The sequence below is a fragment of the Tasmannia lanceolata genome, unplaced genomic scaffold (assembly GCF_043159265.1).
Source record: "Tasmannia lanceolata isolate RefF3 unplaced genomic scaffold, GAP_Taslan_0.1 ptg000004l, whole genome shotgun sequence".
NCBI classification, from domain to species: Eukaryota; Viridiplantae; Streptophyta; class Magnoliopsida; order Canellales; family Winteraceae; genus Tasmannia; species Tasmannia lanceolata.
In genome coordinates this window covers 7,111,533-7,251,514 of record NW_027518681.1, presented here as the reverse complement: position 1 = coordinate 7,251,514, position 139,982 = coordinate 7,111,533, and the positions used below count along the sequence as shown (strand labels likewise).

At 38.4% G+C, this 139,982-nt stretch overlaps 6 protein-coding genes and 1 non-coding gene across 9 annotated transcripts; 3 read left to right on the top strand and 4 right to left on the bottom strand.

Annotated features, from left to right (window-relative positions):
* Positions 1-11,688: 11,688 nt before the first annotated feature.
* LOC143876174 (small ribosomal subunit protein uS14z/uS14y/uS14x) lies at positions 11,689-23,825 on the bottom strand. Its single transcript, XM_077377863.1, has 3 exons — positions 23,666-23,825; positions 12,905-13,004; positions 11,689-12,016 (listed from the first exon to the last, which is right to left on the bottom strand). The coding sequence occupies exons 1-3, from the start codon at positions 23,725-23,727 to the stop codon at positions 12,008-12,010; spliced, it is 171 nt and encodes a 56-aa protein (XP_077233978.1). The 5' UTR covers positions 23,728-23,825; the 3' UTR covers positions 11,689-12,007.
* Positions 23,826-26,345: 2,520 nt separating this feature from the next.
* LOC143876175 (small ribosomal subunit protein uS14z/uS14y/uS14x) lies at positions 26,346-30,732 on the bottom strand. Its single transcript, XM_077377864.1, has 3 exons — positions 30,573-30,732; positions 27,105-27,204; positions 26,346-26,531 (listed from the first exon to the last, which is right to left on the bottom strand). The coding sequence occupies exons 1-3, from the start codon at positions 30,632-30,634 to the stop codon at positions 26,523-26,525; spliced, it is 171 nt and encodes a 56-aa protein (XP_077233979.1). The 5' UTR covers positions 30,635-30,732; the 3' UTR covers positions 26,346-26,522.
* A 3,235-nt stretch (positions 30,733-33,967) lies between these two features.
* Positions 33,968-37,594, bottom strand: LOC143876173 (uncharacterized). The gene is made up of 3 exons (XM_077377862.1): positions 37,227-37,594; positions 34,837-37,133; positions 33,968-34,215 (listed from the first exon to the last, which is right to left on the bottom strand). Exons 1-3 carry the CDS (start codon positions 37,387-37,389, stop codon positions 34,141-34,143), a joined length of 2,535 nt encoding a protein of 844 aa, XP_077233977.1. The 5' UTR covers positions 37,390-37,594; the 3' UTR covers positions 33,968-34,140.
* Positions 37,595-47,499: 9,905 nt separating this feature from the next.
* Positions 47,500-48,723, top strand: LOC143875784 (uncharacterized). Its single transcript, XM_077377386.1, has one exon. The coding sequence runs from the start codon at positions 47,694-47,696 to the stop codon at positions 48,648-48,650; it is 957 nt and encodes a 318-aa protein (XP_077233501.1). The 5' UTR covers positions 47,500-47,693; the 3' UTR covers positions 48,651-48,723.
* Positions 48,724-57,433: 8,710 nt separating this feature from the next.
* On the top strand, positions 57,434-111,038 carry LOC143876172 (tRNA synthetase class II (D, K and N) family protein). Of its 3 annotated transcripts, XR_013250319.1 has the most exons (16): positions 57,435-57,896; positions 63,447-63,590; positions 64,979-65,088; positions 72,973-73,084; positions 73,247-73,318; positions 85,893-85,984; positions 86,797-86,917; positions 87,049-87,171; positions 90,380-90,575; positions 90,693-90,880; positions 93,114-93,185; positions 95,790-95,888; positions 100,903-100,983; positions 109,283-109,340; positions 110,650-110,940; positions 110,980-111,038. XR_013250319.1 is itself a non-coding variant. In XM_077377859.1 (15 exons), exons 1-15 carry the CDS (start codon positions 57,537-57,539, stop codon positions 110,817-110,819), a joined length of 1,998 nt encoding a protein of 665 aa, XP_077233974.1. In that variant the 5' UTR covers positions 57,435-57,536; the 3' UTR covers positions 110,820-111,038. The 3 variants fall into 3 exon arrangements, 2 of the variants coding, with proteins under 2 accessions (XP_077233976.1, XP_077233974.1); XM_077377859.1 differs by having other exon boundaries at positions 110,650-111,038; XM_077377861.1 differs by lacking the exon at positions 93,114-93,185 and having other exon boundaries at positions 57,434-57,896; positions 110,650-111,038.
* Positions 111,039-115,618: 4,580 nt separating this feature from the next.
* Positions 115,619-115,692, bottom strand: TRNAE-UUC (transfer RNA glutamic acid (anticodon UUC)). Its single transcript has one exon. It is a non-coding gene; the product is annotated as a tRNA-Glu (tRNA).
* Positions 115,693-127,934: 12,242 nt separating this feature from the next.
* LOC143875783 (agamous-like MADS-box protein AGL61) lies at positions 127,935-128,941 on the top strand. Its single transcript, XM_077377385.1, has 2 exons — positions 127,935-128,171; positions 128,345-128,941. The coding sequence occupies exons 1-2, from the start codon at positions 128,088-128,090 to the stop codon at positions 128,867-128,869; spliced, it is 609 nt and encodes a 202-aa protein (XP_077233500.1). The 5' UTR covers positions 127,935-128,087; the 3' UTR covers positions 128,870-128,941.
* The last annotated feature ends 11,041 nt before the right edge of the window (positions 128,942-139,982 follow it).

The following is a 139,982-nucleotide window of genomic DNA, read 5'->3' as shown; positions in this document are numbered from 1 at the left end:
CGAAATATATCTAATTGCCGTGTAAGGCTCGGATTCCCCTTTTGGGCACTATCCTTTTTTTAACGGAGTTACTACTGGAGGTGTGAAAATACTTTGTTGCCCTAGGTATATAATCGGTAAGTTCCGGCCCAGGTCAGACCGATGCCACGTGTCGGGCACTTATAGGTGGATAGATTTTACCCCTAACAGAGGATTGTTAGGCAACCTTCTCAAAACTGCTCAGTTTTTTGCCCCGACAAGTCCCCATTCACACCCCTCCCTCCTTTAGCTTTTTACTCTCTCTCTCTCTCCCTGAAACTTGGTGGAACTGACAACTGAATTGTTTAGCACTTTGAACAAGGTAGGTGATGCAGCCCAAATTATAGAGCTCGAATTCAAGAAGAGGTGGGCCCATCTCAAGGTTGTGTGAAGGTCAGGGATGCTCAAGGCCAATGGTATACAAGCGGGTCCACATGCTTAGGCGGCATTTTCATCCACACATCAGTCGATTGTTGTTCAATTTTGAATCTGTGGCAGCCGTAGAGTGAATATTCGTCGTCAATTCATTACAGCCGTAGATTGCATATTCGTCGTCAATTCATTACAACAGCAGATTGCATATTTGTCGTCAATTCATTATAGCCGCAAATTGCATGTCTATTTCCAACTCATGAGAGCAGTGGATTGCGCATCCGCTCATCACTCATGCTCATCCGCGGGATTGCTTTCCCAATCACACACTAAAAAGCTCTATATTTGTGCCAAGAAGATCCAATCACATGCCAAGGCATTCTTTATCTGTGCCCAAAGGAAATCGCTAATTAGCAACACTCCCTCAATTCAATTTCCATCAATTGTTTCGAAAGATGTTGCCCAAGACTATCCCAAATTGTCAAAGAGATCAAGCAATCACACCCTAGTTCATACCATTCACGTCCATGATGGAGGATTTGTTTAGCTTGTTTCCAAATTAATTATCATGTTTGAATTTCTTTCTTTTCTTATATCCCTCCTTAGTTATCAGTTATATATGAGGGAAAGAAGCATTGTAAAAGGAGACTTTTGATTTTGATTTTCAATTACAGAATTGAAAAAGAAGACGTTCATTCTTGGAGTTTTCTTCTTTTCTCTCTACTTTGCTCTCATAGGACTACGTTTTTCTATTCTTGTGAATTTTTTCTGCACTTCCGTTGCACATGAGTACATCATATGGTATCAAAGACTAGGTCCCACGATCAAGATGCTCATCAATGGCACTATGAATGAGGTAGATGGCTCGAGCAACGATTCAAGATGCGATGGAAGAATCGAAGAAGAGATCCTAGCGCTAAGGAGGCAAGTGGAGGAACTCACGAAACAATTGAGACCAGTTCATACTTCTTCTCAAGCAGGAGATGACTGATCAGATGTAAACACCATGGGCCAACATCAATGATATCCGCGACGGCCAGTGAGAGTTGAGGTTACAGGAGATGATTCTATGCATTGGGAATCAGGTGTCAAGATTGGGAAGGTACCACCAAACTTGAAAACCATTATATTATTACTTGGAGAAAAAAATCGTAGATCGGGTTTCATCACCAATTTACAATGAATATTGGATATTTATTCGTTCCTGGAAGTTCAGAGGAATCAGGTATTGTGAATTTGTTAGTGAGTAAGATGGAAGGGGAAGTTGAAGAAATTACAAAGTTAGTGAAGCCCCCGATTGAGGACTTCTCGGATATTTTCCCAAAGGACCTATTACATGGTTTACCACACGTGAGAGATTTGTCGAGCATGAATCCATTCTTTGGCACTATTTTGGAGGAGATCTCAATAGAGAAGGAGACAAAGTCCATGATCATTCTTCGATACTACAAAACTCGGGGATGGCTGTTTTAAAACTAGGGGAGAATGATGCAGACGAGGACCACCAAGAATATGTGCTCTCGTTGGAGCATTCAAATCCGAGGACAGATGTTCTCCAACCCCGGGAGGATGGTGCGTGCCAAATTATAGAGCATGAATTCAAGAAGAGGTGGGCCCATCTCAAGGTCGTGCGAAGGTCAGAGACGCTCAAGGCCAATGGCACACAAGAGGGGTCCACATGCTTGGGCGACATTTTCATCCACACATCAGTAGATTGTTTTTCAGTTTCCCATCTATGGCAGCCGTAGATTGCATATTCGTCGTCAATTCATTATAGCCGCAGCTTGCATGTCCGTTTCCAATTCTTAAGACCCGTGGATTGCGCATCTATTTATCACTCATGCTCAGCCATGTGATTACTTTCCCAATCACACACTAAGAAATTCCATATTTGTGCCTCAAAGATCCAATCACATGCCAAGCCATTCCATATTTGCGCCTAAAGGAAATCCCTAAGTAGCAACAATTCCAAAATTCAATTTTTATCAATTATTTTCAATGATGTTGCCCAAGATTATCCCAGATTGTGAAAGAGATCAAGCAATCACACCCAATTCATACCATTCATGTCCATGAAAGAGGATCTGTTTAGCTTGTTTACAACTTAATTATCATGTTTGAATTTCTTTCTTTTATTATTTCCCTACTTATATGTTAGTTATATTAGAGGGAAAGATGCATTGTAAAAGGAGACTTTTGGCTTTGACTATCAATTAATGAATTGAAAGAAAGACGTCCACTCCTGGAGTTTTCTTCATTTCTCTCTATTTCGCTCTAGTAGGACTAGTTTTTTCTGTTCTTGTGATTTATTTTCGCACTTATGTACTACACGATTACATAATGAATCTCGTTCAGATGGTAACGAGTGCCTCTAAAAGGTGCAAGAAATCCAGTCTGACTTTTATAACCAGCATCGACAAGGTAGGTACTATCAACTTCTCCTATGTTGGCCTCCTAATAGCGCCTGTTAATTCAGTAGAGTCAGTAGCGGATCCCCTAGCCGGCCAATACGTAAGTAAACTTCAAGTCAAAGGTGCATGTGGCCATGACATTTTGGGTGGTTATACCCTCTTAACCTCTAAACCTTGCTTGATCTTCGAGTCTTACTTTGCATGGAACATGTGTTCCATTAATTGCACCAACACAATTCTACATGGTAGAGAAACATTGATTACCAATTATTACTATTTAAAAAGATAAATGTAAATATATTAAACTCCCAAAAAAATGATTTGTACCTTGAAAAATGGGTTGAAATGTTTATTACTTTCTATTTGAATTGGTACTTCTCTTCCTGTTGGCTGCACCACAAGGATTTTGTATAGTTTCAAGACTACTCGTAGAACATCATTGAATGTTCTACTAATTGTTCCATTACCTCTAATAGAACGAAAAGCCTCAAAGCGATTTCTAACGTTATTTCCAAGGGTGAACAAGAAAATCATCGTCTTCTCTTCTACAGACATCTTTCTAGTATCTTGAAGTCCTCCATGTTGTCTAAGTAGAGAACATAATCTTTTGAAACATTCATGACTCATTCGAATTAGAGTTATGGAATCCCTTCCTCTTCTACCAATGACTCTACCCAGAAGCGCTCTTCTCTCTTCTTCCATGTCCTCTCTCTATTGTATTCTACAATGCCGAAGATGTGTTTTTCTTGCTTTAAGAATAAGTGCAAGCCCAGCAAGTATTGTCGCGACAACAGTAATTTTGACAATCCAAGGATTTAAATCGGGTGGTAACCTCATATTTCTACAAATAGCTACACAGATAATAAAACAAACAGTGGCAAAGTTCTATATCCTAAGAATACACAGTAAATTAGTAAACATTACACAAACTTAAGCAACTTATTTGTTAGATTGATTTGAGCCGTCCACTTGATAGAGCTTGGTTTGGATCTCCTACATAGTCCTGGCAAAAAGTGACCTGGACCCGCTTGTCTACCCGGCCCACCCGTAATTTTCGGGTCCGGGTCCCAAATTAGTGACCCATTTCAATTTGACCCATGGGTCCACCCGGCCTGCCCAACCTCGGCCGGGTTCCTCCTTCGGTGGCATTCGGTGGAGAGAAGACAAGACACAAAGTAGATTAAAAAAAGAATAAAAAAGGTAATGTGTTGTTGCTTGGAAAACAGGGTATAATAAATAATCTATATATAATAAAGAGGAAGGGGGGTTTACTGTTCACCGCTGATGTGGCAGCCCTCCCCTTCCTCCCTCAAATCTAGATGGCAATAAAATTCCAATGTGGCAATAAGAAATCAGAAGTATTTTTTTCTTTTCCTAACGTGTCCTTTCCCATCCCAAATATTATTCCCTTTTGAAAGTAAAGGCTTTAAATAGCAACGTTTCCTTTATTTTAGCCATTAATCTCTTATTAAAATTTGAGTTGCCCTAATCAAATTCGAAAATTTTGGAAATGACACAATTAGGGGTGCAAGTTTGGCCCTGTCAGCGCTGACCCGCCCTGAGCCCGAACAGGGTCAGGGCTGGATTTTCCAACCCTGAGGGCGGATCAGGGTTCATTTTTTTAGACCCTAACTCAGGTCGGGTCGAGTTCTAGGTTAATGCCTCGGGTACCCTACCCGACCCGACCCTAAGTTTTCTATTATAGAATTGAACCATCTGTGCATGTTTCTTTTGCTAATGTTTTCTATTATCTTGGATTGATGTTTCTTTAGATTATTATTATTAATTGTCTCCGTTGCCCGTCATGTTGTTGAATTCATATTGTCTTATTTTGTTCCCTTTCTATATTGATCATTTTGTTCTATATGATAAGTGGTTGCTTTATTTTTGGCACTCTTAACAGGTATTTGCACTAGGGTCAATTAGGCCCGGCCCGGCCCAATCAAGGCGGGCCAGGGCCAGCACTGAGCCCTGTAGGGCGGGCAATGGGTTGAGGTTTTTCGGCCCTGACTCAGGGTCAGGGCAGGTCAGGGCCGAGATAATGAGATCCAGGGTTGGGCTAGGGTTTTGAAAAACCCGACCCTGTTGCAGCCCTAGACACAATTAACCTCATCAAAGCCATTTACCATCTTTTAATATAAAAGTTTTTTTTTCGTTTGGTATTCCTTTCATTTGGTATTCCCAAATTCATGGCCACTTTACTAACACATACATCCCACTATTTATGGAATAAAGTCGTTTCAATAAAATTGTTTCCTATTCCAAGATTTTGTTATTCCCTTATATATATCAGATAACGTATATGTGTTTGTGTAATCCCTACATACATCGTGGCGGGTTTTGATCGGGACACATTTGTTTATGAGAATTAGCCTTCCCAACACTATATCATGGTCAACACTTTATCATGGTGGAGATAAATAGTCAGAGGGTTGTTCTTGACCTGTAAGATGCCATCAAGGAAGCCGGTATCATCATGTGCTTCTCATGTCTCTTTTTAGCTCATAATTTATTTTTGCATCGTTTTGTTCTCTTAAGAAATTATAATTAATCTATTATTCATTTCTTTGTGGCAATCTAACCAAAGTACTGTTTAACCAAGGCCTGAATCTGTAAGTTTCCTTGCTTTTCTTTTGAAATTTTCATGTGACATGTTAACAATCAGTGTTTATGACGATAACCCATTTTGGAAATGTCACTTTTATGAATCCATTTATGTTTTAGCATGTTGGTATTGAGAGAAATCTTGGAGTTTGAGCTTTTTCTCTGCTCACCTTCTTTATGGTAAGATAGGATTTTCATATACTTTAAAAATGTAATATAGGGTGTTGGGGTGATTTAAGCCTTTTTTGTTAATGAATTTGAGAACTGGTTGTGATTGCCATATTGGTTATTGGATTTCCAATTTATTCTTTCACCATCCCTGATTCCAACTGATTTAAACCTATTTAGGTGTTAAAATTATGATTTTTTCTTTTACTATCTCTTTCAGCCCATCTATTTTGTTCTTTAATCAACTTCTATTTTATTTTCAATCTTAATTTACTCCCAAATCGTGCAATCCAGTGATCCACTAGTAAAAAATATAGACATGAAGTGACTTCTCTTCAGTGGCTTTACACGTGTAATAATAAGATGAAAGGCACTTGATTTAAGGTCATGCAGGAAAGAAAGACTAGCTGCTGTCAACTATTCAACTTTTACCAAATAAAGTTTTTTTTTTTTTTTTTAAGAAAAAGAGGGGAGCCATTTGCTTTTAGTATTAAATTTTTTTTAAATAGAAACGGGTGACCCGCGGGTCCACCCGGCCTGTGCGGGTGGGGTCCGGCTCCACCAATTAGTGACCCGTAAAATTCCGGGTCATTTTTTACCCGGCCCATATGACCCGGACCCGTACGGGTTGGGTGAAACCTGGCCCAGCCCACCCGTTTGCCAAGTCTACTCCTATAGCCCCCAAATGAGGTGAACTATGCCCAGGTTCTGAACCGCCCACTTGATACGGCTTGCTTTGGATCTCCTGTGGAGGCCACAAGAGATCCAAAGCAAGACTTATCAAATGCACAGCCGTATCATTCCAAGGTGGGACACACTATACCTTTGTGGATGTGTCCTATCACATTTATTCGGTAGGAGGAATGCTTAAGAAGGCGCAATCTTATTACGCTATTACATTATGTGCCCCACCATTGATTGATCCATACCGTCAATTTGATAGGCCATTGTTGGATTGATCCATACCATATTATTATATGAGTTCTATTGCGTATATCATAGTGTCTTTCGTGTTCTAGGTGTTGTGATTTGTGCTCAAGGCAGGACACCGTCTTTACATAGATACTAACACATCCTATTTGCTTCAATGAAATGATGCACTGCTATATTAGAAAATTCTCTTTGAAGGGCCCAAGTGCAATGAACGCAGTCAAAATAGCATCTGTATAGAAAAATTGAAGTATAACTAAGTGGATCGAACCACCATCCTCATGAAAAGCATTGGGAATAAACCCATTTCCCAAGCACTCTCCTAATTTGAGTTGAAGAACTAAATTGGGTTGGCGAAAAATCAGGGTAGGAAATTTGGAAATTGTAAAGCAAAATAGGAACATCTTTGCTCTGTTTGGTTGCTTGTAGATGGCTGGAAAATTAGGAGGAGAAGAAGAAGTCAACGAGGAGATCAAAAGCAAATCAGTCAAACCAGTGAATTAGTGGTGGGTCTAGGAAGGTGTGTTTGGTTGCCTTGAAGTTTCGTGGGAAATCAGTCAGGATTTGATCTCCCCGATAATTTCTCGCTAAATTTTGTTCGATTTCACAAAATTTGCCGAGGAAATTTGAAGGGTGCCACGTCAGCCGACAGTGGCCCGACAACGACGGTGGTCAAAATCCTTTTTTTTTTTTTGTAAAATAAGCAATCAAACAACATTCGGCAATTCAAGAGAATAACATCCGACGCTATTCTCCTAAATAATAGCAACCAAACAGAGCATATGATTTAATTATAGGAAAGCCTTGCATCATAAAAAGGCAAAACTTCAGTTTGTAATGGTCTGCATTGATGAAGCCCTTTTCTGAGAGTTTTTGGGCCATGAGAAATAGTTTCCATGGAAGAAATTACATCAAAGACACATCCTGAATACTTTTGGAAAATATGGAACCAAATGACCCATTCCCATCATTTTCCCAAAAGAAAAAGAAATCCACATTGACAAAATCTAGAATTTCTACTAATTCTTTGATGATTGACAATAAACATAATGAGTGCTTTTATAAAGCAAGAAGATAAACACAATCTAAATCTAGTTGCCTAATCTAAACCAACTTGCTTAATCTATCGCAATCCATCCAACAATCAAATCTTGGAAGATATAATCTTATTCTGAGATGGATTTGATTTTATTCTCTAACATGACCCTTCAAACGTATGTGGATTGAAAAATCGACATACGTTTGATGACAATAGAGTTCTCCAATTAAATTCCCCAACTTTGCACACTGTCGAAGACGTGATGACGGAGTTCCTTTGATGATGATGACTCATGTTGATTGCCGGAAAATGTGCCGCTTTGTTGATGTGTCGCGAAGAGCCTCAGTGGGCTGAGTCAAACTCAAGCCTCAATGGGCTAGTTATCACGGGCCGGTTTTGGAACACTGAACCTCATAAAAAGTGGGTAATTATGGACTAAAGCCTTGATGGGCAAGACATCATGGTTCGATTTTTTGATCCTCATAGAAAAGAGAATTGCACTCTCGGGCATGCACTTCAAAAGAAATGAAGCACCACAACCGAAAGCATTCAATATTTCAGGCACGCACCTTAAGAAAGGCACCTCAACTGAAACATACAAAGAATGAAGTAGATATTGAAAGAATGAGAATGGACAAGGAGATAAGGAAAGGTGAAGAGAAGTGACGAATGACAGCTAAGAACAATGACGGCAATTATTAATAAGCTTGACAAAATTTAATGTAGCAGCTAGTGTGCATATTTTCTTTTGAATGAGGGTGCAAATATCAAGTTTTGAAGTAATTAAGAAAATGCAGGGCAAAACTCTCAAAGATTCTAATTGAAGGATGCCTATAACAAACTTGGGGTGAGGGTTCTTGAATGCAATTGACGAGACTATGAAGGCATGGAAGAACCATTGTATTGGGCTAACGACAAATGAAGAGGGTGTGTTAATCATAAGATGGGTGTCTAATTCACACCCTTTTCTCTCCTTATCTTCTCATCAGTAGCACACTAACGAGTCCTTTTTTTTAATTGATGTACTTGATGGCCTTAAGGACATAAGAAACAAGGGTGGAAATAAGAAACAGGGGTCCACTCCAAGGTGTGTGAATGAACAACAAGCTTTGTTGGAGTGCAGCAGTGAGAGAGATGTGGTGGAAAAGACGGCAAGGGGCGAGGCCTAACGCGGAACAGAAGCTAATGGCATGTGCCAAGAAAGAGGATTCGGTTGGAGTGGTTTTAGAGGCCAAAAAGGAGGAAACTGAAAAGGGATTTGAGGTTTCTACTGGATCTAAACAAAGGTGGTAGATGAATCAAAAGCAAGAAGGAAAAGATAGAGATTAGGACAGGGCGGACGGCTAGATCGGGCATCCGCCGGAGAACGAAGCTCCTTCTTGTTGTAACCAAGTCTAGGTCTGATCGACCTGCTCTGATACCATGACAAAATCTCGAATTTCTACTAATTCTTTGATGATTGACAATAAACATAATAAGTGCTTTTATAAAGTACTTAAGAGAAAAACATGGCAAGAAGATAAACACAATCTAAACCTAGTTGCCTAATCTAAACCAACTTGCTTAATCTATCACAATCCATCCAACAATCAAATCTTGGAAGATATAATCTTATTCTGAGATGGATTTGATTTTATTCTCTAACACACATTATTGATTATACATTGAACTGTGTAAGAAAAGAACTACATAAAGTCCCATTCCAATCATCCACATCATACATGGCCGTGTAAGAAAGGAGCTAGAGACAACTCTGAATGTGAACATTTAAAAAAGAATTCAATCTCTTAATCAATTTGCATTATAGCAACAAACCTAAATCAAATGATAGATCAAAAAAAGGAAAACAAGTTTTTAGAAATCGGGTTTAAAAGCTATAGGCTACAGGAGAACAGGAAAAGAAAACTACAATTGATATTTGACAACAACTGCTAAAGCTATAAGCTACAGAAGAATAGGAAAAGAAAAGAAGAAAAAACATTACATACTTGGTGTTCGTTCAACAGGGACGCCTCTGCAAATTTCGTGAGAAGAGCCCTCTATTTATAGAGACCTAGGCCAGCAAGAAACAGAGAATATGTAATAATGATGTCTAGAAGTTGTCTAGTGGTCAAAGTATCAAATGGCAACCAAACTTGGGAGATCTTTTGAAGAACTCAAGCATTTGAAACTCCTACAATCACCCCAAAATGGGCAACCAAACAGAGCAACAGAGAAATCGGAATACGGAGTTACTTTTTTATTTATTTTTAACTACTGGAATAGGCATTGGGACTTCATGAATTTTTTCAAGGATTCATTTAGCCGACCCCAACTAGTTTGGGACAAATGCTTTGTTGAGTTGAGTACTGTAATAGGAATTGGGAATGAGAATGGGTTTGCGATTCATTCATTGGGTGTAATTAATGAATGGAATAAGAAACCATGGGCGGAACTTGAAGCTCATCCCTTACCCACCGCGAGAGGTGGTATTCTCCGAAAGTCTCTCTCATGAAAGCATGCACCTTAACCACAAGATGCAGAAAAAATTGCTAAAATAAGATGCTAAAAAATCTCCAAAAGATACAGAAAAATCTGAGAAAATCTTTTTCTTCCTTTTTCGGCAAAACAAGATCCTATTTTTCAGCAAAAACAAGATATAGAGAAATCTGGGTGATTATAGCACATGTGTTTGGATTATGGTACTTGTATTCTAATGCTTAACCAAACACTACAATTGAAATAATTATTGGGGCACAAGATTTTTGAATAAATACATTTTTTAAAAAGTATGAGCATGAGAACCACATAATATCTTAATATCTCATTTTTCGTGCCACATAGGTGAGCCCCGTTATATATGGCATCTGGGCATAACTGTGCTTATTTCTTACAACAAAATCTGCCGTAGGGCACCTTATTTGAAGATCCAAACCATAATATGATCCAAACCGTTCGTATGACTTTACACTATAGAAACATATCGGAATCATTCAATGTAGATGATTTATCGGGTACAGCCTATTTATCGGCCAAACAAATGAATGATTTGGATCATAGTTTAAGCGGGCTCCACAGTACTTTTTTGGAAAAACACAGGACATCATGTGCAGGTCGGATATAAAACATCGATAAATTATGTGGTGGACGGGCCGAGATCAATGACGCATATGAAGCAGCTTCTATCCATTTTGTGAAGTAATCAATGGCAACTAAGATATACTCATGTCCACTCGAAGACTTCGGACTTGAGAACGGCCACGGTGAAGTGGGAGAATGAAGAAATCGGAATACGGGGTTACTTTTTTTCTTTTTGTTGACTACTGGAATAGGAATTGGGACTGAGAATGGGATTAAAATTCAGTCGTTTGGGTGTAATTAATGAATGGAATAGGAAACCATGGGCAGAACTTGAAGTACATCCCTTACCCACTGCAAGAGGTGGTATTCTCCGTAGCCCACCTTATTTGAAGATCCAAACCATTCAAATGTTGGGCCCTAACAAAAGAGCGGTTTGGATCTTCAAACAAGGTGGAACCAAGCATGGTTTAAAATTACAGAGCCCAAGTTCAAAATTCAAACCATTCAATTGTTGAGCCCAACAAAAGAGTTTTGTGTTCAGAGATAGAGAGACGGTTATCAAGTAAAAATGTAACAGGGGGCGAATGGGGGCATTGCAGCGAGGGCATTTATCAGCGCAGAAAAAAATGGAAGACCACTAAACTCCCAACAATTTAGGCCCTGTTCAGGACTCAATAAGAAGTGGGAAAACGAGTGCAGAGTAAATACAAGACTGTACTAGAAGGGTCATTTCCCCAGAAGTTGTACTTATAAGATGATATTAACAATTTGATTGATTACATTCTTTTGGACGGTCAACAACGATCCTTCCCGTTCAAAAGACTGATTCATCCAATGGTTGAGATCATCTGACATGATTTTCGGCTTATATGCCATCAAACAAATCAGGTTAATGTGATTTCGGTCCAACAACAAGAGATGCAATATCTACTATAATTTTCCATTTTCGTTTTGATCTGAACCGTCCACTCACTAAACCTAGAAAGAGTCGCTGAGGAAAGTGCTACTCATTGGGAACCATAAAGTGGCCCTCGTTGTGGTGCTAGTGCTACTCGATATGTTCACTCTGAAAAAGATGAGAGCGTGTAGTCACAAAAACAAAGCCCTGGGCCTCGCTCTATTTTCCAGTATTAAAAGGTCACACTGGCTTGAGTGTTAAACAAAACATATATCACCGAAACACAGATAAAAATTCAAAGAGAGAGAGAGAGAGAGAGACCTCATGTCGTAGAGTTAAACCAAGCTACGAAATCCAAAGCAAATTATAAAAGTAACAGTAGATAGCCACAAACAGCACCAGTACCGCCTACGCGTCTATTTCAAAAACAAGTCCAAACTATAAAAAGATAACAAACTCTCTTCATCTCCCCCTTCCCTACATGCCTTGCACAGAGACTTGTTCTCATCAACGATACTGAAAAGTGGGAAACAAGGAAAAACATATCAAAGATTAGATAAGAACACCGCAACAAAAAGCAAGGGAAAGGGGATTCAGTAACCACCAAAGATTAATTGGATTTCAACACGGATCCACAGAATATCATCGACAGGTATGAAATATAGAATGTGTAGCAGAATACCATTCACAAGTATCAAACATACAATCATTTCAATCAGATGAGACTCAAGCTTACCAAGCATTTGTTAAGTGCTAGTTCCAAATATTTGATTACCAAACTTATATATAATTTATGTATAATTTCTATTGCAGTTTCAGGTTAGAGTTTGTGGTCAACATTTCAAGTGAACAAGGTCATTGTCTAAAGCTGGAGGATAAACAGACAACGCTATTTTTTTTTTTAAAGGAAAGAAAGAGAAAACGCTAAGTGGGGAATACAATAATACAGAAGGTGAAGATCTGGCGAGATTTGAGAGTATGGAAAAGAAGTACTGGTTTTGTAATGGTTATACTTTTTGAGGAAATTATAGTTGCTGCCCCTTGGGATTTTGGTGGGGCAAGATCCAGATAAGAAAATGGTGGCCCAAGAATCAGTCTTAAAAGTAGTTGGCACAAGGAGATCATTACAAGGTAGTATACATATTACTATATTAGATGTCGTTGGCGCTAGGAGATCACACAGTGGTATACATATTACATGTTATTTTAAATTCAGCAATACAGAAAAGGGCATTACCGCCTACATGGAAACATTACTGTTTCAAACAACATGGAATTTTGGTGGGTCCTAATACACTATATTAACAAACAATTTTAAGGCATCGGTCCACAAGTAACCCTAATTTGTTTGGCCCAATGTAAATAGTTCAAAGCATTTCATCATCTGTAAGCATACACATTTACCTTGATAAAACCAATCTCCTTGGCATTGCTCCGGAAACACTGCCTGCAGCACATCAGTCCATACTTCCTGATTAACCCGTGAACATTTCCGCAGACTCGGCTGATTCAATCAAACAAACAAACATAAAGATTCTCAGTAACCAAAAATAAATAAATTACAAGTACCATACCTTACAAAACTCATACCACTTTTTTTATATGGTAAACTAAAGCTTTCAGCACCTCGTTTGAAAAAAATCACAAAATGGGCAGAATTTCAGTTCTAAGAATTACCAACATAATCTTCGTTTTCTCCAAGGATCTATGGTGGTTGGTATTTACAACTTGGGAAAATTATGGTAAACTGATTGGGCATGAGCTTTATTAAACTGAAAAGGTATTGAGAATTGGACAAGGGTTGTTCGTGCTAAAAGGGGTTTTAGTGAGTATTTTTTATGTTCTTTTTCATTTTTATTTTTGCTAAGGAAGTTGGGGATGTTCTTAGTGGATATTTTTTTACGTTATTCTGACTTCTATTTTATTTAACTAGGTTTAGGGCCTTCCAGGTGGACCAAAACAACAAAATGGAGACTTGACTAGAGCCCAGGTCCTATCTACCAACACGGCACCCTCTACCATACGAACACTAGTATTAGAGTTGCTAGTGGGTATTAAACTAGTAGTGCGCGCACATAGTCATTTTGGTGCCATCTTCAATTCACCGTACTGACCATTTCTCCTTGGATGAATTTTTGAGCTCGGTGCTTTTCAGACCATGCAGGATTGATTGAACTCATTGGGCTGAGATGTCTCTGCCTAAGCTATACTTTCTTGTTTTTATTTCTTATCTTCACTGCTGGTGCTTTTCCATAGTTATGCTTTATTCATCCTCATCAAAGATGCAATCACTTAGTTTAAACTGGAGAAAGACGACACCCTTAATCGTAAACTACCGGGACATGTAATTTGACATTGAGTCAATAGAATTTTGCCCAAACCCCAAAAGACGAGACATAAATTTACCTCTGAATTTTGGTGCCATTGGGTGGCATCTCTAACATAACAAATTGGATTTCAAGAAAGACCATACAATCCATATGGACGCATCAGAAAAATGATCAATTAGGTGCTCAAATCAAATCTCTGCGGTGCGCTGTCCAGCAATTGGCATGTTTCATTAAGGTTGCCTTGTGTTGCAACACAGTATTTAAAGAATTCCACTTCATCGCGATGGTGTGCTCTACCTTTCCCAACATAATCTCTAAAACAAGAAAGGAACCTAAACTCGCCTCGTCAAAAGAACCTACAATCTTTCTTTCATTTTGGTTTTATACCTCATACTAAATTTCATTATCATCATAAACATGCTTGACAAGTCACAAGCTCTCAAGCAAATCATCCTCTAGCAGATGATTGAAGAACTTAGTTTAAAAATCCAAAAATGTAATAAACACTGAATTTTGGTTTCATGGAGGTGGCATCTCTGGTATGCCATAATTGGCGTTTAAGAAAGCCCATACAGTAGGGCAAATCAGAAAAATGATCAATTAGGTGCTCAAAAATAAATCTCTTTGGTGCTCTGTGAAACAATTAGCCTGTGTCATTAAGGTTGCCTTGTGTTGCAACATAGTATTGAATGAATTCCACTTCATTATGATGGTGTTTTCTACCTTTCCATACATAACAGGGGAGCAACTCGGGTCAATTTTTGGGAATTCGGGTTGAGCTTTTACCTTAAAATCGGGTCGGGTTCGGGGTGATTCCTATTCATTTTTTAGCAAAAGCTCAACCCAACACGACCCAAGTTGCACCCCTGATACATAATCTCTAAAACGAGAAAGGAACCTAAACTATCGTCGTCATAAGCATATATACAGTCTTTCTTTCATTTTGGTTTTCTACTTTTAACTCCTAAAATTTCATTATCACCATAAACTCAACTCAACTAAGCCTTTGTCCCAACCTAGTTGGGGTCGGCTAATAAATCCTTTAGAAAATTTTCATGAAGAAGGTGAAATAATCTACCTGGCTCAAATTGACTAAGTCTAGTCCTGACACTAGTTGGGTTCGTCTACATGGATCATTTTCTTCCATTCTCTCCTATCCAAGGTCATGTTCTCTGTTATGTTCCTACCCATCAAGTCTTTCCTCATTGTTTCTACCCAAGTTGTTTTCGGTCTGCCGCTACCTATTTTTACTCCATCAACTTGGCACGAGTCACTTCTACTCACTGGAGCATCCAAAGGCCTACGTTGGATATGCCCAAACCATCTAACCTTGTGTGGCAGCACATCCATCTAAGCATTCGCATCTCCGCTACACTCATCTTATGCACATGCTGCTTCTTGGTGGCTCAACATTCTTGAAAAATCACAAGCTCTCAAGCAAATCATCCTCTTGTGGGTGACTATCACCATAAACATGCTTGAAAAACCACAAGCTCTCAAGCAAATCATCATCTTGTGGGTGATTGAAGAACTTGGTTTTAATATCTAAAAACATAACATAATTGGAATTCAAGAAAGGCAATACGATTGGACGCAAATATCTATGGTGCTCTGTGAAACAATTGGCCTGTATCATTAAGGTTGCCTTGTGTTGCAACACAGTATTTAATGAATTCCACTTCATTGCGATGGTGTGTTCCACCTTTCACAACACAATCACTAAAACAAGAAAGGAACCTAAACTCACCTTGTCATAAGCAAAGTCTTTTATTTTGGTTTTCTAACTCACCTACTAAAATTTCATTATAATCATGAAGATGCTTGACAAATCACAAGCTGTCAAAGTAAATCATCCTCTTTCGGTGATTGAAGAAATCGTTTTTAAAATCTAAAAATGAAATAATCCCTAAGGGTCTGTTCAGTTGCACGGAAGAAACAGAAAGGAAAAGGAAATGACGTGACAGAAGGAAATGAAAAGGAAAAGAAACTGCTAAGAAAGCAGTAGAAGTGCGCATTCAGTTGCCAGTAAACAGTAAAGAAACAACAGGAATGTGCAAAACAACGAAGGATAACCCAAAATCATATTTGAAAACCATACTTTTGGGGTACAAAAATCTAAAAACTACAAAGGATAACCCTAGCTTTAGGGTAAAAAATTAGCAAAACAACGAAGGATAACCCAAAATCACGCCCCCCAAAAAAAAAAAAAACAAGATTCAAGCACCAAAAAAAAGATCCGGGCATAAGAACACAGATTTATGAAGATATATACAGGAGAAAATATAAAAAAAAAGAGGTATAGAGGAGAAAGGAACGAGGAATACAGTTTGTTGCCGAGGAGGAGTGCACGAGGGGTGGAGATTTTCACCGTGCGAGAGGAAGAAGATGAAGTTTTTTAGGGCTTCTGTTTCGTTGTGAAAGAGAGATGAGACGGTTTTTAGGGCTTCTGTTTTGACCTCTCTCTCTCTCTCGTGAGATGTGTCTTTTTTATTTTAATCGTGACTTTGACGGGGCGCGCGGAAACGAGACCAAATCCGACCCTTTTAGTCGGATTTTGACGGGCAGAAATGGGTTGGACACGTAAGCCCAAACGAATTCCACGTCAACATTGCGCTTTCCTCACACTTTCTTTATATGACCAACTAAATGACCACTTTGCATCGTTTCCACGAAAAATATGCCATGGACAGGATCTAGGCACATTAGAATGATCCATGGACATATTTTGGATCCGTTTCATAAGATCCGAAAATTTTTGGATTGGGATCTAGGCATGGCAAAAAAATCCGATGAATAGTCACAATCCGAAGTCTTTTTACAAAAATACCGTCAAAATATTTCTTATATTGAGTCTTAAAGGAGTGGCATTTTCATAAAAATGAACTAAATATTTGCTTAGCTTGGGACTTTCAACTTCCTCCTTTTTCGAGACATCATTTTCTCTTCCTTTCCATCTTTTTGTCTTCCTTTCCTCAATCGGTTTTTCTTCCTATAAACTTACCACTCACCCTCAACAATGATTAGTCACTAGAAAGTTTTATCGACACGCACCCTTGAACACAGTAAGTGAAAGATTGGCCTCACTATACTTGAAAAAATCTTGTTGTTACTTACTGTGTTTTTTTTGCTATATTTCTGCATACTCAAGCGGGTTTTCAAATATTCTCTCCCCTTGGGTATGTTGGCCTCATCAAGCACATAGTAGGTTGCTTGTGCAAGTCGTGATCTGCGAAGATCACGACTATAATTTGGTTTTAATTTCATGATGGATGCAAGTTGAATTGAAGTTGCTTGTTGCATTCATGATGTTGACACAGATAATCCAGTCAAACTAACAACTACTGACTGAGCTTAGGGGTGTCAACGGATCCACTTCTGATCGGATCCACCTATGTCTTAGTCATGATTTATTCAAATCCCTTCTCGATCGGATCGGATTCGGAGTGTTCTTCGGATCCTTACTTCTTGTGTCCCGGTCATGATCCATTTCAAATCGGACCGTTCTTCGAAGTGTCCTAATAGATCCTACTTACAAAACAACAAAAAATTCCATCTTTCTACATTTGAAATGACCTCCAAAACTTCCTCAATTCAGAAAAGAATTAGTCATTATATCTAATAACAACCCACGATTTTGATGAAGAATAAGATTTTATTGTTGAAAAGAACTCCAATGTTCAAGGGTGCGTGTCGATAAAACTTTTTAGTAACTAATCCCTGTTGAGGGTGAGTGGCAAGTTTATAGGAAGAAAAACCGATTGAGGAAAGGAAGACAAAAAGATGTCTCGAAAAGGGGGGAAGTTGAAAGTCCCAAGCTAAGCAATATTTAGTTCATTTTTATGAAAATGCCCTGCCTTTAAGACTCAATGTAAGAAATATTTTGAGGGTATTTTTGTAAAAAGATAACTTGGTGTGGATGACTTGGAATAGTAAATAGCAGAATGCGAGACCTTGGTGTGGCCAGCTAGCCTTGGCAAAAGGGCTCCTTAGTTTATTTTATTTCTGAAAATTAATTCTATTAATCAATGTAATAGACTTTTCTTAGAATAAGATCACTCAGTTTCAGTTATATTTTGTCTCTTATCTTGTGATAGCGATTCAAACTTTTGGTTGTCTTTTAAAAGATAAAAAATTATAGAGTCAAAAAATACGGGTCGTTACAATCCAAGTCCAAATGCTTCCTCAAGCTTCGAAACTTTTCGCTACTCAAAACAGAAAAAAGCCCCCTCCTACAATTCAGGGTTTCCCTTTATATCGCACATTACATTTAAGTGTAAAAAAATTGTAGTACTTCTTAATATTAGCATACCCGTTGCTCAAATAAATAAATAAAACAAGGTAAAGAAGCAAAAACTAAGCTAATAAAGGGAAATGCCCCTCCTTGATAGCTCAGGTTGTTCAACAGGAGATTCGATAACATAACAAATTAACGAAGCCTCCTTGGATGTATCAATCTCCCATAGCAAAAGAAACTTGACTATCGTTTGGGAGATGCCTTAGGGAAATCCCTTGCATCTGATTAGATACTTGAAGAAGAGATGCATGGTGAATTCTATGGGGCTTTCCTAGGAGCTAAAGTTTCATATGATCATCAAAATTTTCTCAAACCGTTGAGATGCGCCTCTCACTTGATAAGAACATATGACCTTTAGGACAATCTTATGCTAAAACCAAACCTGTATGGTACTTCATCAAACAATTTCCAAGCATTGTTGTTTTACAATTTGATGCTAAAAGTCAAAACACAGAATTGCTATTCTGTGAAACACTTGGCATGAAGTCATTGAGGTAACAGTCTTCGACGAATTCAACTACATTGCAATGGTATGTTCCACCTTTTCAAGTGTAATCCCTAGAAGTAGAAAGGAACCTAAACTCTTCACTTCATCATCATAGACATTATATATAATATATAGTCTTTCTTTCATCATGTTTTTTTCAAATATCTAAATCCTCATTATCTTCAAAACAAGCTTGTCGAATCACAAGCTCTCAAGCACATCATCCTCATGCGTTTGTCTAAAAAACAACATTTAAAAGTCCTCAAATATTGGCAATTCAGATCCTACAGCAAGGATTCATTCTGATTTTGGATTCTCTTCACTTTCTTAAAAGCGGGTGATTTTCACTTTCTAAAATGCTGCATCAAACAATGCAACTTTCTCCGTAATTGTTGGTTGGATCCAATTATCTTCGTCTCAACATTGCAAATGCAACAAGCAGCTCCAATTTGTTTTGCGTCTATCATACATCAAAACCCAAAATTAAAAGCTCATACATTTGCAAATCACGAATTGACATGGAACCTACGATGCAAATCATGCAGGCAAAAAACTGATTGATGAGGCCAACTATCCAGGAAGAGAGAGAACCTACACAGCGGAGCTCAAAAAGATTCCTCAAACTGAAGAGGCTTTCCCTCTATCCTAATCATAAGCAAAGAAGACCCCCATTTACTTCACACACACACACACACACACACACACACACACACACACACACACACACACACACAGAGAGAATGAATTGACAAGGAACGATGCAAATCATGCAGGCAAAAAACTGATTGATGAGGCCAACTATCCAGGAAGAGAGAGAACCTACACAGCGGAGCTCAAAAAGATTCCTCAAACTGAAGAGGCTTTCCCTCTATCCTAATCATAAGCAAAGAAGACCCCCATTTACTTCACACACACACACACACACACACACACACACATATATATATATACACACACACACACACACACAGAGAGAGAGAGAGAGAGAGAGAGAGAATGATAGTTTACCCTTTATATTACCCACTACAATAGAAGTATACAAAAACTAGAACCCCTATTAGAGCTTCCCTTAACCATGTGCAAATATGATGTAATTCAGCCAACTTAGTTATTTAATTTGGTTGTTTTTTTTTTTTAATGTCTTGGTTATTCACCTGTATTAGTTATTTGATTTGTTTGTTTTATATTGGACGTGTTATTTTTTCCTTTTACGTACGATTTTCTTTGAATTTACTGGCGGTTATTTAACATAGATGTAGATGTCCACATCAAGAAGAAAGAAAATAACACTACCACTTAGTGACAAGAAGAAAGAAAATAGGAACTTATTATTTTTATTAAGTACAAATTTACTATTTTCGGTAAAGACTAACTTACAATTTCTAGTAAGTGCAGACTTACTATTTTTATTAAATACGAAAATTGGCAAACAAGCTCCAAACCCTTCCTATAAAAAGCCAAAGGAGGAGAGTCCTAGAGATGAATTTTGACATTTTGAAGAAAGCTCAAGGAGCTCCCAACCGCAACGCATTCTCTCCCTTCCTTCTACCCCTTTCATCACCAATCATCTTTTACTCCCTTTTTTCTCCATTCTTACATCTTACATTCATTTTCCCACCTTTTTCCCCTTTTCACTTTTCCTGGTTGAGTTTATACAAACCGTTCACTCTTTCCCCCCTTTCACCCTTCTTAGTTGGGTTGATAAATTGTTTCCCTTTTACCCCATCTTTCTCATCCTTGATCTTCCTTCTCCGCTTTCTAGATCTTGATCTTTCTTGGATCTTGATTCACTTTTCTTTTTCTTGATCTTGATTTAGATATTTTCTAGATCTTGATCTTTATTTCCCTTCCTCATCTTGATCATTTCTCGATCTTATCATTCTTTCCTTCATTTTACATTATCTTGGTTGAGATCAGCCATTTTATCCCACACTTTAGCTTTCTCTCTTTCTCCTCTTAGCCATTACCTGCAGCGGAAGATCAAGGCGCGAAGCCTAACACCTCACTTCTAGGTACAGATCGTTTTTTATTCATCTTAGCACCTTACCCCCATATACAATGGCTTCCTAAACCTTTTCCATCATATTTACACCTTTATTTTCTGTGATTAACCCTACCCCAACTACATCATTCACCATCATTTTCTTACTTCCATTAGATGTTGATGAGGCTATGAGTGCATATCAGAGAAATGATTTTGTGATACTTTATTTGAGACTTGTTTATTTTTTCATTAACCAGATGTTTTGCTTATGGAATTGATGTATGAAACCTCCATTGGGCGAAATTAATTTATATTTGATGAATGAACTCTAGAGTTTAGAATTTCAACTAATACTTATGCTGAATTTTATTTTTATGCTTTGTTTAACCTGTTTTGGTGTTTTGGGAATGCATGTTGCCGTTATAATTGAATTAGAAACTTTTATTTGCTCCAGAATTCCCGAAAGTCAAAGATCAAGATCAAGAAAAGAGAACTAATATCAAGAAAGTGATCAAGATCAAGAAAAGAGAAACTTAGGGGCCGTTTGGATACGCAGATTTTAGAATCCAGGTTTTTGGTTTGAAAGCAGTGTAAAAGAGGGTTCATGATCAAGCTGTTGTATGCTGTCTGTCCTGACAGCATTTCTTGGATTTTAAGTATGAAATCCAGGTTCTAGAAATCTCTCCTACATACTTAGATTTCTAAAACTTGGAAACATGGGATGATCTGGTACTCTCTTGCGGACGGAAAGAAGGGCAAGAAGTCAGAAAATGACAGCTGGTCCGCTTCTTCTCTTGTGTCTCATCTACAATTTTGAAGGAATCCCGGATTCTAAAATCCACGTATCCAAACGACCCCTTAGAGTTTGAGGTCCTTGAATTCCCTTCAACATCAAAAATCATCTCTTGGGATCTTCTCCTTCGGCTTTTATAAGGAGGGTTGAGCGATCTTTTGCCAATTTTTGTATAAATATAGTAAGTCTGCCTTTACTAAACATAGTAAGTTCCTACCAACCAAAAATCAGGACAATCAGACAATCCTAACAACTAAATGTATTTTTGTTATTGTTGAGTGCGGAGGGTCGAAAACTATGTATGATAACGACCAAAATTACATGATATTGGAGAGTGATATTGGCAGATAGGCGGGGTTTTGGGCCATTGGAGATCCAACATTGGGCCTGCCTGATGGATGGCCGGAATCACCTCAGGTATTCCCCTAGTATGGGTACATTTTGTTTAGTATCTTGTACAACACAATACACAGTGGGGATCTCAAGGATTTGGCATGAGTATCAAAGCCACGATCCAACATTGGGCATTGGGCACGTCTGATGGATGGTCAGAATCACCTATACTTGAGTACTCCCCCACCAACATTGGGCATTGGGCACGTCTGATGGATGGACAGAATCACCTGTACTTAACTACTCCCCCACTATGGGTATATTTTGTTCTAAAATTTCAACAATGGATTATTAAAACTGCACTACCCATTACAACTAGCTATAGCAGACAGAAGCACATTTTATTGTCCAACTAGAAAGCTTGTATCTTGTACAACACGGTACATGGAGAAGATTTCAAGGATTTGGCATGAGGGTATCAAAGCCAAACGGGCCCTTAGGATGCTGAGAAGATTTTGATTTGGATTTCTCACATTTGCAGCCCCATTTGCTTTGTGATTTGGATCCGGATCAAATCCTTGGATTTCCAAATCAGCAACTGACAGTGAAAAAAATCTGACTTCCAAATATGCTGTGGAAATAAGTAATTGGAAATCCACAGATCTGGCAGTTTCCTTCACCCTCTTTGCTCCTCAACCTCTCCCCTCCCGTAGGAAGTACCCCCCCTCCCTCCCTCTCTATCTTCCTCAACATGAGCTGGCGGATCTATTCATTTTGTATTCAAAACTCAATTCCAAATCCAAATACAAAATATGAGGTATCCAAACTTGCCATAATAGAAATTAGATTGAAACCAGTGTTTAAAAACGCGGATTTGACGCAGAACGCGGCCAGGAAAAATCCTTGTCGACTCAACGCGGACGCGGCCAAAAATGCGGTTGACGAGGTTGACGCGGTCATAACTTGGGAGAGTCGAAGGAGTTTAATGACTATGTAGGGCAAAACGCGGAATGCGGATGTGGTGCAATGCGGAACGCGGCCAAGGCAAAAAGGAGTCGACTCGGGGGAGTTCCTTGTCGAGTCAAGGAGTTTTTGAACACTGATTGAAACAACTAGGTAACAGTAACCATGCTATGTTATGCAATCAGCCTTGAGAAGAAAGACCAACTGAACAAGTTGCTATGTTAGCAATCAGTGTTATTTATAAATGGCAAGTAGCTGAATTGACTCGATTGAAAGCTCGTAGATTTTAAAGGACGGACTTGGCTTTTTAATGCGTTGGGTCCCTGAAGACAATATCTAATAGGAGAAAAGATTGTAATATAAGACAACAAGTAAGCTTTTTAAACACAAAGATATTTGATTGAGTTTCCGACCGTATTCCAAAATTGAAGTAATACAAAACACTCAACACGACCGCAAAGAAACACAACTTTTCAATCAAATAAGAACTTGTTTCCAGATCTGCAAAAATAAAAATTAAAAAAAAAATCATAAAACAAACCCCAGACGTCGATGTAGAGCATGATTTCACTTCAGAAGCAGCACAACTAAAGAAACAAAATATTGAAAGAAAAATCACCATTAGTAAGGACAATTTGGAGATGTTGAAATTTTTTCCTTGGAGAGTGATTATTCGAAGATTTGTTAACCAATTTTTTAGGTAAAAATTGTTGAAGGTAGAATTTCTAAGCTTTTCATTAGGAAATTTTTGACTGAAATAAACTTTACCTTAAAAACATCAACAAACATAGGAAAAATCGCTTTCGAATAAAAAAAATAGGAAAAAAATTCACGGTAGCCAAACATGACCTAAACAACAGAGAAATATGAAGCCTGAACACAAATATAGGCAATAGATAAGGAAATATTCACAGAACAAGAGATAGATCGATTCAAGAAACAGAACATAGATGAAAAAAATGGAGAAGCGGATGATGTTACCATGCCCGAGATCCGGGACCGTAGTTCTTCGGATGAGAATTCCAGACGTTTGAGTGACCCATTTTCGTTGCAACTAAACCCTAACCTCTCAAACCCTAATTTTCTGATATGAGAGGCTCACGTACGAGGAAACCTCTGTTTAAATAGAATTTATATGATGTGTGCGCGTGAATTCCAGTATTTTATAAGCAAGTATTGTGGGGCCCACTCATAATATGATCCAAACCGTTCGTATGACTTTACACTATAGAAACGTATTCGGAATCATAGTTTAAGCGGGCTCCACAGTACTTTTTTGGAAAAATACAGGACATCATGTGCAGGTCGGATATAAAACATCGATAAATTAATATGGAGGACGGGCCGAGGTCAATGACGCATATGAAGCAGCTTCTATCCATTTTGTGAAATAATCAATGGCAGCTAAGATATACTTATGCTCACTCGAAGACTTCGGACTTATCTTCCCGATGATGTCTATTCCCAGTAATGAGAACGGCCACGGTGAAGTGAGAGAATGAAGAAATTGGAATATGGAGTTACTTTTTTTCTTTTTGTTGACTATTGGAATAGGAATTGGGAATGAGAATGGGTTTGTGATTCAGTTGTTTGGGTGTAATTAATGAATGGAATAGGAAACCATGGGCGGAACTTGAAGCGCATCCCTTACCTACCGCGAGAGGTGGTATTCTCCGAAAGTCTCTCTCACGAAAGCATGCACCTATTACATGCTTATTTGGGTCCCACATTGGCTGAAATAAGTTAGTTGAGATATTTGTTATTTTGAAATTTGCTTTGTAGTTATTTAATTAGTTAGGAGTCTTAGAAATAAGATTTATCTATATTAGAGATTTTTAATAAATGACTTGTACGCAGCCTTTTTTTATTAATGATAATTTTATCTCCAAAATAGTGTGTTTTGTGCACAGAGTAAGACTGCCCTTCCCTCGAAGTGGGTCAAGAGACTGATATTCCCTCTAAAAAGATCAAATCCGTTACGAACCGATTTAGGTTCGTAACAATTGGTATCAGAGCAGCCGGTTCTGCGCCATGAATACATCATTGGAGATTTTGGATTCCCTGCGAGATGATTTTTAGAAGTTGAAATTTTCTGTTTCAAGAATAATAGAAGAGCAACGACGATTTGCGGAAGGCCTCAACAAAATCAGCATGCTGATCAAGGAAATACGCGAAGATGAAAGAAAGCAAATCGAAGAAAAGAAAGTTCCAAAAAAGAAACGGCGAAATAGAAAAGGAGGAGAAAAGAAGAATAGAGAAAGAAAGCAGATATTAGAAAAGGAGAAGAAGACACAAAAGAGAGGTCCTCACAAAAGAATCCACCATTCATCTTCCCCTCAATATGTTCCACGTAATCGAAAAGACTCTCATCCACGGCCATTCATGTGTTATCATCTAAATCATTCCAAGAACACGCACCAAAAAGATCTTTGATGAACGACACGATAAGATCGGTTGGAAGATGGAGTTGTTTCAACCATTGATTTCAACTATATTTTTCATGAAGATGATGCCCACTAAGATTCGGGACCCCGGTGGATGAAATTATCTTCTCCAATGATCCAACCTTAAGGACAAGGTTGATTTCAAGGGAGGGGGGATGTTACGTGCTTATTTAGGTCCGACCTTGGCTGAAATAAGTTAGTTGAGATATTTGTTATTTTGAAATTTGCTTTGTAGTTATTTAATTAGTTAGGAGTCTTAAAAATAAGGCTTATCTAGATTAGAGATTTTTAATAAATAACTTGTACGGGAGACTCAATTTTGAGAAATTGTTAAAGAGGGTTGATAACCCCCTTTTGAGAGTTTAATAACCCTATTTAGAGGGTTGATAACCCCTTTTAGAGACTTGATAACCCCAATTTCATCCCTCGCTAACAATTTTTCAAAAATGTGTCCCCTGTTTCACAATTCTTGTATTTTGGAGTCCCCCTATTGCCAATTTTTCCTTTTGCAAATTACCAAACCACGTTACTCTTTTTTCAAATACTGTATAGAAGGTTACACTTTTTGCAAAAACACACCCAAAAAATGAATCACTTGGACCCATGTTGATCGACGATTAAAACTATCTATTTGTTGAGCCCAAACGTAAAATATATAGTCCTTGTCCGTCTACAAATCGGAGAGTAAAGATCATCCAATAGATAGGCCATATAATATCTTAATATCTCATTTTTCGTGCCACATAGGTGAGCCCCGTTACATATGGCATATTGGCATCTGGGTGTGCTTATTTCTTACAACAAAATCTGCCGTTGCCCACCTTATTTGAAGATCCAAACCATTCAAATGTTGGGCCCTAACAAATGAACGGTTTGGATCTTCAAACAAGGTGGGCCCAAGCATGGTTTAAAATTACAGAGCCCTAGTTCAAAATTCAAATCAAAATTCGAACCATTAAATTGCTGAGCGCAACAAAAGAGTTGGTGTTCAGAGATAGAGAGACGGTTATCAGCTTGCCAACCAGCAAAAATGTAATTGGGGGCGAATGGGGCATTGCAGGGGGAGGGCTTTTATCAGTCACAAAAACAAAGCCCTGGGCCTCGCTCTATTTTCCAGTATTAAAAGGTCACACTGGCTTTAGTATTAAACAAAAAATATATCACCGAAACACAGATAAAAATTCAGAGAGAGAGAGAGAGAGAGAGACCTCATGTCGTAGAGTTAAACCAAGCTACGAAATCCAAAGCAAATTATAAAAGTAACAGTAGATAGCCACAAACAGCACCAGTGCTGCCTACGCGTCTATTTCAAAAACAAGTCCAAACTATAAAAAGATAACAAACTCTCTTCATCTCCCCCTTCCCTACATGCCTTGCACAGAGACTTGTTCTCATCAACGATACTGAAAAGTGGGAAACAAGGAAAAACATATCAGAGAATAGATAAGAACACCGCAACAAAAAGCAAGGGAAAGGGGATTCAGTAACCACCAAAGATTAATTGGATTTCAGCACGGATCCACAGAATATCATCGACAAGTATGAAATATAGAATGTGTAGCAGAATACCATTCACAAGTATCAAACATACAATCATTTCAATCAGATGAGACTCAAGCTTACCAAGTATTTGTTAACAGCTAGTTTCAAATATTTGATTACCAAACTTCTATATAATTTATGTATAATTTCTATTGCAGTTTCAGGCTATTTTTTTTTTAAAGGAAAGAAAGAGAAACGCTAGGAGATCACACGGTGGTATACATATTACATGTTATTTTAAATTAAGCAATACAGAAAATGCATTACCGCCTACATGGAAACATTACTGTTTCAAACAACATGGAATTTTGGTGGGTCCTAATACACTATATTAACAAACAATTTTAAGGCATCGGTCCACAAGTAACCCTAATTTGTTTGGCCCAATGTAAATAGTTCAAAGCATTTCATCATCTGTAAGCACACACATTTACCTTGATAAAGCCAATCTCCTTGGCATTGCTCCGGAAACACTGCCTGCAGCACATCAGTCCATACTTCCTGATTAACCCGTGAACATTTCCGCAGACTCGGCTGATTCAATCAAACATAAAGATTCTCAGTAACCAAAAAAAAAAAATTACAAGTACTGTACCTTACAAAACTCATAACACTTTTTTTATATGGTAAACTAAAGCTTTCAGCACCTCGTTTGAAAAAAATAACAAAATGGGCAGAATATCAGTTATAAGAATTACCAACATAATCTTCGTTTTCTCCAAGGATCTATGGTGGTTGGTATTTACAACTTGGGAAACTTATGGTAAACTGATTGGACATGAGCTTTAGCAGAACTGGGAGATCATACTTGGGAAAATTAGTATTTGACAAATTTGGATTAATTGATAAAGTTTTATTTATAGTAAGGCATCGCTTTATTAAACTGAAAAGGTAATGAGAATTGGACAAGGGTTGTTCGTACTAAGGGGTTTTAGTGGGCATTTTTTATGTTCTTTTTCATTTTTATTTTTGCTAAGGAAGTTGGGGATGTTCTTAGTGGATATCTTTTTACGTTATTCTGAGTTTCTGACTTCTATTTTATTTAACTAGTTTTAGGGCCTTCAGGTGGACCAAAACAACAAATTGGAGACTAGACTAGAGCCCAGGTCCTATCTACCAACATGGCACCCTCTACCATACGAACGCTAGGACAGTCATTTTGGTGCTATAGGGTATTAAACTATTAGTGCGCGCACATACAGTCATTTTGGTGCCATCTTCAATTCACCGTACTGACCATTTCTCCTTGGATGAATTTTTGAGCCCGGTGCTTTTCAGACCATGCAGGGTTGATTGAACTCATTGCGCTCAGATGTCTCTGCCTAAGCTATATTTTCTTCTTTTTATTTCATATTTTCACTGCGGGTATAGTTATGTTCTATTCACCCTCAACAAAGATGCAATCACTTAGTTTAAACTGGAGAAAAACGACGCCCTTAATCGTAAACTACCGGGACATGTAAACGACAACCTTATTATTTTTATTAAGTACATATTTACTATTTTTAGTAAAGACAAACTTAAAATTTCTAGTAAGTGCAGACTTACTATTTTTATTAAATACGAAAATTGGCAAACAACCTCCCAACCCTTCCTATAAAAAGCCAAAGGAGGAGAGTCTTAGAGATGAATTTTGACAGTTTGAAGAAAGCTCAAGGAGCTCCCAACCGCAATGCATTCTCTCCCTTCCTCCTAGAGATGAATTTTGACATTTTGAAGAAAGCTCAAGGAGTTCCAAACCGCAATGCATTCTCTCCCTTCCTTCTATCCCTTTCACCGTCCATCATCTTTCATCACCCATCATCTTTTACTCCTCCCTTTTTTCTCCATTCTTACATCTTACATTCATTTTCCCACCTTTTTCCCCTTTTCACTTTTCCTGGTTGAGTTTATAAAATCATTCACTCTTTCCCCCCTTTCACCCTTCCCAGTTGGGTTGATAAATTGTTTCCCTTTTACCGCATCTTTCTCATCCTTGATCTTCCTTCTCCGCTTTCTAGATCTTGATTCACTTTTTTTTTTTAATCTTGATTTAGATATTTCTAGATCTTGATCTTTCTTTCCCTTCCTCATCTTGATCATTTCTCGATCTTATCATCATTTCCTTCATTTTACATTATCTTGGTTGAGATCAGCCATTTTATCCCACACTTAAGCTTTCTCTCTTTCTCCTCTTAGCCATTACCTGCAGCGGAAGATCAAGGCGCGAAAGCCTAACACCTCACTTCTAGGTACAGATCATTTTTTATTCATCTTAGCACCTTACCCCCATAAACAATGGCTTCCTAAACCTTTTCCATCATATTTACACCCTTATTTTCTTTGAGTAACCCTACCCATATCACCCTACCCCAACTACATCATTCACCATCATTTTCTTACCTCCATTAGATGTTGCTGAGGCTGTAAGTGCACATCAGAGATATGATTTTGTGATACTTTATTTGAGACTAGTTTATTTTTTCATTAACCAGATGTTTTGTTTATGGACTTGATGGATGAAACCTCCGTTGGGCGAAATTAATTTATATTTGATGAATGAACTCTAAAGTTTAGAATTTCAACTAATACATAAGCTGAATTTGATTTTTATGCTTTGTTTAACCTGTTTTGGTGTTTTGGGAATGCATGTTGCCGTTATAATTGAATTAGAAACTTTTATTTGCTCCTAAATTCCCGGAAGTCAAAGATCATGATCAAGAAAAGAGAACTATATCAAGAAAGTGATCAAGATTAAGAAAAGAGAAACTTAGGGGCCGTTTGGATACGCGGATTTTAGAATCCAGGTTTTTAGTTCGAAAGCAGTGTAAAAGAGGGTTCATGATCAAGCTGTTGTATGCTGTCCTGACAACGTTTCTTGGATTTTAAGGAAGCTGAGAAGATTTTGATTTGGATTTCTCACATTTGCAGCCCCTTTTGCGTTGTGATTTGGATCCGGATCAAATCCTTGGATTTCCAAATCAGCGACTGACAGTAAAAAAAATCAGATTTCCAAATATGCTGTGGAAATAAGTAATTGGAAATCCACAGATCTGGCAGTTTCCTTCACCCTCTTTGTTCCTCAACACCCCCCCCACCCCCTAATCTCCCTCAACATGAGCCGGCGGATCTATTCATTTTGTATTCGAAACTCAATTCCAAATCCAAATCCAAAATATGAGGTATCCAAACGGGCCATAATAGAAATTAGATTGAAACAACTAGGTAACAGTAACCATACTATGTTATACAATCAGCATTGAGAAGAAAGACCAACTGAACAAGTTGCTATGTTAGCAATCAGTGTTATGAATAAATGGCAAGTAGCTGAATAGACTCGATTGAAAGCTCGTAGATTTTAAATGACGGCCTTGGCTTTTAATGGGTTGTATCCATGAAAACAATATCTACTATGAGAAAAGATTGTAATATAAGACAACAATTAAGCTTTTTAAACCTAAAGTATTTGATTGACTTTCCGACCGTACCGTATTCCATGTTGAAGTAATACAAAACACTCAACGCGACCGCAAACAAACACAACTTTTCAATCAAATAAGAACATGTTTCCAGATCTAGAAAAAAAACGATAAAACAAACCCTAGACTTCGAGGTAGAGCATGATTTCAGTTCAGAAGCAGCACAAGTAAAGAACAAAATATTGAAAGAAAAATCCCCATTAGTAAGGACAAATTTGGAGATCTAGAAAAAAAAAATTCACGGTAGCCAACAAACATGACCTAAACAACAGAGAAATATGAAGCCTGAACACAGATATAGGCAATAACGATAAGGAAATATTCACATAACAAGAGAGAGAGAGAGAGAGAGAGAGAGAGAGAGAGAGAGAGAGAGAGAGATTCAAATAAAAGAAAAAAAAAAAACTGAACATAGATGAAAAAAATAGAGATGAATGATGTTACCAGGCCCGAGATCCGGGGCCGTAGTTCTTCGGATGAGAATTCCAGACGTTGGAGTGTCCCATTTTCGTAACAGCTAAACCCTAGATTGAGGTGAAAGATCGGCGGCTCTCCGAACACCTCAAACCCTAATTTTCTGATATGAGAAGCTCACGTACGAGGAAAACTCTGTTTAAATAGAATTTATATGATGTGTGCGCTTGAATTCCAGTATTTTCCAAACAAAGTACTATAGGTCGGATATAAATCCTTCTCCATAGGATAATCCTAACCGTCTGATTTGTGGAGGTTACGTGCAGCTAGCCAGCTATGAAGTGGACCCCAGAGTATTTTTTTGAAAAAATACTGGACTTCACGTGCAGGTCGGGTATAAAACCTCGAGAAATTATAAGGTGGACGGGCAGCACAAAAATACAGTGGGGCCCACATTGTTTGGTTGATCAAACCATTCATTTGATATAAATGTCCAAAATATAAATGTCCGATTGTGGGATCGAGCTAACGCATGTAACACGTCACGAGCCGGAGGTTTAGTGAATATCTCTGCTAGCTCTTATATGGACACAAACACTATAATCCAATGGTTCGGATCATCCTATGAAGTCGGCCCAATCAGCATTAGAAAATGCATAGATGTGCATTGCTATGAGAATCTTACTATATAGAGCGTAGTAGGAGCTCTACAATACCTCATTAACACTGACTGATATAGGAACGGATCAATATCTTGAAGAAGAGCCTTGGATTTCATCACCATCTACGTGGAAATACTTTAAGAGATCATTTGAAAATTGGTAGAGAAGAACCCAGCCATACACTCATCATGTGAGGAATAATCCAGATGATGAAGTATGGACCTCAATCCCAATGAAACTGTGTAATGGGCCAAGTATTTCATGGAAAACTCATAGCCCAATGTAGTAATAAACGCATTCAAAACTAGAGGATCATACCCATTAACCCAATTCTTGAGTTGAAGGTGAGCCCATGTAAAAAATTTCCGTTGTCCAACGTTCATAGATAGTGCGAACTTTTGCGAGAGGTTCAACCCAATTCTTGAAGGTGGTAACTCATGACAACCTATTCCATTCCAAACTTATCAATAGGGCAGGAACAAGGATACTTTCTTGCTGAACACAACACAAGGAGGCAGTGGCGGAGCCAGGATTTATACATAAGGGGAGCAAGCTTCAAATTTTAAAGGGGGCTGGCCCAATTGAGTTGGGCCTATTAAGGAGTTTGGCCCAACTCAACAGGGGCAGCTGCCCCTACATGTAGCTCCGTCCCCTGCAAGGAGTGATGTACATTATTCCGGTTGGTGGATATAAGCACAAGTGTCCTTTGTGTTTTTGGATAAAATCAATTCTAAAGATAGAAATCATCCCCCAAAAGCATCATAGTTAAAATCCTAATCTGAAATAACATGGGATGAGTAAAATGGGAGTTAACACTCCGACTCATTTGGTAGCTAATGCAAATCTTGTAAAATTCTTTATTAGCACTAGTAAAATCATTAGTCTGCAAATAGTGTACTAATCATAGCTGAGCATGTCCCAAGTTGCTGGTGCCATGTATCTTCAGATACAACTCTAAACCATTTTGAAAAATGAGCCTATACCCTCCTTGAATCATCCAAAGTGTAAAAGCGAATCCACAATCTTTAAAATAAAAATAACATGGATAATCAGACATTGAGAAGAAGAAAAAACTAAACTCTTTATAATATCTAGAGAATTAATAAAACATCCTTCAATGGAAAAGTAGACCTGTCACTAGAAATCTCACCTTCACCAATTAGAAGTTTCAATATATCATCATTGTTTCCAATCGTAACTGAATATGAGGTATGGAATTGGAGTGTTTAGTTTACCTAAATTTTTGGTTATGTATGTTCTCACTCCCATGTTGTGAGATCTTTGGCAGAATCTACTCCAAGCGGTAAGGCACCATGCCCTCTTTTCCTAAAAGTTTGGAAGATAACAACTTTCCCATTATTTCTGTTATGAGGAAGTTGTCCGTAGGACTGCCCTTGATTTCCATGACCTTGATCTGGTAGTTGTGGTAAAGGATTTTGGGTCTCAGTACATTTAACATTGTGAAGATGGTTTTACCTATGGAATTAAAGTTCATCAAAAATGGTTTTGAAATAGTGCAGCTACGACAGTAGTGACCTACATTTTCATTGGCTGCAGTTGTGGAAGGAATTTTGACTTTTTAGCTTGCCACACTTCGACTGTGGTTAGTCAATCTGGCCACAAAAGACTGGGAATCTATTCAGAGAGGACATTGTGAGAATGAAGAGGCTAAGATTAAAAGGAAATCAGCCATTAAAAAAAAAGAGAGAGATAAAGGAAATCAAGTGTATGACATGGTATCTGAAAAAGAAGCATGAGAGACATTGTGAGAATGAAGAGGCTAAAGATTAAAAGGAAATCAGCCATTCATAAAAAATGATTAAAAGGAAATCAAGTATATGACATGGTATCTGAAAGGAAGCATGAGATGGTAGCTTAAACAGCTCTGATACCATGTGCATGTGAACATGCAGAAGATTTTGCAGAAGATTCCTCTCTCAGTGTGACAGGGAGTGTGACAGGGAGTGTGCAGATTTTTACATAAAGTGTCCTTATTTAGGAACTCTGTTTAGAAAGAAAATAAAACAATAGTAGAGGATACCACCACTGTGTTTTCACTCACCACGCTTAGAAATGCTTCCACTGTGTTTTGATCTTTTGGACATAACCGGCCACACAGTTTATTACATGATATCAAGTGAAAGAGTTGGATAATTATCAAAGCTTCTTTTTGTGGTGGATGAAAAAGGCAGTGTAAAAATTCCACTTGCCCATTGTGAGTCTCAAAATTCCTCCTTGCCATTGTAAGTCTCAAAATTCCTCCTTGCCCATTGTGAGTCTTCACGATGCCTATCTGATTTCTTTTCCAGATCGCTTCAGTGGCATTGGAAGTGCGCTTCCACAAAATCATTTCTTTTCCAAATCTTGAAGATATGATTCTTTAAACCCAAAACGATGGGATCAAATTATCCTTCTCTAAACCAGAAAAGGTTCTTCCAATAATAGATATCAAGTTATCCTTCACAAAACAATCAATCAAACCAAATGGGTGTGCGTGCAATCTAAATGGACTGTGAGTGCAATCTTGCACCTCATAATCCAATTAGATTGCACACCTAATTCAACCAGCTTTCCTACATTAGCTTAGAATAATCTAGAAGCACACCAAAACTTGCCCTAATTAAAGCTTAAGAAAAAAAAATGGGCAAGAATAACATGAGGTGTGTAAAAGCATTCTTTCCAAAACAATTAAGCAGACACGGTATTTCACCCAGATCTGAAATACTAAAAACTCAGTGTGAGAGCAAACATAAACGACTGAAATCAGAATACAAAGAGGTCACTCTTTTTCTTCATGGGGAAGCATTCTTTACAAACTAAATGTTTCCAAAACAATTAAGCAAATATGGTATTTCACCCAGATCTGAAATACTAAAAACTCAGTGTGAGAGCAAACATAAACGACAGAAATCAGAATTACAAAGACTCTTTTTTCTTCATGGGGAAGTGATCTGCTTCCTAATTCTGCTTGATCGCCTCACTGGTGTCACTACATCATCACCTCCGCATCCCTTCAAAACAAACAAGATAAAAGCGAGTATAAGAAATTTTACCATACCCTATATCACGGATCGATGAATATATGTATACACACATATCGATATATACATTTTATATTCAAATTGCCAATTAACAGGATTTGCCAATTATTGATATATATACACTTGAGAGTGCACTGCATACCCTTTTTTTTATTGTCCAGTTACTTCACTCAAATCATTTGGAAGATTCAGGGATTGTCCCTTTTTCATAACAGTGCTGTTTTAAGCAGTTACCACTAAAGCTGATATATTCCTTTTAAAACAGAACAAAACCCCATTTTATTATGGTATTAAAAATGAGATTTTTTGTGTGGAAGTAACGATGAATCAATAAAGTTATATCAAAATACATATGTTTTCAATTGAAACTGCTGCTGTGGTCTGAAAAAAATAAAAGATTACTAACTATCAGTAAAATTCAAATTGTTATACCAAACCAAATACATTTGAATGGAAATGCATCTAAACTCAATCAAGAAACTAAGGGTCTTACTCAGCGATAGAAAAGGAACCAAGAACTTGGACAAAGAGCTACTTTTCAAATGATTCCTAATAACAATTATGAGACAAACTTGAAGGCAAAAAACTTACTTGTTTATTGTGGACCTTCTCATATGTAGTGAAGCTTCCATAAGAAGGGGAGCCTGCAGAGTACTCCGACGATGAAACTATGAATTCCATGTTAGAGCTTTTCCTCAGCTTTTTTTCATTGCTCTGAAACTCCCCCGTTCCTTTCATTGATAGTTGACGGCTGCTAGACGAGCTGCTCTTCTGTAAACTACTACTCATTTCCATCTCTAAAGGGCCCGATTCTCCGACCATCTCAACTTCCGCAGGCCAATTTTGGTGAAATGAAGATCTCTCAAAGTGCAGATGACTTTCACTGCTACCTGATACCGAATTGGAGACAATCATCTTCTTTTGTGATAAGTGCTGTTTGGGAATTTTAGCCTCTGGTATTGAGACTTCCTTTTTCTGTAGACAGAGATAAGCTACAAAAGCTACTGCAAGTGTTAGTAAAACAGATGAAATTCCCAACACATTTTCCACTGCAGACTTATCTTCTGGACCAAGATGGAGAGTATCAATTGCCGTTGGATCATGAGTGTCATCGTTTGTATCTGATTTTGAGTCTTGGGATGTGATCTCTACATGGCCAGGCTGAATGTTGGTACCAGAATCAGTAATAACTTTTTCTTGAATTTCCTTTACTTTGGCGCGTTGGGGATGAATCTCCACAGAAGCATTAGTGTTATATTCTTCCATTTCCTCTTTCTGAATCTTCTCCTCAGATTGTAGTCCCTCCACTTCCACATCTTGAAGTTCAATCTCCAGAGAATCAATCTTACCTTTTTCTTGGATTTTCACAAGCTCCTCGACTTCCACATCTTGAAGTTCATTCTCCAGAGAATCAATCTTACCTTTTTCTTCGATTTTTACAACCTCCTCGACTTCAGGTACAATTTCCACAGCATATGACGTCAAAATTTGTTCTTCTCTAAGAACTTTGTCATCATATTCTTCTTTTTCCTCTTTCAAAATTTTCTCCTCTGCCTTGAATTCTTTTTCCTTTGCTTTTTCATGAGTAGCTTCTCCTTCATTTTCGTGCTCCATACTTTCCTTTTCTTGGCTAACAACCGCTATTACTTCCTCCTTGCCAATGGAGTCATTTTCTGTAGCTGTTAAGTTAGCAAATTGGAACTCTAACTCCCCCCTTGAAAAGGAATTAACCTTAGAGAAATAAGAGAATGAGTTGACAGACCAGTGCCTAAAATTATATGCTAGCCACTCAAAATTTGCATTAGCAAAGTCTGCGACTTCAGCTAATTGATCTCTCACATATGGGTGTGTGAGAATTTGTGCTGCTGGTTCATAAAGCTTAGTGAACCAGGGATCTTTAATTACAGAAGAAGATAAAAGAAGAGGGGAATCTGTAACAGTGATGGATAAAGAAGTAACAAGTAGAACCAACATGATGGGAACAAATTTGGATCTGGCAAAAGAACATGACTTAGGTATCTGCTTAACACCAATGCTCTCTTCAATGGAATTTTGATTTTGGGTATTGTTGGTGTCAGATGGGGGATCATAAACACGGGGCTCCTCATCATCTGCTATTTCTACCTCATTGAAATCATTTTTTGGGTTAGAGGATTGGGTTTCTTCAGACGGTTCCGTGTCAGAACAGTTTTCAGATGAGAAGCTGTCTTCGAGCCGTGTACCTTCTCTAGAATCAAAATCTTTTTGTTTGCTGAGATAGATTTCGATTCGTCTATTTGGTTTGTAGCGGAGGAACTGAGGCCTTGGGGACAGATAATTTGTTTTAGGATCATAAGGAGGAATAGATGGGTCTATGTCATGAAGAGGATCACGAAAAGATGGATTGGTATCAGGACTAGTTTTGGGGTCGTAACGAGGAAGAGAAGGATCAATGTCAAGAGGAGCTAAATCAGTTGAAGCAACAGAAGGTTTAGAAGTTAGACCCAATTGATCTTCCACATCAGAATCCCCAAATTTTGGCTCCGATGGAGCATTCGAGATTTTTGGGTTATTTGAAAGGACCTCAGAGTCTATACCCATTTGTGATTTTGATCCAACCTCTTCAATTTCAGACGATTCCAATTGATTGATGGAGGTGAAAGAGAATTTACCAGCTGAATAGGAAACAGAAGTCCTAATCGCCTCGTTTCTTTCAGCTAAGACTTTCTTTTTCGGAGACCGGTTCATCTTTGAAGCTGCAGATATAGTAGGAGACATGAAATTCTTAGTACCCTTTGATGATGATGAAACCCTGATTGGCTTCAAGCAGTTTCTGTCAATTTCATTCTCTTTCTGCTCGTATGAGGTCCTAATCCCTTCTTTCGAAATGGAATTCCTCCTTGGAAAATCTGCATTCATCAAATGAAATCAAGATCAAGAACAGCATATAATATTATAAGAAAAGGACTTGAAATTAGACAAGAAGAATGGAGATATCTAACCTGCAGGGCTATTAGGAGGGGCGGCGGGGTTAAAAACCCTAGGAATTGAAGAAATTGAGGGTCTCTCAAAGCTTTTTCTAGGGTTACTTTCTGGAGTTCGGATATTAGGGTTTGTTTTGCCTGAAATGGGAGATGGGGACCTGTTTGAAGATGATATTGCCATGAAGGGAATGAGATTTGAGAGGGAGAAAGAAAAAGGAAATGAGGTTGATGTTGTTCTTAGAAGATGGAAAGAGACCTCTGAAAAGAAAGGAATGAGTTTTGAGGAGATCTCGGGTTGAATATTTTCTTTTACGCAGATATTTTTTCAAAAGCAAATGACCGTTGGGAAGAGACTTCGGATTCTGAAGAGATTTCGGGGTGAAGGAATATCTTTCTTTTATGCAGCTGTTAACGGCTATTTTTTCAAAGCAAATGACCGTTGTGGAGATTTGTTGGATTTTTTTGTTAGAAGTTTGAATCGCGCTTTTCACCGTTGGCTGGGCTTAAAAAAAAAATAGGATCCAAAAAGAGATCCCTAGCCGTTGGTTTGTTTCAATAGAAGTGTAAAAAGAGAGAGAGTCGTGATTACACATGGGAAAAGCCTATTAGTAAGTGTGCACTGATCTGAACCGTTAATCTGGTAAGCCCCATGGATCGGTAGCCTAAAAACTAGATGGGACAATCCTAACCATTCCACTACATCCAAACCAAAAGCTAGAAAAATTACGAAAGCTTCATAATTAGTCTCGTAGTTCATTAATCTGGACCGTTCACTTGATAGTCCTTGATTTTGATCTCCTATGCCCACAAACTCATCACAATCCAATCCAATCTACTCTAAACATCTCCTACTGTGAGTTTTTTGTCACTAAGTAGGGATGATAAGCAATTCTCTCGTGCAAAAGTGAGCCAAGAAATGGCTTTCCACGGAAATAGTCTAGCAAATCCCTATTAGCTGACATTATGATTGCATACTTAGTGTGATTTTTGGGGCATCTAATGCTATAGATATGTGGGACTTACGGTCCCAGCATCTTTTTAAAGAAGACGCACTCTTCCTTATTTTGCTCTCAATGCAGTTTACATCTAACAAATAAAGATCATTCATGTGTGTGCCTTTCTTCGATAGAAACACTCACCACTGCATTTTTTGCTTATTGAGGCTTGGGCAGCTCTTGTTTTTAAGTTCTAGGAGACCCTGTAGCGTACTTGCTTGCTTTCTCTTGCCATTGCCTTTCTACTAGCTTGGACGGACTGTCTTCAACAATTAAGGCAAATGACCAGTTGGTCTTGGTCCCATGCCAAACGGGCATCACATGCTAATGACAAAGAACTAAAACAACCAACGGACTAGACCAAGACCAAAGACCATTGGCTGTTTTAGTTCTTTGTCATACGCATGTGATGTCCGTTTGGCATGGGACCAAGACCTTCTGGGTTTTGCCTCACCGTGATCAAGGGTCTTGATTGCACAAACATAAACCTTATGGAATCCTAGAATTGATCGTCAACATTTGATTCTGACCATACTCTCGGGTTAGTCATTTTCATAATATTAAGCTTTAAATTCTACGCATCTGTCAAGTATTAGTAAAAGAAGCAAATCCTTTTTAAATGAATCATCTTGTTTTTCCTTTTGCATAAGAGATCATATCGATTAGAACTTCAATCTCTTGAAATGAAATAACATACCAAGATATATTTGCCTACAACCTGCTGATTACCTTTTGCAGATTTATAAGGGGCAAATTCTGCTTTAAGGAGAGAACGAATTACATTCGATTTAGGCATTAATTTTCTTCATTCAATATTTACAACAATCTTAAGACAGAATTTGACAATGAAGGAGATTAATGCAAAGTCGTCAATCCAAAATCAGATTGGCAAACTAGATAAGTTTGATGGAACTTTTTTCAAGCGTTGGAAAGGAAAATTGTTCTTTTTTCTTACTGGTATAAAGTTAGCGTATGTACTGACAGAAAATAAATCCGAAGAAAAGGCAGAAGAGACATCTGATGAAACTGCAAAAAGGCTCAAATGTAGTGAAGAAGATTTCATGTGCAAATGGCACATTTTGAATGCACTGTCAAACATTCTCTATGATGTATATGCTGCAAAGTTTGTTGATGGAACGACAAGGTAACTTTGGGAGGATCTAACAACAAATACAAGTCTGAAGATGCTGGCCACAAAAAAGTTCTGAGTAAGTCAATTAATTGAGTATAAAATGGTAAATAATAAGTCTGTTATGACCCAAGTTCATGAACTACAGTTCATTATGAATCAATTAATATCCGAGGGCCGTAACTTAGATGAAACATTTCAAGTATCCACTATTATTTCTAAGTTACCTATGACTTGGAAAGATTGCCGTAAGGAATTGAAACAAAAGAGAGATGCAATGACTATGCAAGAGCTTATAGAATATCTTCAAATTGAAGAAAATTCTCGCAATTTGGATAATCTGGAATTGGAAGGAAATAACCAAAAGGCTCTTGTTAAAGAAAATGCATCTCAACCTAAAGGTCACAAGAGGAAAAGAAGGTTCAACAAATTATTCATCCAAGAAATCCAAGAGTGATAAAGCTTGCTAGAATGTGGAAAAATTGGATATTTCAAGAAACACTGTCGAGTTTATCTCAAGAAAAAGGAAGCAAAGAATCAAGCAAACTTAGTGCAAAATGAAGACACTGTTGCGGTCATTTCGGAAGTGAATATGATCAATGATGATGTGGACTGGTGGGTAGGTTCTGGAGCAACTAAACATGTTGCAAGGAACAAGAATTTGTTTGAGACTTATGAACCTATTAAAGATGACTACAATCTTTGCATGGGAAATTATTCACTTGCAAAGGTAGTAGGCAAAGGCAAAGTGGTTCTCAAGCTCACATCAGAAAAGACTTTGACTTTGAATGATGTTCATCATGTTCCTTTCATAACAAAGAATTTGATTTCTGTTAGTCTTTTAAGCAAAAATGGACTTAAAGTCCTGTTTGAGTCTGATTGTATGATCTTGTCCAAAGGTGGCCTTTATGTTGGTCAAGGATATGTATCCAATGGCATGTACAACTTAAACACAATGAAGAGATGCACATCTTCTGTTTATATCGTGTCTTCAATTAATTTATGGCATTCTAGATTAGGACATGTGAATTATCGAAGTATGAAATGCATGAGTGAATTAAATTTATTGCCTACTTTAGATTATTTTGATATAGAAAAGTGTCCTATATGCATTCAATCAAAAATTGCTAAGAAAGCATTTAAAAGTGTGACTAGAAATTCATAATGGTTAGATTTGGTGCATTCTGATATATGTGAATGTGAATTAGAGGGTCACTTGACTAGGGGGTAAACGATATTTTATTACTTTTATATATGATTGCTCAAAATATACACATGTTTATTTGTTTAGGACTAAAAATGAGGCTTTAGAAAAATTTAAAGTCTATAAGGCAGAAATTGAAAATCAATTGAATCGTAAGATTAAAATTCTTAGATCTGATAGAGGTGGAGAATACATCTCCTTTAATGATTTCTGTGAAACTTATGGAATAATATATCAAACTACAGCCCCATATAGTCCTCAGCAAAATGGTGTGGCAGAAAAAAAATAGGACTTTAGTAGAAATGATTAATTCTATGCTTAATACTTCTGGATTGCCCAAGAATTTACGGGGTGAAGCTTTAATGACGGCATGTTAAATACTTAACTGTATACCTCATAAAAAGATAAAAATGTCTCCATATGAAGTTTTGAAAAAGAGACAGCCTTCCCTTGATCATTCAAAGTATGGGAATGTAGAGCATTAGTTAGGCTCACTGATCCAAAAATAATCAAAACTTGGTAATCAGGCAATTGAATGTGTCTTCATTGGCTATGCTCAAAATAGCAAAGCATATAGATTTTTTACTATGGAATCTACGAATTCTGTTAGTCAAAATATAATTATGGAATCAAGAGATGCAGAATTCTTTGAGAATTCATTCTCAAAATTAAGGAAAACAGAACATTCAAGTGATGAAGGTAAAAATGAACTTGAACATCAACCTTTAATTGAACCGCATCCTCGTCCCATAATGGATGAAGACATTGAACCAAGGAGAAGTAAATGAGCTAGAAAAAAAAGAGACTTTGGTCCAGATTTCCATATGTATCTTGTTGAAGGAAAAGAGGAAATAGTTCTTTTAGTAAGATATATAATGTTGAGCAAGATTCTATAGATAGTAATGATAGAAATCCATTAACTTTTCGATAAGCTATTACATCTTGAGACTCTGCTTTTTGGCAAGAAGCAATTAATGATGAAGTCGATTCTATTATGACAAACAAAACCTGGATTTTGGTGGATTTACCTCCTGGAAGTAAACCGATTGGTTGTAAATGGTTTTCAAACGAAAGCGTAAAGCCGACGGATCCATTGACAAGTACAAAGCAAGGCTTGTTGCCAAAGGTTTTAGACATAAATAAGGAATTGATTATTTTGACACATATGCACCGGTTGCTAGAATTAGTAGTATTAAAATTATGCTTGCTTTATCATCCATCTATAAGTTAAAGATACATGAAACAGATGTTAAAACAGCTTTTCTAAATGGTTATTTAGAAGAGGAAGTTTATATGGAACAACAGGAGGGGTTTGTTATGGAAGGCCAGGAAAAGAAAGTTTGTAAACTTGTAAGATCTTTATATAGCCTTTAACAAGCTCCTAAACAATGGCACGAAAGATTTGATCAAGTGGTTGTTTCCAATGGTGTTATAATTTGTTTATATGTTGATGATATATTAATTTTTGGTACTAATGAAAATGTAATATCTGAGACTAAAACTTTCTTTGCATAAAATATTATACAATAACTTTAGGGTGGGATTGCAGGAATTGAAAATCAGAATCAATACCATATTCGGATTCTTATTCTCCTTTTCACTTAAACACAAAATGAGAAAAAGATTTATGAGGAAGATAGAATGAAGGGCGCCCTTGCAAAAATCAGCTCCAAGCCCCTACCGGTGAACTTTTGCAAAGTTAACACGTTTTCCTCTTTTTTAGGCGCATTTTCACTTTTTTAGGTGCTTCACTTTGAAAATTAGGGGAAAATACACTTTTTACTTGGAGTCATGAAATTGCATAGTTTCAGGGGTGCAATATCTTTCACTTTTCCTGCAACCTGGATTGTAAAAGGTGGATTTTAGCTTGAAAAAACAAATGTAAGATTTTACTTATGATTTAATTTCTTTAACTCAAAGTCATTATATAGAGAAATTGTTAAAGAAATTCAATCATAAAGATTGTAAAGCAGTTTCAACTACATATGATTCTTCTATCAAGTTATCACCAAACAAAGGGGCTCCAATTAAACAAATGAAATATGCAAGTGTAATAGGTAGCTTAATGTATGCTATACAGTGTACAAGACCAGATATTGCATTTGTAGTTTGACTTTTGAGTAGGTATACTGATAATCTAAGTGAAATTCATTGGAATGCAGTATCTAGAGTACTTAAGTACTTAAATGGCACAATGAATTACTCACTTTGTTATGGTAATTATCCCGCATTTTGGAAGGTAATACTAATGCTAGTTGGGTAACAGATTCTGACTCAACTAAGTCCACGAGTGGATGGATATTCACTTTGGGAGGAGGTGTTGTTTCTTGGGGATCAAAGAAACAAACTTTAATAACTCATTCGACAATGGAATCTGAGTTTGTTGCTCTAGCAATGGCAATCAAAGAAGTTGAATGGCTTAGAGATTTATTATTGAAAATTCCATTATGGTCTAAGCTTATGGCTGCTATATCAATATTTTGTAGTAATGAAGCAGCATTGTTACGTGCTTACAATAAAGTTTATAATGAGAAGTCTAGACATATTAGTTTGAGACATAGCTACGTGAGGGAACAACTAAACCATGGGGTTGTCACAATAAGCTATGTAAAGTCAAAAGAAAATTTGGCTGATCCCTTAACAAAAGGCCTAGGCAGGGATATTATATGGAAGACTTCAAGAGGGATGGGTTTAAAGTTTATAAAATAGGTGACTTTCAAGTGGAACCCAACTATACACTAGAGTAATATCTAGTCTACTAGTTCAATGAAAAACACTTGAAATTAACCAGTTATGCACTAACAAGTATGGAGATTTTATCTTCATAGCCATCTCAAAGTATAGTGCATGCTTGTATGGAAAGAACAAGAGGGTAAGATAATCCTTTTAATGAATCTAGGTTATATGTGGGTCATACAAGCACATCTTTATAGATTCACCTATATAAGTGAAGGAAGTGAGGCCGCTTCTGCGACTTTAAGCTTTTCAATAAGTCACTTATGAAATCCTAAGATGTAACACAAGGCAATAAATGTGTTGGGTTTCTTGAAACTATAGGAAGATATATTATATGTCTAATAGACCAGGTTGTTGTTGTATTAAAGAATACTTAGTTCAAAGCTTCTACTACTCTGGATTCTGACTTCTTGAAAAATAGACTACGTAGTGGCTTGAAGTCGAAAGACGCCTTTACTTAATTATAATATATCAAAGTATAGAGAAGGATTGTGAAAAATGGAGGGAATTGTTAGGATTTTTCAAAATCCATAAAGCAATATTTCTGAAAAGTTGCAATCTTTAGTGAACAGTCATGATTCTATACCAACAATCACATTTGTTCTGAAATGGTGCATCTATTCGAATAAACAGGCACATCTGTTATGAAATGGTGCATCTATTCAAATGAACAGACACATCTGTTCTGAAATAATGCATTGATTCTAATAGATATGTCTATTCATTGATAATCTTTCGGAAAAGACATGTATGTAGAAAGTGAATAGACATATCTGTTCTGTAAAGATGCATTGATTCGAATAAAAAGACAATAGACATGTCTATTCATTGATGATGTTTAGAAAAGACATGTTTATAGAAAGTGACTATTGGTTGATTATAAATATTTGGGTTAGGATTCAATTCAGAGAACTTCTTCAGATTCGTTCTCTCTTCTTTATTACTTCTGTAGTTTTGCTTCAATTACAAAACTGCAATTTTGTAACTGAAACAGATTAATTTCTGGCCTAAATTATCTTGGGAGGCAGATTTGCTGATTACCTTTTGCAGATTTATAAGGGGCAAATTCTGTCCTAAGGAGAGAACGAATTACGTTCGATTTAGGCATTAATTTTCTTCATTCAATATTTACAACACAACCTGCATCATAGTATCTATCTATCTGTCACTTTCACTTTCCACCCATTTTCCCAGCTAACATCTCTAGGTCGAACATTTTCAATTAGTTTCCAAATATTACAAAGTCTTACATGTGGCGCAAAAGTCAAGGTAGCAAATCTAACCACTTTATGTTTGTTGAAAAGCCACCGAAAAAATTCTCATGGTGCAAAATTTTCTCTTTGGAGAGCCATCTAGAAAATTCGAGCACCACACGTTCCCAAATCCCGTGTATCCGTTATTTGGTTGTGTTAATAATATCAAAACGAGGATACTGCTAGGCTCCATTTTCTGTGTTGAGTGAGAACTGGTTGTGTCCTTTAACCCTTCTTGGTCGTGGCATTTGGCTTGGATTTGCAATGAATTTTCGCGGTGAATAGGAGTAGCTCCAACTGATTCTGTTCTACCCATTTTGGTCGGCCAAAATCCTAAATTTCTGTCCGAAATCCGGTAATCATAAAAAAATTTCGGCCAAAATTTTGTAAAACCCGGAATTTCGGGTTTGTCAACCGAGATCCAAAACTTAAACTATGGTTCTACCCACTTCATAAGCATTGAAGAACATAGCCTTAGGATTCCTATTCTTGCTCTCCTGTCCACAAACCTAACTAACAATTATCTATTGGGTCCCACAATGAGACAAGTACTATATTGGCAATCATGAGGCAATCCCCATGTTCCAAGGCTGATGCCAAACGGAGAAATGTATGTGTGGTGAAGACTGGTGATCTTATTGATCGATCCCCAACTCACTTGATTTTGGTTCTATGACAAACTGTGGTCCAAGACTATCTCCATTAAAGATTATAGTTGGAGCTCTCATTATTAATGCTCCATAAATTTATAACCTCTTATGACTTATGTTGAGACCAAGAACCGACTCTGCTCCTACGTTGGTAATGTACAACCTCTCATTTCTAATATTTAATACAAAAATCTAGTGGCATAAGATAAAAGAAGGTATTTTGTATGCAGGCACAGTGCATGAGATGGTGATTGGCCTTAATTAACTATGACAGGGTTTGAATTGTTACAAACAGTTCCAGTTTGATCATCATTTTGCGGCGAACTAGCTGTAACTTTCTACTACTTATTTGTAGAGAACCTTAGATTATGGAAAATTTCATAACTGTAACAGTCAAGAAAACTCTGGTTCAATTCATCCATATTTCGTGTCTACATAATCATAAGGGAAATCAAGTATTTACCGGACCAAAAAAAAGGGGCGGGGGTGATAGATTTATTTTCTAATACATAATTTTCTCTAATGTGGAGGAATTCTAGACTGAAGGGAGCCCTTGCAAAAGAGAGGTGAAAGGGCTCTCCCATCGGCTGCACATCACCATCATGATTTAATAACTGCCGAAAAGTCAAACATGATGGTGATTTGCAGCCAATGAGGGAGCCCTTTCACCTCTTTTTTGCAAGGGCTCCCTTCAGTTTAGACTTCCTCCTCTTATGTTTTATATAAAATGATGCCAGGAATATAAAACATAAGTGCTCCAACTCGTATTCTTGGGTGTAAAATAAAGGGCCCCGGGTAAAATGGTGTGCCCCATCCGATGCATGGGTTTGAGCGAAGTATTCATTGGGTTGAAAGAAGCTGGTAGGACCGACTCATTGAGTGTAAAATGGTGGCCCCAGCGTATCCATGAATTCAAGTAGAGATAGTGGGCCCTCCTATAAAACACATGTTGTAAACTTATGGGCCCCACCTTGCCATGCACGAGGTGTAAACCTTTTGCGAAGGCAGCTGCAAAACCCCCGATTTTCTAGAAGGGATTGTTCCGATTAGGGTAAATAGGGGTAAAGCATTCGTTTACCCCCTAGTCAAAAAATAAAAAGTAACCCCGTATTCCGATTTCTCCGCGTGATTGGTTTACTCCAAAAGAGAGGAAATCGCATAAACTAGAAGAGATAGTAATCCGATTACACGGTAACTCAGCCGCCTTATAGAATACCTTCCTTGCATTCAACTGTAATTTTAATACATATGCCTTCCTTGTATTCAACTGTAATTTTCCTCTCTTGACTGGCAAGGATGATTGTTTTGATTTTCCAAAGAAGATATCCTTTTAGTCTTTTACTATGACTTTCTCTTTATTTGGGTGTTAGAATTTTGGTATATTTCCTATAGTTTTAAATCTCCCCTGCGTCATCGTGGATTCCCCCAGGACTTCACGGCCGGGCACCAAAATTATATGGTGCACGGACGTACAGCCAAAAATATAGTGTGGCCCACTTTATTTAGGTGATCCAAACCATTCATTTGCTGGGCCCTGACGTGAATAGGGGGTGCCCAGAAAATCTTCTCCATAGGATGGTCCTAACGGCCTCCGATTTGAGGCATGCCAGCCGGAGGCATATTTGGTCCCACCATACATTGATTTGAACCGTCCATTTCACAGTCAACGGTTTGGAGTTTGGATCACCTCTGACACAAAAATATCCAATAAAATCAAAATTTTTCGTCGTCGAACTTGACTTTCAAGAACACATGTATTTGACACTGGGAATACATAATTGCGATGAATTTTGGGCCGTAAGATATCCAAATCAAGGCTTATAAGGTGAGCGGTTCAGATTAATCGAAGACCGTCCTTCGTTGATTTTATATGGTGTAAATTTCTAATATTTTTCAAAAAGTACTATACGGCCCACACCATAGGATGATCCAAACCGTCGATTTGATGGGTCACACTGTATATAATTTGTGCCTAAAAAATCAGTTCCATAGGATGATGATCCTATCCCTCCAATCTATAGAGTAACTGCATATTATCGTTACCTCTATCGATCGGAGGGTTAGGATAGGACGATCCAAGTGGACGGTTTGAATCATCCTATGGTGTGGGGCCCTCCACTGTTTTTGAGACCGCACGAGCTTGCATGGCCGTCCAGTCCACTATATAATTTCTAATTTTGTATGTGTTGAGACGAGCGGACGCCAAATGGACGAAAAGTATCGCCCACCAGATGGGCCCCACGATCACGTGTAAATCCGAACAAAACCCCTCTCAGAAAAAAACAAAAATAAAATCCGGATTTTGTTCGCGGGTATTTCGGGCAGATTATTTCCTCCTCTTCCTCGCCTACTTAAAAACTGCCCGGATTTTCTTACTTCCCTCCCCCCCTTCCTTCGCAACAACTCCCCGCTCTTCTACTACTCATTCTGATTCTAAAAACAAAAGAATCTCTCTTTTAAATGACATTTCTCCTCCCTTTCAATCCTCCAATTTCTCAATTCCTCACCTGATTTTTCCATGGCGGTACAAAATCGGAGAGTCTGTTTCTCCTTCGCAGCGTACGCGAAAATCGTAATCGATCATCTCAAAAATTGCGAAATTCCCGTTCTCGAAGGCCTTTCCGATTCAGAATTTTCCTCAATCGAGTCCTCTTTCGCATTCCGATTCCCGCCGGACCTTCGCGCAATTCTCCGGGAAGGACTTCCCGTCGGCACCGGATTCCCGAACTGGAGATCGTCCTCTCGTCAACAGCTCCAGATCCTAATAAATCTTCCGATCTCAGGTCTCTGTAACGAGATCTCGAAAGGTAATTTCTGGCACGAATCTTGGGGTCTGAAACCGAATAACTTCACTGAAACCCTAACCCTAGCGAAAAGATTCCTTCAAAATGTTCCGATACTTGTTCCGATTTATAAGCACTGTTACATTCCTTCACTTCCGAACCTCGCCGGAAATCCGGTTATTTTTGTACGGGGAAAAGATTTCCGGTATTCCGGCTTTGATGTGTCAGGATTTTTCCAGACAGAGGAGTTTCGGCCGAAACGCGGAGTTCCGAGGCCGATACGTTACGCGCCGGATGAAAAAAACGGTAAATCGGAGATTTTGTCGCCGGCGTGGGCGGCTAAAGTGGCGAGGAGGATCGAGTTCTGGTCGGAGTTAGTGGACGAGTGTGGCACGTGCGAGGGGAGTGAGAGTCGCACGTGGTGGGAGGTCACGTGCGGTGACACGTGCCGGGATGGATTTTTTGAGGAGATGGTGTGGAAGTTGAGGGAAGGGGGGTGGAAGGAAGAAGAGGTGATGGAGATGATGATGATGGACGGTGGGGATGTGTTGGAGACACGTGTGGCTGTGGGGCCTATGGATAGGCAGGGCATGATTTGGCACGTGCGATTGTTAGGGCTGGCTTTGAGGAACGCGGGTTGGGGTAAAGATGACGTGGATTATGCGCTGGGGTTTCAGGAAATTGGAAAATGAGAAAATTTTAATTTTCGGATTTGTTTATAACATTTTTTTTTTTTGGTAAATAAATTATATCATTGGAGGTTCACTAATGAGAAATGGGACCCATGTGAAATTTTAGAATATTTACTTCATAAGTAAGTGTGGGGCCCATAGGGAATTTTCTATTTTTCATATAACTTCTTTTTTGGAAAATATTTCAATTAATTTTTATTTTTTGGTCAATGTCTCATAAATTGAAGATAAGGCCATATAGTCTTTGGTTGGTGAATTTCAAGGTTCCAAATTTTCCATGTAATATGGTTAGGATCATATCATCTAATGATGGATAGGGCTGGCACTTTCACCCGGGAAAGCGGGGATCCGCCCCGCTTGGGGAGGGGATTCCCCGATTTGAGCAGGGAAGGGGATGGAGTTGTCCCCGCCCCGCCCTCATTAATGCCATTTCTTTCTTGTATTTTTTAAGTATTCTTTTTTTGGGAAAACTCCTAGAAACCCCTTGGGTCGAAACATATCTACAAGATTCCCCCAAAATTTTCATAATTTCCATTAGTACAGTTTTGTCCCTGAAATAGCTTATTATGTTTTCTTTTACCCATAATTCATTGGGCATTGTCCCTCATTATATTAGTACATGACTGATGAGTGATGAGATTTTATTTGGTGTGCGCTCGTATAGTCCATTATTTTTCAAAAAGTAATGTATGGGCTATGCCATAGGATGATCCAAACCGTCCATTTGATAGGCTACAATTTAAAAGTACTTTACAGGCCACACCATAGATATCCAAACCGTCCACTTGTTGGGCCACAACGTAAATAGATTGCGGCCCAAAAATCATTTCCATAGGATGATTGCAACCCTCCGATCTATAGAAGGTACCATAATATGCAATTCCTCTTCAGATAAGAGGGTTGGGATTATCCTATGGACATGATTTTTGCACCACAACCTATTTACGTTGTGGCCCATCAAATGGACAGTTTGGATCATCCTACAATGTGCCCATCAAGTGGAAGGTTTGGATCATCCTATGCCTATGGTAGTATGTTGTGCCCATCAAAAGGACGGTTTGGATCTTCCTATGGTGTGGCACGTACAATACTTTTTGGCAAGTGGGATTGGGAATTAGGGATCTGCTAGGGACTATCGATCAATTAAATGAATCTGAGAGCAACTACCTATGTCCCCAGGTTAATGAAGTGAATAAGACAAAATCTTAGCCTGTGTGGGTTGTGTGGCTACTCTCACATGCAACAGCCAACCCGCAACATGCCTGAAGTAATTGTCCCTCAGAGGGGAAGGAGTAGGGGACCCCAACATCCGGCCCTGCCCCGCCCGTTGCCAGCCCTAATGATGGACCCCACCAAATGAATTGATTGGATAATTTACAAGCTGTTTCCTAAACAGGAAATCCACTTTTACGTTCAATGGTAAAAGACTATTTTTGGGTCCCACCATGGGGCCGGCATCCACCCGAAGTCTAGACTCTAGACTCTTGATCATGTAGAACATTATGAGCAATCCACATGATCTTGGTCCCAACCCAAACGGATCACCTATGTATAAACGGACTACAAAAATCATCGGTTCCGCTTTTCCTTGTCAAATACCTAAACACGGACTGATGGATCAAGGGCTAGCTGCCTGGGATTATCCATCAAGGTGTTCTCAAAGGTGTTAGGCTACAACCATGTTCACCCTTTCATTACAAAATGATTTCAAATTTCTATTTCATCATTAAAAAAAAGGTTTAAAACTCAAGATTTTGAAGCAACTTTTGAAAAACTAGTTTCTTGTTCGAGAAAATCTAGAAAATGAAAATAAATGTGGTGAGAGTGAGACTTAACATTCTTCTATCCCAGGCAAGCAAGAGGTTCTATTTCAACTACAAGTTTCGGCTAACTTCACTGCTCCCCATCTCGTCTTTTTGTATGTACTAGTAATACCCTACGTGCGATGCATGACACGGCAAAAAAAAATGACTATGGTACCCAAAAAAATAGTTAAAAATATGTAGAAACAATAAGCAAAAAAGTATGCATAACCACGTATCAAGTAATGAAAAAAATACAAAAGAAAGAGTTTTCTAATTACTTTTTGTGTTAAAAAAAAAAGATGCACAATACGGCGAAAAAAAAGTATACGATATAAAATTTTCTAATTAATTTTTGTGTAAAATAAAATAAAAATATGCATGACACGGCAAAAAAAAAGTATATGTATGATACAAAAAAAACGTTAGTTAAAAAATATGTAGAAAAAATAAGTAAAAAAGTAGCTAAAAATAAATAAAAAAGGTAATGAGGGGGGTATGATTGAAATTGTGTGGCTTGAATGGGGTAGGATTGAAAATATGTGGGTTGAATGAGTGCCTTTGTTAAAAAGCATAAAGGAGGGGTAAGGATTGAAAATATGTGGGTGAAATGGGTGCCTTTGTTAGAAAAAAGTAAAAAAAAGTGAGGTGTTAATTAGGGGTGGACATGGTTCCGGGTCGAACCGAGGAACCGAACCGAACCGGCACATATGGTTCAGTTCGGTTCGGTTTCATTTCTATATGGTTCGGTTCCGGTTCCGAAATCCGGGAACCGGTGCAAATTCGGTTCGGTTATGGGTTTGGGATTCCGGAACCGAAAACCGAACCGAGAACCGACCCTCACCTTAAGTCCTTAAGTTCCATACCTCCTCATTTGATAAAATCACCCCACGCCCATTTTAATTCACCCCCTTATAAGTTTTAATTCATGCAGGGGATGGAAATATCATTTCCACGAGATTTTATAGGGTGTGGGGTGTGGCCCTAAAATCTAGTATTTTCTAAAAAGTAATGTACGGCCCACTTCATAGGAATATCCAAACCGTTCATTTGTTGGCCCACTTCATAGGAATATCCAAACCGTTCATTTTCTGCTTTTTCATGCCTTAATCAAATGTAAAATGACGACCAAAAACAATAAATATCACCCAGGCTGTTACTAGCCCACTACTATTACTGTTACTATGGTTTGCGCCTTGTCGCATGACACATGTAGATGTTTAGCAGAATGGACATCTACTAAACACTAAACAGGGTTTACAGGGCCATTGGTGAAGGTTGGGTAAACCCAGAACCGAACCGAACCGAACCGATTATATATGGTTCTGGTTCGGTTCCATACATATATGGTTCGGTTCTGGTTCCAATTTCAGGGAACCGATTATATATGGTTCGGTTCTGGGTTTATCCCAAAACCGAACCGAACCGAACCATGTCCACCCCTAGTGTTAATTCCATAGATTTTTCATAAAATTCAAAAAAGCCTGAGCTTTTCCTCCTAGCTTATTAGTAGATGACTATATTTCCACCTCTTTTGTTTATCTTTTCCTCAAATTGAAGTTATTTTTAGGAAAAGACTAACATAAGGGGGTGAAAATAAATATAGGCTATATGGACTACTTGTTTTTATTTTTTATTTTTTATATTTGTTCATGGAAAGTAGCTGTCACTAGTAGGTTTTATTCTGTCCAATATACTACTTAGTTAGATAGTTACGTCATGGATAACGCTTAAGAAACATAATTAATGTTTTTTTTTTGTCCTCAGTAGAACTTAGAAAAGTAGTCTTTGCTGCCTTGCATTTTAGAGTGCTTGAAAAAATAAAAACTATTTTTGGGTTTTTTGAATAGTTTATTCATGCACCCCTCACTCTTAGGAGGGAAAATGACATTTCCACCCACTTCACTAAACCTCGGCACTACATCTGTCAAACAACCTTACTCCAAAAACTTAAGCTATTGGAGAAAGCGTTATTTAATCTTTTATACTTGAACACTCTCCCTCACATGTGCCCCTTCTTTCTTTGGGTTGGCCTACACATAGGACATGTTGCCCCACTTTTGGGTTGACCATCGCATGTGGATCTGTTGACGTTAAGGAGGTTTGAACTCATGACCTTTGCTCTGATACCATGTCAAACAACCTGTTACTCCGAAAGTTTAAGCTATCAGAGAAAGCGTTATTTAATCTTTTATACTTTTACAACATCATTTACTTTACACTTTCTAATTTGCTTTTAGGCCACGTTTGGATACCATCAAGATTTAGATTTGAATTTAGTTGATATTTTGAACTAGATCAGATCCTTATAATTTCCAAATCAGTTACAACAGTGCAAAACATTCCGATTTTCAAATCTTTTCTGCGAGACATTATTTGGAAATCAACGTTTGTGACAACTTCCATCACCATCGCTGCTCCTCGATGTTGCTCCGGCAGCAGCGAGGCCTCCCTCCCTATTAAAACATGATCATGAAGATGATTGATGTGTTTTGTACCCAAAACTCAAATCCAAATCAAAATACAAATGCATGAGGTATCCAAAAGGGCCCTTAGGGATTTGCCAGGGACCATCGCATAAAGGCATTCGTGGCTAGTTGTTGCATATGAGAGCAGCCACATACGCTCGCTTCTCAGCAGATTTTGTCTTATTCATTTAATTCATTTAATTCATTAGACGTGACCGGCTGCTCTCTCATGCAAGAGCCAGCCCTCGAAGTACCTTCTGCGACAGTCCCTAGCAAATCCCTTGCTTTTGAAGGCTGTTATGATTCTCAAAATGCTATATTGAAACAGGAGAGGCTCAAATATCATCTGTTTTAGGAATAATAACAGAGAAAAGTGAATAATAGACAGATGTTCCCGCTGTGATGAGCAATGCTTCGATAAGGCACGAGCTCGGTGTAATACAACAAGGCACGCCCTATAATTTCTCGGTCACACTGAGGATATGTATATGCAATCGAGAGACCGTTGATCTTGTAGGGCACAATGACAAGATCCAACCATTGATCTATAAGCCTTTGTTTAGAATTCTGCTAATAAAAGCTAAACCGATTTTGGTACTCTCTTCTTAGTCATAGTCCACAAAGATCGTAAGTGCCGTTGTTTTTATTTTACTTCTGTCATTGCCGACGCACAACCGACATTGACTCTCCACCGTCAATTCAATCACTTTCCCACTTCAGTTTGAGATATTGTTTATTTGATGGCGGAAGGTGAACCGCCTCGCTTTCATCTTGCTGACATGCATGCAAAATTTCTTGCAAATTGGGTTGTTGATGCCGTTATTAATTTACAATGAAGGAATATTATATGGGCTAGCAGCGATGGCACTCGTTAAGGTGCATTGGAAATGATATTGTACACACGGTTTGATAAAAACGTGTGAGAGCGCGTAGAGAATTCAAGAGAGAGGCTGAAGTCGTTCTTATGGTTGTATTTATTAGAAAATTTAACAAGGATATTTTTTGGGCGATGATATTTTCACCCCTATGGTACGCATGCGCCCCCCTTTTAACGTGATGTGACGTCAGAAAGCGTTAAAGTTGCCCACTGTTCACGTTATAAGGGGGGCGAATGCGTACTGAGGGGGTGAAAATATCATCTCCCTACTTTTTTATTTTGTTTATCCTATCCTCATTCAACAGTGTGACATGTGCAAATTTGTATGACATTGAAGTCAACTGCAGCTACCAGCATTGAGGCATAACTTAGGCAGGGTTTCCTGAAATATAATGTTTATCTTAATTGACAATAGCGTAGGAAACAAATTAGTGGGCATCAAAGCAATGGGAATGTAATGTCCTTTCAATGTCATAGATATGCAATATGATGTGTGAAATTGGAGAAAACCAAGGTCTGGTTAGATAAAGAGGAATGAAATTTTGGCACGTATAATATATCACAATATTTTTCAAATATCTAGACAAACATATCAGAAGGAGAAACTTAAATAAAGCATACTGATCTGGTAAGATGGAGAAGCTCAAAAACAAATCTGAAAAATCAGTTTTGCGTCCGAATAATCAGTTTAATAGGAGCATAATATTTCGCCATATGATAATGCCATGCTGTCATGTTGGGGTTCCAAGCAAAAGCAAAGAACCCGCATCGGGAAAATTAAAGGATGTGGATGGGCTCATATGGGTTTAAAGGGGTGAGTTCTACCTGAGTCCCAACAAGTGGTATCGGAGCTGGGGTGTGGTAACCCCGGTGTGCCTCCAAGGGTGAAAAAAATCCCACGCTTCGTTTGGTTGCAAAAAAGCTCGGCAGCCATCGGAATTTGGTTTGGATGTGGCATGCTATTCCACGTTTGGTTGCTAAAATGCGTTGGACTCCCATTGATTCCCTTGGATTTCTCTCATGTAATGATTGCATGTCTCTTTCTTGTCCCCTGATGCCAAAAGCAAAGAATTATGCTTGAACTTTCTAGGGAATGATGCTCTCTCTCTTCCTCTCTCTCCATATATTGGTAATGACACCCCCTACTTTTTCTCCTACTCTCCCATTATTTGTGGCGCAACTAAACACTACTACACAATTTTTAGAGGTAATTCTAGGCAAATCAAAATTCTTGTCTCTTCCCTTTGACTTCCTATTCCACTACTCTCTGAGCCAGTCCAAGCAACCAAACATAGCACCGGGAAGATCTCGATAAACTTGGTGTGTACCCTTGAGGATGGAGAAAATCCCTCGGGGAAGATCTCGTAGTTCCCACACGTTGCTCCTGCGTGGAAGAGTGAGATTGTCCACGTTGCTTCCGCGTGGAGGAGGGATTTGCCGAGGTTCCACATCGGAAAATTTAAAGGATGTCGGTCATGTGGATGGGCTTATAAGGGTTTGGGCACCCTCTCCTTAACGGCTAGCTTTTAAGGGTGAGTTCTACCCGGGACCCAACATGTCACATGCAATTTTGGTGGGCCCACTATCTCGACCTAAACCCATGAATATGGCCAACTAGTTTACTAGACCTGGCAAACGCGACCCGTGCCCGCGGGTCAACCCAACCCACCCTCAAATTTGCGGCCGTGGGTCGGGGTTTTAGTGACCTGCCAAAACCAACCCGCAAAAACACGGGTCGGGTCGTGTCAACCTGCGGGCACCCGCAATTTTTTGGATTTTTTTAACATTTTTTATTTTAAAATAGAAAATGAGATCAAGGGCTAAGAGAATCTCACTTTTTGAGCTGGAATAGTGCACTTGTGTTTGGCAATCAGCCCTCCTAACAACATCTCACTTTTTGAGGACTCCCAACTTCCAGCAGCTCATGAGCATTACTAATTTACAATGCATGAATACTCTCTCTATTTTTCAAAATGGATGATTGGAAGGTACATCCCACACCATAGGATGATCCAAACCGTGCATTTGATGGCCCATAATGTAAATAGGTTGTGCCCAAAAAATCATTAGCATAGGATGATTATAACCCTCCGATCTATAGAGGGACTGACAATATGGAAACTTCTATAGATCGAACGGTTGAGATCGTCCTATGGCAATGATTTTTAGGGCACGATCTATTTACGTTGTGGCCCATCAAATGGACGGTTTGGATCATCCTATGGTGTAGGCTGTACCGTCCATTTTGAAAATTAGGGGGTGAATTTATCACCACCCAATAAAAACTCTGTTTTGGAAAAACATGCGGGTAACCCGACCCACCCGCACTGGATACGGGTCACCTGGTTGCTGACCCGTAGGAATGCGGGTCATTTTGACCCGCAACCCGCGGGTCAACCCGACCCGACCCACCCGTTTGCCAGGTCTATATTTTACACCTCATGCTCTCTAATGGGGTGGGTCCATAATATCCACCCAAACCCATACAATAGTGTGGAGTCCACCATTTTACACCTCATGTTATTGGTTGGATGGGGCCACCTTGATTTTTTATGTGGTGGGGCCCACCTTATACACTTCATATTTTGATGGCGTGGGGCCGACCATTTAACACCCATGGCCATAATGGGCTCTTAATACTAGTATTTTGTCTTGTCCACTTGACTTGATTGGGACAGTCTAGTTTTGGCACCATTTTAAAAGGTACAAATCATTGGATTAGGATCTGTGGCAACAAATACTAGCATGCTCGAGTAAATCAAACCCTAATTTGGGTGCTTAAGCATTCTTTGGGCCCGTAAAGTCCATGGAGGGGGTAGGATTTTGGATGCAATTAATCCCTTGGTAAATCCATGTAAAGCCAAGTGCTATATTATGCTTGGATGCAAGTTAATCAGGAGAGGGAGGGGGAGAGGGGGAGTTAGAGAAAGAAAGGAGGGGGCGATTACCTAAGAAATTCTTTTTTGAGTTATTTCATATGGAAATTCTAGTGATGCCATGCCATCGGACATGCGATTATTACTGTCATTTCCTAGAACCTTTTTTTTTTGGAGGATTACAGGGGCTCTATTCACTTCTTTTCCCCGGAAAGGAAAGGATTTCGTTTTCCTTTCCTTTCCAGGTGACATGGTAGAAGGAAAAGGAATCCAGGGAAACTGTCAAGAAAAATGTTTCGTTTTCTTTGGAAAGCCTCTTTCCGATATATTTAATTGAAAATCAAATCTCGAGTAACAGGGAAAAAGTCAATTTCCACGTTATTTTCAACTTTTAAATAAGAAATTCCACATCTGATAATATTTTTCCTACAAAAGAAGTGAACACAGAAATTCTATCTTGTCAGGGAAAAAAGAGGCTGTTTTCCTGGAAAACAGCACAAGGGAAAAGAAGTGAACAGAGCCGTAGAGTCTTCTTGCAATTGGCATCCAAACAGAGTCTGATCAAACCCTAGATATATAAATGGCCAAAATTGTTAGGGCATAAATTTTTGATCAACGGCTGAGATCATCCATTGGGTGTGAGATCAGACATTCTCATTCATCTATCAGGATGATCTACAAGATCCATGGTGATATGGTCTCATAATGGGCCCACACATCAAACAAGGACAGTGGCAACTTGCGCGAAGAATAATAGCAATCTCGAAGAAGAAGACACAAAACCCTTCATCAAAACCCCTCGCTAGCTTAGAGATAGCCAAAAAAACACCCGAGCCTGGTTCCCACAAAACCCCTTTTACAGGATGTCTCTAATTCTCCGTTCTTCCCCTTTCGTGACCCATAGCTTCAAACCCTTCTCGGCACTCTCCTTTCCCTTATTCCAACGGTTATTGAAATTCAAATCGAGACTGCCCAAAAGAAGATTTTCCACCTTCTCTGCTTCTGTCTCTTCTTCTTCTTCGATAAAAACCCTAGCTTTGGATTCTAAAAATGTATATCCCGACGATAATTCTCTGACTTGGGTTAGCAGAACTGCTTATTGCGGGAATTTGACCGTTAATGACGTTGGAAAACGAGTCAGGCTTTGTGGGTGGGTTGCACTCCATAGGATTCATGGTGGTGTTACTTTTCTTAATCTTAGGGATTACACTGGAACTGTTCAAGTAAGGTTTTTTTATTCCCTTGTGATTCTTCTTGATACGTTTTTTTAATTCTGAATTTCTTTTTGTGCTGTTTGTAATTTGATGTGGGGTGTTTGTTGTTTTCTCATATGGTATTGTTCAGTTGGGTTTTTAGATGGGTTTTTGTTGCATCTTTTGGGTAGTGTTTTTTCTATCTCTCTCTTGCATTATCTTTAGGCTACCGATATCGGCACAACTGGGTTTTTATAATTGCACCAACTTATCGTGTATTTTATTATTTAGGGAAAAATACAGATACACCCCCTCAACTTTCTGACATTTTTAAGTAGACCCCTCCATTGATGGTCAGTTAGTTTTACGTGACGGAATGACTAAAACTAACCATGGTCACTGGTTTTAAGCCATTTGCATAGGATTAGGGCTACGCCATTTTCCACCGCCGCTGTTGCCTCCACCATAGACAACGAAAACCCACTCCATGGCTACATCAAACCCAACATTTCAAGAAAAAAACACAGGTAAAGACAAAAAAGCCTAAAATATTAGGGTTTTTGTGCAAAGCATGATAATGATGTGAATGAAGACAAATAAAACCCCGAAATTGAGGGTTTGTGTTGATAAATAAACGAGGGTTTGAATCAAACCCTAATTTTCAGTTTTCACGTATGAAAACCCTAATTTTTAGTTGGAGAAGGTGAGGGCATTATAGTCATTTCCTCCTCTCCGCCCACTCCGTCACGTTAAAGAAACCCACGGATAGTTGCGGGGGTGTCTTGGGTAACTTCGAAACCACGGGGTTAGAAGTGGAATTTGGCCATAGTTGAGGGGGGTGTATCTGTATTTTTCCCTATTATTTAAACAGTTGTCAAAGGTGATTACAATTCCCAAAAGCTTTCATAAGCTAATTGAAATTGAAAAGAGAAGCTGAGTTTGTGCAATTAGTAAAACATGGTAGTGCAAATATAAGTAGCCTAGCTTTATTCTCTTTTCTATTGCTTAGTTGGGATTTTACTCATGAATGTTATCTTTTAGAATTTTTTTATGTGGGGATCTTTTTGATGTGTATTTTGCTGCTCCATGGGGCTGCTTGAGTGGACTTTTTTTTACTTCTTTTTAAGTGTTATTTTTTGATGGGTTGTGAGCATTCACCTCTGTATCAATAAATCCTTCAAAGAGGATTAGTCTCCTATGTGCAAAACCACATAGAGTTCTAGGATTTTGTTATTGCCTATCTTCCAAAAGAGAACTACAACAAAGAAAATAACGAGGCTCCTAGCATGCTTACAATCAAGCATAAGCTACAGTCATACCACTAACAAAGTATATCCTTATTCAAACAACACAATCATAAATAAATTAGGCTTCTAAAGGAAATAAAAGACCACAAGAGTGCACAACTCTATCGAGGCTGTTGCATACCTCCCTACTTCAGATATGCTTTAGATATGCCTTGTCCTCAGGTCTGGAAAGAAGGGAACCACTCCATCAGCTTGTAGAGAATTTCCCAGGCAAAATGGCCCACAAGTACTTCAATAACAACGCGGTTATGTTGCTTGACCATCCGACAATTCAAAATATTTTCAGGTATAGGTTGAACATGCCCCTCCTCTGTTAACTGCGGTAATGTCTGTAGGGACTGCACACGAGTCCTAAACTTCTTTTAATAGGAAACATGAAAACATTATGAATCTTGGAACCAGATGGCTGGAACTGATATGCATTTGGTCCTATCCGTCTCACAATCTGAAATGGGCCATAGTATTTAGGAGATAACTTCAAATTGGTACACAACTAAAAACTGCCAATAGGACTGCATGCGTAAATAGACCCAATCACCAACATTGAACTCTCTTTCAGATCGATGTTTGTTAGGTAAATGTTTCATTCGAACTTATGCGGCTAAGAGATTATCCTTTAGATTCCGAAGAACCTTGTTACGATCAAGCAAGTCTCCTTCAACTTGTTCCACATTGGTGTCACTCTTGGTGTAAGATCACAAGAGGAGGCTGACCGTAGCAAGCTTAAAAGGTGGTGATTTGTATTTTTTTTTTGATGACATAGGGTATTCCCCCCCCTCCTTCGATTTTTGAGCGGAACTATTCCCTACGGATGCGGGCAATCACCCGTAAACTACGCACATCGGGTAAGCCCAGGGGGTTTTAATTCGCGTCCATGGGGAGCATACCCATGACTTTCAGCCAAAGAGCCACACCCGTACGGGTTAAAAGGTCATGATTCTACTGTAGCATGGAAACTGGTGTTATACCTCCACGACAAGATTTAACCCAATGCCTCGAAGTGGAGCTAGTAAAACAACACAAATAGGTCTCCACGCAACGATTAACGATCTCAGTCTGCCCATCAGACTGGGGATGATAAGCTGAGCTCATGCATAGTTTGATGCCTTGCAATCGAAAATATTCTTGCCAAGAGCAATGCTTTGAATTTCAGCTGAAATTTCAGATTTCCCCCAAGGCCGGCACGAAATTAATCTGAAATCATTTTTTCACAAGATTTAGGTGGAATAAATTGCACCGAAATTTCCTTTTTTACATAAAAATATCCACCTAAATTTAATGATTTCCACCTAAATTTACGAAATTTCCATCAAAATTGCCAAACTTTTATACATTTCAGTGAAAATTTAAATAAAAGCCGAAATTTTTGCTTAGGTTCTACATGATTTTGCCCGAAATTTCCACTGTAACCGAAATATTTAGGTTTCGGTGGTGGTCGAAACTGACACCAAAACCGACATTTAAATCCTTGGCCAAAAGTTGCTAAGAAACACTTGATCATGATCGCCCATGATTGATTTTAGCATGCCATGTAACTTAGTGATCTCTTGGATGTATACCTGGGTCATTGTCATCGCTGTGTAAGGATTATAAGTAGTCATAAAATGCTATTAAAAAAAAAGAAATAGTCATAAAATGTGCATACTTATATAAATTGTCAACTACTATCATGGTGGTTGTCTTTCCATGAGAATTGGGAAGCCCATTGATGAAGTCCATGGACACTTCTAACCACACTTGATTAGGAATAGAGAGGGGCTGTAGGAGGCTTGGTGGGTAGATATTTTCTGCCTTGCTCCGTTGATAGACATCATACTCTGCCACTTACCGACAGACTTGCTTCTTCATTCCTCGACGATAAAAAAAGTTAGCTAAGCATTTGTATGTTCACAATGCTCTTGAGCGGCCAACTTCTGGAGTTTCGTAGAATTCATAGAGAAGCTTCTCCACTATAGCTGTTGTGTGGTCTTGTGGAAGGCACTACCAAACGCCCATGATAACGCTGGTGGCGTCCATCCCAAGTAAGACTCGGAACATTGTTGAGGTCGTGCTGTAATTTGATGATGATTTTCAGAGTGTCAGTGCATTGCATCTTTGATATAGCTCATCAATCGATGTAGAATAAGTGATAGAAATGGTCGCCACAAAACCACCCTCATAATGTCGAGAAAGGCCATCTGCTGCTTAGATGTTGCACCCGTTATGATAGATAATTTAATAGTTGTAACCTACTAATTTGGCTAACCACTTTTGTTGTTCAGGAGAGCCAATGCATTGTTCTTATAAATATTTCAAGCTTCTACTATCCATTTTGATCTTAAAATGCCTCTCCATAAGGTAATGACGTCATTTGGAGACCGCATACATTTGTAAGTTGAAAGACAAACGTGCTTGTTGAACAACGTCTTAGAACAATAGGCAATCAGTTGTTTGTTCTGCATGAGAACCCCACCAATTCCAAAACCTAATGCATCACATTCAACAACGATCTGTTGTGAGAAATCTGGTAAGGTGAGCACTGTTGTTGTAGACATTGCCATTTTTAAGGAATGGAATGAAGCCTCAGCACGTTCATTCAAATGAAAATTATCTTTCCATAATAGGGTAGTCAAGGGGCACTAATATGGTAAGGGCTAAGAACCTACGTAGAGCCTTAAGATTCTTAGGTAGTGGTCACTCCACTATCGCTCGAATCTTCTCCGGATCAGCTTCTACCCCCTTGGAAATTAAGTGACCCAGATCCTCTACTTGTGATTGACCGAAAGCACATTTTGTTTTTTTAACAAACAAGTTATTTTTGCGAAGATGGCTTAACACATTACGCAAGTGTTCCTTGTGTTGCTCCCATGCTTAGAGCTATACACAAGAATGTCATAAAAAAATACCAACACAAACTTGTCTAAAAAGGGCCGCAATACTTCATTCACAAGCCCTTGAAATGTCGAGGGGCATTAGGACACCTGAACGGCATTGCAAGAAACTCGTAATGGCCTTAATGTGCGTGGACCACTTAGGTACACCCGGTTCATAAACACGGATTTGATGATACCACGAGCGTAAATCAAGCTTAGAAAAACACAAGAATCATGTAACTCATCTAAAAGTTCATCAATGACAGGAATGGGAAACTTACTTTGACCGTGAAATCGGCCGGAATGGGAAACATATCTTTGACAGTGAAATCAGCAGGAATGGGGAATTTATCTTTTAATGTCATGTAGTGCAACAGAATCTGTGTACGTCCGCCATGTCCCATCTTTTTGCACACCAATATCACCGAAGAGGAATATGGGCTTGTGCTTGGGTGCATGATTCCGTCATCTAGCATTTCGTTGACAAGTGTCTCTGTTAAGTCTTTTTGCACATGTGGGTACTAGTATGAGTGAGTGTTTGCTGGAACAACGCCTGGTTTAAGTGATATCCGATGGTCATAGGATCGATGGGGCGGGGGTGCCTTTGGCTCATAGAAATGAGCAAGCAGATCAGAGAGACTGTTTGGGATAGGTTGTAACCAATACACCTAAAGCATTAGGATTGATGGAACATGTTAGAAGCCCATTAAACATGTTTAGTCCCATACCTAGGCAGGCCTCCACTTAGGACTAACATTCCACCACTGTTCCACATCCGACGTCCTCAGCGGCCCACTCTGTGGTGGCTTTCACTCTGGCCTTTGTTCCAGTTAGCCTTTTCCAAAGGTCATCCCTTTCGTGGTGGTCCACTCTATGGTAACTTTCACTCCAATGCCTTTACGCAAGCTTTTTTACCAGGTAGCCCTTTCCGGTCAGTCCTCTCCGTAGGTCGCCCCTTATGTGACTCGAGCATGTGATATGATTGCTGCTCTGATACCAAATGTTTGGTACCTAATCAATACACCAAAAGAACAGGGACTGATGGAACACTTTAGATTATTCCCTGTAAACCTGTTCCATACCAGGCTGGGTCCCACTTAGTCCCATACATAGGCAAGCCCCCACTTAGGACCGTAACATGGACATTTTTTTCCGATTAGTGTAGCTGTGTACATGCGAGAATTTCCCCTTTTTCATCTTTAACTACTATTGGCATGCTTGTGTGGGATTTTTCAGTCGTTTGGGGTTGGTTGGGTGGAATTTTTGCGGTTTCTTCTGAGTCTTTCTGCTGTGTATTTTTCTTTTCTTTTGATTCTTATCTATTAGATTTCTTCATGTAAAATTGCTGCCGGTTTGATTAAGGAACAGTGCTTATTTCCTATCGGAGCGATGCTTATTTCATATCAGTTGTTATATTTCAGATTACCACACTTCCTGATCAGTTCCCCGACGCCCACCATGCTGTGAATAAGCTGAGACTTGAATATGTTGTTGCCGTGGAGGGTCTTATTCGATCACGTCCGAGTGAATCAGTAAATCGGAAGATGAAAACGGGCATGATCGAGGTATGTGTTTCTGTCCAAAATAGGTATGTCTTACTGAAATGACTTTTTCATTGCTTTATTCAGTTATTGAGTTAGTTGATCTCACCTTTTGGAACAGCTTTTCATTGGTGTGTTGATCTCTGTTGAGTAATTTTCACGTATATATTTACATATGTCTGTGTACAACGATGAATATACATGTAAATAAGCTAGGGTTAGTTAAATCTTTTTCCTTATTCGTGTCCCTCGAAATCATTCTACATTCACCATTTCACATCAAAAAGAAATTTCTTGCATGTTGTTATGCCACCCCCTATTCTCGTGATTTTCCTTCAACCAGGTAATATCTGCACTCATTATAAATTTTTTGTACCATAAACAAAGAATTTTTTTCTGAAGCGTGACTTTTCATTGGAATGAAACCATGCCTGATCATTCAATTGCATGAGAGTCAAAGCAATCAGAGTTTTTTTCCCATTCCTGCCACTAGAGGGTCCATTGGAATTCGTTTTCCACACTAAAAATAAAGAGAAATAAAAAGGGGAAGGGAAGAAGGTGATGCTCTGCATAAATGTTGTGTTGGAGATAGTCTCTAGCCCTGAATTATGGATCTACTTATGGTTTCTGGTTTTAATGTGCGAGTCCTTTGGGAGTTTTCACTTTTCACAAAGTTTGTGTGAAATTTACAAAAGACTTTCATAGTTCCTATCTGTAGCATATGCGTTAGCAACATAGCATTTGTTTGTGGACAAAGTGATGAATAAATGGAATTGCATTTGTACAAATCACTTTGAAGATTATAATTACATGGGATTGGTGAGTAAAAAAACATCAAGTGAAAAGTCTATTAATAAATACTAACAGTTGTGAATGTAATTCAACCTTCTATGCTTTGGATGTAAGAGTTGCAAGATTGATTTCATCAGTTTAGAAAAAAGAAACTTGCGTCTTATTTTGGAATTTTTAAGGGCACATAAAATTTTGTTTTGAAACTGTGTAACAACATGATCTGGTAAAAAAAAAGTGTAACAACATCTAAGAAGTGACATGTTTACGGTTCTAGCAGTCCCGGACGGATTACCTCTTGGAAGGGCATGTATGATTGCTAGAATTCTTGTACACACTAGAACTTTTAGCTGCTATTTTATGGTTTTGAATATTGAGAAAAGTTCTAAAGTTTTCATTTTCAATTATCAAGCAAGTAATCCTGGAAAGCTTCAAATAGGGGTGAAAAGCCATGTTTTGAAGACATTCTGTTGCACGGTCAGAAATTTATAAGTGGTCTTTTTTTAATAGTAATACATATTTTGCCTGGTCAATCATCGTTTTGTCAAGTGTAATGTTTGGAATATTTACCACTTAAAATTCTGAATATGCTCTCAGAGCGTATGTTACTGTCACCATGACAGGTTGCCGCAGAACACGTACTTGTATTGAATTCCGTGAGAGCTTCATTGCCTTTTCTGGTTACTACTGCAGATGAAGCAAAAGAGACGGTAACAGAGGAGATCCGATTGAGGTACTCGTTTGTTTCAATGAATAATGCATTTTGACACTATTGCCTTGAAATCCGTCTAAAGATTTCACGTTAAATTTTCTGCTATCTCTTAGTCTATTGTGAGCACGATATTTGTTCAAAAATTTTTTCCCCCTCAATTTGCACGTCAAACTTATAATGACAGTTGCTAAATGTAATACGCCCTTTCGGTGTAGTGGAAATATGGTGAAAAATGCAGAATGATATTGCCATGTTCATTTACTTGTTTTGCAGATAATCTCAACTCATGTACTTAAAAACAAACTCAATTAATTTCTATTCAAATATTTATTGAGTGAGATGGGTCTTCTATGACTGTGCATCTATTCTCTTCTCTTCACTCAATCTTGTGTCACCATGGTACTTCAAATCTCCAGATTATCTAACTCTTTATGACCTTGATGAATTTGTTTCCTCCGAACCATAGTTTTAAAACTCCCCCACGTCATCATGGACTCCTCCCAGTTGTCTCCCTTTTCCCTTGTCCGCGTTCAGTGTTTTGCCCTACAGAGTCAATAGAAACTCCTTTAGCTCTCCCGAGTTATGACCGTGTCATCCGAGTATTCGGCTGTGTCGCGCCGAGTCGACCGGGATTTTCTTCAACCACATTTTGACCCGCATCTGTGTTTTGAAACACTGGTCCGACCAATGATGAAGATATCATATGATGAATTTTCTGCCATATTGATTGGGTAATCAAATCATACCTCACCAATCAAAACAAGGCCAGATAATAGCTCAAGTCATTGATTCTTGCTGTTGAAATCTATAGAATGGGTTGTGCTGGTGGTTGTTAGGGTTAACTTGTAATGGGAGTTTCAACATGAACTGTTTGAATCTTGATCTCATCTTACTTTGAGATTCCAAATCCGTTTGATTCATGAAATATCTCTCTCATTAGACATATTCCAGACACGAAGATGCCTACAAATTGATGACAACTCAACATCATTGGACAAGTCACAAATCTGTGTTCCTTTTTTGCACAGTTGCTTCAATCAGTAAAATTTCACCCAATATGCTTTTAAGAAATCAGGGGAAGTTCATAAGAGAAATGAAAATTTTTTTTTGATAAATCACAATCTTCCAAATGATGTTAACGCATGTGGACTGATGATATCTGGCCATACAACTATTTATTATTTATTTTAGGGACTTGCTAGGGACCATCACAGAAGGCATTTTGTGGACCGGCTGTTGCGTGAGAGTGCAACCACCTCAGACGAAGTAAATGAATAAGACAAAATCTGTTGAAAAGTGAGCCTATGTGGGTGCTCTCTCATGCAACAGCCGGCCCGCGAAATGCCTTCTGTGATGGTCCCTAGCAAATCACTTTATTTTATTTAGTCTTTGAGCAGCTAAAGATTTTATTAAAAACTGAAGTGGCATTAAACAACAATGGAGGGGAGAGATGTCCCCTCCATAAAAGAAAAAACCAGAAAACAAAAAAAGTACAGAACAAATAGAAAAGAAGAAGAAAAATGAAGGAGCAGCCCCTTAAGAGGGCACAACTATAGATACATGCAAGTCTACCATCTGATGGGCTCCATTGGCACAGTATGAGAAGCGTGGAGTGGAGATCGAATGTGGCAGCCCTTCAAACTCAATTTTATCAGTATTATTCCAGAATCAGTACTACCAAACTGGGTATTAAGGCAGAGTTATTGAGCTGACAGTTTTGATGAATCCCAAATATGAAGTGTTGAAAGTGAAACAGTTCGCACTTTAATTCATTAACTTTACAAACTCAGGTTTTGAAGCACAATTTATTGAATCACTTAAGCACCGACCCTGTAGGAATTCAACACTCTTGGAATCATCCAGGTAAATCATAAGCAGGATCTGTGAACTAGTCTCTTGATGTAAATCTCATCCAATCTGATAGGTCCTCAGTCACAGTCATGAAGAGAAAGCAAATGGCAAAATTACTGACTCCTCTTCCTCACTTTAAACTCAAACAATAAGCATGCAGCATCACTTCAGTTAGATAATTTGACTAGAACACAAATCTAAGTGCAGAAAACGTCATTCACATGCAAGACTATTGAATGGCATATTCCATATGACCAAGCTAATGCATTTAAACACCATGATCTCTGTCCTTTGCTAAACTAAACATTTCCAAGGCTTCCTTTCCTGATAGAAGATATGTTAGGAATGGAATGTTCGAGCAACTTCGAGAGGAAAAACGCCATTTCCACTGCTTGTGTCAAAGGCACAGTTCATAACAGAACAGATAGGCAACTTGCAAAAGCTCCCCATTGACGATTTTCTTCAAGATGTTTGAATTGAAACTTATGTTGGCTGATCAAGGTGATGACCGGCTGGAAACTGAAATGAAACTTCTCGCAAACATACAAGGGATGCTTCACCAACAAGAAGAAAGCTTGAAGAACCAAGCTCAATTCCTCTCGTTGTTGGGAAGAAATTACTAGGGGGAAATTTCCCTCCAAAATTCCAAGTTTGGTAGATCTAAACCTAGCTACTAAAAGAAATTCAAATTTCAATTTCAAATCAAGTGCTTACAAAAAGAGAGGGAACATGGTCTTTTATATCCATCCCAAATACAAGAAATGACCATCCTACCCTTACTAATTGACAAATGACTAAAAAGGCAAGAACGATAACAAAATAACCAAACTACTCCTAGCTACCCAACATGACCAAAACGGACATGGAAAAACACCAAAATGACTAAGCTACCCTAGCCTTACGACATTAATAGTTAGAAAAAGTCAAAAACTAAGGCAAACCTAGTCTAATGAGCAAACAATGGTCAGCGTAGAGATTCCTAGGGGGTGCTCCCGCATCATCCATCTTCACAAATCATGAAAGAGGTTTAATTTGGTGGTGGGGCCCATCATTAATTATAAAATGTCTTTTTATTTTAGTCATAAGGGTTTAATTGAGTCGCTTTTGTCACTTAAGTCCGCTTCTTTGAGTCTTTTCGTTCTTAGGTCACTTACGTGAGTTTTTGAAATAAGATAGGGCCCCAATGCCACAACTTCTTTAAGCGAGGGAGAGTTAAGTCATACAGTTAGACAAGGGGTTTCTTATTTTTGTGGGTTTTGAAATGGGAGCCTTCATGAGGTTAGGGTTGTACCCAAGACTAGAGGGCCCACAATTCTTAAAGTTAAGTTGTAGGAAAGGTCTAGGAGTGGGGAGAATTCTCTTTAATGATTTTAAGCCTTATGGGTACGACATGTTAGGATGAGATTATGAATAAAGACACCTTGCCTTTTGAGGAAGCCTTGGATGTGTTATCCATCAATCCTGGTATGATGCCTATCAACCCTAGAGGTGTGATGCCCTAGGTAGGCCATTGGTGTGATGCCCTTGGTTATTTATTCATCTCTTCCTATATCCAAGTTCTGCATCGATTTTGGTATCAAAGCTACAAGAATTTGTTTTTTTCCCTATTGGTCCTGCAACATTTTTGGTATCCGAGCGAGGTTCGGATGTCTACTCAAAGCAGTTTGATCTCTAGGGAAGATCTACTGTTGATACAAGAGATGAAGTTAAGATTTTCTCATATGAAAGTAGGCTTCTCATGTACTGTAAGCTCTGCAAACAAAACAAATCTAAGCCTATGGATCGTAAGAAAGAGTGAGACTTGCTACAAATATTCCTTGACCAGGTGCCTTATAATTGTATTTTGATTGGTATGACATGACCAATGAACGAAGATTAAGACTTGCTAAGATGAAGTTGGTTGACCTTGCTAAGGTATGGTGGAGAAACATCGAATAAATAAAAATAAAATAAAAATCAAAGGATAGGACTCCCACCGATCACTCTTTTGAAGGATATGGACTAGGTAAAGAAAGCAAATATTTGTCGGGAGTACCAACAGAAGAGCGAATGTTGACATTAAGGAGGATAATGATATATGGAATCAGGTTAACTGAGGTTCAAAGGTATGAATAATATTTGGGATTTGGTTAGTGGTTGAGAATCCCAGTGAGAAACTTTCGAAGAACAAGGACTGTCCACAACAAGGATGGAGGATAAGGGCATCAGAATAAATCAATAAACCACCACCTAATACCACTCATGAGGCTACCAATGCAGGAAAAGCTCACAACAAAGTCCGTTGGAACCTGTTGAATGCAAGGAAAGAGAAGATGCGAGTCTGAGGTTACAAAAAGCTTTGTGAATGTATCTTGTAAATAAAGCTTACAAAAATTTAGGAGACTGTGTGCATCTTTTTTGTCTAGCATTCTTCCCAGAGTGTTGGGAAGTGGTGAAGACGATTTAATTGCTCTTTCAAGGCCTTTTATGGAAATATTGAGCAAAAGATGAAAGCCATCATATGATGATGCTGTGAAGTGGTCTCCGGGCAAAGATCAAATTCCAGCAAATCAAAGTTGATGGGCTCGGACCTCTGATGAAGAAATAGATGTGCATTTTTGCTTAGTTGTTCAGTAGATCAGATGCGTTTGAGATACTTAGGCCTTCCTTTATGTGTAGGGAGACCAAAGATAAGATTGTGAGATGTGGTTGTTGAGAAAGTAGAAAGACGACTGTCGACTTGGAAGAGAAACTTCATTTCCTTTAGAGGTAGGATTACCTTGATCAAGGTGGCTTTAACCATCATTTCGGTTTATTACTTCTGTATTTTAGTGCCTGTCAATATTTATTTAGTACATTGGCAACTTCAAAGGAATTTTTTTTGGGGGGATACTGAAGAAAAAGAAGTTCTATCTTGTTAAGTGGGAGGATGTGTGCAAGCCTCAATATGCGGGTGGCTTAGATTTCCCCAATCTTAGAGCCATGAACAAAGAACTTCTTGGAAAGTGACTCTGGATATATGGAGAGGACCTGAATCAACTGTGGAATCAAATAATTAAACACAACTATGGGAAAAGTCCAGGTGATTGGAGATTTGAATATAAGTGCAGGCAAAGTGGGGTGACAGTGTAGAGAGATATCTTGAAGCAGATGGCTAACTTCTCAAGAAGAATCATATGCTGACTGTATAGGGGGGAGGGAATAGAGTTAGTTCTGGAAGGATAGCTGGTGTACAGAGAGGCCTCTCATGGATTTGCTTCCTGATCTCTATGCAGTGGTTGTGGATAAAGAAGCTAGAGTTCAAGAATTCTTTGCTCTAGTAAGAAATGGGGTGACTTGGAAAGTAAGGTTTCAACGGAATTTCTTTGACATGGAGTTAGATAGGGTTGCTTTGCTCTTGGATTGGTTGCAGGCCACTTCCATCAAGAAGGTTGGTAGTGATAGCAGGGTCTGGATCCGAAACTCCATTGAGGAGTTTAATGTGAAGTCTTTTTACTATCATTTCCTTCCAGTTGCGTCGTTTGCTTCAGTTAGTAGAGTGTGGAGAATTGCAGCTCCACCTAGATTGTGCTTTTGGTTGGATGGTTGCTTTGGATACGATCACGATAATCGATCATCTCCGTAATCGAAAGGTGTTTTTAGTGGATCACTGCGCCTTATGTTTAGTGCGGTACAGAACTACTAGAGAGGTTTAGGCTGGTTCGGTATGACATGGGTTTTTCCAGTCAACGACCTTTTTGAGAGATGGATCGTTACTTCTTGGCCTAAAAAACGAAAGATTCTTTGGAAATTGATTTTTCTTGCCACAATGTGGGCAATTAGGAGATAAAGAAACAACTGGCTCTTCAAGAGTGTCTCTAAAGGATCTCATTCCATCTATGCAAAGGCGATATATTTGACTTGCTTTAGGGACATCTCTAGCTATGTCATTTTTGGAGGGAGGTCTGTATGAGTACGAGAGGATCGACGTTCCTGCTCCTCAGTGGACTGGACCAGACCCGGGCAAGTTGACACCTAACTTTGATGGATTGAGTTTAGGTAATCTGGTCCCAACTGGAGTTGGAGGGATTATAGTTATCAGAAACTTTCTCTTTTGAGTTTCTCTCTCTCTCTCTCTCTCTTTGTTTTTTTTACCTTGTCGGCTGCTTTGTTGTTTCCTTTTCTTTTTGATAATAAAATTTGCCATTAAAAAAAAGAGCATTATGTTACTACAGTTCTACTTCATTACATTGTATTTCTTTATTGACTTTACTGTTCAGACATGTGCGACAATGCATTTCACTAGGTGTTCGATGTGATTAAACCATTACGGATGGCTTTCTTGGTTACATGACGGTTTCTAAGTACGTATTTGTGCTTATTCTAGCATTTCCAAAAGTTTCATCTTAAAATTTTATCATTTCCATATGTTTTTTAAAGGATTAAAAAGTTCATCATTTGCATATGTCTACATACATTTTCGTGATTTTGCAAGATTTCCACTGAAACCGAAGTGTTTCTGTTTCTGCGCTGATTGAAATTGAAACCGAAGCCGAAATTTAAAACCTTGGTATAGGGGGCACATGTTTGGACAATCAGTGCACCACTGATTGATGGGTACACTGAATGGTCCATAATTGAAAAATTTTGGTGGCTAGACAATGGTATCTGTCCAACCACCGCATCGAATATGAAGTGTTGTCCACTTCCATTTCAACTGCCCAATTGTATTGACATCTGATGTGGGGTCACCAAGTCATTCCTCTATTACCGATCACTTTGAAATCCAATAACGTGTCTCTTCTTCTGTTTCAGATGGAAAGTTTATGAATCCGAAAAGACAGATTCTCTATGGATTTATTCCTTAAAATGCCCTTATGAATTAAAAATGACCACACACTCTAAAATAAAAGCATAATCTGTGCACACGGCTCACTTTTGGCCCTACTCCCATCCACATGGCACATGTTTGTAAAAGAACAACCAAGGCGCTACTACAGATGGTTCATAACATGAATATCTTGTTGATTGGATGATGCTAGTCGTGGTTCCAGTAATGTTGAATGTGAACTGTTTTCTGCTTCTATTACAACCCATGTATTGGAGATCAAAGTGAGGCTCACTAGATGGACGATTGGCCCACCTATGTTATATGATGGAGGGTACATCACACATCATTTGTGCCTTTTGCTAATATGACAAAGAAACAATGCATCTCTTCATTTAATGATTATCTCTTTGATAATGCTTGCTAACTTATTGGGTTTTATCATTGGTACAGATACGTCTATAAAATTTATCTTACTATTAATCCTTGATGCATATATGTCTCTATAAAGTATATTTTACTACTATATATTTTTACTGATGTGGCATGCTGGATTTATAGCGGCTGTCATGTTAGACACTTCTTGTCTGTTTTAGACACCCAAACACGTCCTTTACCATGTCAAGAGATTTTAATTTAATAATCCTAGCTTTGTTTTCCATGTACACACAGCCGGTTATGTATTGTATCTCATGTTTTTCTAATGATCTCTACAGTTTTTAATGAATTAGTCCCAATCTGTGCTTGCTGTCCAATTGTTGTAGCTCAACTAGTCGTAATGCTTTCATTTTATTTTGGGTAAAACATGCTTTTGTTGGGTTTCATTCGTCTTGAACTCATCTCTTCTCAGATGTGGGCACATCGGATTTTTAGCGGTTGTCATGTTAGACACCTGTTGTCTGTGTCAAACACATGTCCTTGACCATGTCAAGAGGTTTACTTTTACAATCACTTCTTTGCTTCCCATTTACCTGTTACCATTTTATCTTTGATTTTTGTGTCTCGGATTGTTTTATTTATCTCTTCTTAATTTGATGAATTAGTTCCAATTTGTGTTTGTTATCTGATTGTTGTTTCTCAATTAATTGTAATGTTTTCAATATATTTTAGAGAAGATGTGCTTTTGTTGGGTTTCATTTGTCTGTCTTTTTTTTTCAAATATTCTTGGCCATCTTTCTAAACCTTTATTGTTCACATGTTGTTCATTGTCACTTTCTTATGTGGTGAACTTTCTTTATTTGATTAAAATGCACCACTTATGATAATAGATATCGATACCTTGATTTACGCCGACAACAGATGAGGTCCAACTTAAAGTTGCGCTGTGAAGTCGTCAAGCTCATACGGCGGTACCTAGAGGATGTACATGGTTTTGAGGAGGTATTATTTGATTAACTTCACTTTTTGCATGTTGCAGATGTGCTTTATTCTTCTGTGTTCTCATCCATTTTTTCTTTCTGAAACTTGTACTTGATTAATGCTTCACATATGAATGTCAATATTTTTTTCTCTTGACTCATGTTTCTCATGGTTCTAAGGTAGATTGAGACTCCAATGCTAGCTAGATCCACACCTGAAGGTGCTCGGGATTATCTTGTACCCTCACGAGTTCAGGTACTTGACTTCCTGCCATTTCCTTCTCCTATTATGCTCTTGAAAATTAATTAAACTTGTATTTCTGATTTAAAAATACATAATTTATTTGGTTGTTGTGGAAGGGTTTGTTGAATAGATGAACAGTTAATACCCAATGATGATATTTGTTTTGGGTATTTTCATACCATTCGTAGAGGGACTGATTTGCAACTAAAAAGCCTTTTAGCTGACTGCATCGTAGAACCCTATTATGGAAGAATCTATTATTGCTAAAATGATGTATGCCTAGTCATATACCCAAAATTTTTGAATTCCTAGAAACAAGGAGAAAGTCATTTTATCTTAGACAATCATTCTCCCTTTTATCTTATACAATCATTGTCCCTTCCCCTATCTTCTCTTTCTCATGCCCATTGTTTTAAATTTCCACCAAAACTGAAACTAATCGATCGAAATATTTCTGTTTTCATCCCCACCGAAAGGCATACCAAAACCAAAATACATACCGAAACCAAAATTTAAGTGTATTAGTGGAATACTGTATCAATGTGTTACGTAAGTATATTTATATGAATGACATGTAAAATGTTTTGTATTATTGATAAATGTAGGGATTTGCTAGGGACCATCGCAGAAGGCATTTCGCGGGCCGGCTGTTGCATGAGAGAGCGGCCACCTCGGGTGAATTAAATGAATAAGAAAAATTCTGTTGAAAAATGAGCCTATGTGGCTGCTCTCTCATGCAACAGCTGGCCCGCGAAATGCCTTCTGCGATGGTCCCTAGCAAATCCCATAAATACTTATATGAATTACATGTGGAATGTGGCATGTACTGAATTATCATACGTACGCGACAATGCATGTAACTATGTGTTTGATGTTTTAAACCACTATGGACAACTATCTTACTCATGTGATGGTTTCTAAGTGTGTATTTGTGCTTATTCTAGCAATTTCTTGAAGTTTCATCTTACAATTCTGTCATTTGCATATATTTCCATACATTTTCGTGATTTTACTAGATTTTCATTGAAATTTCCATCTGAAACCGAAACATTTACAACCCCCAAATTTTGGGGGTCCTTGTAGAACAGAACAAACTATGTCGAGTCAAAAAAGGATTTTCCGTGTATAATCTTGCATAATCTCGAATGTTATCAGGTGCATGAATGTGATGTACCCCCAGAAGGGAGATTTACCCGTAAGGAGAACTATTGCGGGGGAGGGGAATTCAGTAAAAAGATCCTTTCTTCCTGTTCTTTATGCTGGGCCAATCCAGAGGCTTCGACTTTCGATTGTATCTCCACGGCTTTCCCTTTAGCGGGCTGCTCCTCATCAAGGCCTTCGAGTGCCAATCTTCGCTTGGGCCGGCTCCGAGGCTCTACCCTGGTTCTTGGACGCAGTACATTGGAATCCTGAAGCACCACGAACGATACCGCGCGTCCGCCTGCGGTGCGGTAAGGCACCACCGTGTTGTGCCAGCAGCCAACTCCGGCGTGTCAGCTTAGTTATCCTCATCAAGCCACATCCTTGATGTCTAGCTTCCCAACTGGTAGACAGTTCCTTTTCCCCCAGATCTGTTTCCACAGCAATCAAAACTGAAATTTAAAACCTTGCTCACACTCTATTTCTCTCTTGTTCATGATTTTCCATCCATCTTTGTGTGGAGGTTCTGAGTCCACCGTCAATGTCTCTCAGTCTCTCTCCTCCTACCCTGATGCTTTCATGAGAATTGGAAGCTCCGATTGGGGGGCTGGAGTTTTTCACTTTTTCGCCCTCCTCTTTGCCTCCCATGTTCCAATATCCTACGTTGTGCATTTAAAGGATTCAGGTCTTTTCCTTTATTAATGAGGATGCTCCCAGTGTTATAAATTTCGGCTGAAATTCCGGATTTCGGTATGGACCGACACCGAAAGTACATAGATTCGATGTCGGTCCAGATTTTGGCTGAAAGTTTGGAATTTCGGCCAAATTTCATTTTTACAAAATTTCCAAAGAACAGAAATTTCCAATTTTCAGTAAATTTTTTGAATAACTGATTTTTTTTTTTTTTTTTACATAATTTTGGCCGAAACCGAAAAAGTTAAAATCGTTTTTGGTTGTGGCCAAAACCAGCATTTCAATACTTGGATGCACCTAAGTTTGTGGCCTGGGAAGTCGGTAAGGAGCAACTACTCATTTCAAAAATTGCCATAACCCAATGGTAGATCAAATCCGAATATGTCTGGTTTGGAGGTTTTCCCTCTCGAGACCTCAGTTCAAGTTTTCCGTGGATTGGCTGAAGAGGTTTTCCTTCTAGCAATGAACGGTCTTCGGTCTTTGTGACTCTGCCCAGAATGCTAGAAGTGTATGATGCTTCCCCATTTTCTGTGCTATGTAAATTTTACGATTGATTCTATACAACAACCTCATCTTTGTATCACGGACTCCTCATCGAAGAGAAAGCTTTTCAATCTAGAGTCTACTCTGACCTTCTCGGGGATGGGATGTGTGAGCCAACATCTAGCTTTACGAAGATGTGATCCTCCTTTGTGTCCCTCAATGAATGAAAATGAGACTTGAGCTCTGAATATAAATATCGTTGAAGTTTGGGCTGCTAAGCTAAAATTTGTCGTTCCTAAAGATAGCACTAGCGACAAAGTTCTTCTCCAAGCAACGGGTTCTTCTCTTAAAAAATCTATATCAAGACCTTCTCGGGAGTTAACTGCATTATCATCTTCAGTCAATTAAGACATGATTCTCGTGGTTAAATCTGGCCTTCCCTTGATGTAGTACCGGGAAGAGAAATAGAAGAAAGAGGAGAAAAGAAGAGGTGAAGAAGAGAAGAATAACATGGGAAGAAGTGAAGAGGAAGAAAAGAGGAGAAAGATGAGGAAGAAGGAATCAATAGAGGGGAGAAATCTCAATAAATCTTTAATTCATAAAAAAACTAAAAATCTCTAATACATGATGCCTCTATACAGGCAATGGAAACAAAATTCCATGAAAAATAAATAAATCCCTAATTCTAAATAACATGGAAAATAAAATTCCAGAAACTAAATAACATGTAAATAAAATCCTAGAAACTAAATAACTTGTAAATAAAACTGAAAAAGTCATAATTGGCAAATTTGCCTCTTACCAGGCCTACGATCCGCATCATTCTCCCCCTCTTGAAAAGAACTCGCCCTCGAGCTCTAGTCCGCCAGGATCAAATATGTAGACGATCCACTGAAGAAGTAGGAGTTGCAATCCATCGAACTCTCGAATGCCGTATAATGCTTGTGATATCTGTGAAAGTGGAATGGAACAGGCGCAGTGATATAGAAGAAATCATCCATGCAGAACCGTAAAAACGCGAACCTCTCGAGAATAAAAAAAACGGGGAAAATGGCAAAGTACTCTTGGAGTGGCGTGATTACTGTTGGTAGTACCATTCTATGACCATCGTCTAAAAGGTCAACACTATAAGGTCATCCATGGGTATCTTATGTGGCTTGTTGACATCGGATTGACAAATCTCTTGCTGATCATTATGTGTACTGAAATCCTCGGTCTGAACCTCCATAATCATCTCGATCTGAACATCTATTGGAGAATCAATACTATCACTGTGCTCATGTAATGACATGGAATCGACATCCTCAATGGATTTCTCGTGCTCTCCATGATCTGGTGATGCATCATTAGTCACTGGACTCTCTGGCTCTGTATCCATCTCGGACTCTGTATCTTCCATAAGCTCAGGCTCAACGTCAATAATGGCCTCACAAACAATGACAGCTGGATCATCATTCTCATCGACGCCGACTTCATCAACCATGGCATCTGGATTGGCGTGTAACTCCTCAATAACACTCGCTATGTTCTTCTGAGCTGATTGAATTGTTAGCTTCATTTCCTTCATGTCAAGCTTCATCCCGTTCAAGTCAAACTCTATCATTTCCAATATTGCCTGATCTTCGGCTTGTTCACGTCGAGCGGCTTCTTTACGCATCAATCTTTGTTTATATGCAACTTGCTCACGGATCAATCTCTGCTCATGCCTATAATAAGTCTCAGGTGAAAACTCCCTTATAAACACATCACAAATTTCTTCCCTTTGAAGGATTGGGTACTTGCCAAAGTCATGACGCTCTCGCGCCATGTACATCCATAGCAATTTGGCTCTTCCACACACTGTGGTCCTGGCTCGGTTGACGGTCGTTTAGTGATCATACCCATAATGCTTATGATCAAGGTTTTAAATTTCGGTTTCAGAATGCGTTTCGGTCCTCATCGTAACTGAAATTTCAGCTGAAATTTATCAAAATCAAATAAAGTAATATTTTATCCCATACAAAATTTCGGTGACATTACCAAAACCAAAATTTCAGAAATTTTGGGAGTTTCGGAAATTTCGGTAATTTCAGGATAATATTAAATAATGAATAAAATCCATATTTTTTGGTTATATTCCTTAAATTTTGGACCGAAATTTTGGGGAAAATGTTCGAAATTCAGTCGAAATTTTGTAACGTTTCGAGTTTCCCCAATTTTGGTTTCGGTCTCGACCGAAACCCGAAATTTTGGATTAAGTCGAAATTTAAAACCTTGCTTATGATATGCATCCAGAGCCTTGATCCATCGTAAACATTCAGGCTCATGATTTTTGGAATATTCATCATCTCCATAGAAATATGAACACGTGGTGCAGTAAAGTATCGATTCTTGTATCCATCAAAATATGGAGCCATTGTGGGGTAGATAAACGCCGCATGGCCCAATATGGAATTTGCAGAATCAGCTGTCAGATTTGTCTGTGATGTCGAAAGGAACACAATGCTTTTTTGCGGATCTCAGATCGGACTCCTGGATTGCCTGAATCGCTGGTCGGACAAAAACTGATGGATGGGGAAAGTTGGCTGAAGTAGTGCTTGCACTTGCTGTTGGCTGCTGAAAGTGGGTTGGATAGACTCTTCAAGTCGTCCCGATCAACTCTCTTGTTGATGACGATGCCAAATTCTGAGCGGAAATTGCCCGAGTGAAGAGAGAGAATACTAAATGGAAGGAGAGAGAAAGTGTAGAGAAGTAAACGTTTCTCTTTCTTTCTTTTACTTTTTCATTTTTTTCCTTTTCTCTTTTTTTTTCCTTCTTTTTTTATTTTATTTTTTATGATACCAAATTGATGTAGGATCGGGAAGACAAAATTGATGTAGGACCGGGAAGACAAATAGAAGAAAGAGGAGAAAAGAAGAGGAGAAGAAGAGAAGAATAGGGGAAGAATAGAGGAGAAAGATGAGGAATAAGGAATCAATAGAGGGGAGAAATCTCAATGAATCTTTAATTCATCAAAAAAGTAAAAATCCCTTATACATGAGACATGTATAGGCAATGGAAATAAAATTCCATGAAAAATAAATAAATTCCGAATTCTAAATAACATGGAAAATAAAATTCTAGAAACTAAATTACATGTAAATAAAATCTTAGAAACTAAATAACAGGTAATTAAAACCCTAAAAATCCTAATGGGCAAATATGCCTCTTATCGGGCCTACGATCCACACCATCCCTGTAATGAGACCTTGCCCACTTTCTTCCTCAAATCATCACGAGGATAACATATTGGAATGTGTTAGACTAGGGATAAAGATAGGGAAAGAAGAAGAGTGAGGGAGAAGATGTGAGATTCACCAGGGAGCTCCCATGTAATATGATGTATATAGGAGTCCACCATACATAAAACGACCAAAGTAGCCTTCAATGCTCTTCAACACTCCCCTTCAAGCTGGAGTGTATATACCGTACAACTCCAGCTTGTTACAAAGAAAACTACAATAAACAACTATAATACTCATACAACAAAAAATATAATCCCATACATTGTTTTGAAAATCTTACGATTTACGATTCAATTTACGATTCTTAGGCAAAACGATTTGAATCCCATGATTGAATCTTAATTTGTATGAATCTTACGATTCGATAGTGAATCGTACGATTCATACGATTTATGCGATTTATCCAAATTAAGTTTTGTATTAAAGAAAATATGTCTTTCTTTCAAAAGACCTCATTTCCTTTCTACATTGCAAGAAGCCTTTGAAATCCCTCTCATTAGAAGGAAGAAGACAGAGGAGTAGGACTTTGAACGAATTGAACCAGTCGAGCACAAAGCATTTGGTGAGGCCTAAGCGCATTACTCACATCGAGGTGGGAGTCAAGGTGGGAGACTACCATAATAAGGACAACATTGATTCCTGTCTTTTATGATTGATATTTGTCATTTGATGTTTGAGACTTTGAGAATTGATATGATTTTGTGTATTTTTTTAAAGATTATTACCCAAGATGCATGGGTTTGGATGAGAATTAGATGATTAGTATGTGTCAAGTTTGTCAGCAAACAATTCATATTAAAATATTGAATGTTAATCATGGTAGTTTCTGTTTGAATTAATGAATTTGGATGAAAAATGAATAATTGGCTATTTTTATTCTTTAATTTTTTTATAATTTTTTATTATACATATTTTTTATATTTTTGAACGAATCTTACGATTTACGATACGATTTACAATCCGATACGATTCGACCCCGATTACGATTTACGATTCGATTCCGATTTTCAAAACATTGATCCCATACACACAACCAGCTTTGTACAACGGCGTGATCGACGGCCAGAACATAACAAAAAAAAAAGGACAATGGCCACAGAGAGTACAACAGGATCAATGGCCAGAAGAACAACATCTCCTCTTGAATCAGCACGACGGACAGAGCGACCACCACATAGCCTCCCCCTGAATTAGAGCAGCGGCTAACGAAGCTGCATACCAACAACGATCGAACATAAGCACCTCATCAGGGAAACAACACGAATCGCGAACAAAATAAGCACAACGAACAACGACGAAGCACCACAGGTAGACATCAACAGAACAACACATCGCCAATAGAACTCCAACCAGTAGAAATGTGAGAAGAACCAACAACCAACCAACAAACAGGGCGATAAAAAATCTGCCCATCACAACAATAACCAACCAACAATGGCAAAATAACACGTCGCCTAGGAAACAACCAACCAACGATGGCCACACAGAACGTCGCCTGGGAAAAACAACAACAAGGCCGAATGCAACGTAAATGACCGATCAAATAGCCACCAATATCAGCAAGGCCGAAAGCAATGCTAACAACCAGGTATATAGCCAACAACAACACCGGAAGCAATGCTATAGACCAGGCATATAGCCACCACCAACAACAAAAGCAATGGTAACAATCGGGCATATAGCCGCCACCACCAACAAGGCCGAAAGCAACGCTAACAATGGGGCATATTGCCACCAACAAAGTGGATTACAACTCAAACCACCACAACGACAACGAATGGGTAGAACTACGCAAAGAAACTACGCATTATGTAGAAGGACCAACAAAGTGGATTACAATGTAAACCACTACAACCACATCAAAGGCGTAAAACTACGTCAAGCAACTACACTCACCATGTAGAAGCATCAACAAACACGAATTGCCAAGTGAGGCCCCCAACAACACCAAGCGTGGAAGGAACTGACCATTATGCAAAGAAGCAACCAACAACCAACCATGATCAACCCAACCAACAAACCAACCACAACCACAACCAACCCAACCAAAGATGAGCACAAGCCAATAACCAGCCAAAGAGCCAACCAACAACTAGCTAAACAACCAACCAAACAACAACCAACCAAACTACCAACCAACAACCAACCAAACAACAACAAAAAAGAGGCGCTCCTACATCAATCCAAATTTACCAAAAACACCATACTCCATCCATGGAACTATATTAGGCCTTCAACACTGCCCCCTCAAGTTGATGCAGAAGGCATTCAACTTGCAACAGAAAGGAGACTTACAAGGCACGGCATCTCTCTTAGTCATTTCAGCAAACACTTGGCATGCACCTTTGATATCAACACAAACGCCATAGAAGACAATGAATATATATATATATGAGAAAACGGTTCCTACACATATGTGTAGATAACTTATCTACACACTAGCTTAAAATACAGTGGGGGCCACATTATTTGGGTGATCCAAACCATTCATTTTTAAGGCCCTCACATAGATAGGGTGTCCACAAAAAATCAGATCCATAGGATCATCCTAACTATTCGAACTGTGGAGGCAAAAAATGGACTAATTTGTGAAGGTTTAAAGACATCCATTTTACCTCCACAAATCGTAGGGTTGGGATGATCCTATGGATCTGATATTTTGTAGACACCCTATCTATGTGAGGGCCTTTAAAATGGATGGCTTGGATCACCCAAACAATGTGGGCCCCCATTGTATTTTAAGCTAGTGTGTAGAGAACTCTCTACACATATGTGTAGGAACCGTTTTCTCTCTCTCTCTATATATATATATATATAGAGGAAAATGATTGTGAGCTTGAAGCTCATATAGCTTATATGAGCTTGAGGGCCCAAACACATGGGTCCCACATTTTTTGTGGTGATCTAAACCATTCATTTGCAAGGCCTCATCATAGATAGGGTGTGTACCAAAAATCAGCTCCATTGGATCATCCTAACCCCTCCAAAAGCTAGGGCAAAAATGGGCAGATTTGTGGAAAATGATGTCTGTCCATTTTGCCCTCCACTTTTGGATGGGTTAGGATGATCCTATGGAGCTGATTTTTTAACACACCCTATCTACGTAAGGGCCTTTCAAATGAATGCTTTGGATCATCCTAACAATGTGGGCCCACATGTGTTTGGGCCCTCAAGCTCATATAAGCTATATGAGCTTCAAGCTCACAATCATTTTCCTCATATATATATATATATATATATATATATATATATATATATATATATATATAGAGAGAGAGAGAGAGAGAGAGAGAGAGAGAGAGAGAGAGAGAGAGAGAGAGAGAGAGAGAGGTTTCTACACACAAGTGCAGATAAGTTATCTACACACTAGCTTAAATTACAGTGGAGGGTTTATTGTTTGGGTGATCCAAATCATTCATTTGATTGGCCCTCACATAGATAGGGTGTCCACAAAAAATCAGATCCATATATATATATATATATATATATATATATATATATATATATATGAGAAAATGGTTCCTACACACAAGTGTAGATAAGTTATCTACACACTAGTTTAAAATACAATGGGGGCCCACATTGTTTGGGTGATCCAAACCATTCATTTTTAAGGTCCTCTCATAGATAGGGTGTCCACAAAAAATCAGATCCATAGGATCATCCTAACCATTCGAACTTTGGAGGCAAAAAATGAACTAATTTGTGAAGGTTTAAAGACATCCATTTTACCTCCACAAATCGTAGGGTTGGGATGATCCTATGGATCTGATTTTTTGTAGACACCCTATCTATGTGAGGGTCTTTAAAATGGATGGCTTGGATCACCCAAACAATGTGGGCCCCCACTGTATTTTAAGCTAGTGTGTAGAGAACTCTCTACACATATGTGTAGGAACCGTTTTCTCATATATATATATATATATATATGGGAAAACGGTTCCTACACACATGTGTAGATAAGTTATCTACACACTACCTTAAAATACAGTGGGGGCCACATTATTTGGGTGATCCAAACCATTCATTTTTAAGGCCCTCTCATAGATAGGGTGTCCACAAAAAATCAGATCCATAGGATCATCCTAACCATTCGAACTTTGGAGGCAAAAAATGAACTAATTTGTGAAGGTTTAAAGACATCAATTTTACCTCCACAAATTGTAGGGTTGGGATGATCCTATGGATCTTATTTTTTGTAGACACCCTATCTATGTGAGGGCCTTTAAAATGGATGGCTTGGATCACCCAAACAATGTGGGCCCCCACTGTATTTTAAGCTAGTGTGTAGAGAACTCTCTACACATATGTGTAGGAACCGTTTTCTCTCTCTCTCTCTCTCTCTCTATATATATATATATATATATATATATATATATATATATATGAGAAAAGTGTAGCTACACATATGTGTAGCTAACTTAGCTACGGCTTAAAATACAGTGGGCCCCACATTGTTTGGGTGATGCAAACCATTCATTTGATGGGCCCTCACATAGATAGGGTGTGCCCAAAAAATCAGCTCCATAGGATCATCCCAACCCTACGATTTGTGGAGGCAAAAATGGATGTGTAAAAACCTTCACAAATCTGTCCATTTTTGCCTCCACAATTTGAAGGGTTGGGATCATCCAATGGAGTTGATTTTTTTAGCACACCCTATCAATGTGAGGGCCTATCAAATGAATGGTTCGGATCACCCAAACAATGTGGACCCACTGTATTTTAAGCCGTCGGTGTAGCTAAGTTAGCTACACGTATGTGTAGCTTCACTTATATATATATAGATAGAGGAAAAGGATTGTAAGCTCGAGCGTACCAACCTTATGGTACGCTTGAGTGCCCAATCACATGGGTCCCACTTTTTTTTGTGGTGATCCAAAGCATTCATTTGCAAGGCCCTATCATAGATAGGGTGTGTACCAAAAATCAGCTCCATTGAATCATCCTAACACCTCCAAAGTGGAGGGCAAAAATGGGCAGATCTGTGGACAAACTGTGTTTGTCCATTTTGACCTCCACAAATGGATGGGTTAGGATGATCCTATGGAGCTGATTTTTGGTACACACCCCATCTATATAAAGGCCTTTCAAATGAATGCTTTGGATCATCCTAAAAATGTGGGCCCACATGTGATTGGGCACTCGAGCGTACCATAAGGTTGGTACACTCGAGCGTACAATCCTTTTCCTCATATATATATATATATATAACAACTATTAGGATGGAGTGGTAAGGAGGGGGGTTTCAAAAAAGAAAGAAGGGGAGGATTTAAACCATAAAGAAGGGGGTTTAGGAAACTAGAAAGAACCCAACAATGGACTAAGAGGGATTTAGAACAAACAAGAACAAGAAAGAAAGGGATTTATGGATGTAGAACAAAAGAGCGAGAAAGAAAGTTATGGATGGAGAAAAAAGAAGGAAAAGAATATACAAGAGGGGATCATTGTTTTTTTTTTTTTGAGAGCTGGGTGGGGGGGTGGGATATTTACTAAAAGGGTTGGGGTTTAGGGACTCACAAGAAGGGGGTTAGGGTTTAGAAATTTAGGATTTGGGATTAGGGATTTGGGGTTTAAATGGAGATTTGGATGGAGAGGATATGAGAATGGAAATGAATTTTTGTTAGATATGGAAGAGAAGGGTTTTTGTATGGAGATTTAGTGTTTGGGGATGCCAAAGGGATTTGGGATGAAGGTTTCTTCCTCTAATGGGATGGTGATGAGAAAGTATGGAGGAAGAAGAGATCTGGGGTTGAGATTTGGGGATTTGGGTTGTAGATCTAAGAGATTTGGGGTTGTGGAGAGGAAACTTCTAGTGGAAGTGGTTATGGGAAGGGGATTTGGGATTGTGGGTTGGGGATTTGGGATGAGGGATTAGGCATGGGAGATTAGGGTTGACGCGTATTGCGAACCCTTTGAATGTTCTCTCCCGCCGGAGGGAGGATCATCACCTCCAACACATCGATCTTGTAAACATAGAGCGGAGCCCGGGATCTACACCTCTGCCTTAGCCACCATTCCAGTGCCTGGAGATATCCGGAGCAGCCCTCTCAGATCCCCCCCCACAAACTCTTGTTTGCATTGCTAATCGAAATTAGGGAAACAACGTCACCACTTCCAGACCGACCTTCAACTAATTGCTGGTAAAGGCAAAATCTTCTCTGAAGGAGTCTTCTCCTCCTTCCTCTCCGCTCTTATCCCACCCGCTATGCCTCTGACACCAACCTCTAAACCTCTAACCTCTTGCCATGGAAGATTCAGATCCATCCCCGACCAAACCTTGCCACACTTTTAACATTCTGCTCGCCAATGAAAGTTACGGAAAGATCATTTCTGGCATCTTCACTCTCCCATTCCTCACTCTTTCCTTCTTAGGATTGCTTGATTTGTCTTCCTATTCCTTTTGCGCTGCACCTTACTTCATTTTTCTCTCATCTTCAGCTATATTTATTCCACATCAGAGTATCTTGACAAGTGGAACTATAATAGGGAATGAGCTGAGATGAGCAATCAGGGAATGAGTAATCACCTTACTCCAACCTGTGTCGCTCCACTTCCTTCTCGAGAGCCCTCGCTTCCCGCACCAGCAACTATACTTTCCAAACAAGGAAGGGATGTATGAGGTCGTCATTGATTATTTCTCCTCTCTTCTCTCAGCGGACTGTCTCTCCTGCCTTGGATTTATAGTGAATGTAGTTAACAGTAGAAGTTGTAAATGCGTGTGTGACTAAATTAATAAAAACACTTTTGAAGAGGGATTTGTGGTCTTGGTGTTTTTATGGCCAGAGGCTATTCTTCTTTGTGCATAAATTTATCACGAACATGCAGCTAGTGGTCTTTCCATTGAATATAATTTTCTTCATATTGAACCAATTAACTGTTATCACATAAGCTAGTTTGCATTCTTATGGAATACAATTTTTTTCTGTTGAAGACAGTGTTGTGATACTACTTGGGACATCTTTGTTGATAATTTACTTGTTGGTTCACTTCAATTATTTTTCCAGCCAGGAACATTTTATGCGTTACCCCAAAGCCCTCAATTGTTTAAGCAGATGCTGATGGTCTCTTCATTTGACAGATACTACCAAATAGCAAGGTGACTTCCCTGTAACAATTTATTTGAGGTAGATTCATTCCACATGAAATGCTTTTATCCTTTTGTTATCTATTTCATTTTCTTTTGGATTCTGCAAATAAACTCATGAATTCATATCTTCATGTTCTTCTATGATGTTGGGGGTCCTTAGCTTTGGTTATTTAAATTTACCAATGCATTGACATATTTAGAAGAACCCATCATGTTTGACTGTTTAGCTGGCATGGAAGACTTAAATAATGCAGCAAAAAGGTTCCCTACTTTAATGGGGGCCTCAACCACAGGTTAGGCAATACAATTTTTTATTGTCTATAAAAATACAGCCAAAAGATGCTCCGTCATTCTGATAATGGCTTTAAATTTCGGCCGAAATCCGAAATTTCGGTTTTCGGTTGAGACTGAAACCGAAACTTCGTACACTTCGGCCGAAACTCCGAGAAATTGATTTTTTTTAAATGTAGAATTATTCGCAAATTTCGGCCGAAATTTCGTAAATAATTAAATAATATTTTTTACTACTGGAGTTTGGCCAAGGCGGAGACTTGTGTTTTTGGTAAACAGTCGCCCGTGCCTGGTCACTGCGACCCCCTTTGTGAGGAGGCACCCCTTCTCCCGAAGTTACGGGGCAAGCCTAAATTTAAACCGAAACCGAAATTTGAAACCATGATTCTGATTGGGAAAATCAAATGAAAAAGGAGGCATCCATGATCAAGGAAAAGAAAGAGGAAGATATAAACTTGCTCTCATGACTTAGATAATCACTAATTCACTATATCATGCTTCTAGTTTTCTTATTTTTCTTTTGTCTACAGGTGTTTTCGAGATGAAGACCTGAGAGCAGATAGACAGCCTGAGTTCACGCAGCTAGATATGGAATTGGCTTTCACACCTTTGGAAGACATGCTGAGACTCAATGAAGATTTGATAAGACATGTTTGTCTCTATTCTGTTGCTCTCCTTGTTTTCTTTTGGAAATATCGTATATTATGCATTTTTTGAGTTTGTTGGAGCTTTTTTTTATGTTCATTTATCAAGCGCTGATTAGATTAGTTATTTCTCTGCAGGTATTTCAAGAGATAAAAGGAGTCCAACTTCCAAACCCTTTCCCGAGGCTTACATATACTGAAGCAATGAGTCGTTATGGATCAGACAGGCCAGACCTTCGCTTTGATATGGAACTGAAAGATGTAAGTTTTCTTCGCTTATGATAGCCATGTAGTAGCAGTCATAGTTTTAAATTTCGACCGAATTTCGGATTTCGGTCGGTACCGAAACCAAAATTTTACGAAATCCAAAATTTCGGATTTCCCAGATTTCTGCCGAAATTTTGGTTTCCGAAACCGAAATTTAAATCCATGGTAGCAGTAAGGCATGGTTACTTTATGATGTGCACATGAATTCTTTATCAGGTTTAAACACGTTTTACTTTCACAATAAGTATAGGCTGCTTATCCTACCTTAGAATTGTCGTGGACATCCATGTGATGATAGTGTCTATACGGAATTTGATAGAAGTTTATCACCTGTTCAAACAAGTTAGCTTAGATGGTATTTACAATTCAATTAGAAACTGATTTTCTTTGTGTTGATGGAAATTATTATGTTCTAATGTTTTCTTATGTATAAGTGTTATTGGAAAATTGTTACGTCGATGATCTTTCTTTGAATTTCTTTTATTTTCAGAAAAAAATTGATTGGATTCCTTCTGGTGTTGGATAAATTCAATGCAGTTATTAGTTTTCATTGAAGTATCCCTTTTTTAGCAGGTAAACACACAAAAATCAGGAAAGGAGAAAAATACAGCAATTACAATTTAGTCGTATGATTTTATTCCGCAGTATTTGACCAATATAAATTTCACAAAGGCCGTAGATGGCAGTCCAGGATGGACAATCCTCCCGTATTGAATATTCAACTAAAATACATAGACAGCCCCCTTTTTTCAGTTGGCAGATACTATTTGATAGCAAGGTAACTTTCCAGGCTCTAACCAAGGTTTCAAATTTCAATTTCAGTTTTGGTTTTGGTTTCGGACGGCATGAAAATGGACATGTTTTGGTTTTGGTTGAAATTTTCGGTGGAAATCTTGTACAATTATGGAAACATTTGGAAACATATGCAAATCATATACATTTAAGATGAAACTTCAGGAAGCACTAGAATAAGCACAAATACATAATAAAAGATCATTGCATAAGCAAAAAATTACCTATAATGGTTTAACAACATAAAAAACCTAGTGACATGCATTTCACGCATGTCTGGTAATTTAGTACATACTACATTTCACATGTAATACATGTGAATGTAGTACATTCTACATTCACACGTAATTCATATTGATATTTATATATAATTCATACTCCACATTTCGCAATGGCGGGAGCCTCGTGCACTGGGCCGCCCTTTACATACTCCACATTTCGCATGCATATATGTTACGCTAGTATAGTATACCACTAATTTACTTATGGTTTTAGTTACGCTATGCGTTCGGTGGGGATGGAAAAGGAAACATTTCGGTCGTTTCGTGTCGGTTTTGGTGGAAACTTAAAACTATGATTTTGTCATTGGGCACATTTTACTCTTCACAAGATCCCTCTTCCTCGCTTAATCGTTGGTGTTCTTCTATTCCTTTGCGCTTTCTTGTTGTGGAGTGCTTTCTCTCTTCAATGCATTCTCCATCTTCATAATGCTTTTGTGGGAATTGGAGACCAATCAAGGGTGGGACGCTGATGCAGATTGTAAGCCCAATAAGAGGCATATTTGCCCATTAGTATTTATTACCATGTTATTTAGTTTCTAGGATTCTTATTTCCATGTTATTTAGTTTCTAGGATTTTATTTCCATGTTTTAGTTTTAGGGCTTTCATTTTCCATGGAACTTTAATTAGTTTTGGATGATTAATTGATTGATTGAGAATTTCTCCCCCAGATTTCTTCTTCTTCTTCCTTCCGCTCTTTCTCCTCTATTCTTTCTCTTCTCTTCTTCCCCTATTCTTCTCTTTCTATTCCCTCCTCCTCCTCCTCTTCCCTACTCATTCTCTTTCTCCTCCTCCTATTTCTCTTCCCAGTCCTACATCAGACGCTCCCATCAACTCTCCCCCCCCTACCTAAATCTTCTTCCTTTGCTAAAATTGTTAAAGGATCAGGGCCTCTCCTTCTAAGGAGATGCCTGGAATTTTTGATCAGTGAAGATGGGATGAAACATTTGTTTATTGTGGATTCACTTACTGTCCTGGCTTCAGAACAACTTTTTATATGCCTGGTTGTTAGATTCTCTGCATCAAGGCTTTGTGGACTGGATAAGGAGGATTTAGTGGAAACGAGTATTCATAACTCCTTTGGGGAAAGGGCAGCTCCTATTCAAGTTCCAATCAGAGCATCAAACCCCTGGCGTGTGTTTTCTACAGTGTGACATAAAGGCACTTATGTGCATTTGTTGCTCCTGAATATCGTTCTTGGGGAACACATTTGGAGTGTAAACTGAAGAAAGCTCCATAATCTACAGATACAAGTAGCAGTTTGTTTACCTTGTTTGCAATTTGCACAAGTAAATTCAGTTGTGCCCTGTAATTATGTAACTACGCAGCACCAGAAACTCAAAAGAAAAAATGACAATCTATATTATGATGCTTGAACTGGACTCCTAGTGCCTATAGTGATAATTACTGCATCTAATATCACCAATGACTTTCAATGAATTGGCTTTCTATCGTTGTATTTTGACCATCTCGGTCGCCCTTCAATAAATTGGCTACATTAAAAAAAAAAAAAAAAAAAAAAAAAACCCATCACCGATGGAACAAGATGACATGCGGAGGTTGGAGATGGATCATCAAAATCTCAGATATATTTTCATGATGTGCATTCTAGAAAGGAGTTTCCTGACAACTTTGAAGTAGCCCTAAAATCATCATCTGAATAGAAGTAGCCATAAAATCTCCAAGGTATCACCTTATGATTCCAGAATTTGTATGGCACTTAAATATATCTGATTTTTATTGAATCATTAGGATATAAAAATGTTTTCAAGAGAAAAATATTCACCCTTTTGAATCACTTTTTCCATGAAAATGGAAATAAAAATACACTTTGAGCATCCTTTTTGCAATGAATTGAGGTAGGAACCTGGTCGTTTCCTAGAATTTTTTATAATTTCCAATTTCAGTCTTGGTTTGTTAAAATGCAACTTATTTAAAAGGTACTGCATAGTTTGAGGGTTTGACCAATGCTCTAATTCCGTTTTTTAGTTCTTAACCAAATTTTAAACTCTTGGATGTTGAAATTGGTAATTTGTCTCCTCATGTCTAGCTTGGGGACAAAGGCTTTGTTGAGTTGAGCTGTATATGTCTAGCTTTGCATTTTTGGGCAACTTATAATGGAAAAATGCAGGTATCCATTGTTTTCTCGGAATCCACTTTCAAGGTTTTTGCAGATACCTTGGAAAGTGGAGGGATTATCAAAGCATTATGTGTGCCTTCAGGAGTAAAAAGATATTCAAACACTGCTCTTAAAAAGGGTGACATTTACAATGAAGCAATTAAATCTGGAGCAAAGGGTTTACCTTTTCTCAAGGTCATGGATGATGGTAAAGGAGCTGTCATCTTCGCCAATTCTTTTTGTTTTATCTGTTTATCTTTTTTTTAAAAAAAATGATGAATTTAACTTGTAAAGCTTTTTCTTTGGATTCTGAAAACTATTTCAGGCGAGCTTGAAGGGGTTTCTGCTTTGGCATCCAGTTTACAAGCTACAAAAAGAGAGGAATTGCTTAGGCTCTGCTCTGCTAAATCGGGTGATCTTATCTTGTTTGCTGTGGGCCCTCATACATCAGTTAATAGGACTCTTGATCGGCTTCGGATATTCATTGCACATCAGCTGGGGTTGGTTGATCATGTATGTATTCACCCCTTTTACCTTGTTCTCTTTGTTAGGTTTCCTTTGTGTCCTTTTTATGATCTTATTCTGGACATGTGATCATTATAAGAATACCCTTTATTATGGCAGAAGGATCCCTGAAATTTCAGATGAATGGTATGTGTTAAAACAGTTCTGATTTATTGCACGAGCATAACAAAATTCTCTTGAAGCAGTTTACCAGACTATTGCCTATATTGACCAAATCTTTTATGTACAAACACTATTGTTGGAGATCTTAACTTGATAGGGCCCACTACACCTAAAAAGCGTACTGTGAGAATCAGTCTTAGTTTCTTCATTAGTTTGCTACGGCCAATCATTAGGATGGCCCTAATGACACACTTTGTACTAGTTATTGTTAAGAGGATATTATAAATGGGGGCGCGGTATCTGAACTCAAGCTCAGAAATTCTATCTGAGGTAGAGTTTTTATATAGGGCATTTCCCATGTTGTTTGACTCATCCAAGCCATTCATTCCATAGAAGCTGACATAGATAGGTTGTTCCTAAGAAACCATCTCCATAGGATCCTCCTAACCGTTCGATCTGTAGAGGCACAAAATGGACCATTTTGTAGACGTCCATTTTAAACCTCCACAAATCAACGCTTACTATGATCCTATGAAGATGATTTCTTAGGTACACCCTATCTATGTTAGGTCCTATAGAATCAATATCTAACATAACCCAAACAACATAGGCAGCCACCCTATTTAAAAACCCTACCTCATAAATTCTATGAGCTTGAGCTCAGAAAGCATTAACTAATTATAAATACATAATTACTTTCCTCTATGGTATACACCTTCAAATTTTTTTGAATGGTTTGGTATACACCTTCATTGGAATAGCATTCAAGAAGCACCATTAGATCTAAATTGCTTTCCTCCTTATTGGAGATTACGCCTTTTCTTAACTCTTAAGTCTTCCTTCCTGGCATCCAAGTTGAAGACAAAGATCTGATTATGCTTAACATTTTATGGGTGATTGCAATCCTAGATCTAGACCAAAATCTAGATCTAACATTATCTATCCTTTGAAACTCTAGATCTACTCTTCTACACGTCTCAAAATGCATTATCTACCTTGTAAACCCTTCGAAACCCTAGATCCCTTTTCTACACCATTTGAAGAACTTGATTTCTCTTCTGCCCCTTTCAAAACCTAGATATACCTTTAACATCCTCAGTAATTCAAAACCCTTGATCTGATCTCGTACTCTATATCCAGACCATTGATACCTAGATCTATCTGATCAACTCTTAGATCTACCCTAGATCTAATCCTATTCCTCTTTCTAACCTTAGATCCCATAGATCTTGCTATCGATTCCTAGATCCACCCCCACCAGCTCTCTCTCTCTCTCTCTCTCTCTCTCTCTCTCTCTCTCTTCTTGATCAACCTTAGATCTCTCATCTCTTCCTCTCCTACCTCTTGAAACCCTAAGACCTGGGCCCTTTATAATAAGTTCTCCAACAGCTATTAAGTGAGCACAGTTTACTGACAAATGCCAACGGACAAGACAAATTCTAATCAAGTTCTAGAATACTAAGGGGCTGTTTGGATCTGTGCTGGATTTTTTTCTTTCTGAAAATGACTTTTCTAGCGTTGGGCTAACTCATTTTCCATGGGAATTTTTCCTAGAATAATTTTTTCCCTCATTTTCTATGAAATTTCAACTCTTTATGCCCTGGAATTTTTTCATATGGAACAATTTTTTCCCATGGATTTTTCCCATAAAAGAATTTACCCTTGGTTCAGACACCCTCTACGTTGTTTCGCTACACTGGAAATTTTTTGTTTTCATTGCATATGTTTCTTTTAATTATTTTCTGAAAAAGGTTAGACTACATTTTTGGGGTACTTCATAGATTTTGGAGCTTGCCATATGCTATTTGAGACAATGTTCCTTTTTTTTGCAGAAATAACAAATGCATGATCGATGAAGTTAATTTCATTGTTTTTAACATGATAATCATATTCTTATTCGAAGTTTATTTTGACCGTTTGATCACTTTAGAAATTTAGTGCATTTTGTTATTGTATCAAACAAGTTACTCTGCATTTTCAATCTGTAAACTATAAGCAGGATGCTTTCTCTATAAGATGGCCTATTCACGGATTCCTATTTAAAGCTCCCATTTATTTGAATTGCTATTGGTGTGATCTCTTTATTATGCATATTGACTTTTTGATTTGTGATGTCTAGTCAGCAAGTTCGATTCTGTGGGTCACTGACTTTCCAATGTTTGAGTGGAACAGTTCTGAGCAGAGGCTTGAGGTGAGTAACATGTCTATTTTATTTTCGGAGGCGGATGTTATTCATAAAAAAAATTTAAACCTAAGGGCCCATTTGGATGCAGAGAAGATTTTGATTTTGATTTCTCACATTTGCAGCCCTTTTTGCATTGTAATTTGGATCCGATCAAATTCTTGGATTTCCAATTCAGCAACTGACAGTGAAAAAAATCAGATTTCCAAATAAGCTGTGCAAATAAGAAATTGGAAATCCACAGATCTGGCAGTTTCGTTCACCCTCTTTGCTCCTCAACCTCTCCCCTCCAATAGGAAGACCCCCTTCCCTCTCTGTCTCCCTTAACATGAGATGCCGGATCTATTCATTTTGTATTCAAAACTCAATTCCAAATCCAAATACAATATGAGGTATCCAAACGGGCCCTAAAGGCTTTCCCTATTTCAGTTTTCAGGCAAATAACACCTTGGTATCCCGATATTGCATAAATGCATATCCTCGTGGTGTTATCACTCCCTCATATTTCTGCCATTGACTGCAAACAATTCTGTTAAAATTATTTTCTTGTGTGGCTTCTAGCCAGGAATATGCCCAAAAGTTGTGCAATAGGAAACTTCTGCATGAATATTTTTGGGAAGACATTCTTGTCTCCCTCTAGCATCCAGACTTATCGCTCCATGTTACAAATATCGTTCTCTGGAATTTCTCGGCAAGGGAAAATCTTGGGATATATTAATCTTTTTTATTTTTTTGGGGTTCAAAACGGGAAAAACGATAAAATAAAATAAATAAAATTTTTGTAAAAATATATAAATTAAGAAAAAAATTATAAAATAATTTTTTTTGTAAAAATATCGGAAAAATAACATGATATTATCACGATAAATGAAAATATCGCTATATTTTTTTAATTCTCGGGATTATTACGGGATTTTGTCGTTTTATCAAAATAGTATTTTAAAAATATCATAGATATTTATGAAATAGTTATCACTGTGCTTGCTAGGGTGCAACTCGGGTTGGGTCTGGTTGAGGAACCCGATATGACCCAAGGAACCCATTTTTCCAACCCGAACCCGACCCCGACCCCCCGACTTCAACCCGACCCAACCTGAGTTTTTAAGCTTAAAAAATTGTCGGGTTTCACTCGGGTAGGGTTGCCAAACCCTCAACCCGAACCCGACCCGGGTTGGAAAAAGTCAACCCGAACCTGACACGACACGACCCGACCTTTTTTCAGGTTGAACCCGACCCGAGTTGCACCCTTAGTGCTTGCACGGCATTGGCACCAATGTTAAGAAAGCTTATGGGTAGTGACATGTTACCGAACTCATGATGAAAATGACCTAACTTTTTTTTAATGGTGAATATGTATCAAAATTTGGGGAAATGGTGATGGCCAAGAAAAAAACTGTATTCAACTTCTAACAACTTTTGTTCATCTTGGTGTTGTACTGCATCTGCCTCTGGAAAACAGCTAAAACATCTGTGCCCTAACATAGGAATCTTAAACAAACCACACTTGATACACACACAGCCTAAGTCGATTTTACACATTCAGACCATATTTCAAATTTCCACAGAATCCTAAACAAAACGGCTGAAATGTTTCCGTTTCCATCCCCACTGAAACACATACTGAAATATGCAACCGACAACCATGGAAATTGCTATGATTTGTGGATACGGACACGAGTGTCGCATGTTTACATGGATACAGAGTGTCGGACACGGCAAACTGCCAAAATTTATAAACGGGGACACGGCTGAAATAGAAAGTACATGGAATAATGATTTGTTGGGTTGGTTAGTGCAAGGACTAGGACCCTTGTGCCCCAGATTGCACTACCCAACCCATGACTGCCAACTCAAAATGAGCATGGCAATGAGATGCAAACATGATCCATGACTTGCTTTTATAATTTAATAAAGGCTGCTGCGAAAACGACTAAGGTTTTTTGCAGATTTACAGTACATTTGTTCCCCTAAACACGAAAGGTTGTGTTTTCGAGTGGACAAACCGACAAATACGTTCTTTCCGTGATGCCTATGGGATTACCCAAGATTTTTCTATACCTACATTGTTAAACTAGCACTTGACAAAATTCTGACTACCTTTAATTAGGACTTCAAGAATTTTTGAGATGCAAGAAAAATGAGAAAAACATTTTTATTTATGTTAAATTGTTATGAACACTTTATTAAATAAGGGATTTCTTATCCATCATCGTCGTCATCATTATCGCCATCACTCTTTCTTTTTGAACAATAGGGAGTTTCTCATGTTTACAAAAAAAATGAACTAGCAATGTTATGTTTATATAGACTTGAGGTTATCAGCCAATACTTGGAATTTAAGATTTCACAATTTTTGTTTCAATTGGGGTAAATAAACTGCATGTGAACTCATCACCTCAAGATTGGGACACAAAACATTGTTGGATTGAACAATAGTCTAAAGTCTAAACTCAACATGAAGTATAATTGAAGGAGTTTCTATTTGATTGGCATAATAGAGGGACTGTGACAAATAATCGGTGATAGTTTTAGGTAGTCATTACGACTTTCATAACTTTCCTCATGGCTACTTTTGCATGTATTTTAAAACCTCACTTCTTGTTTTTTTTTCAGGCAATGCATCATCCTTTTACTGCACCAAACCCTGATGACATGAATAACCTACCTACTGCTCGTGCCTTGGCTTATGACATGGTCTACAATGGAGTTGAGGTACTTCTACCATACCCTTCTCATCCATGATGTTTGGTATCTATGATGGTTTTTATTCCTTTATATATGCGTGCGCATGCACACACACGCACGCACCCAACCAAACCCCCCCCCCCACCCACACACACACACACACAAGGATTTACTAGGGACCATCGCATCGCACAAGGCATTTCGCGGGCCGGCTGTTGCATGAGAGAGCAGCCACATCAGATGAATTGAATGAATAAGACAAAATCTGACCATATGTGGCTTCTTTCTCATGCAACGGCTGGCCCGCGGAATGCTTTTCTGCGATGGTTCCTTCATATATATATATATATATATATATATATATATATAAGGATTTGCTAGGGACCATCGCATCGCACAAGGCATTTCGCGGGCCGGCTGTTGCATGAGAGAGCAGCCACCTCAGATGAATTGAATGAATAAGACAAAGTCTGAGCCTATATGGCTTCTTTCTTATCCAACGGCTGGCCCGCAGAATGCTTTTCTGCGGTGGTTCCTAGCAAATCCCATACATACACAGACACACACTTACATATATGATTTTAAATTTCCACCAAAGCCTACACGAAAAGATCGAAATGTTTCCATTTTCTTTTCCACTAAAACACATATTGTATCCTAAATGCATACCAAAATCAAAATCCTAAGTGTAATAGTCGTATATTATATCAGTTTGTGTTACACAATTATGTTTGTATGAATTGTATGTGAAATTTGGTGTATGTATTATGTGTAAATATGTATATAAATTACATGTGAAATGTTATATGTACTGAATTATCATACATGCTTGACAACGCTCACTTGTTTGCTTATAAATTTGTAGTAACTTATTTTTTTATCTTTCAAATCCAGACATTGTAAGAAATCTATATTTTTGGAATTCATATTTACATTAAAACTAAATGACTAGAAGTCAAACATTTAAAATTATGATGCAAATCCATGCCAACCAAGGGAAAGAGAGAAATAATGGGTAATCAAGTTCAAGATCAAGAAAGAGACTAAGATTAAGAATAGATCAAGATGAAGAAAAGATGAAGATAAAAAAGCAGATCGAGATCAAGAAAGAAGTCAAATAGGTTTAGAAAGTGAAGCGGTTTATGAACCCAACCGAGAGGGAGTTATTTATGATCCCAACAGAGAGCGGATGTTAAAGGGGAGAAAATGATGTAGGAATGTAAGAGGGGAGAAAGAAAGAGAAAGAGAACCCAGAACAAGGAGACAAGAGAAGAGAAAAGAAGAAAGTGAGAGGAGTTTAGGGATAGAAAACTGACCTAATATGAAGCATCACACTTTAGAAAAGGCATCAAACTCAATCAATATAAGAAAGAATTAATTTTCATTTTAAGGTCAGTAGGCCTTTCATATTTGTAGGCTATGCATTCCATATGAAAATTGGAAAAAAAAAACTCCTAATCCTTTTTGTAAAACTACTCCTAGTTTGATTACGAGTTTATGACTCCTATTCTCTCTTTACATGAACTCTATCTAATCCTACAACAAATATACTACTACTCTTTTTTGAAATAAAACTCCTAATTCACCTCAAACTCCTAATCACCTAAGACTCCCATTACATGGACCTTTTCTACCACAAATAGAATACTATGACTTATTTTAAGTTGCATGGTGGGCTATTGAGATCACTTACCAACTCAAGTGATTAATTATAAATGACTTAAATCTTCATCACTTAAGATTTTTGTAATACATTTGTGTAGGGGTGGCCAGAACCGAACCAGAACCGAAGAACCGAACCGGAACCGAAGAACCGAACCGGAACCGAACTGTAAAAAAATATTTTTGGTCCGGTTCGGTTCCACTGATGAAGAACCGAAAAATTTCGGTTCGGTTCCGGGTCTAATGTTCTCGGTTCGGTTCCGGAACCGAAGAACCGAACTTTGAATATATATATATATATATATAATATTTTTATATTCTATTATATATTTACTTAATAATATAAATTACTTATAATATTAATAAGTAATAGTTAATACTATTCTTATAATAAGAAAGTAACTTATATTATAACTTTAATTAAAAGTTTTTATAAATTATAATTAATAATTAATAATTAGCCATTAGAACCGAAGAACCGAACCGGACCGAACCGATTATTTTCGGTCCGGTTCGGTTCGGTCCTACTGTGTACTACGGTTCGGTTCGGTTCTTACGGTTCATGGAACCGAGAACCGAGAACCGAAAAAAAATGAACCGAGAACCGAGAACCGAACCGGTTGGCCACCCCTACATTTGTGAGCCCCATTTTAAACACCTATAGGTTTGAAAAACCAAGTGATATTGATGGTAAGAGACGGTGGTACCTCACCTATAACCCTATAACTTAAGGGACTTAAATGACACCTAAATGACAGTTAAAAAGTAAAATATGGCCCTAAGATGGTCCCCATCGTGTGTTGCATGGATTTGGATTTGCGTGTCGGGATCCGACACTGATTTGGGTTTGGATTCGGCAAACCCCCAAAACTAGGATTAAGGGATTCAGTTTTTTTTATTAAATATAATAAAAAAATTAAAAATTTAACTACACACACATATACATATATTCATGACAAAATTTGAGTGTGGAGTGCCGAGGCTTTTTATTAAGAGAGTAGGAGAAGGGGGTCGATGTTCAAGGGAGGACGGTCAAGGCGCTAGGGTTTTTATTAAGAGAGGATGGGTCATGCTTTTTTTAAAAGTTAAGAAAAAAATGCATCTAAAGGGAAAACATACAGGATTAACATTTTAAAAGAGACAACGATGTGTTAGATTTGAAACAAAAACAAGATTCGTGCGGGACACGGCTACAATAAGAATGCGGGTGTGTCCCTCCTGAATCCATGTCTGATTCGTTTGTCGATACGTGTCGACACGGATTCGGCATATGGCGGAAAAGAATCCACATAACATTGCCCCCATCAAAATTTAAACCAGTAAAACTTATAACCCTAATCAACTATGACCTTTTTTTTGAGTGGTCTAATCAGCTATGACCTTCTCATTAACTTGTAACCTTAATTTACATTAACCCTTCCTCCCTAAACTGTTTAACCTTTTCTTCTCCAGTATGCTTCTCCTTCACTTCCAATGATACTTCCCACACCTTTAATGGTCACATCCCATGATGCTTCACACACACTTCCTCTTTGCTTTCCCCATCATCCTCAATGCCTTCCCTTTCCCGAATTTTCTCTCTTTTTAGAGCTCCGCTTCCGCTTCCGCTTCCCACATTGCTTCCCATTCTTGCAACCATGGTTTAATATATATCTATATACTATATAGCAGAAGAGAAAAGGAGAGAATTCTTTGGATTTCTCCCAAAATTCTAATAGAATTACACATCACTTTTTTTTTTGACTTTTTTTAAACAAAGGCACCCATTCAACCCACATATTTTCAATCCTACCCTTTTTAACAAAGGCACCCATTAAAGCCACATAATTTCAATCCTACCTGCCCTCCTTTATGCTTTTTAATAAAAAAATGGACAAAGTCAACATAGTGACGTTTTTTTTTTGCAAAAACCTCATTAAAAATTCAGGCTTCAATTGAAAATCTCAGAAAATGCTCAAAACCTCATTAAAAATTCACTATCATTGACAGCAATGCTTAAATTTTGAATTACAAATGTTGTCCATGTTCTTATCATGTACAAGTAAAATTTCAATTTATGATAATGTGCCTCTAAATGAACCGTAATTATATCATTTCCCATTAAACTATAGAAATAGTTTTTTTCCATAAGGTCCTCTTTCGATTGCAAGAACAACTTTTCTGATGGAATATGCTTTCTATGGAAAATTTTCTCTTCCCACAATCTACAGGGAAATAAAATGAAGGTCCCTCTCAATAAAAATTGAACAAGGTTGGTTCAAGTTATTTTTTTAATGGGTAAAAAAGTAGTCAATTTTACAAATTTATTTACTTTCCAAACTTTTCCACAAGATTCCAGCATTTTCTTAATTTTAGTGGCTTTGTTATGCTATAATCATGTGCCTTGCCCCCTTTTACCCTGTTTGGATCAAAAGGTCCTCCTCTTGTATTCTTTCTGATTGAAATAATTATAATCAATGCATTTCTTTCCTTTTTTTTTTTTTTTTTGGTTAAGAACAATATGAAGGCATCGTTTTATAACCATTAAGTTTTTTTTCTCTCCCGCGCATCGCGCGGGGTGCTTTACTAGTATATATATATATGTGTGTGTGTGTGTGTGTTTTAAGCTTTTCAATTCTATTTCACATAGATTTTTGTTGGGCATGTCTACTTTTTACCTATTTTGGGAACCACTTCTTCCCTGCTTCACCATTGAATTACCTCCTCTTTTACTGATGTTGCTTCGTGCTATTATAGCTAGCTTTATCCTGATACATGTGGGTCCAGAAGAAAAGTCGAACCAATGACCTATTTGGCATGATTCAGTAAATAAAGGGAATCTTCTTTGATTAAAGTAATTATAAAATGGAAATCAGTTCACAATATTGAGATAAGATTAGCATTTTTTTCGAAATGATATAATATCAACAATTTTTTTTTGATAGTATCATTTATTATAAAGTTATTATTGCTATGTTTGAAAATATCTTAAATTTCTGGCATAGCTTTGGCATACAATTCTTTATGAATCTGTATTTCATATGGAAACAGGAAATGCTTTATGCTATTCATATTTTGTGTGATATTTATGAAAATTTATGAATCTGTATTTCATATGGAAACAGGAAATGCTTTATGCTATTCACATTTTGTGTGATATTTATTAAAAAAAAATGCACACGAGAGATCTAATTTATATTTGATGAAGTACCTTCAGATTTGTATTTTTTTTTCTCTGAAAGCCCAGCTTGTATTTATCATAATCATTACTTATTTCTGGAAGTGTAGCTCAATGCCATGTGTCAACTAGCATACGCATCGTTCTTCAATGCTACTCCATGGTTTTGCCCAGTGACTGATTTGTACTCAACAACTTGATTTGTTATCTGTTATTAATCAGATTGGTGGAGGGAGTCTGCGAATTTTTAAACGTGAGGTCCAAGAAAAGGTTTTGGAGATTGTTGGTATCACCCCTAAACAGGTGCAACCCTTCACTTATTGTGCTGTCCAATTTGATTGTTAACTTCTTCACATGTTTAAAATGATCAGAATCTACAACTGATCGGCAGGTTGAATGACCAAGATGGGTTCAGGATTTGAATGTATTTAACGATACTTTGTTATAAAGATAATGAATAAGAATATTATTTCAACCCTTGTGTGATTGATTGACATTATCAATGAAAAATTTTCAACTTGTGCACAGTGTTGACTTTGGTTGGAGTAATGTAAAGCATACCATAAATAAAAGTACACATTGTCAATAGTCTAGAAGTTCTTACCTACAAATAAGGGCAGTTTCTTTACTTATCTCTCCTTTTCTTTTTCTTAAGTTTTTGAGAGACAGAAATGAAATATTATATAAACAAAAAAACACCAAGGATGAGATGACACAAAAGACAAAAGAAGAAGAGAAAATTGCTAAAGAAAGGGGGCACTCACAAATACATGCATACTAAAAAAGTGGGAATTGCAAACCAATAGCCTATGATTTGTTGACACAGCCACGAGCGTCGCTTGTCGAAACGGACACGACAAACCCCCAAAATTTAGAAACGGGGACACAGATAAAATAAAAAGTATATATAATCACAATTTGTGGATACGGTTTCGTGTGTCGAGTTTTTACACGGATACGAGTTGTCTGACATGGCAACCTCTAAAATTCTAGAAATGGTGACACATACATGATAATTAGTAGAGCTATATAAAAGTGATTACTATCAGAATTTGTAACTATATAAATATAATATTCCTTTACCAAACAAATAAATCTTAGAATTATTCCACTACAATCTAAAACAAGCATGGGATAATCAAATAACAACGCATTCATCAATTTAATCTAGTTCTCTTCCGTCTTCAATAAACAACGAGAAAGGGAGTCTAAAACAAACATGAGATAATCAAATAACAACGCATTCATCAATTTAATCTAGTTCCCTTCCGTCTTCAATAAACAACGAGAAAGGGAGACCAATATGATACAATTAATATAGTATTAGAATAAGAGTTTGTTGAGGGTTTTAGGTTTAAGGGAGGGGATATAACAACAAATATTAGTTAACGAAGAGCTAAAAGAAGAGTTTATAGTAAAATAATAAAAAAAGAGTTAATATTAAATGTGGTAAACACAATATTCTATTATAAAATTTAATGTCATTCTTGACACGGTACCAAAACTTGTCCACATGCCCACATTAAGCATAACACTTCTAGCAGTACATTTAAAAGTTTCCAAAGGAGTGTTGACACGTGTGAACACGCATGTCGTGTCGGACACGGCACGACACGTGTGTCAGCAATAAATTCAAAGTGTCACCTAAATCGTAGCCAATAACACAAAACAATTTTATCAACTCATTTCCTAGCTAAGTAATCCTCCATGGCATAGAAACTTCCTAGGAATAAGCTTGTAAGATAGATTGAGATCCTTTCCTAGATTAAGAACCTCCAAGATAAAGTTTTGCTAATCTCCACGAGCCTTAGTTCGATTTTGTCGCCCAAGCGATCTAATTAGAAAAGACCCTCTCATTCTAAGGGAACTTGACAAATCTGGTTTTAAGATAAGACTCTAGTGAGGAGGGCACAGATTTCTGCTTCATTGGAGTGCACAATGCCAATGAGGCAGATAACATCTTGACTACCTCCCCATTGCATTCCTCACAACATCCTGAAGCCGGAGGGACTTGGATTGCCCCGAGTTCTTCCATAAAATTTCAATCTAAGCAAATTGTAACGAGGTGGAGACCATCTGGTCATGCATGTATCCCACTTAGAAAAACTCAATAAAATCTCCTACTTTTACGATAAATAACCTGAAATCTCTTTTCACTCCTTTCTTTATCTACTCTAACCTATTATGAGAAGTAATGTCCACAACCCAATGAATGGGGGATTAAAGTGAGATAAAAGTCCTCTTGTTTCTTTCATTCCAAGCATTGCATAGAAGCTCATGGGGAGTGATTCCCTAAAGGATTTTTCCTCTTCTCACCAAAAAAAAACCCCTTCCCCAAATGATAGCAAGAGAGAAAGTTTCCATACTCAGCCAAACATGTGAAAAGGAATTAGCTGAGAGTGTGTGGTTCTATTCCAAGCCTAAACTTTCTGATTGCCTTCAAAGGAATAAACACTTTCCAATGTTCTGAGAGACGGGATGCTCAAAATTCTGATGTTTTAGGTTTCTTGTAAAAAATCATTCCCAACCCACTCTCCCCCCACTTTTTTGTACCTGTTAATACTTAATACTTACTCGATATTCACACTTTCCTAATCTGATTTGAATTGCACAAAGGAGGCTCACCTATAGTTGCCAGAGTGGGAAGAAAATGCGAGAAGCAATTCAGAAAGTGGTAGAAGGAAAGGGGGGATCAAAAAAGAGAAATGCAAGAAGTGGAAAGCGCTAAGGAAGAACGGAGAGTGATAAAGAGGTAGCATGTGAGAAGTGTCGTGGGAAGTAAACATGAAGTGTGTAGGAAGCCTCATTGAAGTCAAAGAGAAGTGTATGGACAGAAATGGGGTTAGGGAGGGTTAATGTAGCTTAGGGTTATAATTTAAAGAGGACTTCTTGCTACTAGTTTTTGGATTTATAGTTTTTCTAAGGATGTGAGTGGGTTGACGAGTTGGGCCTTCTCGGGCCCCATTGAGACAGCAGATTCTAATGAGGCTGAGGTTAGAGCAGTTCTCCAAGCTATTAGGATCATTGATCCATCCCTTGTCGATAGAAGGATAGTGGAAGGGGACTCCCTTAACGTTATCTGATGGCTGAAGAGAAGCCTTCTCTCCCCCTTAGCGGTTTGCGTATTGATTGGATGGGAGGTTGGACAGAATAGAGGATAATTCCACGTCATTTCATCAAGTTAGAAGATCGGTCAATAGGGAGGCCGACATGCTAGCAAGGGCACGGGTTGACAGGGAGAGTCTTGAGATCTTTGATTTCCTCCCTTCTTGAGGTTCTTAGTGGTGTATTACTTTTTCTTTTTATTTTCTCCTGTTTCCGTTTATTGTCCTAACCATCCCGTCCCATTGTTGCTTTCCCTCTTACAATGAATTTCTTTATCATTAAAAAAAGAGAGTATTCTTTTGCATCTTATGATCTACACCTAATGTTTGGTTGGTGTTCTATAAACTGCCGCCGTGATTTTTGTTTCATGCATGAATGTAAAAAGGCAAAACAAATATTTTATATTCTCAGCTCGTAAACTCTTGTCTTTTCCTCACTTGACTAAGTTTTGTTGGTGTACCAATTTATCAAAAAGCCTAACATTCCTTTTATCTTTGATATGAAGATTTTTTAAGTAGTTATGTTTTTCTCTTTTCTCTTTTCTCCATCTACACGAGTTGTGTGCATTCAGAGAACTTTTGAAAGAAACTGCTGTCTGCAGTAATGTGTAAATTGAACCATTGAGAAACACTTTTCAACTCAAACTTCCATTTTTTTTTTTTTTTGAATGGCAGCTCAAACTTTCATTTGTGTTCAGTTTTAACGAGTATTTGAAGAACTGCTTTGAAGTAGTACAGGTACTTTTGGGTTATTGACGGCTTGGTTTGCGGACCCTTGCTACTGCTTATCAAAAATTGTTGAAAGATAGCGTTTTTTTCCCCTAGATACATGTTGGAAACATATATGTATGGAACCATATATGTATGGAACCAAACCGAACCAGAACCATATATAATCGGTTCGGTTCGGTTCGGTTCGGTTCTGGGTTTACCCAACCTTCACCAATGGCCCTGTTTATATATGAATAATGAATTACAAGCACTAACAATAACAGTAATAGGCACAAATTTGGGCAATGCAAAACTTATATGAAGTATGAAGAAGAAGAAGTACAAACAGGTGGGATAATCATGCATAAATTTTGGCAATGCATGAAGCCATGAACTACAAATTTGGGAAATAATCAGGCTCTAATATCCAAAGCAAACAGGCCCTAATATCCAGAGCAAAAATCACATTAAACCAATTCCTCAACCTGCATATAAAAGTCAAGTTCCACAAGAACCTATCTTTAAGGGAAATAATCAGGCACAAATTTGGGATAGAGTTAACTTATAGCAAAAGCATAGCCTTTGGCCCCTGGGTCAGTCCCAAGCTGTAGAGTTCAAAACTTCAAATAATAGTTCAAACCACAAAAGGATGTAACATAACATAACACCAAGCATCCCAAGCCATAAAACATCCAAATAGAAAGGAAAAGTAAATAAAAAGGAATGCCATCAAATGATTCAAATCCTCCATTCCAATGTCCAAGTTCACGTTTCTTTGCATCATCCTTTTCAACATGAGTGAAGTGACAGTTGGACTTTCAAGGTCAATCAAGAGAAGTAACAACTGCAAAAGTATACAACAATTAATGTGGGCATACAAGTTGCAACAATTAATTATAACAAAAGAATTAAGACAACAATAAAAAAACAAATAAAATGTTACCTGATTCAAATTCTTCAAGTTCATCTAGCTTTTCTTCTACTTCAATAGGGAGTGGCGAAGCCTGTAACCAATCTTGTCCACAAATCAAGCACTCTACTAATTTAGGGGTTAGAGAACTACGAAACTGATCAAGAATACGACCCCCTGTGCTAAAAGCGGACTCTGAGGCAACAGTAGAGACGGGAATAGCTAGAACATCGCTTGCTATTTTGGAAAGAATTTTGTATCTAGAACTATTCACTTTCCACCAACCCAATATTTCAAATTTTGGGTCTTGCTTTTCACATCCTTCTTCCAAGTACTTATCCACTTCAGACTTAGTATCCACGCTCTCCTCTTCTTCTAAAAATGCAACAAAGTCCGAATCAACAAGATCTATAGTTTGCTTACAAGCGTCTAGGTTTTGCTTGTGAACCTCCATCTCATCTAAGTTTTGAACTTTATTGGGAGGCGATGTGGAAAGAGATTGGTAATGCACAAAAAGACGATGAAATACTCCATATACTCTATTAGTGAGTGCACTAACCTTTTCCGAAGCATAGCGTTTAGAGTAACAAAATTTAATATGCTTCAACTTAAAGCGAGGATCCAACACCACGGCAAGTAATAACATCATATTAATTTTATCGATGTTCCCCCAATACTGGTCAAATTTTTCCTTCATTTTCAACGCCATAATGCTCAAATAAACATTTCCACTTTTTGACGACTCATGCAAAAGACGTTCAATCTTGAAAACTTCATGAAAATACGAGTTAGAGGTAACATATAAAGATCCGGATAACCGTAGAGTAGCCTCATAGAAAGATTTCAAAAATTGAGTCAATACTCGAGCATTATCCCAATCATCATCATTAGGGCACCCATCTTTCAACTCTGCCATAAAAAGTACATCTTCCTCTCCAAACCCGTTCAAAAGCTTTTCGAAATTTCAATGCAATTTCCAACATAAGATAAGTAGAGTTCCATCTAGTTGGAACATTTAGGCAAAGTAAACTCTTACATATAATTCTCTCTTTCTCCACACAAAACTTAAATCTTTGTGCTCTTGATGGAGAACTCCTAATGTACCTCATAGCCCCACGAATTCGAGAAATCGTATCGATGACCTCACTTATCCCGTCTTTGACAATCAAATTTAATATATGCGCACAACACCTCATATGAAAAAACTCCCCTTTTAAAATGAAACCGTTCCTATTAGAAATTTTTTTCTTCAAGTATCCAACAACAGTATCATTTGAACTTGCATTATCTACTGTAATTGTGCACACGTTTTTTATACCCCATTCTATCATGCATGACTCGACGGCTTGTCCAATTGCCTCACCCTTATGACTAGAAATCACACAAAAGTTTATTATTCTTTTATGTAATTTCCAATCATGATCAATAAAGTGAGCTGTAAGGCACATATAAGAAAGGTTTTGTAAAGATGTCCATGCATCTGTTGTTAGGGAAATTCTTTGGTCTGTTTTATGCAACAAATCCTTTAATTTTTTTTTCTCAATTGCATACATTGCCAAACAATCCCTAGCCACCGTACGCCGCCCAATCAACTTAAATCTAGGTTGCATGACACTCCAAAATGTCGAAAACCCTCTCGTTCTACAAACTTGAAAGGCAATTCATCGATGATAATCATCCTATTAAGCGCTTTCCTACACAGCTCTTGGTCAAATTTCCATGCCACAAGACTACTATCCCCTTCTTGTGACAATGATTGATATGAAGAAAGGAGTGTTTGCCTCGTGTCTTGAAAATTGGGATACTTAGTGCAATTTTTAATATGCTTCCATAACGTACTAGTACCATAAGAACTGCTATAAGTATAAGAATTTTGGCAATAATTGCATGTTGCCTTTTCAAGTTTCCCCCCTTCCGGATTTTTAAGTCTAGCAAAATGCTCCCACACCCCAGATGTAAAAGACCTTTTCTTAGTTTGGTATAACTTTGCTTTACTTTGAGACGTGCCTTCCTCAATAGGACTTAAACCTCCAACATGTACGTCATTAGGAATGTTGGTGTCTCCCGTGCTCGACATCTAACAAGATAAACAAGATATGGAATATGGATGGTTAGATGCCTAGATGGTGTGACAAGAAATTCTAAGACAAGCTGCAACAATAAAATGAATTGAACTCAGACAATAATATGAATATGAATTGAACTCAAATTCTAATAGTAATAAATCTTGAGAGATGCATCAGAGCAGCATGTTAGAATATGATTTGAACTCAGACAAGCTGCCAACAAGAATATCTAAATGCCTCAAGAAAACGTACAATGTGGTTTCAGAAGAAAATACCCTAATTAATTATGCCCTTTCACAAAATATAAGAATTCTAAGAAAATAAAGTTATCTAAAATTAATGTTGCAAAGGACAAAATCACAAACCCTAATCTTTAAGTTTAAACCCTAACAAAGCTAAATGGATCAAAATTTGTAACAAAGAAAAACTACTCAACAGAGTAAAAAACACTAATCTAAGTATCTAACAGATACCCCTCTTTCTAAAACCAATCTGCAAAACAGAAACCCCCAAAAAAAAAATCCTAAAATCTATAAATCTGTACAAAAATATAGAAATCAAGGCCATGAGAAATAAAAACTCAACAATCTAATAAGTAATAACATGTATAAAAAACAGATGGTAGAGGGTTTAGAAACTTGGAACCATAAAGTTTCAGGAAAATAACAACCCTAAATCTAGGGATTCAATGTTTCATACACAGATCACAATGAGAGAGAGAGAGAGAGAGAGAGAGAGAGAGAGAGGGAAAATGAAACCCGAAATGGGGTTTTTGCCCCAAAAAACATAAATAAAAAAAACATGAAATGGGGTTTTTGAAGGGTCTTTGGTTAGAGAAAATGGAAGAGAGAGAGAGAGAGAGAGAGAGAGAGAGAGAGAGAGAGGGAGGGAGGGAGAAATTAATCTGATAGAAAAAAGAAGAAAATAGAGAGAGAGAGGGATAAAACCCGAGAGAGAGAGAGAGAGAGAGAGAGAGAGAGAGAGAGAGAGAGAGAGAGAGGAGAAGCATACCTTGCGGTTTGCAGAGACCGAGAGAGTCGGAGAGAAGGAGCGGCGAGAGACCGAGAGAGACGGCGAGAAGGAGGGAGTGGCGGGAGTGGAGAAAAGTAAAACTTACGTTTTTGTCTTTTTTTTTTATGGTTTGATTTGTGAATTTCTGATTTTGGTTTCTTTAACTTTTTTAGTTTTTACAACTTAAAAGATTAGACAAATAATTAAAACTTATCAGGGGGTGAATTAAAATGGGCGTGGGGTGATTTTATCAAATGAGAAGGTATGGCACTTAAGGACTTAAGGTGAGGGTCGGTTCGGTTTTCGGTTCCGGGATCCCAAACCCAGAACCGAACCGAATTTGCACTGGTTCCCGGATTTCTGAACCGGAACCGAACCATATAGAAATGGAACCGAACCGAACCGAACCGAACCAAACGTGCCGGTTCGGTTCGGTTCCTCGGTTCGAACCGGAACCATGTCCACCCCTAGTGTCCATACTCTTCCTTTATGAGAATAACATCATTCATGTCTTTAGATGTTTTGCCAAGTGATTGAATAAACAGAATAGAATGGAATTTGTTATAAAGATCTCTGAAAGTACAATTCAGAAAATAATATCTCCAAAAATTATATTTTCTCAGGATTAAACTGTTCAGTCGTATAGTGGAATGCAGAATCATACATTGCCTCAATTTTGGTAACAATGATAGGGAATATCCTAAAACTGTGATGTTCTGGATTGGTCTATATCTTGGTATGTTGATATGAAGGATGAATGACACTTTCAAATTATATAGTAATGGGTATTTCATGCGCAGGCTGAAGAAAAATTTGGTTATCTTCTGGAGGCCTTGGACATGGGCGCTCCTCCACATGGTATGTAGATCCTGGACCCTGCTCAAAACTTTATTATCTGTAAAATATAACCATTATTTCTTGAACATTGTCAAATGACACCTGATTTTGTTTATTCAGAAATGCAATTGCTTGAATTTTTCTAAAATTATGTATGGTAGGAATAGAAAGGGTTTTTATAGGATAGATGCAGATATTTTTATAGTATACCATCCACACTGAAATGCATACCGAAACTGAAACACATACCGACACTAAAATAATATGTACATTAATGGTATACTATATTAGTATATGCTACATAATTATATTTATATTAATTGGATGTAAAATTTGGTGTATGTATTATGTATGAATAGTTATACTAATTACATGTGAAATGTGGTATGCAGGTGTTTGATGTTGTCAAACAATTATGGATGGCTGTCTTGTTTTATGTGCTTAGTCTAACATTTATTGAAGTTTTATCTTAAAATTCTATCATTTTTTTCTTTTTGAAAATGATCTTAAAATTCTATCATTTGCTATATTTTCATACATTTCTGCGGTTATACAGGGTTTTCAATGAAATTTCCAACTGAAACCGAATCATTTTTGTTCTATGGTGACCAAAATCGAAACCGAAATTTAAAACCTTGCCGAATACCCAATGTTAGTAGAGGCAAAGAGACAGAGAGTGGTGAAAATTACCAAATTGAAGAAAACAATCAGCACCAACTTCAATTTGAAGAAAGCAACCAACACCAATCCCCATTTGAAAAGAGTGTCCAGCACCTTCACTGAAAGAAGATGATAAGCATTTGCATTCTAAATCCAGAAAACCTCAGTTGTTGATTAATCCATATGACAGGCACTATGTTCACAAAAGAAACACAGTAATTTGTCGATAAATCCACATATGAAAAGCTATCACAACATCATTAAGAAGGTTGTGTTATTTGCGAGGTATCTCGGCACTTGCTGTAGACTGATTTTGGGAAAATGGGAATATGTTATTCCAGGTCTTTTAAGTTCAATATATTTACAAAATGACTAAGTCAACCTTCCTATCTTATACATGATAGGCTACATACTTGGGAACAAATATACCGATGCTGTTACATAATACACATTATAGTATGACTTGATTGAACAGTTTATACCACCCCTCTTATTGTCGCAACCCAAAAAATTTCATGTCATAAGCTTAGAATCTAATCTTTTAACATGTTGATGTTTGGAACTGACATTTTTTACTGCTTTATCTGTTATGCGTAGGCGGAATTGCATTTGGGTTGAACCGTTTTGTGTACAAAACTGACATGTTTTCTGCTTTATCTGTTATCCGTAGGCGGAATCGCTTTTGGGTTGGACCGTTTGGTGATGCTTTTGGCGGGTGCTAACTCGATCAGAGACGTTATACCCTTCCCGAAGACAACCACTGCTCAATGTGCCCTCACAGGGGCTCCTTCAAAAGTTGATCCCCAACAACTAGAAGACCTCTCATTTCCTTCCCAATAAATTACTGTCCTCTTTTTAGTGTATCAATTCTCATTTTTTCGGTTAGTAGCCTCATTTCGCCATGTTTAGAAAGCATAATTTATTATCATTCTAACCTATGCAAAGCACTTGTGTTTATACTTAAAGGTTCTTAAGCATTATATTTTAGCGAATTTTTTGTCAAATTTTGTGGGGCTATGATCTCTAGTTTTAAAATAATGCAGTTTCCTTTGCTTGCAATTCTCATGCTGTCTGTTTAGTTTTGTTTATGAAATAATTCTAGTCACACTAGCTAATGCTTCACCTCTTGCAATATCACCCATATACTCTTCTAATGAATATAACTGGGTGGGGTCCAGAGAGGATTATGGACCATCATTTGATGATCCAAACCGTTCATCAGGCAGGGTTCACCTTGGCTGTTGACGGATCTTGCGCTAGAAAAATCTCTTCCATAAGATGATGCTGCCCGATCAACTGGTGAAAGTTGATCGATTGGATGGCTGGGATTATCAGTTGGGGAGATTTTTGGGACATTTTTCATTAACTTGTGGTGTAGATCTATTCTGGTTTGATTCCTGGGTTGAGCAAAAGCATCATTTTGCTTCCACTCATTGTTGAAGTCTTTGATAGCAAGGACTAGCCATGGAGGAATGAAATATGCTTATGTAGGGAGTAACCTCATTTTAATAAAAAGATTTGGGCCCACTACAGCATAATGGGTCCTGCATCTTATTGATCCTAACCGTTCATTTGTTAGGCCTTACTTTGGATCACCTATCGGCCAAACATCATGCAGAGATCATCCAATTACATGTATTTTTTATTGTTGGACATGGACGGTCAAAAACTACACGTAGGCCTGAATAATTGGATAATTGGCCTGAGTTTTGGGCCTTAGGAGCTGCAAAGGAAGGCCTATTAATTGAACGGCTCAGACCAATCAGATGCTGAACCCACTATACAGTAATGGAATGCCTTCGATCATGGCACGGTAGGTCCCATGTTTGGCTGATCTGAACCGTTCATCTGACAAGCCTTTGGATTTCTTATGAACCAAAAATTACGCCCATCATGCAACCCTAATATCTTAAAATGTGTAATTTCAGGCAGATGAATTTGAACCCTCAGCTCTATATAGTTTTTGACCACCCATGTTTAACAACAAAATCTGGGCCATCCGCAATTCTCTACATAGTCAACCGATGGATGGATTGTGTCACATAATAAGATACTTTCTTTGTTATCATTTCTCTCTTAACGCTGGAAAGGAATCCAAGGAAATTTTTTACTGCATTCCAAATAAGTACAGCTCCTTAGAATTTCAGTTGTAAATTTTTTTACTGCATTCTAAATACTGATGCATCCCTCATGGACAACTCTGGATCTGTTAGGGTCCCATTGGCCTATTCTCGGAAATCGTCCCTCCTGAAGCTATTCATCTCCTGGAGATCGAAGCCATCCTTCACGGTCTAAAACTAGCAGAGAATCTCAGCATCTGCAGCTTATGGATTGAATCTGACTCAATCCATGCAGTCAAAGTGATCGAAGGCACCCAAGCTTGCCCTTGGAGGAAATTCCAAACTCTAACCATGATCCACAGTAAGCTCAGAAATCTAAATTCTTGGAAAGTTTCTCATATTTGGAGAGAAGGAAATGCAGCAGCAAACATCCTTTCTAAACAGGATTATTTTTGTAAGGGTGATAATCTCCCCCCTAATTTTCTGTCCCCCTCCCTTGTAGAGGTCTTGTCCTCGGACTCTTTGGGGTCCCTCTATGAAAGATTGTAATATGCTTTTTTCTCAATATATCTGGTAGGGGTCTGCCTAACCCCAGCTTGCCCATAAAAAAAAAGAAGAGAATTTCAGTAGTAAAATGGTCATTGGATACCTCTATGCACTGCAAGTTTTTCATGTGGTTGCACTGTAAAATGGTCATTGGATACCTCTATACACTGACAATGCCTTCTCGTTGAGATTTTACCAAACACCACTTATAAATATTACTTAAGCAATATAATATGAGGTTGCTAGTTTAGCACCCTTCTCTTTTAATTCTTGCACCCCCCCCCCCCCCCCCCCCACACACACACACACACACACTCCTTGTCTTATATTGATGCCCGAGTTCCAAGCCCATCAACGCCATGACCCCAAAAATACGCGCATAAAACAAACCTAACCTTCCAATTTGTGCCCGTTAACATTGGAAACTCTCCACAAATCAATGGAATTTTTCCACCTCATGTATTTCCATAGAGAAATATGCTCGTGTAAAGCTGTAGACCATATGTAGCAGGTGGGGCCTTATAGACCCGTATTTTTTTAAAAGTACCGTACTGCCCACTCCATCAGATGATCCAAACCGTCCATTTGTGGGCCACAACGTAAATAGGTTGTGCACCAAAAATCATTTCCATAGGATGATCCTGACCCTCCTATCTTTAGAGGGACAGGGGGTGGGGCCAATCATTTTACAACAAAGGCCCATCATTTTTCATCATGTATCAGCATGAGTGGGGCCCACCATTTTACACATCATGTTTCGGTATGAAATCCAGTAATATGGTGGGGCCCACCATTTTACTCAATGTTTTGAGAAGGCGTGTTCTTCCAACTCGACTCAAACCCATGCAGCGGGTGGGGCCCACCATTTAACCTCATGTTTTGATGGAGTGGGGCCTATTATTTTACACCCATGCATAGCATGGCCAAGAATGCTAGTAAAAAGCTTAAAAATAAGGAAAAGGGTGGCAATAGAAACAACAAGGGGGATAGATTTAATATTAGGGCTTGTGGGCCCACATAAGAATACATGATGTTAGGTCTTGAAGAATCATCTAGGCACATAGTCGGCAGCACAAAAAGTCCAAAAGAGGAGAGAACGAAAGTGATCCAACACACCAACTTGATCCTGGAAGGAATCTTCATTCCTAGATCAATCTGGACCGTTGGATGCCCAACAAGTAAACGGATATAGATGTGGACCACTCGAATTATCTTCTAGAAAATGTTAGGAACAGCTGTCCAAATGGGCAAATGGGTGTGATCTTGTGGGTTCATAGGCGAATTTGATGGGTGAGATCATCCAATTAATGAATTGATCTACGGTTGAAAAGAAATTGGTCCTAACATTTGACTAATAAGAGCCTTATATTATCAAATTTTAGTGAGTAGCAAGAAGAAATTATACGGTTGCAACAGAGCCCACCTATTTCGATTATCTAAGCCGTTCATTTGGTGGTCCCTACCGTAAGTAGATTGTTTCCCAAAAACTTCTCAATAGGATGATCCATACATTTGGTGTAAAATAGAAGTCTAGAATCTATAAGATTTTTTGGGGCATCGCGTATCAACCATCAAATGAACGGTTTAGATCATCTAATAAGTAGGTGGGGGCCCACCAAGAACATAGTATGCATCCTCAGTGATCAAAACCATTGATCTGGTGAGCTGAGATGATCTTGAGGGCCCTACCATGTAACTTTTCTCTCAAAATCAACTGCATTGCTTTTGATGGAAGATTACTACTAATCAAAGATTTACGGATCAACGGCTTAAGATCTTCCGATCTAGACGTTCTCAAAAGCCTTTGTCATGACTTATGGTTGTCCTTCAGATCAACGTACCCGATTACATAAATATTGCAGAAGTGGGACCGAATAAGTGTCTTCTAGGAAAAAACTTAAAAGAGAGTTTCTTATTAGCATTTTCGTAAATATAAAAGAAGAAGATGAGGAAGGGAGTGCTGAACAAAATTTGCAACAGATTTCGTCATCTTTGCTAGCAACAATTTCTTAATTCACTACACGCCAAATATCCTCGCAGATCTCTCCAAATATCACCCAAAAACAAACAAAAAAGAAGCTTGTCTTTTCTCATCCTACGGTCCAAAAATGGTAGGGCCACCTGAAAACACACCTGATTTGTCTCATCCTATTGGCCAAAAATTTGTAGGGCCCACATGAAAACGCCAAAATAGTGTTAACGATTCGAATCATTCGAAGCACATGGCTCACCTCCCTAAAACGTCACAAAAACAAAACCCACCAAATTGATATATCCACTCACCTACAATGAATACACGCCCAAATGTCTCCAATTTGAGTCTGTGGAATCTTCTAGAAATCCCATTTTGTTCGAGGACAGCTGGAATCCTACAACGACATGGCCTGGTGTGGGACCCACTAAATCAATAGCCTTGATGTTACTGGTCTCTTTATGGTGGGTCCCGCTATACATGAAGTGATGGAACCCACCTAAGTGAATTGTCCAAATTGCCCACTCACCCCTCCACGTGACATCTCACACAACCTTTTTTTCCTCTTATTTTTTAGAATGGACAAAAAGAAAGGTAGCCCGCATGAAAGAGGAACAAAGCTCCTGAATCTCTTCTGGCCCAAGCCCAATACCCAACGAGTAGAACCGGAGTACGAAAATTTCCACGACTGAGTTGGACGAGTTGACTCTTGCGCGAGTCTACTCACGGAGAATCTCTCATCTCACGTGTGAGCTATAATAATAAAATGTGGGACCACGGTTTTTTAGGGCAGTGATATTCCCCACCCCCTAAATTGATAAAATCCTTTTTATTTATTTATTAGGCTATTTTTCCAAACTGGTACGTTTTTGGCCCCACATGGGCCAGATGGCTGTGATCGGATCCGTTGATCCGAGTGGTGACCACCTACAAAAATCAATATGATAAACAATGGATTGATGTGCCATATAGCAGCAGGTTTGGAATTTTTCCGGAAAACAAAGGAAATTATTATTTTGGAAAAAAAATTTCCGTAAAAGTCTAACTGAATTGAATGAAATTTCCATTGCCGGGATTTGAACCCGGGTCGCCTGGGTGAAAGCCAGGTATCCTGACCGGGCTGGACTACAATGGATTGATGTCTTAACTTGGATTGGGATTAGTCTTAAATATTACTATTTTATTGGTCTGAAGATCTTAACAGTCTGATTGATTCCGTTTAAATGGACGATTTTAAATAAAAATAAGCAATGGATAAGAGTGATTAAGATTTATCTAATCATGTAGACCCCCTCTTAGACTCGGATTAGGGATAATATCACGACCCTATGGTTTAAGAAGAGCAACTCAAAGGAGTTGGTACTAAACACCGATAAGAATGAATGATAACTACTAGCTACTCATTACACACAAGAAATAGTGTACGTTTTAGTTCAGTCTATAGTCTCCCCACCAGCAGGAGGCATGTGAGGTGTTGAAAGGAAATATACCTCACTTTGTAGAATTCAATTCCAGTTAAATCTGCAACAAAGCTAGCACCAGAACCTGTTACTTTCGTGGGATTAACTGCTTGTTTTCAATATAGAACTGGATAATGAATAACTACCTTTACCTCTATGTCTACTTCTGGTCTGGAGCATCACCATTTCTTATTTGTTTCTTCTATTTTTTGAAAATATCTTTTTAAAATGAACAATATAAAGAAAATCCAAAGTAAAGTTCTGGGAAATTGTGTTATCTTGGAGAAATTACTTTGGAAAGACCTTTTATTCGATTTCAAGTCTGTCTAGAGCCGTACAATGAAAAAGTCCAAAATGCCTCCTTCTTTAAGCTTTTTTGTTTTTTTCATCTACAGCACCACCGACGACCATCGCTGTAGCTCGAAAGAGGGGAAAGATGAAGAAGAGGAATAAGAAAAAGAAAAGAAAGACTAGGATGAGGAAGAGGAAGAGAAAAGGAGGAAGAAGTGAAGAAAAGAAAGAATGGACGCCAACAAAAATGGAAGATTGCGGAAAAATGGAAAAGAATGAGAGGAAGAGGAAAGAAAAAGAAGAATCGATAACGGAAAAAATGAAAAATAATGAAGATGAAGGGAGATTTGGGGTCGTGTCTGTGGGATTTTGCGTCGATATGGGGTCGACTGGCTGAAATTCAGGTCGACTAGGTAAAACTTGGGGTCAACCGGCTTAACTTGCGTTCGACCCCACATTTTATTGAATCGACCCCGAATTTCATCGATTCAACTCCAAATCTTACAGTGTCAAACCTCAAATCTCACCGACAAAACCCTGAATTCTCCTTCTTCTACTTCTTCCTCTTTTCTTTCCATTTTTTCTAGTGCCTTCCATTTTTTCACTTCGATTCTTCTTTTTTCCTTTTTCTTCCTCTTTTTTTCCATTTTTTAGAGTTGATTATTTTTTCCCTTCTACTCCTTCCTCTTTTCTTCCCCTCCTCTTCCTCCTATGCTTCTTCTTCCACGTCTTCCTTCTTTTCCGAGTTGTAGAAATGGTTGACGACGACAATGGAGATGAAAAACATAAAAAATTAAAGAAGATGAAGAGGAAATTTTGGTATTTTGCACCCAACCCGTACGGGTCCGGGTGATACTAGCCGGGTCACAAATGACCCGGAATCTTATGGGTTACTATTTGGTGAACCCGTACCCCACCCGTATGGCCCGGGTGGACCTACAGATCACCGGGTTTTTTTTTTCTTTGCTTTTTTTATTCCCACACTAATAGGATGATCCAAACCGTCAATGTGATGGGCCATAACGTATTTAGGTTGTGCTTAAAAAATTCATTTCCATTGGATGATCCTACCCTCTAAATTCCTCCATAGATCAGAGGGTAGGATCATCCTATGGAAATAATTTTTGGGGCACAACCTATTTACGTTGTGTTCCATCACATGGACGATTTAGATCATTATGATGTGGTCTGTTCAGTTCTTTCTGAAAATACGGGACTATAGGGCTTTCACCATATAAAATCTCGTTCAATTGGGTTTTTACGGGCACCCGGGGTCCACCCGGCCCTGCCAAGTTTTGATGGGACCCATATGAGCCGGGTCAAATTTCAATGGGTCACTAATTACGGGCGGGTCAGGTGAACCCGTGGGTCCAGGTCACTTTTTGCCAGGTTTAAATAGGATGATCCTAACTCTCTGATACATTTGGTGTAAAATAGAGAGTTAGAAAGTTAAAAGTAATGACGGTATAAAAACTTCCACAAATCAAAGGGTTAGAATCTAGAATATTTTTTTGGGGCACGGCCTATCAACGATAGGGACCGTCAAATGAAAGGTTTAGATCATCTAAATAGGTGGGACCACCATATAACTTCTCAGCAAATAGATCCCATAGCACTCTGTGGGCCCACCAAGCACATAGCATGCATCCTCAGTGGTCAAATAGATCCCATAGCACTCCTTGGGCCCACCAAGTACATAGTATGCATCCTCAGTTAACAAACACAAATTGAACCGTTTGTAAGGACTAACAAGTTGCCTTGAGTGTTTGCTTGAATATGTTAACTTTAGTTCATTACACAAGGGCTTCACTATGAATGACTTGGAGATCAACTTGTACATCACTTAGAAGAATTCAAACTTGATGGTAGCAAGCTCAAAATGTCATTCCTATAAGATCCCACAAGATGGAGTTCATTTTTGAAGATCTCAAGCAAGTCAAGCATCAATTGGAGCTCAATGAAGATTGAAGTCAAAGTGAAGCCCAAGAGAGGCATCTTACATTTTAGGTTCTATCTCTAACTCTCTTTAGATTTTTATCATCAAGGCACATGTAAGAAGAACCCTAAAAATTCTGTTTTCAACCATAGTCAAAGTCCCAAGGGTTGCAAAGTTTTTAAATGAAAAACACATTTTCTATGCAACCCGGTCGACCTACCCTAGGTCCCGGCCGACCCGGCCCTTGTGATTCGGGAAAAACAAACAGAAACCAAATGTGCGAGGTGAGCGCCCAGATTGCCTTGGGCGACTGACCCCTGTAGGGCGCCTTGCCCCGGTCGACCGACCCACTTTGAAATTTGTTTTTAAAATACGACTAGCGCATGAGCCGTGGTTGACCATGCATTTACAGTTTTACCCCCCAACGGCCAGTTCTTTGGAAATGCTACAAAATGGGGTTTCTACCTCCATTCAAACTCGATGAAATGATTTTCAAAAGTTCCTAAGACCCATCCAAACTTACATTTTCATATTTTTGGGTTTACAAACCTCTCACCGACATTTGTGCTTTTATCTCGTTAATCTACAAGTGAGTTGGTTTAGATTTTACTTTGTATCTTACCTGAGAGAGTTTGTAGTGGGCTTCTTCATTGTAAAACACGCCTACAAGGAGGTATTGTGCGCATTCAACTTCTTCCTCTTCATCTGCTGTAATTGAAAAAAATAATTATTTCCCTTGGAGTTGTTTAGTGGTGATTGTAGCGGCCCGGGATTCAGCTTTAGTGGAATCCATCTTTGTGGAGAAAAATTAAGGGACCGATCCATGATAAATCGCTCGTGTCTCCTCTTCTTGTGGTATTTACTGTTCTATCTTTCTCCTCTTCTACTATATGCCCTTTGTGATTGTTTCTCTATTAATTAGCATCTAAGTCAATCTGGATATCAACCCTTGCTAATTAAGAAGTCACTCACTTGATAAAGTCTATAATTAAAATTGCTAATCATATCTTGACCCCGTTAGATCTAGTTAGGTAATCTAACTTGATTAGTCTAACTAGAAAGAGGGTGAACTTGCAAAAAGAGAATTTAAAAGGGACAAATTTTTAATGACAACCAATTCACCCCACTCTTGGTTGCCAAACCTTCATTTCACATTTCTTCTTTATAATTCCTCTATTCACTTGAACTAGCTTGATAACACCATAGACATTAGTATTTTTTTAGGGAAATGATAAATGCGCCCATTTTCATTACTTGGGACACCCAGGTGCAGTGTACGATGCAATCAGGTCTCTTAAATCCTTCCCATGTGAGGTACAACTGCCTCTTTGCACTCATAGATAAAGTGCAGCTGAGTGTCCCTAGTAATGAAAAGGGGTGCATTTATCATTTCCCTTTTTTAACCTGGAAAGGAATGCGACCCCGAGGAGGACTTCAAAATCTTATAGATTTAGAGAGCCAACAAGAGGACAAACCCCTAACCTCCTGAAATTAAAGACATTATTACTTCAATGATCAATTTGGATTTGTAATCATCAAAATTTTGTTCAGGCTTGATTGTTGAACCCTTGGGCGAACAATCACAATTATAGGCTATGAGTTGTGTCTCTAAATCTTTAGAAATCTAAAGATATGAAACTTAATTTATATTGGGAATGATCTTGTGTATAGTGATATGTGCAATTTAATAGTGTATATGGGATTAATTATTGTCTAGTTATTATGTAGTGGCTACGTGTTTTAGAGTTAGTTATTGGTGATGTGTCTTGTAAGTGGGTAGATGGACTTGTGATGTGCCATTTTCTTTTACTTGTATTTAAGTAGTTGTAATTGAATGAAAGGAAAAAAGAACAGAAAATTACAGCAAACAAGGGAAACTTTGTTTAGGAGAGTCATGGTTCCTCTCGATTTGAACCACTAACAGGTCCGGTTACCTCGAATCAATCATTTCCTCATCTCTTTCTATCTTTTTTCATTGTTTAATTCTGTTACGGCCAATTAGGCATGTAACATATAGTGTCTACAAAGAATATATATATATGAGAATAGAGTTCCTAAGGTGTCACCTCATATAGCTTATATGAGGTGGCGCTCACAAAACATAAGGGGCCCACAATTTTGGGGTGATCGAAACCACTCATTTGAAAGGCCCTTAGATGGATATGGTGCCTACAAAAAATCAGGTCCATAGGATCATCCTAACCCTTCCATTTATGGAGGTTAAAAATGGGCAGATTTATGGAGGTTTATACCCATCCATTTCAACCTCCACCAATGGAAGGGTTAGGATGATCCTATGAAATTGATTTTTTGGGCACAACCTATCTATGTGAGGGACTATCATATGAATGCTTTAGATCATCCAAACAAAGTGGGCCCCTTATGTTTTTAAGCGCCACCTCATATAAGCTATATGAGGTGACACCTTAGGAACTCTCTCTCTCTCTCTCTCACATATATATATATATATATATATATATATATATATATATATATATATATATATATATATATGTGAGAGAGAGAGAGAGAGAGAGAGAGAGAGCTTGGATATGTGGAAATTTTTTATGCAGCTTGGATATGTGGAAATTTTTTATGCTCTGTTTGGTTGCCAGTTTTTTTTTGTTCCTGGGAGTTTTGTGGGAGAGTAAGTTAAATTTTGGTCCCATCCCATGTTTGGTTGCCTTTTAGCACTAGGTTTATTTTAATCCCACTCTTGTAATGATTACTTGTTGGGTGAATTTTTTAATCCCACTTTTGTAATGATTGCCTTTTCATCACATCCCAAGATAACCCCAGGAACAAAAATAAACTCAGGAACCAAAAATAAGCTTGAGAAGAATTTTTTTCTACCCAACAGTTCAAGCAACCAAACAAAGGTTTTTTTTTCCCACAATATCTCCCAGGGTATTTTTTTCTCCCACATAACCAAACATGGGATTTTTATTTTACCAGGATACTTTCAGGACTTTTTTTTTACCACCTATCTCCCAGGGTATTTTTTTCTCCCACATAACTCCCGGGAACAAAAAAAACCTGGCAACCATACAGAGCAAGGAATTTTTTTTTATGGAAAGTAAGGTGCAACCATTCTTCATCTGCCTTTTAAGGCGCAGTGAATGAGAAAAACTAGTAAATTGGGAAGATGTGGTTCTACAACCCCGACTCTTTAAGCCCGTCTCTTGGATTTCAGCTATCTGGGCGGCAAAAAATGATTTTTTTTCTAAGTCAGAATCGCTTCCGAAGATTCTGTCCGTTTAGTTTGGGAGAATACAGCCATTGTTGAACAAGCCCAAGTTTGCTAGCTTATTCCATTGATTGTTTTTTAAAATTATTTTTATTTTGAAGGAAAAAGACACGACTACTATGGCATGGACTATATTTTCCATGGAATTTTTTTCCAAAGTTACCAACCTACTAGACCAAGGCGGCAAAATGGCTAAGGAAAATTCAAAATTCAAAATTCAAAAAAAAAAAGCCGGATGTTAATCCCCAGACTACCAAAGTTGGTAGCCTGCCGTAATCTCCATTGTAAAGGTGACTGCATTTTGGAACTAATTGCCATGGTTGGGTCCACATTTTAATAGCTCCTCACCTGGATGATCCAAACCGTCCAATGGACGGACATTCACAATCATCCAAGCATACACTATTCTACATTCTTGTTTCGACTACCCCAATTGCAAGTTACCAAGATAAAAAAAGAATTTTTGCTAATTAGTCCCTCTTTTAAAGGGATTTTTGCCAATTAGTCCCTCCTTTGCAAAATTATTGCTTAGCAGTCCTTAAGAAATACATATTTCCCTAGAGGAAAGTGTTCCTGAGCTCGAGCTCAGATAAACTTATTTGAGCTCAAGCTCAAGAACACATATTGCCACATTTTTGGGGTGATATGAAGCATTCATTTGGAAGGCCCTTGCATGGATATGGTGTGTACCAAAAATCAGATCAATAAGATAATCCTAACCCAATTAAACGTGGAGGGGGAAATGGACAGACACTATGTGTCCATGTTTCTGCCCATTTTTTCCTCCACAAATGGCAGGGTTATGATGATCCTATATGGCTGATTTTTGGTACACACCCTATCCATGAAAGGGCCTTCCAAATGAATGCTCAGGAACACTTTCCTCATCTGCCTATTATACATTGTTTCTAGAAAATAATTGTCTTGGGATCAACCGGCTTAACTTGCGTTCGACCCCACATTTTATTGAATCGACCCCGAATTTCACCGATTCAACTCCAAATCTCATCGAGTCAAACCTCAAATCTCACCGACAAAACCCCGAATTTTCCTTCTTCTACTTCTTCCTCTTTTCTTTCCATTTTTTCTAGTGCCTTCCATTTTTTCACTTCGATTCTTCTTTTTTCCTTGTTCTTCCTCTTTTTTTCCATTTTTTAGAGTTGATTATTTTTTTCCTTCTACTCCCTCCTCTTCCTCCTATGGTTCTTCTTCCACGTCTTCCTTCTTTTCCGAGTTGTAGCAATGGTCGACGACGACAATGGAGATGAAAAACATAAAAAATTAAAGAAGATGAAGAGGAAATTTTGGTATTTTTCACCCAACCCGTACGGGTCCGGGTGATACTAGCGGGGTCACAAATGACCCGGAATCTTATGGGTCACTATTTGGTGAACCCGTACCCCACCCGTAAGGGCCAGGCGGACCTGCAGGTCACTGGGTTTTTTTTTTCTTTGCTTTTTTTTTATTCCCACACTAATAGGATGATCCAAACCGTCCATGTGATGGGCCATAACGTATTTAGGTTGTGCCTAAAAAATTCATTTCCATTGGATGATCCTACCCTCTGCAATTCCTCCATAGATCAGAGGGTAGGATCATCCTATGGAAATGATTTTTGGGGCACAACCTATTTACGTTGTGTTCCATCACATGGACGATTTAGATCATCCTATGATGTGGTCCGTTCAGTTCTTTCTGAAAATACGGGACTATAGGCTTTCACCATATAAAATCTCGTTCATTTGGGTTTTTATGGGCACCCGGGGTCTAGCCGGCCCGGCCAAGTTTTGATGGGACCCATATGAGCCGGGTCAAATTTCAACGGGTCACTAATTACGGGCGGGCCAGGTGAACCCGCGGGTCCAGGTCACTTTTTGCCAGGTCTAAATAGGATGATCCTAACTCTCCGATACAATTGGTGTAAAATAGAGAGTTAGGAAGTCAAAAGAAATAACGGTATAAAAACTTCCACAAATCAAAGGGTTAGAATCTAGAATATTTTTTTGGGGCACGACCTATCAACGATAAGGACCGTCAAATGAACGGTTTAGATCATCTAAATAGGTGGGACCACCATATAACTTCTCAGCAAATAGATCCCATAGCACTCTGTGGGCCCACCAAGAACATAGCATGCATCCTCAGTGGTCAAATAGATCCCATAGCACTCCTTGGGCCCACCAAGTACATAGTATGCATCCTCAGTTAACAAACACAAATTGAACCGTTTGTAAGGACTAACAAGTTGCCTTGAGTGTTGTGCTTGAATATGTTTACTTTAGTTCATTACACAAGGACTTCACTATGAATGACTTGGAGATCAACTTGTACATCACTTAGAAGAATTCAAACTTGATGGTAGCAAGCTCAAAATGTCATTCCTATAAGTCAAGCATCAATTGGAGCTCAACGAAGATTGAAGTCAAAGTGAAGCCCAAGAGAGGCATCTTACATTTTAGGTTCTATCTCTAACTCTCTTGAGATTTTCATCATCAAGGCACATGTAAGAAGAACCCTAAAAATTCTGTTTTCAACCATAGTCAAAGTCCCAAGGGTTGCAAAGTTTTCACAAAGTTTTTAAATGAAAAACACATTTTCTATGCAACCCGGTCGACCTACACTAGGTCCCGGCCGACCGGCCCTTGTGATTCGGGAAAAACAAATAGAAACCAAATGTCCGAGGTGAGCGCCCAGATTGCCTTGGGCGACTGACCCCGGTCGACCGACCCACTTTGAAATTTGTTTTTAAAATATGACTAGAGCATGAGCCGTGGTTGACCATGCATTTACAGTTTTACCCCCCAACGGCTAGTTCTTTGGAAATGCTATAAAATGAGGTTTCTACCTCCATTCAAACTCGATGAAATGATTTTCAAAAGTTCCTAAGACCCATCCAAACTTACATTTTCATATTTTTGGGTTTACAAACCTCTCACCGACATTTGTGCTTTTATCTCGTTAATCTACAAGTGAGTTGGTTTAGATTTTACTTTGTATCTTACTTGAGAGAGTTTGTAGTGGGCTTCTTCATTGTAAAACACGCCTACAAGGAGGTATTGTGCGCATTCAACTTCTTCCTCTTCATCTGTTGTAATTGAAAAAAGAATTATTTCCCTTGGAGTTGTTTAGTGGTGATTGTAGTGGCCCGGGATTCAGCTTTAGTGGAATCCATCTTCGTGGAGAAAAATTAAGGAGCCGATCCATGAGAAATCGCTCGTGTCGCCTCTTCTTGTGGTATTTACTGTTCTATCTTTCTCCTCTTCTACTATATGCCTTTGTGATTGTTTCTCTATTAATTAGCATCTAAGTCAATCTGGATATCAACCCTTGCTAATTAAGAAGTCACTCACTTGATAAAGTCTATAATTAAAATTGCTAATCATATCTTGACCCCGTTAGATCTAGTTAGGTAATCTAACTTGATTAGTCTAACTAGAAAGAGGGTGAACTTGCAAAAAGAGAATTTAAAAGGGACAAATTTTTAATGACAACCAATTCACCCCACTCTTGGTTGCCAAACCTTCATTTCACACTTCTTCTTTATAATTCCTCTATTTACTTGAACTAGCTTGATAACACCATAGACATTAGTATTTTTTTAGGGAAATGATAAATGCGCCCATTTTCATTACTTGGGACACCCAGGTGCAGTGTACGATGCAATCAGGTCCCTTCAATCCTTCCCATGTGAGGTACAACTGCCTCTTTGCACTTATAGATAAAGTGCAGCTGAGTGTCCCTAGTAATGAAAAGGAGCGCATTTATCATTTCTCTTTTTTAACCTGGAAAGGAATGTGACCCCGAGGAGGACCTCAAAATCTTATAGATTTAGAGAGCGAACAAGAGGACAAACCCCTAACCTCTTGAAATTAAAGACATTATTACTTCAATGATCAATTTGGATTTGTAATCATCAAAATTTTGTTCAGGCTTGATTGTTGAACCCTTGGGCGAAGAATCACAATTATAGGCTATGACTTGTGTCTCTAAATCTTTAGAAATCTAAAGATATGAAACTTAATTTATATTGGGAATGATCTTGTGTATAGTGATATGTGCAAGTTAATAGTGTATGTGTTTTAGAGTTATTATCTAGTTATTATGTAGTGGCTATGTGTTTTAGAGTTATTATCTAGTTATTATGTAGTGGCTATGTGTTTTACAGTTATGGGGTTAGTTATTGGTGATGTGTCTTGTAAGTGGGTAGATGGACTTGTGATGTGGCATTCTCTTTTACTTGTATTTAAGTAGTTGTAATTGAATGAAAGGAAAAAAGAACAGAAAATTGCAGCAAACAAGGGAAACTTTGTTTAGGAGAGTCATGGTTCCTTTCGATTTGAACCACTAGGAGGCCCGGTTGCCTCGAATCAACCATTCCCTCATCTCTTTCTATCTTTTTTCATTGTTTAATTCTGTTACGGCCAATTAGGCACGTAACATATAGTGTCTACAATGTATATATATATATATATATATATATATATATATATATATAGAGAGAGAGAGAGAGAGAGAGAGAGAGAGAGAGAGAGAGAGAGAGAGAGAGAGAGAGAGAGAGGCAGCTTGGATATGTGGAAATTTTTTAAGGAATTTTTTTTTTATGGAAAGTAAGGTGCAACCATTCTTCATCTGCTTTTTTTATGAGAAAAACTAGTAAATTGGGAAGATGTGGTTCTACAACCCCGACTCTTTAAGCCCGTCTCTTGGATTTCAGCTATCTGGCGGCAAAAATGATTTTTTTTCTAAGTCAGAATCGCTTCCGAAGATTCTGTCCGTTTAGTTTGGGAGAATACAGCCATTGTTGAACAAGCCCAAGTTTTCTAGCTTATTCCATTGATTGTTTTTTAAAATTATTTTTATTTTGAAGGAAAAATACAGGACTACTATGGCATGGACTTTATTTTCCATTGAATTTTTTTCCAAAGTTACCAACCTACTAGACCAGCTGTTGTAATTACCAAGGCGGACATTCACACATTCACAATCATCCAAGCATACACTATTCTACATTCTTGTTTCGACTACCCCAATTGCAAGTTACCAAGATAAAAAAAGAATTTTTGCTAATTAGTCCCTCTTTTAAAGGGATTTTTGCCAATTAGTCCCTCCTTTGCAAAATTATTGCTTAGCAGTCCTTAAGAAATACATATTTGCCTAGAGGAAAGTGTTCCTGAGCTCGAGCTCAGATAAACTTATTTGAGCTCAAGCTCAAGAACACATATTGCCACACATTTTTGGGGTGATATAAAGCATTCATTTGGAAGGCCCTTGCATGGATATGGTGTGTACCAAAAATCAGATCAATAGGATAATCCTAACCCAATTAAACGTGGAGGGGAAAATGGACAGACACTATGTGTCCATGTTTCTGCCCATTTTTTCCTCCACAAATGGCAGGGTTATGATAATCCTATATGGCTGATTTTTGGTACACACCCTATCCATGAAAGGGCCTTCCAAATGAATGCCCAGGAACACTTTCCTCATCTGTCCTCATCTGCGTATTATACATTGTTTCTAGAAAATAATTGTGACATCCCAAAAACAAACTGCGGTTACTTTATTCCGTAAAATTTTTCAAAACAACAAAATTACCCACTACTCTCTCTCTATATCTCTCTCTCTCTTACCCAACCAATGCACACACTCTCCACTGGTTTAACGTGAACTAAATGAAGTATTTAGGGGAGGTGATATATTTGACCCATTTTCTTCCTTGGGCCACCCCATTAGGCCATTATTGTATTTATGACTATTCTTTTTACACTAAAAGTGGGTGGTCCAGGGAAGGAAAGGGGGGTAATATATCATTTTATTGTATTTAAAAAATACTAAATACAATGAACCTACCTTGTTCATAGATCTAATTACGGCTATACACGTACATCATGTAAGGTATATTTCAAGAGAAATATCACTTGCGCCCACTTTGTCCAAAGATTCAAACTCCTCATTTATTGGCCGGGCCCCAATGTAAATAGGCGTTGTCCCAAAAATAATCTTCATCCGGTGATCCTAACTCTTTCGAATGTGTCGAGAATCCATCAATAGATTGAAGCGTCATCATCCAACACATTGAGGCCAAACAAATCAATGTTTTAGAATATCTCCTATTTTATGTGATATAACTGTTCGAAGGCCTTCCAGCAGCACAAGAAACATGTGCATATGCGCAGAGAGAGAGAGAGAGAGAGAGAGAGAGAGAGAGAGAGAGAGAGAGAGAGGGAGGGGAGGGAAATATGACTCATTGCCCAGTATTCAGTGAGACCCGATTCATTATTGCCCAGTGTTCACTGTATCTATATAGAGCACGTGTAGGATGGGTACATATAGGGGTGGAGAAATACTAGATTTGGTAGTCCAAGTGCTTCAAAAGCGGACCTCATAATAGCCTCACCAGATTTTCTGCTCCATGAATTATAGCAATACACATATATAGAATCCACAAGATATATTAAGACCTAAAAAAAGATCTTAAACAGCTCTAACCTAGATTTCTTCTCCTTCGTTAAACTCGATCCTCTCCCTATATAACTACATGAACTCCTGTCTCTCTCTTCCCCACTTCTCCTTTTCCAGTCTTCATCATTTTCCCCATGTCATCTGCCATGGCAAGAAAACCTAGCTTGGGCCGCCAGAAAATAGAGATCAAGCGAATCCAGAATGAAGATGCCCGACAGGTTTGTTGGATCGCGAGGCCATCAGCCCTCGATCGGAGATCCGTGATGGTGATGATCATCACGTGATAATTCCCATACACTATTTCACACACGCATGTACATTGATTTATAAATTATATTATATTTATTATTTTTTATTGAAAACTGATTTCCAACTGGGTGTCTTTATCCAGGTCTGCTTCTCGAAGCGTAGGTCCGGGCTCTTCAAGAAGGCAAGCGAGCTATGCATACTTTGCGAGGCTGAAATCGCTATTATCGTCTTCTCGCCGGCGGGGAAAGTGTTTTCCTTTGGACACCCATGTGTGGATACCGTCCTCGATTATTACCTACATCGCAATACTCCATCGATCACCCTGGGGAATCATTTTTCTAATGGGACGCTGCGTATGAATACGTTGCGTGAGCTTAATCGCCAGTGTTCAGAGCTTTTTAATCGCGTGGAGGCTGAGAGGAAGAAGAAGATCAAGCTCGAAGAGGCGGCGAAGGCAGGGAAGGGAGGCGGGTTTGTGTGTGGCCCAGAGATTGAGGAACTTGAGTTAGTAGAGCTTGAACAGTTCAAGGCATCATTGGAGGAGCTTAGGGCAAAGGTGGCGACGAGAGCCGATGAGATTTTGACGGTGGAGGCCTCGGCAGTGACTTTGCCGGCATCTGAGGTTCTTCATGATCTGGGTCTTGGCATTGGTTACAACCTTTTCTGATGATCTCTTTTTATATATTAGTTAGCGGCTTTTGTATCTTCTTATTCTTCTCTATGCTGGATGACTGGTTCACCTGGTTTTAAACTTTATATGCGGCCATATACTGTTATCTTCTGTTATTTTTAATAATAATTTCCTCACTAGTAGATGAGGCACTCATGATATGGAAATGATATTAGCATGATCTTGACCGTTCATTTAATAGAGATGCAATAACTTGCACTCTTTGGAAGATCTTAACCATCAGATCACTGGGTTAACAATGGATAGTTAAAAGAATAGAGCGACAATCCATTTTTAAGCCCAAGCAAATTGTTGGGACATAAGTGGGACATTCTGGCTAGGCATCACTTTATGGTAGGGCTCAAGAAATAAACGATTCAGATCATGTTCAAGTAATTATATGAGTAGCCCTAAAACTGTCCTTGCAAGTGTTTCATTTAGGGTTTTACTTAGCATTGTTTCCTCCCTGTGTTTCATTTATTAGTACTGTTTCCTTCTCATTTTTTAGCAATAATATTGTAGTTTAAACTATTCAGATTATTTAAATTGGAAGAACAAGAAACATTGGATTTTATGTCGCATGTCATATAATCTTCTTTCAATCTGTACTAGAAAATGAAGGAAATAAGCATTAAAGTGTGATCTAGAAGGCCCTAATTAGAACAAGATGTTAATGGTAAAATTTTTGTAGATCTGTCCTTCCATTTTTAATTTAGTAAATAAAAATAATTAAAACAATAAGTTCCAAGCCTTATCTTTCGAGGATTTATGCATGCTACGTCTGCAACCTTTTGAAACCAATTTCAATCAATTAAAAGAGGGATAAAAATACTTATCTACATAGAAACTTGTCTCCAAAGGAGTATAATACAAAATCCACAAAAATACTCCGTGAAACACCTATAAAAAATAAATAAATATCACATTAAAATTAAGAATACAAACATAAGCCAAGGTTTCAAAGAGGCAAAAAATATAATCACATCTCAAATGAAGTCAAAAGCCCAAGCACAAAAACCACAGAAATACTACAAAAAACACAGAAACATAAACAATTCAGATAAAAAGAAGCATCAGTCAATCACATACCTTTTGAAACCAACAATCTTTGGTTTACTTCTACTTCCCAATTTAAATAATTGAGAATTGGAAGTCGTATCTGCTGAACAAAACATCAAATTCCAAAGTCACATTTAAATAATATCACATTTCCAAATCCAAGGAAAACATTAAATTGAAACAAAATTGTTGAATTAGATCAAGCCCTCCTCTTCCTTCTGAATATCGAATCAGATCATAAATTAGTGAAAAAATATTGTGAATCAGAAGCTTTTTTTAGAGAACTTTTAAACAAAATTAAGAAAAAGACTATATGTTTATTTCCATAAGATGAAAGACGCTTTCCATTATCTTTTTCTTTTGTTTAAGCTTTAATAAAGTTTCCATCTTGAAGATATGTAAAAGCATGGGAGAAAATTGTTGAAAGTTGCCTTATTTCCCAAGCCACCGACCTAGGAGTCGTGTGGTTTGGGGAAAACGAATATTAGCTTTATTAGCCAAAATAGAAAGTGTTTTCTTTTATGGGGAAAACTGATTTAAAAATCTCTCTCTCTCTCTCTCTCTCTCTCTCAAACACACGTCTTTGGAAAAAGAGAAGAAAAAGCTAGGGTTTGTGACACTTTGTAAAAGGGAGAGACGTGAAGACTCTCACAACTTTGAAGAGAAGAAAAACTCATAGTTTTGTGCCTCTTGCAAGGAAGAGTTGAAAGGGTTTGTGAAGGAGATCCTCTTGGTTTCTTCAAGCCAAGGAAGAGAAGAACAAAGGCAATGGATTTTCTCGTGTGTGCACTACAAGAAAGGAAATCAAGAAGGGGTTTCGTAAAGGATTACAAAGGAAGGGTTTGAGAATCGATCGAGTGTTGGAAAGATTGAAGAAGCCAATTGTAATCTTTGTATCTTTCTTGATTAGTGGAATATTTCTCTTGGATCGCCCGTGGACGTAGGCTTTGCTGAACCACGTAAAAATTGTGTGTTCTTTGTGGGTTGCAATTGTGGTTTGTTTTATCTTGCTTTAGATCGCGGATTTTGATCGGACCATTGTCTGTCTATTTTCTACAAAAATCAATAAGTAGGTATAAATTTTCACCCAAGCCTTTTTTTTCCTGAAAACATAAGAAAAAACACAGTTTTAGCCACCTCCTTCCCCTTGGCCCTGTTGTGGGACCCGATCCCGCGAGAGGGGTGGGGCGCGAGCCGCCGCGCTCTCTCTCTTGGTCTCTCGTACCCACGCGATTGGCGTGTGCATTTTAATGTTGATTTGAATTAATCTTTCCTGTGAACTTGGGATCACTAAGGCAATCCGAATTCCACACGAAAGAGACTGACAGAGTCGCCACCTAGATGTGGGATCTAGGACCCGTAATTAACCAGAAATCTAGACTCGCTACCTGGTTACGAGAATGGAAGGTATGGGGAGTTATCCGCCACATGCACCATTCCTGCCCGATAATCGGTCTTCGATTCCAAAAGCTAATTCTTTTAAATTTATTTTAAATGGCTCATTCAACTCTATGTTAATGTGCGAACTAAGTGACATGCATCCTATGATCTAATTTTAATGTGAATCCTAGATGTGTATCTTGATTTATTAATTTGTCTGGATTCATTCTAAGTGAAAGTTCTCCTAGAATTCTAATTTCATGGAAAATCCTAAGTGATTTGATTAAGCATTTACAAGAAAATTAATATACAAAACACCACAATTTGTTTGTGGTGCCGACTCGCGGGTGGTATGCCATCAGACATCCAAGCTGCCTACGTACCCAAGCCTTACTGGGATCAGAGTCGACGTAGTTCGGTGCACCTAAGCTAAGTTACATATGCCTAACTCAACTAAGACACCGACCTAGACGGGATTGACTGTTTCAACAGTTTTAGGAGAAGTTATTTAATTCAAGTTGAAGATTTTATTATCTTAGGATTTCATCTAAGATGCTATATGATTCTCATCTAAATGCAAATGGTCCCTTAGACTAATGCAGGTTTGCCTTACATCCTAGTTTACTAGGCTTGTCCTAGGGAAAGATTGGGTGACTAGTGTAACTAGACCTATGGCACGGTTGCTATACATAGCAAGCGTCCGTGATGAGGCCGGACTCCTGACTCTAGGACTCCCTAAAACCTAAGACTCCCTAAAACTTAGGACACGACACGACACGACACCAGTGTTCCTAAATTGGGCTCTAAGGGTTCCTAAAGGAATTTTGAATCCACCGGCTCTTGGGAATCTCGAATTCTTTTGGGTTTGTGGAAACTTTTAGAGTTTTCTTGAAGCTTTTATTATCTGAAGGTATTTAGTGTGTTTGGTAGCTTTTAAAGTTGTTTATTTAGAAGGTTTTAGTTTCATTTGAAATTTTTAGTGGTCTTTTGGTTAATGGCTTTTAACGGATTTTTATCAGTGGATTTTAAATGGGTGAATTTTAGTTTTGTTAATTTTAGGTTGGATGTACTTTAGATTAATGTCTTTCGATTTTGGTTTGGAAAATGACGTTAACACAACCAAGTTTTGACAATTGCACAAATTCGACAAACCATTGACCATTAAAAGATCTGACAAATGCAGCCCACTAAAACTGTCGTAACTCTTTAACCGCTTGGCCAAATTCAACGTACAAACATGCGTTGGAAAGATCTTTTATAGGGCTACAACTTTGTAGTTCTCCATTGTTTGTAAATCTGTGATTTAGAGGTTCGAATTTGTGTTGCAAACAAAAGGACAGCAACATTAAACTGGAAATGCCTAAAGGTGTGCCGCAACCATTTTGGACTTAACTTTTTAACCGCTCGCTGTCTGATCTAGCACGAATACTCGTTGGAAACGGCACGAAAATATCTACGACTTTGTAGTTAACCATTTCCCACGATTCTGTTGTTTAGAGGTCGAAAAATCTGTTTAAAGTCTAACAGCTAGCACTATGACGGGAATGATATTGGCACCCCCATGTTTTCTTTTGATAGTTCTTATTTTTTTAGTGATTAAAAGACGGTGAATATGAAAAATGGCTTGAATGGGCCTGAGATTAGATTCGAATGGGTGTGGTACCCGATCCCGCGAGAGGGGTGTGGCGCGAGCCGCCGCGCGCTCTCTCTTGGTCTCTCGTATCCACGCGATTGGCGTGTGCATTTTATGATTGATTTGAATTCATCTTTCATGTGAACTTGGGATCACTAAGGCAACCCGAATTCCACACGAAAGAAAATGACAGAGTCGCCACCTAGATGTGGGATCTAGGACCCATAATTGACCAGAAATCTAGACTCGCTACCTGGTTACGAGAATGGAAGGTATGGGGATTTATCCACCACATGCACCATTCCTGCCCGATAATCGGTCTTCGATTCCAAAAGCTAACTCTTTTGAATTTATTTTAAATGGCTCATTCAACTCTATGTTTATGTGCGAACTAAGTGACATGCATCCTAGAATTCTAATTTCAATGGAAAGTCCTAAGTGATTTGATTAAGCATTTACAAGAATATTAATATACAAAACACCACAATTTGTTTGTGGTGCCGACTCGCGGGTGGTATGCCATCAGACATCCAAGCTGCCTACGTACCCAAGCCTCACTGGGATCAGAGTCGACGTAGTTCGGTGCATTTAAGCTAAGCTACATATGCCTAACTCAACCAGGACACCGATCTAGACGGGATTGACTGTTTCAACAGTTTTAAGAGAAGTTATTTAATTCAAGTTGAGGATTTTATTATCTTAGGATTTCATCGAAGATGCTATATGATCCTATCTAAATGCAAGTTGTCCCTTAGACTAATGCAGGTTAGCCTACATCCTAGTTTACTAGGCTTGTCCTAGGGAAAAACTGGATGACTAGTGTAACTTGACCTATGGCACGGTTGCTATACATAGCAAGCGTCCGTGATGAGGCTGGACTCCTAACTCTAGGACTCCCTAAAACTTAGGACACAACACGACACGACACCATTGTTCCTAAATTGGGCTCTAAGGGTTCTTACGACGGAAACCATAATCCAATGGTTCCGAGAGACACGAGATGAATCGAGATGATGAATAGTGTGAGGGAATGGGAAAGATAGAGAAAGGTGCGACTGAACTTGGGAGTGCCAAATTGCCTACGTACCCCGTGATGGGGATCAAGCCACACGTAGTTCCACTGGGGAGGTTGCTTGGATTTTGGAAAACAGGTTTGGTATTTGGATCAGGAATCGGGTTTGTATTTGAGCATTGGACTTGAGATTCAAAAACATTGATATAGCAATGGAATTTTGGAATTGGGAATTTGCATCAAAGAATTGAGCATATTGGAATCATCAAGGGTTTGAATTTTCGGAATTCAAAGTGGGCGGGCTTATGAGATTCGGCCAAATGGATTCAGACATGCGACTCGGATTGTGTTGGGATATGACTTGGTTGGATTGGGTTAATGGTTAGGGTCAAGTGAGTCGGGTCTAAGTTAGGAGCAAACCCGAGACTAGCCATGGTCTAACTAGGAGGAAGCAGGGTACAAACCAGGGTGCGGACCAGGGTGCACCAGGGTGCGAACCAGCAGGGAACCAGGGTGCGAACCAGCAGGGAACCAGGGTGCGAACCAGCAGGGGAACCAGGGTGCAACCAGCAGGGAACCTGGGTGCAACCAGCAGCGAACCTGGGTGCAACCAGGGTCTAACCAGAGTGCGAACCAGCAGGGAACCAGGGTGCGAACCAATATCGAACCAGGGTGCGAACCAGTAGGGAACCAGGGTGCAACCAGCAGGGAAGCAGGGTGCGAACCAGTAGGGAACCAGGGTGCGAACCAGTAGGGAACCAGGGTGCAACCAGCAGGGAACCAGGGTGCGAATCAGTAGGGAACCAGGGTGCAACCAGCATCGAACCTGGGTGCAACCAGCAGCGAACCTGGGTGCAACCAGGGTCTAACCAGAGGCTAACCAGGGGGAAAACAGACCCTACATGCTTCCTAACATGGTTTTTCTTTTAAAGTAAAAGATATGCATGAAAACAGACCCTACATAGAATTGAAATAAATGCCTACCTCTTTGGAAACCCACTTTGTGTTTGATTTTTCTTTGATGGTAATTCCTTGAAGATGATTCCTTGCTTGATAATGACTGCTTTTGATATATATCACCCAACGTATAAAATCACCCGATCCGGCAAGGATGGCCGAACCCTTGAAGAGATGAGGGAGAGGGATGAATTTTCTAAGAGAGGGGTTCTTTTTCTTCTTTTTGTTGGATGGTGGGATGAGAGGGTATTTATAGGAGAATGGGATAGGAGGTTAGGTGAGGTTAGGTGAGGTTAGGTAAGGTTAGGTGAGGTTAGGTGGTTAGGTGAGGTTAGGTGAGGTTAGGTGAGGTTTGGATGGTTAGGATGAGAGGAGAGGTTAGGTGAGGTTAGGTGAGGTTTGGATGGTTAGGATGAGAGGAGAGGTTAGGTGGTTTTGGATGGTTAGACCCAGGTCAAGATCTGCCATTGATCTAACGATTTACGGAAATCGGGTCTCGGAATGGAATCAGGGTTCGGGCTATGAAGTGACCCTATCTTATTTTGTCCCGATTGATGATCCGTAAAGTCAGATCAAGATATTAATGACCTAAAACATATATTAGGTTATTGTTGGTTAAAGTAAAGCAAAATGTGGGTGTCTACAGATGCCCCTCTTTGGTAGAGACGACGTAGTCATCGAATACCAAAGTTAAAATGACAGAACCATTTTGCGTAACTTTAATCGACAAAGGAACCCCCTAAACACAATGCAACCTAATATAATGCAAGACCTTAGATGAAATCCTAGAATTGGAATGCAATAAAACAAACCCGCTGCGGTGCCGCTGGCAACGAGAGAAATGGGATACCATTTTCAAATGGATTTTCGGAGGGAAAGGAATATCGCTTTTGAACAGCTTCAGAGGAAATGAGACGTCATTTTCAAATGGTCTCAGAGAGAATAATGGATGACTTTTGAAAGATTCTTAATGAAAACGCAGCATCATTTTTGAATGGGCTTGGGTAAGATGAAATACCATATTTATACGGATTCCAAGGAAATGAGACATCATAGTTGTATGATGTTCAAAGGGTATAAGAGACCATAGTTGTATGGACTCGAAGAGAATGAAATACCGTATTTGTACGGATTCCAAGGAAATGAGACATCATAGTTGTATGATGTTTAAAGGGGATAAGAGACCATAGTTGTATGGACTCGAAGAGAATGAAATATCGTATTTGTACGGATTCCAAGGGAATGAGACATCATAGTTGTATGATGTTCAAAGGGGATAAGAGACCATAGTTGTACGGACTCGAAGATAATGAAATACCGTATTTGTACGGATTCCAAGGAAATGAGACATCATAATTGTATGATGTTCAAAGGGGATAAGAGACCATAGTCGTATGGACTCGGAGAGAATTAAATACCGTATTTGTACGGATTCCAAGGGAATGAGACATCATAGTTGTATGATGTTCAAAGGGGATAAGAGACCATAGTCGTATGGACTCGGAGAGAATGAAATACCGTATTTGTACGGATTCCAAGGGAATGAGACATCATAGTTGTATGATGTTCAAAGGGGATAAGAGACCATAGTTGTATGGACTCGAAGAGAATGAAATACCGTATTTGTACGGATTCCAAGGGAATGAGACATCATAGTTGTATGATGTTCAAAGGGGATAAGAGACCATAGTTGTACGGACTCGAAGATAATGAAATACCGTATTTGTACGGATTCCAAGGGAATGAGACATCATAGTTGTATGATGTTCAAAGGGGATAAGAGACCATAGTTGTACGGACTCGAAGATAATGAAATACCGTATTTGTACGGATTCAAGGAAATGAGACATCATAGATGTATGATGTTCAAAGAGGATAAGAGACCATAGTTGTATGGACTCGAAGAAAAGAGGCACCGTTCTCAAACGGGCTCGAAGAGGATAGAAAACCATTCACAAATGGACTCGAGAAAAGAGGCACCGTTCACAAACGGGCTCAAGGAGAAGACAAGACCATTCACAAATGGACTCGAGAAATGAGGCACCGTTCATAAACGGGCTCAAGGAGGACGATACCATTCACAAATGGATTCGAGAAAAGAGGCACCATTCACAAACGGGCTCAAGGATAAGACAAGACCATTCACAAATGGACTCGAGAAATGAGGCACCATTCACAAACGGGCTCAAGGAGAAGACGAGACCATTCACAAATGGACTCGAGAAATGAGGCACCGTTCACAAACGGGCTCAAGGAGAAGACGAGACCATTCACAAATGGATTCGAGAAATGAGGCACCGTTCACAAACGGGCTCAAGGAGAAGACAAGACCATTCACAAATGGACTCGAGAAATGAGGCACCGTTCACAAACGGGCTCAAAGAGGACACGAGACCATTCACAAATGGACTCAGAAAATGAGGCACCGTTCACAAACGGGCTCAAGGAGAAGATGAGACCATTCACAAATGGACTCAGAGAATGAGACACCGTTCACAAACGGGTTCAAGGAGAAGACGAGACCATTCACAAATGGACTCAAAAAAATGAGGCACCGTTCACAAACGGGCTCAAGGAGAAGACGAGACCATTCACAAATGGACTCGAGAAATGAGGCACCATTCACAAACGGGCTCAAGGAGGACATGAGACCATTCACAAATGGACTCAGAGAATGAGAAACCTGTTCACAAACGGGTTCAAGGAGAAGACGAGACCATTCACAAATGGACTCGAGAAATGAGGCACCTTTCACAAAAGGGCTCAAAGAGGACATGAGATTTTTCATGAACTTGAATTTGACGTAAGATTGGATTTGTTTGAATCGGGGATTGGATTTGATGAATTTTGGATTTTTTTTTTTTTTTTTTTTTGAACTCAATGAAATCGGGGACATTATAGATCGTGCCCAGTAAAGATATTGGAAACCAAGACTTTGACGAATGATGAGACGACCAACCTTATGAACGAAGAACCATTAGTAACAAGAATGGATTAGGAACACTTTTATGAAACTTCAACAAGATTTTTCTCAATGAGACTGTTGGTCTTGTCTTCTGGGGATTTTGATAACTGAAACCTTGAACAAGATACTTGAAATTGGTAATTTAGAACAACGGCTCTCTAACATGGAAAAGCGGGATCTGTTTTTTGACAGGTGCTTAGATGAACATTTCTTGACCAGGATAGTATTTAACTAACCGGAAGGAAATTCTGAATTTTAATGGTTCATCTTTCTGAGAAATTGGCTCAACCACCATTGCATCTGGGGCTCTTCCAAGCTTAAGGTGCTTTCCTGGGGTATGATCTTTTTACGGAAGCTGGGCTTTCTGATGTTTCTACTTCTGAACTCTTCTGAGTTGATCTTCTTTGAAATGTAGCTGTTTGACTAAATTCTCAAGCTCCTTCAGGTACAATTGAAGGGAGTTGCCTAAGCCGGGCCTCCTTCACCAAGACAGTTACATCATTTGGACATAGGAACGACGATTGACTCTTTCTAAAGAGAAAACTTAGATGAAAAGCACTACTCAAAGGATTGAGCAGCTCTGAAGGAGTGAACTTAGAATGACAAAGATTGACTAACGACACTGACAGACACAGTAATGCTTCTGACTTAGTTAACGTTTTATTTGGTAAGTCTATCCTTTCAAGGAATAGTTTTTCAATTGGTAAACACCGGACTTCTTCCTTAAAACAGTAATGCCTCAAGGATTTAATTACGACCCCTAAGATTGCTTAGCTTCCATGCCCCCAGTTTTGAGGATGTCACTTGAATTTCCTTAAACTTCAGTTGATCTTCAGTCTTGATACCGGCTGTAGCCTTCTTATACTGATTCTCTTACCATGACCAAGTCACCTCTTCAGGGTTTTTAACTTGGCGGACCGCGCTAGCCTTAACTTTTGCCTGAACCACCATTCTAGGTTTTCGATCCAGCAGGCTATCCCCTTAGCTTTTGCCTAAGCCGCCCTTTCGGGTTTTCAACTTAGCAGGGGAATGATCTTAAATTTTGCCTAGACCGCCCTTTCAGGTTTTCAGTCTAGCAGATCTTCAAACTCTGTTCTTTTTTTTTCATTTTTTGTGTTTTCGGGACCTAGATCATTAGTTCTGAACACCAGAAGGACTTTTATAGGTAAGATAGGGCTTTTTAAAGAATGGCTTAAGGTTCAACAAAGATTTCGACCGAACCTGTGAACAGGTTGCCTACATATCCCAAGGTAGGAATCAGGTCGTGTGTAGGTCAAGGCGAATGCCCCTAGTTTGAAGATCAATTGTTTGAAGGTTAATTGATTTTTTTCCTTTTTTCTTTTCTTTCTGGAACAATTAACTTCTCTTCTTTTGGAACTTGTCCCTCTTTTTTTTTCTGGAACGATTGATTTTTCTTTTTCTTTTTTTTGAATCGACCGAACTCGGTTTAACCGAGCTGCCTACGTACCCCAGTGTAGGGATCAGGTCTCGCGTAGTTCGGGGCGGATGCCCCTAGTTTGATGGGTTTTCAAGAAAATTTGATTCAGGCTCGAAGGGTTTGCAAACCGGTATTCTTTTGACGTTGGGTTCTGATTTTGGGATTTATTCGGCCAAAGGAGGCCTTCCGATGTTCAAATTGGGAATCGATCTAGGTTACTAGGGTCCCTCTGGTACTGATTATTTATTTATTTTTTCTTTTCTTTTTTTTTCACAAAATTTGACGGCATTTCCAGGTAAGAGATAATGGATCTTCTTCTTCCAAGATTCTAATACGTGCTTTTGATTTTCATAGAGTGAAACTTGTTCTTTGACATCCTCCATCTATGGATTCGTACTCTCGATATCTGATGATCACTTTTCATTGTTTGCTCTTGAACTTTTCATCTTGAATTTGTTGGCTTTATGTTATGAATTTGAGAACCAAGGTCATTGATTGGAAATATGAAAGTTGTTTCCACTCTATGCCCCTTGTATAGCATATATCTTCTCACTTTCTTCATTTTCTTTGAGCTTTCCATCTATGTCTTGCCCCTGGTATCGGTTGTAGCTTTTCTAGACAATCTTCTTATTCTTGAAATAATTTTATCAATTCTTCACACTCTTT

Bases quoted from the DNA above. Each gene is read 5' to 3' on its own strand.
- LOC143876175 (XM_077377864.1), bottom strand. From the start codon at position 30,634: ATGGGACACTCCAACGTCTGGAATTCTCATCCGAAGAACTACGGCCCC. The intron at 27,205-30,572 runs GTAACATCATTC...TGATTGAATCAG, and splicing joins GGCCCCGGATCTCGGGCCTG to CCGAGTCTGCGGAAATGTTC.
- LOC143876172 (XM_077377859.1), top strand. From the start codon at position 57,537: ATGTCTCTAATTCTCCGTTCTTCCCCTTTCGTGACCCATAGCTTCAAA. The intron at 63,591-64,978 runs GTATGTGTTTCT...TCACCATGACAG, and splicing joins TGAAAACGGGCATGATCGAG to GTTGCCGCAGAACACGTACT. The intron at 85,985-86,796 runs GTGACTTCCCTG...TTTTGTCTACAG, and splicing joins AGATACTACCAAATAGCAAG to GTGTTTTCGAGATGAAGACC.
- LOC143875784 (XM_077377386.1), top strand. From the start codon at position 47,694: ATGGCGGTACAAAATCGGAGAGTCTGTTTCTCCTTCGCAGCGTACGCG.
- LOC143876173 (XM_077377862.1), bottom strand. From the start codon at position 37,389: ATGGCAATATCATCTTCAAACAGGTCCCCATCTCCCATTTCAGGCAAA. The intron at 37,134-37,226 runs GTTAGATATCTC...TGATGAATGCAG, and splicing joins CCCTCCTAATAGCCCTGCAG to ATTTTCCAAGGAGGAATTCC. The intron at 34,216-34,836 runs GTAAGTTTTTTG...TTTGTTTTGAAG, and splicing joins AGAAGGTCCACAATAAACAA to GGATGCGGAGGTGATGATGT.
- LOC143875783 (XM_077377385.1), top strand. From the start codon at position 128,088: ATGTCATCTGCCATGGCAAGAAAACCTAGCTTGGGCCGCCAGAAAATA. The intron at 128,172-128,344 runs GTTTGTTGGATC...GTCTTTATCCAG, and splicing joins AGAATGAAGATGCCCGACAG to GTCTGCTTCTCGAAGCGTAG.
- LOC143876174 (XM_077377863.1), bottom strand. From the start codon at position 23,727: ATGGGTCACTCAAACGTCTGGAATTCTCATCCGAAGAACTACGGTCCC. The intron at 13,005-23,665 runs GTAACATCATCC...TGATTGAATCAG, and splicing joins GGTCCCGGATCTCGGGCATG to CCGAGTCTGCGGAAATGTTC.